We start from the raw sequence: 144,179 nt of genomic DNA, 5'->3' as shown, positions 1-144,179 counted from the left end.
TGCTACTCTGAATTTGGAAGCTGACCTTATCTCTTTAAACTGTTTGGCTTGGATATATTCTATCAATTTTTGGCTTCATTGCTATCTTTTTCTTACCCCTAATTCCTTTGCATCCCAGGTAATTATAGACTCCTACAACAAGTCTGCCTGGAAGAAGGAAGTGGTGCAGAAAGTTGTTTTAGAGGGGCTGTCTCCTTCCTGCTTGTTATCTATGAATAGGGAGACAGGCAGCCAAATTTACTGTTAAACAAAGGCTAATGGAAATTGATTCTCAAGACCTCCACAGAGTGGCACAGGGTCCATGCTCCCCTTGGTCACTGGATTTGGCAGGCCCAAACTTCAAAAGTAGGATTTAAATTGGTTCTCTATCCCCAAATATAAGAGAGTTTTTTTTCACTAGCTCAATGCAGTGTTCTAACCTCTAATCTTCTAGATGATAGACATAATAAAATTCTAGTTAATAACATATATTTTACCTGAAAAAAATAAAGAGGTGGAGCCTGTCCTGCATATCTTCTGCAATTATACTTTTTATCACTGGGCTAGAGAAACTTTTACTCTGTTATGCAATCATTTCCTGAATGATCCCTAGAGTTATTGCAGATTATTTTACTTGAGGGTGCTAACATTTGAATTACAGAATGAATTGCTACATTCTAATATAGCCATCCAGATCAAACCCTCTATGATTGTTTAATGGCTCTGCTCTTTACTATGTATTATATTTTTTTTCAGTATAGATTTTATATTTGTATATTATTTTATTCTGAATGCATGTGGTTGGCAGACTGTAAATAACAAACTACTCCTGCTTGGATAAAAGAGTGACACAGTGCTACAACACTATAATGCAATCGATCAATCAATCAATCAATGCACAATTTTATGGCTGCTAGCCAGTGGCTAGATAGACATAGGGTAGGTCAGTCCCCAGGAACTGACCTCGTAACCCGTGCTCTGCAGGGTTCCCTGAGAACCGACCTCCACATCCTCCCATGCTGCCTCATAGGCAGCACAGAATGGCTCTGCAGTCCGTGCTCAGAAGAGGAGTGCGGAGTGGTGAAAATGGGGCATTCATGGGGATGTGCTGGGGCAGAGAGGGCAGAAGTGCTGTTCTGATGCATCCTATGCATTGTCTGGTGTCTGCCCAAAATTGACTGTCTAGCCACGAATGCAGGGTGGCTGAAGCACGGAGGGGACAATTCCCATTTATTTTCTAGGAACTGCTTTTTTAATGTGTGATATACCAATCATATACTAATAGGGAAAGATCAAAAGTAAATGAAGACATTTTATATTTCAGTGATAAAACTCTAAATCATCCATGGGGAATTTGTGGCCTTCCATACATTTTGGCTACAGCTCCCATCAGCCCTACCCAATATTGCCAATGATGAAGGACACCTGGAGTTGTAGGCCAAAACATCAGGAGGGCCCCAAGAGTTGCCCGACCTTGCTCTCAATGTTTGTTTGTTTTTGTTTTGTTTTTCCCCCTTTAAAAAAAAAGAAGAAAAAAAATTAAAAGTGTGCTTGGTGTGACCTTACGTGCTGCAGACATTATATGGGTCTACCTTCTATGCTAAACATTTGGATTTAACTAGATGGAGAGTGGTGAACTTACCTTTTATAAGCTAAAATCTTCTCAGATTAAGATGATCTATGTATTTAATAAAATGTTGTTTCCTATTATTATACAGTGATTATTCACCAATGTTTCCCACAGTTTCTTTTTTCCTCCTTTTCAACAGCAAACAACCACTTCACCATCATCCTGTGACATCTTTGTCTATTGCTGTTCATCCCAAATTGCACACAGCGTAAGTACAATAGGAGACCAATGTCAAGGCAGCAGCTTTGCAAAACTCCCTATAGTATACTATTGTCCCTTTAATATTTTATAGGCCTATACGTAGCTGTTAAATTATTCAGATGCCCTCCTTTTTCCTGAACATAATCTCTCTTTTATAAAGGGTTTTGTCAAAAAGGACCGAAATGTGATCTTCTGCAGGAAACCCGATATCGCATTAAGTGGCTGCAGAAGAACTGAAATGGAACTGACAACCATGTTCAAAGAATTATGGTAATTATGGATCCATTACTCCAGCTGAGAGCCTCATGTAATGGAGCTGGTGAAAAGTGTAGACATAGTTTGTGTGTGTTTGTGTGTGTGTGTGTGTGTGTGTGTATATATATATATATATATATATATATATATATTCCAGACAACAAAATTAAGAGACTAGATCTCAAGTGAGGTGACTATCAAGATATTCACATCTTTTAAATTTGATAATTCACTCTGTATTCAGCGTTTCCACTCATTTGCTCTATATTTTAAAATATGCTGCTTTATGTAACTTATTCCCTTGCATGTAGACTGATTAGGATTAATCCCTTGGCATCTCCACTTGAAAGGATCTGAGGAAAAATCTCTGCTTTAGACCTTAGATCGTCATTACCAATCAGCGTAGACAATACTGGGCTTAATAGACTACCTGTGTACTTAGGAGAAAACCAGAAATGCCCTGTGTCTATGGAAGAGACATCTGATCTCTTACCAAGGCAAGGAAGCGACCAAAGATCTATGGTAGATTCAAATGGGGGGGGGGGTCCAGCTACATTTTGGTAACTTCAGATGGTTTTACTTAGCAGTCTCATGCATATATCAGACAGGTATGGAGACAAGAGTATTTGTTTGCTTGTTTAACAGAACTCACAGGATCATGGTAGAGTAACCGTTTGCAGTGAAAAAAGCAAAAAAGATGGGAACTGACCCACCCCTCAAGAAACATCTCCAAAATGTGATGAATAACTACTACTCATTTGGGGTCTGCCAGCAGAGAGCAGAATGACTTAACAAAAGCTTTATACATACACAGAACATTCCACAGGTATGCCATCAACAACTTCTCTAATCATGTTTATAGGGATGTACGAAAGTCACTTACCTGGTCTCACAGCTTGCTTCGTGGTGGGGGGGAGGCGCTTCGCTTCTCCCCCCAAAGTTCAGGCCGGGGGGGGGAGGCTTCCCACCTCACCTGGCCGAAATTCAGGCCGGGGGAGAGGCTTCCCGCCTCGCCCGGCCGAAATTCAGGCCAGGGAGAAGCGCCCCGTCTCCCCGGCCATGAACTTCAAAAAAAAAAAAAAGCCCCATGACAGGCTTAGGGGTGCATGAAAGTCCCTTACCTGTCCTCGAAGCTTTTCGCGGTGGGGGGAGGCGCTTCGCTGCTCCCCCCGCGAAGTTCAGGCCGGGGGGGAGGCTTCCCGCCTCGCCCAGCCTAAACTCAGGTTGGGGGGGAGGTTTCCCACCTCGCCTGGCCGAAATTCAGGCCAGGGAGGAGGTGCCTCGCCTCGCCCGGCCACGACCTAAAAAGTTAAAATAAAAAACACCCCTGTGATAGGCTACGTGATGATTAACGTAGCCTATCATGGCTAGATCTGCAAAGTCAGCCGTGATAGGCTACGTAAATCGTCACGATGACTTAAAAAAAAAAAAAAGCACGTACGCAAATGGCGGCCCCCATAGGGAGCCGCCATTCGCGTTCCTTATTTGGTCGCCGTAGTCTACGTAAAGATTTACATAGACTACAGCGACCAAATAAGGAACGCGAATGGCGGCTCCCTGTGGGGGCTGCCATTATCCGTACGCGCTTCTTTTTTTTTTAAGTCACCCGTGATAGGCTACGTGACGATTTACGTAGCCTATCACGGCTGACTTTGCAAATCTAGCCGTGATAGGCTACGTTAATCGTCACGTAGCCTATCACGGGGGCGTTTTTGTTTTCTTTTATTGGAATGGCGGCGCCCCGCCCCGGACGAAGACCCGCCAAACCGCCGGCCGGACCCGCTGCCGGGAGGGACATTCGCCAAAGGTAAGTCCCGTCCCGGGGGGGATGCGGGGGGCGGGGGTGCGGAGAATTTCTCCCCGAAACTTGTTTGGGGGGCCGAACATGTTGGCGCTCGTCCCCCCGAAGTTTCGGGGAGAAATTCTCTGCCAACCCTAGATAGGCTATGTAACGATTTACGTAGCCTATGATGGCTAGATCTGCAAAGTCAGCCATGATAGGCTACGTTAATCTTCACGTAGCCTATCACAGGTGACTTAAAAAAAAAAAGCACATACACAAATGGCGGCCCCCATAGGGAGCCACGATTCGCGTTCCTGATTTGGTCCCTGTAGTCTACGTAAAGATTTACGTAGACTACGGTGAAAATAAGCTGTATTTTCGGCGTAGTCTATGTAAATCTTTACGTAGACTACAGGGACCAAATAAGGAACATGAATGGTGGCTCCCTATGGGGGCCGCCATTAGAGTAAGTGCTTTTATTTTTTTAAGTCACCCGTGATAGGCTACGTGGCGATTAACATAGCCTATCACGGCTGACTTGCAAATCTAGCCATGATAGGCTACGTTAATCGTTACATAGCCTATCACAGGGGCGTTTTATTTTTTTTACTTTTCTTGTAATGGCAGCGGTGGCAGCCAGTCGAAAGACCGGCTGCCGCCCCCCCCCGGACGAAGACCCGAGAAACCGCTGGCCGGACCCGCCGCCGGGAGGGACATTCGCCAAAGGTAAGTCCCGTCCCGGGGGGGATGCGGGGGGCGGGGGGGTGGAGAATTTCTCCCCGAAACTTGTTCGAAGACCTGCTGAAGACCTGCTGAACCGCCGCCGGGACCCGCTGCCGGGAGCGACATTCGTGAAAGGTAAGTCCCATCCCGGGGGAGGCGGGGGGTAGGGGGGCAGAGAATTTCTCCCCGAACAACCTTCGGAGGACCGAATGCATTGGCACTCGGCCCCCCGAAGTTTCAGGGAGAAATTCTCCCCCATCCCTACTCAGTACATAACATTTAGTGTATTGTCCTCCATTCCATTCAACATTTCCTCAGCAGAAACGTACGTGTTTTCCTATGAATTTATATGCGTAAATTTTGGAAAAGTAAATAAATCATCTGAAAGTCCACATACTCCACCGGCCTGAGGGGGTTGCTCTGCAGAGGATTCCACAGGTCGGATTCTTAGAAATCCGAGATCATTTTAGTCCATCTGGAATTTCTCCAGCATCCCTATTGTAGTCAGGATGTCTGCATGGTCATAGGGATGCATGAGAATTCCATTTAGGGGATGAAAACACAATGGTTTTCTTCTGGTTCTGGCCTGCAGAGTTTGTCCCTTGCTGGTGTCAACTCATTCTGTAGTGAGTTAAGCCAATATGCGGATAGTCTTTGTTTGTTTTTTGTTTGTTATTTAATGTGAGCAATTTATGCAATTGGGGGGGGATCTTGACATTTGTGCAAATAGCGCCATCATTCATATATATATATATATATATATATATATATATATATTTCCATTAGCAATCTTGCACAAGTGAAATTCATCATGTGCACTATGTAGCCACACAGAACTTGTCAGTCCCAGCCCTCCTTGTTCCGGAAGTGCCAAAGTGGAGGATGACATTGACAAGTTATTTGACAATTACAAAATATGGCTACAGAATTGGCTACAATCTGCCACCACTTACCAGAATGGAAATGCTACACAATCCCATCAGGTTTAAACAGAATAGAATTCTCAGCATCACACCTCTATATATGGTCAGAGTCTTAAGATTATATGGAGGAGGAGGGTTTACAGACATTCGAATTGGGCTCTATCAGGTGATGTGAGTAAGAATGAATGCAGTATTAGCAGCACTTTGTAACAGGCACTACTGCTATTTCATTGATGTAATACATTCCTATAGGATTTGGGACTATTGAAAAACAAATTGTGCACCCTCATATTTTCACCACCTATGAATGGGGTGGTGCATTTTGGAGTAGTGATTATTTCACCTCAGCACTAAAACCAAGGGAATTACATGGATTACATCTAAATTTTAACACTCAACTAGAGGGGCAGGGTTAACTTGCTAGGTGTTGCCTTGTCTTCTCTGATTCCTCAGGTTTTTATGTTTACTATGCTGTTTCTGGATTGACCACTGTGCAAGGCCATATGAGGGGATCACCTTGTGGTGTGAGAAAATATATCGCAGGACTACAGTTTAGAAAATAGACAAGCTGCAGAGGATACACAACATAGTTATCTCTGTGCGGATGTTCACCATCCTTGAGATTAGAATCCCATGAAGGAGGAATGAGCCTGTGTTCACTAGGGATGAGTGAACCCACCGCTGTCCAGGTTCTGTGGGTGCCCTCCCAGCCCCTGCCCCAGCTCGCCAGTTCCCAGACCATGCCTGAGCCCCTCCTACGCTCAGCAAATAGCCCACACTCACTCTGGCAGCCTCCTCAAGCTCCACGGTCACCATTTCTTGAGAAAAATAAAATGTAGGGATGGCGGAGAATTTCTCCCCGAAATTTCGGGGGGCCGAGCGCCAACGTCTTCGGCCCCCCGAACAATTTTCGGGGAGAAATCCTCCGCACCCCCCCACACCCCCCCGGGACGGGACTTACCTTCGCCAAATGTCCCTCCCAGCGGCGGGTCCAGCCGGCGGATCAGCGGGTGTTCGTGCGGGGCGGGAGCAGCAGCCGGTCTTTCGACCGGCTGCCGCCGCCACCATTCCAATAAAATAAAAAAAACGCCCCCGTGATAGGCTACGTGACGATTAACGTAGCCTATCATGGCTAGATTTGCAAAGTCAGCCATGATAGGCTACGTAAATTGTCACTTAGCCTATCACGGGTGACTTTAACAAAAAAAAAAGAAAGCGCGTACGGATAATGGCGGCCCCCATAGGGAGCCGCCATTCGCGTTCCTTATTTGGTCGCTGCAGTCTACGTAAAGATTTACGTAGACTACAGCGACCAAATAAGGAATGCGAATGGCGGCTCCCTATGGGGGCCGCCATTGGCGTACGCACTTTTTTTTTTTTTTAAGTCACCCGTGATAGGCTACGTGACGATTAACGTAGCCTATCACGGCTGACTTTGCAGATCTAGCCATGATAGGCTACGTTAATCGTCACGTAGCCTATCACGGGGGCATGTTTTTTTTAAAAAAAAACTTTCGAGTTCGCGGCCGGGCGAGGCGGAAAGCCTCCTCCCCGGCCTGAATTTCGGCCGGGCGAGGCAGGAAGCCTCCTCACCGGCCTGAATTTTGGCCGGGGCGAGGCGGGAAGCCTCCCCCCCTGGCCTGAACTTAGCGGGGGGAGCAGCAAAGCGCCTCCCCCCCACCGCGAACAAGCTTCGACGAAAGGTAAGTGACTTTCGTCCACTCCTAATAAAATGGTGATTGCAAAAATGTAGAGATGTACGAAATTGGCCTTACCTGGCTCCTCTGGGTTCCACTGGGGGGGGAGGTGCTCCATACTCCCCCTGGAAACCTCACCGGGAGGGGAGGTGCTCCATGCCTCCCCCCCCCCGGAATCCTGGCCAGCTGACTTCGCTCCACGGGGATTCCACAGAGCCTCCAGCCGCTGGCTAGCAGGGACGCAAATGGTGGCAGCCATAGCCGCCGCCATTTGCGTTCCTTTAGTCAGCCGTGATAGGCTATGTAAATCTTTACGTAGCCTATCATGTCTGACTTAAAAAAAAAAAATGTGCGTATGCAAATGGTGGCAGCTACGGCCGCCGCCATTTGCATTCCTTATTTTGGCCCATCTTAATCTACATAAATATTTACGTAGACTAAGACGGCGAAAATAAGGGGAATGCAAATAGCGTCCGCTACGCTATTTGTATTCTCCCTTATTTTCGCCGTCTTAGTCTACGTAAATATTTACGTAGATTAAGACGGGCCAAAAGAAGGAAAGCAAATGGCGGCGGCCATAGCTGCCTCCATTTGCATACACGCGGGGTTTTTTTTAAGTCAGATGTGATTGGCTACATAAAGATTTACATAGCCTATTACATCTTCTTTTTCTTTTTTTTTAAACCTAGCCATGATAGGCTATGTAAATCTTTACATAGCCTATCACGTCTTTTTTTTTTTCTTTTTCAAGACTGGAAATGGTGATGACGGCAGCCGGTCAGAAGACCAGCTGCCACAGCCACCGCCGCCGAAGCCGCCGCCGGAGCTGCCGCCACCCGGAACATCCACCCCATGTAAGTCTCGTCCCGGGGGGGGATCCGTGGGGGCGCGGGGGGGGCAGGCCATTCCGCCATGGAGTTTGGAGGGCTGAATGCACTGGCATTCGGCCTAACCGAGATCCGTGGCGGAATTCTCTGCCATCCCTACAAAAATGTGTATATTTTCGCATGCATGAAAATGCACATTTTGCAAATGTGCACATTCACATAAATGCACATTTTTGCACATGCAAATATGCACATTTTTGCAATCACCATTTTATTTTTCAAAAAATGACCACAGAGCTCAATGAGGGCACTGGGGTGAGGGCAGGCTGCTCATCGAGCGTGGGCAGGGGTGAGCAGGGGCTCGGCAAGCAGGGCTCAGGGGTGCAGGCAGGAGGGGTTCACTGGATTCCCAGATGGAATCAGGTGCTCATGCGATCCCTAGTGTTCACTGCCTCCAACACCTCCATTGCATCCCTGGCACTTGGTGATGCCACCTTCCATGCATTGGAGGGGGAAGTTCTGAAGCAAGGAGACTGCTCTACACAAGTAAGCTCCCCATGTGATTTACAACCCTATCAACTCTGACCAAAGAAGCGGGAGGGGAAAAATTAGTGTGTTGTTGTTGTTGTTTATTCAGTCAGTCGCTTCCGAATCTTCATGCCTTCATGGACCAGCCCATGCCAGAGCTTCCTGTTGGCTGTCGCCACCCCCAGCTCCCCCAAGCTCATCCATCCATCTTGCCCTTGGTCGGCCCCTCTTCCTTTTGCCTTCCACTTTCCCTAGCATCAGCATCTTCTCCAGGGTATCCTGTCTTCTCATTATGTGGCCAAAGGACTTCAGTTTTGCCTTTAGCTTCTCCTATATAGGGATGGCCTAATCAGTCCATTCCCAGCCCTAGTCACTTTCACCTGTATTGAGTCATAAGTCTGCTCTGTCCAACATCAGTCTGTGACTTTAAAAATGCAACAACAACAACAACAACAACAACAACAATAAAATCACATTTATTTTCAAACCACTGACAGAAGCGGTTTCATCAGTAGATCTGGGAGAGGCAATTCCACCTCCCTCCACACTCTCAAAAACTGCTCTGGTGAGCTGAGAAACCCCCTGGAGTAGATCTTTGGGAGGCATGGAGGACTGCAGGGGGAAGGAGAGAGGAAGAAAGTCCCCTCACATTAGCAGACTTCCACTGGCACAACAATGGAGCTAATCCAGTATATGCACTCTTTTTTGAATACATGCATTTTTGCATGCAGCTTTCCCTAATATGCATACCTGTGTATGTGCCTTTCTCTACCATACCCATTTGTATTTTTATTTATTTATTTATTTATTTATTTATTTCTATACCGCCCAATAGCCAAAGCTCTCTGGGCGGTTCACAAAAATTAAAACCAAACAACACACAATAAAACAATTTAAAATATATAGAACATTAAAACCACAATATAACAATACAACCACAATAAAACCTAGCAGCAGTACAGGAGTTTAAAATACAGATTTAAAACAGCAAAGATAAAAATTTAGAAAGCTAAAATGCTAAAATGCCTGGGAAAATAAAAACGCCTTCACCTGGCGCTGAAAGGAGTACAATGTAGGCGCCAGGCGAACCTCACTAGGGAGCTCATTCCAGAGCCGGGGTGCCACAACAGAAAAAGCCCTCCTCCTAGTAGCCACCCACCTCACTTCCTTTGGCAGGGGCTCATGGAGAAGGGCCGCTGATGATGATCTTAAGGTCCGGGCAGGCACATATAGAAGGAGGCGATCCTTCAGGTAACCTGGCCCCAAGCCATTAAGGGCTTTAAATGTTAACACCAGCACTTTGAATCGGGCCCGGAAATGGACTGGCAGCCAGTGCAGCTGGAAAAGTACTGGCGTAATATCAGCTCGCAGGCCAGTCCCTGTTAACAATCTTGCTGCCCTATTTTGGACCAGCTGAAGTTTCCAGACCGTTTTCAAAGGCAGCCCCACGTGTAATGCATTGCAGTAATCCAGACGAGAAGTTATCAGAGCATGGATAACTGTAGCTAGGCTATCTCTGTCCAGATAAGGTCGTAGTTGGTATACCAGCCTTAGGAGTGCACGAAAGCCACTTACCTGGTCTCGCAGCTTTTCGCGGTGGGGGGGATGCACTTCACTGCTCTCCCCCCGAAGTTCAGGCCGGGGTGGGGAGGCTTCCCACCTCGCCCGGCCGAAATTCAGGCCAGGGGGGAGGCTTCCCGCCTCGCCCGGCCAAAATTCAGGCCGGGGAGGAGGTGCCTCGCCCGGCCGCGAAATAAAAAGTAAAAAAAAAAATACGTCCCCGTGATAGGCTATGTGACGATTAACGTAACCTATCACGGCTAGATCTGCAAAGTCAGCCGTGATAGGCTACGTAAATCATCACATAGCCTATCACGGGTGACTTTAAAAAAAAAAAGCACGTACGCAAATGGCGGCCCCCATAGGGAGCTGCCATTCGTGTTCCTTATTTGGTCGCTGTAGTCTACGTAAATCTTTACGTAGACTACAGTGAAAATAAGGGCAATGCAAATTGCGTTGCCCTTATTTTCGCCGTAGTCTACGTAATCTTTATGTAGACTACAGCGACCAAATAAGGAACGTGAATGGCGGCTCCCTATGGGGTCTGCCATTAGCCGTACACGCTTTTTTTTTTTTTTAAGGCACCCGTGATAGGCTACGTCTACGTGACGATTTACGTAGCCTATCACGGCTGACTTGCAAATCTAGCCATGATAGGCTACGTTAATCGTCACGTAGCCTATCACGGGGGCGTTTTTTTTTTTTTTACTTTTATTGGAATGGCGGCAGCGGCAGCTGGTCGAAAGATCGGCTGCCGCCCCCGCCCCTGATGAAGACCCGAAGAACCGCCGCCGGGACCCGCCGCCGGGAGGGACATTCGGGAAAGGTAAGTCCCGTCCTGGGGGGGGTGCGGGGTGCGGGGGTGTGTGGAGAATTTCTCCCCAAAACTTCTTCGGGGGGCCGAACACATTGGCACTCGGCCCCCCGAAGTTTCGGGGAGAAATTCTCTGCCAACCCTAACCAGCCTAAGCTGATAAAAAGTGCTCTGTGCCACTGAGTTCACCTGTGCCTCAAGTGACAGTTCTGGACCCAAGAGCACCCCCAAACTATGAACGTGATCCTTTAGTGGGAGGGCAACCCCCTCCAGAACAGGTTGAATATCACCTAGCCGGGCAGACGAACCACCCACTAACAGTACCTCCGTCTTGTCTGGATTGAGTTTCAGTTTATTAGCCCTCATCCAGTCCATTACCATGCCCAGGCACTGGTTCAGAACAGCCACTGCCTCACCTGGTTTTGATGAGAAAGAGAGGTAGAGCTGGGTGTCATCCGCATATTGATGGCACCTCAGCCCACCCCTCCGGATAACCTCCCCCAGCAGTTTCATGTAGATGTTAAACAGCATGGGGGATAAAATAGAGCCCTGTGGAACCCCATGGCACAATTTGTACACAGTGTTCCCTAATATACATGGTCTGTACACAATTATTGAGTCAAGAACTGCATAACAAAAGTTGGAGGGATGTACAATTTGAAGGTTAACCATATTGTGATGCAAATATTAGTCCAAGAAGTCTGAATTAGGTTGGTTCACTTAAAAATGCAGACTAAATGTTTCTCCCCACCTCTACTCCTATATAGTGTCATGGGCATTTGTAACTATAACCAGCCATTGTATAACAATGTGGCTTAGATTTTCAAAGCCCAGAAGTTAATACACCATAAAGCCATACATTACCTTCCCAGATTTATAAACAAAGCCTCCTGAAGTGTCGAAATCCTCCAAGCATGAATGAGAAATGTCTGCCTTAAATCCAGGAATGTCTTCCCTTGTCTGTTTTAAGAAGTTGAGTTGGAAGAGAAATGTGGAATGCCAAGTTGGTCTTCTTGATGAAAAAACTCAAAGACATCTCTACACTGAAAATGCAGTGAAGGGATGGGAAAATGAATCCCTTGGAAAACTCCTCTGAACACAATTGGTTTACATTTTATTTCACCTCAGTATCCTCCCTCTACCTTTTTTTTAAAGCCATGGATTTCAAGGATTAGAATCAGTTTACTGGCTTGTATGAACATAGGTACATTGTTTTGCTATTGTTGTTTGTTCTGTTGAGTGACCTGAACTGATAATTAAGTGCCAAAATCTGTCATTTGTTCCCTTAAAAGCTATGTATTATGAGAAATACATAAACACAGAAAAGGTATGAGTTTTCAAGCAAAGTACTAGGTGTATATTAAGGCTGCAGTCCTATACTCATTCATATACCTAAGAATCAGTCTCATTAAACTCAATGGAGCTTACTTCTGAGTAGACATGTATAGGATTACACTGTGGAGATTAAATACAAGCTAATCATACCCTCTTGAATCTACACAGAACTCCCTTTTAAAAGAATTTTTAAAACATAACTTTTTATGTTTAAGAATTTTTAAAACAATATTACCCTTTTGTATTTACATAATGCCTTTAAAACAAACAAACAAAAACAAGCTGACCATACCCTCTTGAATCTACACTGACCTCCCTTTTTTGAAGAATTAAAAATGTTAAGCAAACATCACTCTCTTGAATTTACATAGATTTCCCTTTTAAAAGGTTAAAAAAAATGCAAGCTAATATTGCCCTCTTGCATTTGCTTAGAATTCCTTTTTCCACTGGTGGTTGGTGTCTCCAATTATGGTGGGGCTGTAATTCCATTCTGGGTTTCAGTCAGAACCAGCCGTTACTCTAAATGAACTATCGAAGGTGCTGAACCTATTTTGGGGATAGGGTTCAGGGAGCTGCCAGCCTCCGCTGCCGTTTTCAAAAAATAATAATTTTAAAAGTCATGCCTGCAGAACAACACTGTCGCATTTCAAACAATAGTTTGCCTTAGTCTCAGTACAATCTTAGGCATAATATGCACCTTTATATATGTAAAGATGGTTTCACTACATTTCTGGGGATAAACACAAACATTTATATATATTCTTGTAAAACTGGAAGGTGGATGGCAAGCATTGCAAACCTGCATTTCTGCTGCTTTGTTTCATCCAGGAGCACTCACACGGTATCCCAGTAGCTCATCCATTCACTAGACAACTCTACTATATTTGTCTTTAGAAATTTCTCCCTTTAAAGTGTAGAGCTTCTACAGTCTCCTTCTCAAATCCAAATGTTGGATGGAAAGGTGTGGAGGAACAAGTGGAGAGAGGCAGTGGAAGGGCAGGGACACTAGAACAGAAGTTAATAATAGTCAAGGTTTTCAAAACCATTCTGGCATGTTGTCCTTGAGTGGAATAAAGTATAACATGGGCTAGAAAGCCTTGATACCCCATAGCTCCCTACCATGTATACACAATGGTGTTTTAAATAGGTGGTCTCGGCCACAACTACAACTGCCCAGTCATTAGGTATCAGAGGTGGGAGGGGGGGACCCACAATTCCTCATTCTTAGAGGGAGGCAAAACATTACATCCTAAATGGGAGAGTGACATTCCTTTTAGCACTGTGTATTGCAATGTGTATTACGATCATGCTGCCTGATCTACACATACATTCCCCACCTGTAGACTGAAGTGGTGCAGTCCAGAATTGTGAGATATTAGACTGGACTGCACCACTTTGGTCTATAGGTTGAGAATCGGTCACAAAAAGCTCCTGCAAAAGGAACAGTCACACAAGAAGAAGAAAGGTTCTAGGTAGGGATGTATGAGAATTTCATTTTTGCCTGCAAGGTATGCAAGCATGCCCCCATTTCGGCGCAAGCATGTGTCTGCCAAAAATATTCGTAAATTGTCAGACACATGCCTACGTTCATCTTGTTCCAGATTCCCAGTTTGATTTGCACAAATTCCCTCCATAGCCTGCATCAACCACACTTTAAACTATGGAGGAAAGTTGTGCAAATTTGGAAATTTGTGCAAAACTGCCATTCGATTGCTGCTTGGCGCAGGTTTCCTGTTTATGCAGAGCAAGCAGTGGTCGCAAACGTGAATGGGAATTGGGCAGCAAGATGACGTTAGGTGAATCCCGGTGATCTCAAACTTCACTTGTTTGCCTCTCACCAGTTTAGCTCAGCCAACTCCCTGCTACGGTCTTAGTTTTCTTCTTGCAGGAAGATTTTCATGGAAAGGGAACATTATCAACAAATGTGATTCTCCCATTAAAGGCTAATGTGATACTTCCACCTCATTCTGATGCAGAAGATGGACCTGCAACAAAAAGTTGCAGCATGGAGTGCTTCTGTTCAGGGCTCCTGCCACTCCACCTCATACCCCCCCTTTCCATTTCCCGACCCCAACAAGGCAGAATTCTGTGCCTACTGAGCATCCTCAGTACTCATGGGGCTGGGATTTGGTCCCATCCTTGGATTTCTCCTTAACTTTTTTCTAGCGACGTGCATAAAAGGCATCTCAAAATTTGCCACCCTCTTTGTGAGGAGAAAAATAGGAGGGTCACTGAATTTCTCCAGGGGAAGGAGAAATTCTCCAACACTTTCTGACAGGTAGGGTTCACCACTGGCAGGGGATGTAGCACAGCTTCTTTCTATTTTCCAAAGGGATGGGGGGTGCACTTGGCTCCATTTTGTATTGTGCACAATGCCCCATACCTAGCATCCCTCTGGGGAATTGTTAGGGTGGAAGAGGGGAGGCAACCACTTGTTGTTGTTCAGTCATTCAGTCATGTCCGACTCTTCGTGACCCCATTGACCATAGCACGCCAGGTGTTCCTGTCCTCCGCTCTCTCCCAGAGTGTGCTCAAGTCCATATTCATTGCATCGGTGAGGCTATCTAGCCATCTCATCCTCTGCCATCCCCTTCTCCTTTTGCCTTCAATCTTTCCCAGCATCGGGGTCGTTTCCAGTGACTTTTCTCTTCGCATTAGGTGGCCAAAATATTTGAGCTTCAGCTTCAGTATCTGTCCTTCCAGTGAGCACTCAGGGTTGATTTCCTTTAGGATGGACTGATTTGACCTCCTTGCAGTCCAGGGGACTCGTAAGAGTCTTCTCCAGCACCACAGTTTGAAAGCATCGATTCTTCGGCGCTCAGTCTTCCTTATAGTCCAGCTCTCACAGCCATATGTTGCTACTGGGAAAACCATAGCTTTGATTATACGAACCTTTGTCGGCAAGGTGATGTCTCTGCTTCTTACTATGCTGTCTAGGTTTGCCATAGCTTTCCTACAAAGGAGCAAGCGTCTTTCAATTTCATGGCTACACTCACCATCTGCAGTGATCTTGGAGCCCAAGAAAATAAAATCTGTCACTACTTCCATTTCTTCCCCTTCTATATGCCAGGAGGTGGTGGGGTCAGATGCCATGATCTTAGTTTTTTTAATGTTGAGTTTCAAACCAGCTTTTGCACTCTCCACTTTCACCCCCAACAAGAGGCTCTTAGATCCTCTTCACTTTCTGCCATTAGAGTGATATCATCTGCATATCTGAGGTTGTTGATAATTCTCCCAGCAATCTTAATTCTGACCTGTGATTCATCCAACCTGGCGTTTCTCATGATGTACTCTGCATATAAATTAAATAAGCAGGGCAACAATATATAGCCTTGTTGTACTCCTTTCCCAATTTTGAACCACTCGGTTGTTCCATGTCCGGTTCTTACTGTTGCTTCTTGACCCTCGTACAGGTTTCTCAGGAGACAGGTAAGGTACTCCCATCTCTTTCAGAATTTGCCACAGTTTGTTGTGATCCACACAATCAAAGGCTTTAGCATAGTTAATGAAGCAGAAATAGACGTTTTTCTGGAATTCTCTTGCTTTCTCCATGATCCAGCAAATATTGGCGATTTGATCTCTCGTTCCTCTGCCTCTTCGAAACCCAGCTTGTACTTCTAGTAGTTCTCGGTTCACATACTGCTGAAGCCTAGCTTGTAGGATTTTGAGCATAACCTTGCTGGCATGTCAAATGAGCGCAAATGTATGGTAGTTCCAACACTCTTTGGCATTGCCCTTCTTTGGAATTGGAATGTAAACTGACCTTTTCCAGTCTTGTGGCCATTGTTGAGTGTTCCAAATTGGTTGACATATTGGGTGCAGCACTTTAACAGCATCATCTTTTAGGATCTTAAATAGCTCAGCTGGAATACTGTCATCTCCGCTAGCTTTGTTGTTAGTAATGCTTCCTAAGGCCCACTTGACTTCACTCTCGAGGATGTCCAGCACAAGTTCAGTGACCGCACTATCATGGCTATCAGGGACATTCAGATCTTTCCTGTATAGTTCTTCTGTGTATTCTTTCCACCTCTTCTTAATCTCATCTGCTTCTGTGAGGTCCCTGCCTTCTTTGTCCTTTATCATGCCCATCTTTGCACAAAACGTTCCCCTGATATCTCCGATTTTCTTGAACAGATCTCTAGTCTTTCCCATTCTATTGTTCTCTTCGATTTCTTTGCATTGTTCATTTAAGAAGGCCTTCTTGTCTCTCCTTGCTATTCTCTGGAAATCTGCATTCAGTTGGATATATCTTCCCCTTTCTCCCTTGCTTTTCGTTTCCCTTCTTTCCTCAGCTACTTGTAAAGCCTCATCAGACAGCCACTTTGCTTTCTTGCATTTCTTTTTCTTTGGGATGGATTGAGTTGCTGCCTCCCGAACAATGTTACAGACCTCCATCCATAGTTACTCAGGCACTCTGTCTATCAGGCCTAATCCCTTAAATGTATTCCTCACCTCCACTGTATATTCATAAGGGATATGATTTAGGTCATATCTGAATGGTTTAGTGGTTTTCCCTACATTCTTCAATTTAAGCCAAAATTTTGCAAGAAGCAGCTCATGATCTGAGCCACAGTCAGCTCCAGGTCTTGTTTTTACTGACTGTATAGAGCTTCTCCATCTTTGGCTGCAAAGGACATAATCAATCTGATTTCGATATTGATCATCTGGTGATGTCCATGTGTAGAGTCACCTCTCGTGCTGTTGGAAAAGAGTGTTTGCTATGATCAGCATGTTCTCTTGGCAAAACTCTATTAGCCTTTGTCCTGCTTCATTTTGTACACCAAGGCCATGCTTGCCTGTTATCGTGGTGATTTCTTGACTTCCTACTTTAGCATTTCAATCCCCTGTGATGAAAAGGACAACTTTTTTTGGTGTTAGATCTAGAAGGTGTTGTAGGTCTTCATAGAACCGATCGACCTCAACTTCTTCAGCCTCAGTGGTTGGGACATAGACTTGAATTATTGTAATGTTGAATGGTTTGCCTTGGATTCATACTGAGATCATTCTATCATTTATATCATAGTAGATATAATGGCACCTGAATTAAATTCGCCCATGCTTGTCCATTTTAGTCCGCTGATTTCCAAGATGTCGATGTTCAGTCTTGCCATCTCATACTTGACCACCTCCAGCTTACCTTGATTCATTGATCTTACATTCCAGGTTCTTAAACAAAATTGTTCTTTACAGCATCGGACTTTCTTTTCACCACCAGACACATCCACAGCTGAGTGTCCTATCGGCTTTGGTCCAGCCACTTCACTCTTTCTGGCGCTACTTGGAAATTCCCTCTGCTCTTCCCCAGTAGTATATTGGACACCTTCCGACCTGAGGGGCCCATCTTCCGGCATCATATCTTTTAGCCTTGTGATATGTTCCATGGGGTTTTCTTGGCAAAAATACTGGAGTGGGTTGCCATTTCCTTCTCCAGTGGACCACATTTTGTCAGAACTCTCCACCATGACCTGTCTGTCTTGGGTGGCCCTGCACGGCATAGCTTATGGCTTCACTGAGTTACACAAGCCCCTTCGCCACAACAAGGCAGTGATTCATGAAGGCAAGGCAACCACTACAACCCCCCAAAATGGTGAAGAAAATTTTGAGAAAATTCTGCAAAGTGGCCGTTTATTTGTAGGAACTTTTTTGAGTAAAATGTCTTTTGAGAAATTTGCCATTGTTCAGGGTTCAGGAATTTACTCAGGGTTTTCCCAATGTTAAATTCCTGAGGGCTGTGTGTGGATACATTTTGTCTTTAATGCAGATGCTTATAATACTGCTACTTCCCTGAAATCCTTGTAGTGGGTGTCAGGAGGCAGTGTTGTGTCCAGCTCCAGGGAAGAGTTAGAGCCAGTGTCATGCCAAATTTGTCCTCCAATTTCCTGAATGTTTCATTCCCCTAAGAGAGAGCTTTCCATTTTTCTCTCTCTTATTTTCAGGGTGTTTTATCCTTCATTTTATTTTGTTGGCAGTTTTGAGCTCACCTAATCAATGTGAGGTGGCTGAGGGTGCTGTGTGTGTGTTTTCTTTCTCTTGCACATCTCTCAATTGATTTGCAGCTTCCCCGGCTGCCTGAGCTTCTTGATCTGAAAAAAAGCCCTATGGGAGGACTTCCCTCATGTCTTTCCCTGGGCTTTAATCGAAGGGAAGGGATGCTGAGGAGACTTCAGGCTACCAGAGAGATTATTAGGGTTGGCGGAGAATTTCTCCCCGAAACTTCGGGGGGCCGAGTGCCAACGTGTTCGGCCCCCCGAACAAGTTTCGGGGAGAAATTCTCCAGACCCCCCTGTCCCCCGCACCCCCCCGGGACGGGACTTACCTTCGCCAAATGTCCCTCCCGGCGGCGGGTCCGGCCGGCGGTTCGGCGGGTGTTCGAGCGGGGCGGGAGCCATTGCAATAAAAGAAAAAAAAAAAAGTCCCCTGATAGGCTACGTGACGATTCACGTAGCCTATCACGGCTAGATTTGCAAAGTCAGCCGTGATAGGCTACATCAATCGTCACGTAGCCTATCACGGGTGACTTAAAAAAAAAAAAAAATTGTGTACGGATAATGGCGGCCCCCATAGGGAGCCGCCATTCCCGTTCCTTATTTGGTCACTGTAGTCTACGTAAACATTTACGTTGATTACAGCGACTAAATAAGGAATGCGAATGGCGGTTCCCTATGGGGGCCGCCATTAGCGTACGCGCTTTTTTTTTTTAAAGTCACCCGTGATAGGCTACGTGACGATTCACGTAGCCTATCACGGCTGACTTTGCAGATCTAGCCGTGATAGGCTACGTGAATCGTCACGTAGCCTATCAGGGGGCGTTTTTTGGGGTTTTTTTTTAGCTTTTGCGTTCGCGGACGGGCGAGGCGGGAAGCCTCCCCCCCTGGCCTGAACTTCGCAGGGGGAGCAGCGAAGCGCCTCCCCCCCACCGCGAACAAGCTTCGAGAAAAGGTAAGTGACTTTCGTCCACCCCTAGAGATTATTGTACAATGAAAAACAGGACACTTCTGCACACTGCTCAGCCACCTCGTAAGTAAGGTAAGCTCAAAAACCCTGAACCCAACCCATGGGAATTTCTCTGGAGTTTTCTTCACTTTTATATTTCTTTTTGAAAGCAATTTCTTTTCCAGCAAATTGAATGAGAAGGGTCAGGAAAAAATGTGGAAGATTTTTTGGCACACCACTGCCTCTTTCATACTTCTGCAAAACCTGGAGTTCCCCAAGCTTGGTGGCACCTCCCTCTTGTGCATAGATGCTATCATTTGGCTACATAAAAAGCAGCAATTGAGTTCACAAATAGTATATACAAATGGAATCTACAACAACGTATTTCAGTGTGGAGTTGTCAGGGTTCCCCTTATGATCTGGACCCGCTGAGCAATTCCTTAAGGATCTCTTGCCTTCTCCTTTTACCTTCCCCTTTCCAGTAATATGGAGTTTAGGCTGTAGGCATGGGGTGATTGACTTTCTAGACAACCGTTTCCTGGCAAATTAAAGGAAGCCAGTCACTACTAAAGGTATTTACACAGTACAGCTGAGTGATACAAATGGCCGTAAGAGAAAATAAAAGATGCAAAACGCAAGTTCTTTTACCCTAGCTGTACTTAGACTCCTCTTGGCTGCTTCTTCCTGCTCCCTCTTCAGGCTCTGGTCTCCTGACTCTGCTCTTACTGGCTCTCTCTTGCTCTCTTACCCTCCTCCTTCAAAACTGAAAGTACTGTTTCAAACCTGAAAAAATGAAACTCAACTGGGGGAAATGAAACTGAAACTCAGTCAGGGAAATGAAACTACTCCTCTCAGGGATACCCCCTCCCAACAAAAACTCCAGGCCTCCCCCCCCCCTTGCCTCTGTAGGCCTCAAACCATCACAGGAATATATCTGTTATTCTGTTTACTCTCCTAGTCAGTCAGCCATGCCCTCATCCATGATACTCCATTTTCCTCCCCAACTGGTTTTCACACACCCCCAGCAGTCAGTCAGTATTCTGTGGTCACTGAGCATCCTTAGTCATGCAGCCATGAAGCTGTGAGAAGGCTAACACTTATGTTTCTTCTTGAGTTAGAAAGTAATGTGTGGGAGTATTTTATGTGTAAATGGGAATTGGTTTTTTTGAGTGGCTTTAGGAGGCAGAATTTTAACAGTGTACTACAAAATGCTTTAAGAAATTTTATAATACAGAAACAGGGTGTTATCAGTATTTCTAATGTTAATATTTGGTTTGATTTATAATTCCTGAGGAAGGAAGCATTCTGAAATGTGTTGAGCACAATAAATTTTGTTTTCTTGGGCACCGGAGCCTGTTTCCCCGCTTTTCACCATTATTCCCAGTGCTTTTCCCCTCCTCACTTCCACTGAGCATCCTTAGTCATTGTTGAGCTGTTTGGGGCTCCCCCTCCCCCTTAGGATTTTCTTTTGATTTTTTTGTAACTTATGCAAGCCTTGGTGCTCCCTTGCAAGCCTGATGATACCTCCTTCTTGCGCATGGACGGTGCCATTTTGGCTACATAGGACAGTATTCAACTGTGTCATTTGGTTAGTGTAAATGATGGTGCACCAGTGGAAACTAGGTTCTAAACTATGCACAAGAGAAGAATCCAACTAAAGTTATGTTTGCAGATGCCTGGTTGTGCAAGCAGTTTTGCATTATGTTTGTGCAACCTGACATGCATTCCTCTTGGGTTATGCCTTTCACCCATTGTGCAACCCATTGTGCAATGCATTGTGCAACTGCCTTGCACTTGTATGCAACCTGTTGTGCAAACGGTTGCACAACTGCTCTATTATTAATAGAGTTAATAATCTCTATTAAACCTATTACAATTCACAACAGCATTTAATGCATGTTGAGGAGGGGGAAGATAATATCAGACTTAGTAGACTGTGTTGACAGTTGACGCGCTTTTTTTTTTTTTTCAGAGTCACCCATGATAGGCTATGTGACGATTTACATAGCCTATCACGGCTGACTTTGGAAATCTAGCCATGATAGGCTACGTAAATTATTACATAGGCTATCACGGGTGTGGTTTTGTTTTTTTTTACTTTACTTTTTTTTTTGTGGCGGTGTAGACGGGGCGCTCATCCCTGGCCTGAATTTCGGCGGCGAGGGATGGGGCGCCTCCCCCCCGGCCTGAATTTCGGCCGGGCGAGGCGGGACGCCTCCCCCCCTCGCCTGAACTTCGGGGGGAGAACCGAAGTGCCTCCCCCCCACCGCAAAGCAAGCTGCGGGACCAGGTAAGTCCCTTTCATCCATCCCTACTCGTGACCCTTACCTGTGGACCACTTGTTACAATTCTGCGTACATCTGCATAACAAGGGGCTATCTGCTAGGACCATTACGGGGAGGCTTGCCGCTTTGGCCTTCTGGGCCAAAGTGCGAGGGGTTGAGGACTCCACCTTGGATTTCTGAGTGAGGTGGGCAGTTCAAGGCTGGGCTCAGATGTCACCTGCCCTGCCAGATTCCAGGTATCCGTTGTCTCCAGTCATCCTCCTAGGGCTCCGGGGATTGTGGCCTTCCATTTGCTCTTCTCCATACGAAGCCTCCCTTTTTCATGCTGCAGCTTTAACAGCCTTCTCTGAGGCCCTTAGGATTTCGGAACTGGTCTGGGCTTCCAAATCTGACTCATCTGGGAGGGCCTTAAGGTATTCTGATGTGCAGATTCATCCCAACCTGATTCACCTCCATATTCGATGGTCAAAAACCGATCAGTCTGCCAAGAGAGCATCAGCCGGGCCCAGGCCGAGGAGTTATGCCCTGTCAGGGCCTTGCAGGTTTTTCTGGGACACCGCGGGGCAAGTGAGGGTCCCCTATTCTGCCATAATGATGGTGCACCACTGACAAAGCTCCAATTTTGGGCAGTCACTAAGTCGGCCTTATCCATACTGGGTTTGGGTCATTATCATTTTGGGGCCCACTCCTTCCGCATTGGGGCAGCCTCTATGGCAGCTGCCGTAGGTTTTTCATCTAAGCACGTGAGGGCTGTAGGGAGATGGCGCTCCAGGGCCTTCTGGTCCTACATTCGCGAGTTGCCTGATACTTCATGATGCTTTTATTCACCTTCCCCCAATGTTTTATTCTTCAGATGGGATTCAACCTATGCCGGTACGGGAGCTCATTTGTGGGCACAGTATGGTGTTTTGGGCTGCTCGCAGAGCTTCTGTGTCGGCCTTCGGATCCCAGCTGCAGTTTCCCTAACAGGTGGCGATACAGTGGCTTGGCCGGTGGGGTATGTGATGGGATTTGCTCCTTCCCACCCTGTTTCATCAAGGTTTGGTCAGTTTCCTTCCACAGATCCTGGTGCTGCACCTAGGAGGGAATGACCTGGGCTGCAAGCCTGGAAAAGGCTTGATCGAGCAGGCGTTGGTTGATTTGCAGATGATCCGCCATCGTTGGCCAGGGGTGACCATATTGTGGTCCTTGATGCTCCTGAGAAACACATGGAGGGCGCAGAGTAACGCTGCCATGGAACGGGCCCGGCGGAACATGAACAGAGAACTGGCACATGGGCTGTCAGTACATGGCGATGGGTGCATCACCCACCAGGGAATTCTGTGGACAAGGAGGGCGCTTTACAGGCGGGATGGTGTCCACCTGTCGGATCTAGGGAACGATGTCCAATCTGCAAAGGGGCCTGCAGGAAGTTCTTCTGCGCAGGGGGGGGGAGTTTCACAAGCAATAGGCTTGTGACTTCTGTGACAGCTAGGATGGGCAGAACCTGAAAGAGATTAGGGATGGTGTGCATGCAGAGGCATCTTGTGGTGACAGGTGATGCCTGAGGCCCCCCGAACGGGTTGTGCAGCTCGGTGGGGGGATAAGGGTTGCCTGGGAGACCAACCCTCCTCTCTCACCCAGGTGTTCTGCGGCACCGGGTCGGGGGTGACACCGGAAGGTCTACCTCCCCAGAAGGGGCAGTCTGGAGGGATGGCGAGATCACCGCCACCCCTCAGGCTGGGTGTGTTTTCGCCCAAGAAGTGCCAGCTAGGCGCTGACACAGTTAGATGCCCATCATAGTTACCCCTTTGCAGGTATTTCAATAAATGTGGCCCAATTTTCAACCCAAGCTTGTTGTCTGCATCTTCTTTAACCCATCTCCGCTCGCAAATGCCCTCACCCCAGTGCCAGCTTGTCTGGCTGAAAGTGGGGGGGATTGCAGGTGGGTGGGGTGAGACGACATAGGGGCCTCTCACTGGTGCACCCCGGTGGCACCACCATGCTAGGAGGGGCAGGCTGAGTCACCTTAAACTCAGCACCCCTCTGAACCTCAGCTCTCTGGCTCAGCGCAGCTCCCTCCCACCCTCCCCTAAGCAGTGTGGGTTTCTTTCCGTTTGCCCCTTTGGGAGCCGTGTAGGAATTTTTGGCTCACAGTTTGATTGGCCTATTACTGTGAGTCTTTTTGCCTACGTCACACTGTTATTCGGGTTGAGTATGTCCTGTAAGGGAATTCGGTCTATATCATCGGTCACATTCCAGTTGGCAGCTAGGACGGGCAGAACCTGAAAGAGATTAGGATGGTTTGCATGCACAGGCACCTTGTGGTGACAGGTGATGCCTGAGGCCCCCTCAACGGGTTGTGCAGCTCGGCGGGGGGATAAGGGTTGCCTGGGGGACCAACCCTCCTCACTCACCCAGGTGTTCTGCGGCACCAGGTTGGGGGTGACACCAGAAGGTCTACCTCCCCCAGAAGGGGCAGTCCAGAGGGATGGTGAGATCACTGCCATTCCTCAGGCTGGGTATATTTTTGCCCAAGAAGTACCAGCTAGCTGCTGACACAGTTAGATGCCCATCCTAGTTACCCCTTTGCAGGTATTTCAATAAATGTGGCTCAATTTTCAACACAAGCTTGTTGTAGGGATGTACAAAAGTCACTTACCTTTTCGAAGGGTGACGTTCGTGGGGGGGGGGAGGCGCTCCGTCCCTCCCCCCAAAATTCTGGCCGGCCGGCTCTGCTTCGCAGGGATTCTGTGGAGCCGCCGGCCGGCTCCGCCAGCGGCTGGACATCCAGCTGCTGGCTAGCAGGGATGCAAATGGCGGTGGCTGTAGCCGCTGCCATTGGCATCCCTGCAGTCAGCCGTGATAGGCTACGTAAATGTTTACGTAGCCTATCATGGCTGATTTAAAAGGAAAAAAAATGTGTGTATGCAAGTGGCGGCACCCATGGGCGCCGCCATTTGCGTTCCTTATTTGGGCACGTGTAGTCTACATAAACATTTACGTAGACTACAGCCAAAATAAGGGCAATGCTATTTGCATTGCCCTTATTTTCGCCGTAGTCTACGTAAATGTTTACGTAGATTACACGTGCCCAAATAAGGAACGCAAATGGCAGCGCCCATGGGCGCCGCCATTTGCGTACGCGCTTTTTTTTCCCCCCCAAGTCAGCCATGATAGGCTACGTAAGGATTTACGTAGCCTATCACGGTGTTTTTTTAAAAATCTAGCCGTGATGGGCTATGTAAATCTTTACGTAGCCTATCACGTTTGCTTGAGGTTTTTTTTTTTTTACTTGGAAATGGCGGCAGCCGGTCAGAAGACTGGCCGCCGCCACTGCCACCGAACTGCTGCCGAACTGCCACTGGGAGCCGCCAGCGCCAGGGACATTCGGGAAAGGTAAGTCCCATCCCGGGGGGGGCGGGGGGTGGACCGTTTCTCCACTAAATTCATAATTCACTAAATTCACTAAATCCGCCATCCCTAAATGTAACCATTGCATATTGCCCATAAAGACCAGCACTTGCCTCTGAACTTTGGAAATAGATGTAAAGCTGTGTAGGGCCACAGTGAGAGAACAGGGTGACAATATTTCCTGTAAATAAAATGCCATGTCTCCTTACTGTAATTGGGTAGAATGTACAACTCAGTAAGTGATACTTTCCCAAACTTACTAACAGAGTATCCCTCCCTCCCTCCCTCCCTCCCTCCCTCTCTTCTTCTTCTTCTTCTTCTTCTTCTTCTTCTTCTTCTTCTTCTTCTTCTCTCTTATTCTCAATATTTGTAACTGCTTTCATGTTTGGGGTAATGTAAAGCCTTGGTTTAGGATCTTGTTCTAATAGAGCTATTTATATACCCAGTTAAACCAAGTATTGGTGAACCCACTCTTTAAGATAGGATCATTAGCCTTAGAGTGGAAACTGCACATAGAATAGAATGAAAATGCATGATTGATATTATTATACATGACGTTACATGATATTATTATATTGCTGAAAGATCTAAGCAGGCTTCAGCGTTGTCACTGCCTGGATGGGGAACTGCTTAAGAAGGCCTATCTATTCTAAAGCACTCTGAGCATCCTAAGGGAGAAGAAGGATATGATGAATAAATTAAAAAGAAACATCCTGGAAGAAAATAGATGTGAAAATATTCATGTCTTACCGTCAGTTTGTTGTTGTTCAGTCGTTCAGTCGTGTCCAACTCTTCGTGACCCCATGGACCATAGCACGTCAGGCCTTCCTGTCCTGCACTCTCTCCCAGACCATGCTCAAGTCCATATTCACTGCATCGGTGAGGCTATCTAGCCATATCATCCTCTGCCATCCCCTTCTCCTTTTGCCTTCAATCTTTCCCAGCATCAGGGTCTTTTCCAGAGAGTTTTCTCTTCACATTAGGTGGCCAAAATATTTGAGCTTCAGCTTCAGTATATCTGTCCTTCCAATGAGCAGTCAGGGTTGATTTCCTTTAGGATGGACTGATTTGACCTCCTTGCAGTCCAGGGGACTCGTAAGAGTCTTCTCCAGCACCACAGTTCGAAAGCATCAATTCTTCGGCCCTCAGCCTTCCTTATAGTCCAGCTCTCACAGCCATACATTGCTACTGGGAAAACCATAGCTTTGATTATGTGGACCTTTGTCAGCAAGGTGATGTCTCTGCTTCTTACTATGCTGTCTAGGTTTGCCATAGCTTTCCTCCCAAGGAGCAAGCATCTTTTAATTTCATGGCTACGCTACACTCACCGTCTGCGGTGATCTTGGAGCCCAAGAAAATAAAATCTGTCACTGCTTCCATTTCTTCCCCTTCCATATGCCAGGAAGTGATGGGGCCAGATGCCATGATCTTAGTTTTTTATAATGTTGAGCTTTAAACCAGCTTTTGCACTCTCCTCTTTCACCCTCAACAAGAGGCTCATTACATCCTCTTCGCTTTCTGCCATTAGGGTGGTATCATCTGTGTTACCATCAGTTACACTCATATTAATTTTGTGTAAACATTGTAATAACATATGAATGCTCAGGTTAGCTATGTTCTCTCACTTGCAACATAGCTATCATGGGAACATAACATGAATATACGTATGAGTCAAAGGACATAGCTAATTTGTCAGCATTGATCCTCAAACCTGAGGTTAAACATTTATCATTTCTCAATTCATATCTTTAAAAACAAAACAACAGTGGATTGGATATGCACAAGATAGATTGAATATTTATGATCTTAATTTATGATGACAGCAAATAGCTAGCAAAGTTACCAAATGTACCCATTTCAACTTGGGTGTTTAATCACCCACAAAAGCTGTTAATTGCTTCATATACTCTGATGCCATGAACATTATCTATCCTCTAAATATTTTACCTCTATGATGGCTGGCTCCAGGGAATTCAGGAGGCTTTTAAAGATGTCTATAGAAATGCAATTCCCTTCTAACACTTTGAGAAAGGTTGTAAGCTCTCCCAGAAATATGGTTGCTAATGGAACGGAGGAGTCCAGAGTGATCAAAGGTAAATTCACAAAGTAGAACTAAGTAATGTCAGTTAGGAAGAATTACACACACACACACTGAGAGAGAGAGAGAGAGAGAGAGAGAAACATTCAGAAAGGACAGGAGGCTAGATCAAGATTTAGCCATACTTAGAATAGACCAGACTTCCTCAACCTAGTGTCCTCCAGATGTGTTGGACAACAACTCTCAGCATTCTCCAGCCAACATGGATTTGCCTAGTCACCACTAACGCTGCTGCTGAACCATGGTTATCTTTTGATTCATGGATTGATAATGGGGTATGTAGGCAGCCAAGGAGCACTGCTAAGAAGGATGGGTTTGGCCCAGAGGCTATTTGTAGCTGACCCCTACTTTAGTGAGTTAATTCTACAGATTAAATAATCTCTATTAAACCTATTACAATTCACAACAGCATTTAATGCATGTTGAGGAGGGGGAAGATAATATCAGACTTAGTAGACTGTGTTGACAGTAACATTTATTGAAAACAAACAAACAAAAAATGACTCCTCATTTCACACACCCTGAGATGTGGTTGCAAAACTGGTAAAGAAATGGAAAGGCCTTTAATTGGAAATTGTGAAGTTGACTATGTGCAGAGTGGTGGTAATAAATATTCCCTTCCCTCAAGGGCTGTAAAAGCAGTGAGAGAGATTCCTATGACTAGATACTTTACTTTTTAGAAGATAATACATCTAAGCTTCATTCTATGTTCACGGAGCGAATGCAGCATGAACAGCAGGCTTTTGATGACTTTCTTTCCTTTGGACTATATTTTTTGCCTCAAGATCTCACTCAACAAAAATGAGCTCTTTTAAAAAAACACATACACATACAAATGAATAAATAAATCTGATATTTGAACTGGTTGTGTAGTTTCACATATTTTCATGCTGTTCATCAATAGGGGAAGGAGAATTGAAGCTGTCCTTGCCCCCCACCCTCCACAACTGTATTAAAAAACTATAGGATTATGAAATCCAGAAGATGAGATGCAGAATTGGCTTTTCCTTTTCTCCTCTTCCCAAACCCCAGCTCATTTATTACATTTGGATCCTATCCTTCTTAATGTAAATCCCTACGAAACCAGCCCCTGCTGGTATTCCCATACTTCACTGAACATCAGGGAGTGGTGGTAACTATTATTTCTTACATTCCTATGCCACCCTTCAGCCTTGGAGCTCAAAGTGATGTATATGGTTCTTCTTGCCCCATTTGTGTCCTCGCAACAATACTGTGAGGTAGGTTAGACTGGGAGAAAGTGACTGACCCAAGGTTAGGGATGTGCAAATCAGCAAAATCTGAACTCACTGAAATTCTCCAGATTCCATCTCAAAGCTCGTTCCAACTCAACTCTGTATCAGAATGTGAGTTTTGGGGGTTTTTTTTCTGTTTGTATAAAGATCCATGTGTATTTCCGTGCATATTTTTCCAAATGTATGCTTCAATTGTGCACATCTTTGGAATGTATGCTTTCTTCTCTCATTCATAAAAGCCTGTTTGTGAGCATTTTTCAAATGCACACGTGCAGCTGAACGCACTGGGGGGGAGGGCCATGAATCACATTGCAAACTCAGAAACCTACAGACTTCAACCACAGATTGTCCAGAAGGTATGAACTGGGTAAATCCTTATCAAAAATGAAGTGAAATGAATTTCTTATACATCCCTGCCCAAGATCACCCAGTGAGTTTGAGTGGGGATTTGAATCCAGATCTCCCCACTCTTACTGCTCCAGTGCATAAATTCTACTAGTGACAAGCCCACAACATTGTAGCCTTTGTTGTTTCTTTTTCTCTTCACTTCTTCTGCAGTTCATTCAAACACAGTGCTTACTTTGCATTCTGGGAAGAGGCAGGCCTAGCCACCTGCCACTGCCACTGCGATCACTCCAGAAATGTTATCTGCACATAAAGAAACCCTTTACCTCCTCATGGACTGAGCTGCACACTGTACCAAAGCTGGCCCTATCGTTACGCAGAGTTACTTATGTGGCCCATCTCAGGTGGCAGTTTCTGAGGAACCACTATAGGATAGCAATTAATTGTTACATTTTTATTACCACAGCAGGAAAGAGGGTGACATCTGGATTTTGTTCCTCAGGCCCCATGACATCTCAGCCAGTCTCTGTTATATGCCACACTACAATCCCAGACTTCAGATCCATGTCAGTGTATCCTTAGCAATCTAAAAATATAGCCAATGTAGTGGACAGAGCACAGAATGCTGGAGATGTGAGCTTTAGGGCAAGGGGCAATGTTGCGGTAGGATAAAACTTCCAATATGAGCAATCAGTTTGACAGAATGTGCCATCCCAGAAGACATTTGGGCCTATATTTGACCGCCCACCCCCGCCCAACAAGATTATAATGTTCTGTAAGGATTTCCACAAAGTGTGTGTTCTACACAAGGGCCATCTCTATTTCACTGTATTGAAGTGTATAATTGGGGCCTTGATCTTTTGTGTCATCACCTGGCTAGTATTCTCTTTTATTTCATTGAACCTCTTAAAGGTCAGGCTCTTTTGAATTTATTATAGTCTTTAGGTTATCTGAAGGATTGCCTCCTCCCACATGTGTCTGCCCAGACCTTAAGATCATCATCCGCGGCCCTTCTCCGTGAGCCCCTGCCAAAGGAAGTGAGGCAGGAGGCTACTAGGAGGAGGGCCTTTTCTGCTGTGGCACCCCGGCTGTGGAATGAGCTCCCTAGTAAGGTTCACCTGGCACTTACATTGTATTCCTTTCAGCGCCAAGTGAAGAACTTTTTATTTTCCCAGGCATTTTAGCATTTTAGCTTTCTAGACTTTTAGCTTTGCTGTTTTAAATCTGTATTTTAAACTCCTGCACTGCTGCTAAGTTTTATTGTGGTTGTATTGTTATATTGTGGTTTTAATGTTCCATATATTTTAAATTGTTTTATTGTGTGCTGTTTGGTTTTAGTTTTTGTGAACTGCCCAGAGAGCTTCGGCTATTGGGCAGTATAGAAATGAAATGAATGAATGAATGAATGAATGAATAAATAAATAAATAAATAAATAAAAATTTAGCATGCTATGAGAAAGCTGTCTAAAGAGGAGGTTCACCATCCAGCTATTTTAGTCATGAAAATGCATCACAGTACTAAAGTACAGACTAGAACTGCGAAAAAGACAGTGGCTTTGATATATGGGAAAAGCAATTGCCTGTGGGTATTCTTCACCTCTTGACAGTCTAACACGAAGTAAATTAATTGCAAGTAATTAGATATTATTCCCATTCTGTGGCTTATGACTTTCTTGATCTCCTTTTCTCGACTAATGTTATGACATTTTGAGTAAGAAGTTGGTTGTTCAGTTAACACTGTACATATGTAATGTTGCTCAGCAGTATGGATGTACGGATAGAGTAAATCCATTCCATCTGTGTTTTGTGGATTATCTGTCATCTGCCCATCTTTTTTTGTTTCCGAATTTGTGCAAATACAATTTTTTTGCAAATGCACAATTGTGCCATTTCACACATGTGAAAATGTGCAAATTCCCCCAAATGTGCATTTTCATACTTTAGCCTATAGGGGAAATGCACATTTTTGGCCAGTTTTTTTTATTATTATTATTTCCTTTTCTATGATGAAATTTGCACAAAATGCAGGAAAGTTAAAAAAATCTGTCTGCAAGTCCGCAGAATCCACCCAACAGGGTCAGGGGAGCTGGTCCTCTGCGGAATCTGCTGGTCAGATTCATGAAAATCCAGACTCTGTTTTTCCATTGCAGATTTCTCCAGCATCCCTACTCAGTGGTATGCGAGCTAAAATCTAACAAGAATCCTTTGACCCTAAAAGTTATTTCAAAATACATTGTACATTAATATTTGGGGGGGGGGGTTCAGAGTAGGGATGGACGAAAGGGACTTACCTGGTCCCGCAGCTTGCTTCGCGGTAGGGGGGAGGTGCTTCGGTTCTCCCCCCGAAGTTCAGGTGAGGGGGGGAGGCTCCCCACCTTGCCCGGCCAAAATTCAGGCTGGGGGGGAGGCGCCCCATCCCTCGCTGCCGAAATTCAGACTGGGGGGGAGCGCCCCATCTACCCGGCCACGAAAAAAAAAGTAAAGTAAAAAACACACACACACCTGTGATAGGCTACGTAACGATTTACATAGCCTATCACGGCTAGATTTCCAAAGTTAGCCGTGATAGGCTATGTAAATCATCACATAGCCTATCACGGGTGACTTTGAAAAAAAAAAAAAGCGCATACACAAATGGCGGTGCCCATGGGGTGCCGCCATTTGCGTTCCTTAGTTTGGCACGTCTAGTCTACATAAAGATGTACGCAGACTACGGCGAAAATAAGGGAACGCTATTTGCATTGCCCTTATTTTCGCCGTAGTCTACGTAAATCTTTACATAGACTAGACATGCCAAACTAAGGAACGCAAATGGCGGCGCCCATGGACTGCCGCCATTTGCATATACACTTTTTTTTTTTTCAAAGTCACCCGTGATAGGCTATGTGACGATTTACGTAGCCTATCACGGCTGACTTTGGAAATCTAGCCGGGATAGGCTATGTAAATTGTTACGTAGCCTATCACGGGTGTTTTGTTTGTTTGTTTTACTTTTTTATTTTGCACTGGCAGTGGCGGCAGCTTGTCAGAAGACCGGCCGCCCCCACCGCCCCTGCCGAAACGCCGCCGAAACGCCGCCAGGACCCGCCACCGAGAGGGACATTCGCACGAGGTAAGTCCCATCCCAGGGGGGGTGGGGGGCTGGCGGAGAATTTCACCACCAATTTCAGGGGGCCGAATGCGTTGGCATTCGGCCTCCCAGAGAGTCGTGGAGAAATTTTCCGCCATCCCTAGTTCAGAGACATCACAAGCAGCTGAGGGTTGAACTAGATTTTACAAGGGAAAACATGGGGTACCTGGTGATGGGAGATAGTGTGTAACCCTCACCATGTCTCCCCAGTAAATGATACCAAGTCATTGTTAAATCCTTCCCACCTCAAGCCAGCCTTCCACACTAGAAGTAGCTAGGGATGTACGAAAGTCACTTACCTTTCGCAGGGGCGATTCGTGGGGGGGGAGGTGCTCCGCACCTCCCCCCGAAATCCTAACCCAGACAGCTCTGCTCTGCTGGAACTCTGCGGAGCCACCGGCCAGGTGCATTCACAGGCGTCTGGAGCCTGTGGATGCAAATGGTGGCGGCTACCGTGGCCGCCATTTGCGCCCCTGTTTTTGGCCATGATAGGCTACATAAATATTTATGTAGCCTGTCATGGCAAAAAAACAGGAACGCAAATGGCGGCGGCTATGGCGGCCGCCATTTGCATTCCCTTTTTTTGACGTGATAGGCTATATAAATACCTACATAGCCTATCACGGCCTCTGCAGGGACACAAATGTTAGCCATGATAGGCTACATAAGTATTTATGTAGCCTATCATGGACTAAATGTGGAAGCGAATGGCGGCCGCAGACGTGGCCACCATTCGCAAAGCAGCGCGAATGGCACCAGGTAAGTGCCCAGGTGGTGGGGCAGGGGGGCTTCGTTCCGCCATGGATTTCAGGGGGCCAAATGCACTGGCATTTGGCTTCATTGAGATTCATGGTGGAATTCTCTGACATCCCTAGAAGTAGCCCAGTCGGACGAAAATGGTCTTGGGAGGAGAGACATTTGCAGAGTAGAATTGGAGGGCATGGAAAGGGTTAACTATGCCTCCTCTCTACCAATCCTGCCTGTCCCTGCTGTTCCCATGTTGCTGTTTAATGTTGTATGGGAGCCATTTGTCTCTTAGTGTAGAACCATATGGACCCTTCCCTGGGAGTAACTCCTGTTGGTTTAGTTCCTACATTGCCTTTTCATTCATAGAAGGGACTCCAGTGTAGTGGTGGGGAGGCAATTTTCGGTAAGCCCCAGCATCATCAGCCATACTGCTCCAGAGGGTCATCAAACAAACCCAGAGCAGATTGGGGGGGCACAGGGGGCTGGAGGTGGACCTGGCAAAAAATCCCTCCCCTCTTCCACCAGTGGGAGCATCTCATGAGCAGAGTTCCATTCATGAGAACTTAGGACTCCAAGCCATTGAATTCAGTGGGACTTACTTCCAATTGAATATGCATGTCATTGGGCTGCATGTCTCATTAGATTCAATTAGACGAAATTCATAAGTAGTTTATAGTAAATCACATGTTTCAAAGTGATAAATGTGAAATTCCAGGGTGTGTGTGTGTGTGTGTGTGTGTGCATGCACGCACATGTGTGTGCACGCACACTGTGTGTGTAGGCTTTAAAAAAGAATAGGAGCAGTTATTGCAAAGGGGAGCCCCAGGGAAGTTTCTGGTTCACTCAATTATTAATCAGAATTAATTACAATTTTGCAACAAGAATTTTAAGGGTTTCCATATCAGATGGAGAGGGAACTAAACCATTAAGATGAGTCAGTTTAGCATTTCCTCCATGTACCCAGTTAATTATTTTATTTTGATGGTCTCTAATGATTTTTTTTCCTATGTCAGGAAGGGTATGAAATGTTCAATTCCCCCAGCCCCCTTGGTGTGGATGATGGATTTTCCTTCTTATATCAAAGTTCTAGGAAATGATACTGTAATTTGCACTGCAGATAACCAGAGCCAAATTTCCATAGTCTAAAACCAAGATTATGTGAGCAGCAGAGGTCCATTTCCTGAGGCAGAGTTTTCCTCCCACTGCTCTCACCTACAGCCCTGTGCATTATCCTCTGAATCTCCCCTAGAGGACTCCCCAGCCTCTGTTACAGAGGGAAGGTATAATTCAATTCACTAATAGTGTCCATTCCATGGGATATAACCACTTGTGTCCTGATGAGTGTATTCCTGGGCAGTCTATTGAACTATTTGTGCCTATGGGCCATCAAACCATCTCTTGTCAATTTATTGACAGCAATTTTAAAAATTGCTTAACAGTGGTAGAAAAATAGATATCAAAACAGAAACATTGGGTTTCATCTGATGATAGCATGGGAGGAAGAAAGGGTTGCAGTTGCAGAAGGGATTTCCCACCCCTCCTCCCTACTTTCTGTAGGTTTGTTGTGTGTGGGCGGGTGTGAAGTAGGGAAGTGGTGACACTGGATGCAACCCATGGTTCCAAAATAGCATTACTAGACAACATGAAATATCATGGGCTGATGTTTAGCTTTGTTCCGCCTGGGATCATTACTCCAAAGAGCCCTAGTCAGGCAAAAAGCTAAGCAAGATCGGCCCCTGCAATTGGCAGGGAAGTCTCTGGATTGGTCAGGCCTTGCTATACATTCCACCAACCTGTGTTGAAGTTTTTTTGTTTGATTTTCCTGTTACCTTGGTTACCAGAGCTGTATCCTAATCTTGGCTGGACCTGGTTAATAAACTGTATGCACAGGCATTTTTAATAAGGTAATTCGACTAAAATAAAGGAGCAGAAAAATAGAATTCACACAATCTGTATTTTTAAAAGCTATACATTAAATACTATATGTTATAAGTAATATTGGTAAATTCTGTCTGGCTGCACCAAGAAGGTGGAAATCTTGTCCTGATTTAAAACTAAAACAAAACCTTTCTAGCCAAATGCTAGTCATTTTGGAATATATTTTCTGTAACTGGTTAATAACACTTCTTTCATCTGTATCAATAGTATTAAACTTCCCCACATTTTAAGAGACATAATAAAACATGTATCTTCCTCTTCTTCATAGTAGACTAGACATTATTTCCCTTTCTTGGCCACGGAACAGCTATAAAATTTCTTGTATGGCAGATGTTGGATTTCTCTGATACTCCTTTTGAATTATGAACTATGAATCAATCAGATTTTTACCTGGGAATATTCATTTTATCTCCAAGATTATAGGCACTCCTTTTCTTGTATAAAATGTGGAATCCTGTTTGTCTTTCTAGGTCATTGGTCAAGTTCCACCTGCCCTTAAGCACTTCCTATACCCATGGGGTTGCTTTCAGAGTTTGTCAGTCTTAGGGTGCAATCCTATGTAGGTTTAGATGGAAAAAAAGTCCTGCAACTCCCAGCATGCCCCAGCCAGCATAGCTGGAAGTTGTAGGCCTTTTTTTTCTGTCTAAATTTGCATAGGATTGAACCCTTAGAGTAACTTAAATCCCATTGATTTCAGTAGGTCTTCTCTAAATATGACAAAGTCTGCCTCCAACCCAAGAGATTAAAGCATTTAGTGTCTTCCCTTGCAATGAATGAGACTTGGAAGAACTTAACTTTGGCTCAATTATGCCAGCTATTGCTGGCTTTTTAAATTGTTTTTTGTAAAGACACATATTTTATAATAAATAATTAATCACCCTGGTCCAGTAATATATATGCACACAGTAACAGGTTTTTGTGCATTGGGGGTTGGACTCGATGGCCTTGTAGGCCCCTTCCAAACCTACTATTCTATGATTGGGCCCTAGTTGGATGAGAAACTATGCATGGAAGAGGTATTGTATGTTCAGCTGGGAGTCCACAGGCAAAGCCCCACCAAATAACTAATGATAGCACCAATCAGCTGTTCAGGAGGGACAACAGGATTTTATCTGCTCCCCCCTGACCCCCTTATCCTCTAGACAATTGAGATACTATTGCCAATTATCTGATTAGGCTCCATATATACACACATAGTAGAACAGGGCAAATGCCAGAATTATTTCTTATTTCTAGCATTTCCCCTTGTAATTAAGTTTATAGGCAAACCCCCAGGGTTTTTTTAAATGATAATTTATGCAAAAAAAATAAGTATTTATCTTTGTTTTAGAAGTAGGATATTCCTTTAGTTATTACAGTGTAACGTATTGCAGTTTATGGGCAACTGCAGAGCAGTGGAGGCTGGTGGCTCTGATTTTGGTGGGGCTGTGATTTCATTCTGAGTTTTAGCCAGAACCAGGGAACGCTCTAAAGGAGCTATTCAAAGTGCTGAACCAATGTTGGGGATAGGTTTTGGCACTTTGGATAGCTCCTTTAGAGTTCTGGCTAGTTCTGACTAAATCCCAGAATGGATATACAGCCCCACCAAAATCAGAGCCGCCAGACTCTACTGGTGAAGAGTATGGGGTTGGGGAAAGGGGGGGGAGGTTGAAGGAGACACCAGAAATCAGTTGGCCATGCTCCTTCTGTTCCTGCTTCTAAACATTCTTGTTGTTCTTGGCTGTGATCCTGCTGTGGTCACCATTTATCTTAGTAAAAATCAATCTCTTATTAAAGAACTAAGTGCAAATGAGGTATCTGGTGAAGATTTTGTCCCAGGATAACTGTCCAAAGGGAATATTGACAATCTTTGTAATTTACTGACTGACATGAACAACAATCGAAAATTCAACAACAATTGAAAAACAAACCAACCACTTTCAATATTACAACCACTGGCTTTCATCTGTTATCAGCTGAATCCCCCATTATGAATTTTAGAAATACACCTGATGCAGGTAAGCTTTATGTCAGCAAAGTAGGGATGTACGAAAGTCACTGACCTTTTTGACAGGGTGATTCGCGGTGGGGGGAAGGTGCTCCGCACCTCCCCCCGAAATCCTAACCCGTCTGGCTCTGCTCCACGGAGATTCCACGGAGCCGCCGGCTGGGGCTGCCCGCAGCCCGACATCTGGCCGCTGGGCAGTCTGCAGGAAAAGAACCAACAGCATATGCAAATGGCGGCGGCTACGGTGGCCGCCATTTGCGTTCCTTTCTTTTCGCTGTTTAAGCCTACGTAAATATTTACGTAAGCTATTATGGCGAGAAAAACGGGGAACGCAAATAGCGTAGTGGGCACCATTTGCGTTCCTTTTTTCCCGCCGTTTTAGCCTACGTAAATATTTACATAAGCTATTACGGCGGCGGGGGGAAGGACCACAAATAGCGCCCACTACGCTATTTGCGTTCCCCTTTTTTTTGCCGTAATACCTTACGTAAATATTTACGTAGGCTAAAACAGAGAAAAAAAGAGAACGCAAATGGCGGCCGCCGTAGCCACCACCATTTGCATATGCTGTTTGTTTGCTTTTTTAACTTGCTGTGATAGGCTACGTAAATACTTATGTAGCCTATCACAGCCTCCGCAGGGATGCAAATGGTGTCCCTGCATTAGCCGTGATAGGCTACATAATTCTTTACGTAGCTTATCACAGCTATGATGAGGAGGCAGCGCGGCCACCATTTGCAAGTCAGTGCAGACAGCAGCAGGTAAGTGCTCCATTTCGTGTGCCTTTCGTGGGGTGTGGAGGTGGGGGCTTTGTTCCGCCACGGATTTTGGGGGGCCGAATGCACTGGCATTCAGCCTCACCAAGATCCATGGCGGAATTCTCTGACATCCCTACAGCAAAGACTTTGGGACTGTTTGGACAATACATGAAAAGGCCAATCTGGCCCCCTGTGTTAAGCAAGCACACCATCCCCTCTCTGCCATCCACATTAGGACAGCTGAACCAAATATGGCCATAAACATACAAAATGTATAGGCCTGTGATTGATTCCCTGATTTTTATCTGGAAACTGAACATGTGACTTTGGCTTACACATGTAGGATTTAGGGATGTATGAAAGTCACTTACCTTTTCAAAGGGTGACATTTGTGGGGGGGGAGGCGATCCGTCCCACCCCCTGAAATTCTGGCCGGGGGGGAGGCGCTCTGTCCCTCCCCCCCGAATCCTGGCCGGCCAGCTCCACTCTGCAGGGATTCTGCGGAGCCGCTGGCCGGCTCTGCCAGCGGCCGGACATCCGGCTGCTAGCTAGCAGGGACGCAAATGGTGGCGGCCATAGCTGCCGCCATTTGCGTCCCTGCTTTCAGCCGTGATAGGCTATGTAAATGTTTACGTAGCATATCACGGCTGATTTAAAAGAAAAAAAAACACGTACACAAATGGCGGCAGCCATGGGCGCCGCCATTTGTGTTCCTTATTTTGGCACATCTTAGTCTATGTAAACATTTACGTAGACTAAGACGGCGAAAATAAGGGGAACGCAAATAGCGTAGCGTCTATGCTATTTGCGTTCCCCTTATTTTCGCCGTCTTAGTCTACGTAAATGTTTACGTAGACTAAGATGTGCCAAAATAAGGAACACAAATGGTGGCACCCATGGGTGCTACCATTTGCGTATGTGCGTTTTTTTGTTTTTAAAAAAATCTAGAAAAAAAATTCTTTTAAATCAGCCGTGAAAGGCTACGTAAACATTTACGTAGCCTATCACGGTGTTTTTTAAATATCTAGCCATGATAGACTACATAAATCTTTACGTAGCCTATCACGTTTTTGTTTTTTTTTAACTGGAAGTGACGGTGGCGGCAGCTGGTCGGAAGACCGGCCGCCACAGCCACTGCCGCCGAACTGCCGCCGAACCGCCGCCGGAGCCGCTGCCGCCAGGAAGATCCGCCCAAGGTAAGTCCCGTCCCAGGGGGGTGGGGGGGCAGACCGTTCTGCCACCGATTTCGGGGGGCCGCATGCGCTGGCATTCGGCCTCCCCGAGATCCATGGCGGAATTCTCTGACATCCCTAGTAGGATTTCAGTCATGTATATACTCATCTTCAGACAGCATTTCAGTATGGATGGATGAAGTGAGGAAGGTGACAGGCTCCACACCAATGCCTGGAACGGTCAGTTTAGATATCCAAACTGGCTCATCTGAGCATTAATATATAGTTGGAACTCTCTGCAGCCTGAAGTTTGTGGGTAGGGATGGGGTCTGTCTAAAACCAGCCACACAAGGATGATCAGCTATGCCATCTATGTGTAATTGTCAGGCCTGGTTTAAACATGCAGTTAAATAAGGTGGTAGAGTTCTGCGATACTGGGATGTCATGAAAGTCCGTGTGTGTGTGTGTGTGTGTGTAGCTGGACAGACTCCCCCTCACCCACCCTCCTGGACCCCGCTCGCCAAACTGTGGAGCACTCGTGGACCTACCTGATGAGCACCCCGCAGTTTGGTGTGAGCCTGGCAGCTGCCTGTCCTCCCTAGATAGCCACCATTGTGCACATCAATGGAAGCTTGGGCACTTCCTGGTTGGTAATGTTGCATACTTGATGGCCATAAAGGCCCCAATTACACAACGTTACAGGCATGAATGCAGCATTCATGCATTACATTCATGCCTGTAATATAATGCATGAATGCATTACATTCATGCCTGTAATATAACATAAAAGGGGCCTTTACAGCCACCAAGTGCACCACATTACCAATCTGGAATTGCCATAGCTGCCATTGTTGCACACAATGGTGGCTCGCTAGGGAGGATGGGTGGCCCCACGGCACTCACTGGGGTGCAACAAAGCATGTGGAATGCCACGAGCAGGGGTGGGCAGCAGTGTCTTGGTGAGCACCTGACAAAGCTGGGTATGGGTGCGTCCATCCATCCCTATTTTCTTATAGCATCTTATAGAATCACAGGGTTGGAAGGGGCCTACAAGCCCCCTGCTCAATGCAGGAAGCCTGATTCCCAGGAGGTCTCCCATTCAAGTACGAACCAGGGCTGACCCTGCTTAGCTTCCAAGATCAGATGAAATCAGGTGCATCCAGTCCTTTGCTCCAACCTGGCTGCACGGTGAGGTCTCTGTGTTTCCATGACATCATGGCCATTCATCCCCAGCACCGCATTTTATTTCTGAAAAACATAAACATACCAGGGAATATGAAGAACTGTATTCTTCCATTATGTGTGTGTGTGTGCGGGGGGGGGGGGGCGATTGTCTTAGCTGTTTCCCTGGTATGTTTATTCCTCATTTCATCCATTCCCTGAGCATGTGCAGAGTGTGCTTTTTATTCAAACAAAGAGAAGCTTACTAATCTTTCCCTTCATGATGCATTTGTACAAGTGTGACTGCTTCAGAAAGAACTTTCCATTATACTGTCTCTTTTTCTTCATGAGTTTCATAAGTGTGGTGTAGTGGTTAGAGGCCAGCCCAAAGTCACCCAGTGAGATAACTAACAGGAGGTTTGATAATGAGCTGCATGTGGAAATACAAAGCTGAGCTGGGGGCAAATGGGATGCTGATATGTGTAGGAGTAAGTCGCATTGAACTCAATAAGACTTACTTCTGAGTAGGGATGGCAGAGAATTCCACCACGGATTCCAGTAAGACCAAATGCAATAGCATTCGGCCCCCCCAAAATCTGTGGCAGAATGGCCTCCCACCCCCTGCCCCCCGCAGATTCCCCCCCTGGGACGAAGCTTACCTGGGGCAGATGTTCCAGCAGTGGCGGCTCCGGTGGCAGCTCCAGCGGCGGCTCTGGCGGCAGCAGAGGCTGGTCTTTTGACGGGCTGCTGTGGCTGCCATTTGCATCTGCTGTTTGCTGTGATAGGCTACATAAGTATTTACATAGCCTATCATGGCAGGCAAAAAACAACAACAGCGTAAGCAAATGGCGACGGTGGCTGCCATTTGCGTCCCCTATTTTTCGCCATTTTAGCCTACGTAAATATTTACATAGGCTAGTACAGTGAAAGAAAAGGGGAACGCAAATAGCGTAGTGGGCGCTATTTGCGTTCCTTTTTTTTCGCCATAATAGCCTACATAAATATTTATGTAGGCTAAAACAGCGAAAAATAGGGAACACAAATGGCGGCCGCCGTAGCCACCGCTATTTGCGTATGCTGTTTGTGTTTTTTTGCCTGCCGTGATCGGCTACATAAATACTTACATAGCCTATCACGGCAGCCTGGCTGGACGCAAATGGCGGCCGCTACAGCGGCTGCCATTTGCATCCGCAGCAGCCAGTCCGCAGCCGGAACTCCGGCTGCGGATGGCCCTGGCCAGCTACTCCGTGGAGCCGCCACAGCACGGAGCTGGCCGGGCAGGATTCCAGGGGGGAGGACCGGATCTCCTCTCCCCGATCAAGGATTCTGTGGGAAGGGATGGCGCGCCTCCCCCTCACCACGAATGACATCCGCAAAAAAGTAAGTGAGTTTCGTACATCCCTACTTCTGAGTAGACATGCACAGAGTTGGTTCCCCTCTCCATTTTAGCCTAACAACGTCAACAACAATGCTGGATGTGGAAATATGATACTTAGCAGGGAGAATAATACCTCATGCAGGGCACCAGGACCTTACATGATCAGTTTAAAAGGTGTTTTCTTTCTTTCAAACAGCATTGCTTTAAACAAAGAGTGCATCACTCAGGCATACATAGGACAGCCTTGTTTTGGGAAGACCCTAGGAGGAGGAAGTGTTTTGGCTGAAAGTAATTACTGCACGTCTCAGGACAGGGGAAAAAATACAGAAATATTTACTGGTTTGGTTCTGGCAGATTTTGTTCCATTTCCCCCCACTAGCATTGACTCAGTCTGTAGTGAGTAGTAGGGATGTCAGAGAATTCCGCCATGGATCTCAGTGAGGCCAAATGCCAGTGCATTCGGCCACCCGAACTCTGTGGCGGAATGGCCTGCCACCCCCCCGCCACCCCACAGATCCCCCCTGGGATGAGACTTACCTGGGGCGGATGTTCCGGGCGGCAGTGGCTCCAGCGGTGGCTGTGGTGGCAGCAGCATCAGCAGCTGGTCTTCTGACCGGCTGCCACCACCATTTGCAGTCTGTTCCCCCCCCCCCATTCATGATAGGCTACGTAAAGACTTACGTAGCCTATCATGTCTGGGTTAAAAAAAAAAAAACGTTCCTAATTTTTGGCTGTCTTAGTCTACGTAAATATTTACGTAGACTAAGATGGCAAAAATAAGGGGGAACGCAAATGGCGTAGCGGACGCTATTTGCGTTCCCCCTTATTTTTGCCATCTTAGTCTACATAAATATTTATGTAGAGTAAGACGGTGAAAATAAAGGGGAACGCAAATAGCGTCCGCTACGCTATTTGCGTTCCCCTTTCTTGTCTTCGTCTTAGTCTACATAAATATTTACGTAGACTAAGATGGCCAAAAATAAGGAACACAAATGGCAGCAGCCGTAGCCGCCGCCATTTGCGTATGCGTTTGTTGTTGTTGTTTTAACCCAGACGTGATAGGGTACGTAAGTCTTTATGTAGTCTATCATGGCTGAATTCAGGGATGCAAACGGCGGCGGCTATGGCCGCCTCCATTTGCATCCCTGCTAGCCAGCGGCAGGATGTTCGGCTGCTGGCGGAGCCGGCCAGCGGCTCTGTGGAATCCCCGCGGAGTGAAGCTGGCCAGCAAGGATTCCTGGTGGAGGCGCAGAGCACCTCCCCCCCGGCGAGGATTCCGGGGGCAGGGATGGAGCGCCTCCTCCCCCCAGCGGAACCCGGCGGAGCCAGTTAAGCGGGGTTTCGTACATCCCTAGTGAGTTGATCTAATATGCAGATTTCTGATTATTATTATTTTTAATGGTGGCAGAAATTTGCACAAATGGGATTGCATGTTTATTTTATTTTATTTTCAAGTCCTGTGATTTGCACAAGTGGGATCATGGCTTGTATGTTTTTGTATTACTTTATTTTGGAGGTCTTTAAATGTGCACAAATGGGATTATATTCTTGTTGTTGTTGTTGTTGTTGTTGTTATTATTGGGTCCTTAAACTTTCACAAATGCGATCATGGTGTTTTTTAAGGATTTTACATTTGTGCTAATGGCGTGGTATTTTTATTTTTTTATATATAATTATCAATGGTTTTTTGCAAGCCTGCTTGTCTGCTATATATTCCCACTGTAAATATCCTTCACAGTTTCATCCTCTCCACATACTACTTCATTTAGCCCAGTGAAAGCTATATCTAGGGGTGGACAAAAGTCACTTACCTTTTCTCGCAGCTTGTTCGCGGTGGGGGGGAGCGCTTCGCTGCTCCCCCCGCGAAGTTCAGGCCAGGGGGGGAGGCTTCCCGCCTCGCCCGGCCGAAATTCAGGCCGGGGGGGAGGCTTCCCGCCTCGCCCGGCCGAAATTCAGGCCGGGGAGGAGGCTTCCCGCCTCGCCCGGCCGAAATTCAGGCCAGGGAGGAGGCTTCCCGCCTCGCCTGGCCGCGAACACGAAAGTAAAAAGAAAAACAAAAAAATGTCCCCTGATAGGCTACGTGACGATTCACGTAGCCTATCATGGCTAGATCTGGAAAGTCAGCCATGATAGGCTACATGAATCGTCACGTAGCCTATGACGGGTGACTTAAAAAAAAAAAAGCGCGTACGCGAATGGCGGCCCCCATAGGGAGCCGCCATTTGCGTTCCTTATTTAGTTGCTGTAGTCTACGTAAATGTTTACGTAGACTACAGCGACCAAATAAGGAACGGGAATGGCGGCTCCCTATGGGGGCCGCCATTATCCGTACACACTTTTTTTTTTTTTTAAAGTCACCCGTGATAGGCTACGTGACAATTCACATAGCCTATCACGGCTGACTTTGCAAATCTAGCCGTGATAGGCTACGTGAATCATCACATAGCCTATCAGGGGACTTTTTTTTTTTCTTTGATTGCAATGGCGGGGGCGGCAGCCAGTCGAAAGACCGGCTGCCGCTCCCACCCTGCTCGAACACAGGACGAACCGCCAGCCGGACCCGCCGCCGGGAGGGACATTCAGGGAAGATAAGTCCCATCCCAGGGGGGGCGGGGGGTGCAGAGGATTTCTCCCCGAAACTTGTTCGGGGGGCCGAACACGTTGGCGCTCGGCCCCCCGAAGTTTCGGGGAGAAATTCTCCGCCATCCCTAGCTATATCCCCTACTTCTCAAAGAACTTGTCAGTTTCATCTTCCACTTTGGTGGCCCTCTCCCCTTGCTTGGGCAGTGCTGAAGACGAGGATGACATTCTTGTTTGACTTGGATTAAAATGCAATCTGGAAAAGAAACCCTACTTTCTGTAGGGATGTATGAAAATCACTTACCTTTCGGGGATTATGCTGATGGTGCAGAGGGAGGCGTTCCGTCCCTCCCCCCGGAATCCTTGCTGGGGGGGGGAGGCACTCCGTCCCTCCCCCCACAGAATCCTGGCCGGCCGGCTGTGCTCCGCAGCAATTCTGCAGAGCCACCGGCCGGCTCCACCAGCAGCCTGACATCTGGCCGCTGGCTAACAGGGACACAAATGGTGGCGGCCGTAGCTGCCGCCGTTTGCGTCCCTGCAGTCAGCTGTGATAGGCTACGTAAATGTTTACATAGCCTATCATGGCTGATTAAAAACAACAACAACGCGCATACGCAAATGGCGGCACCCATGGGCGCCGCCATTTGTGTTCCTTGTTTTGACACGTCTTAGTCTACGTAAACATTTACTTAGACTAAGATGGCGAAAATAAGGGGAACGCAAATAGCATAGATGCTACACTATTTGTGTTCCCCTTATTTTCGCCGTCTTAGTCTACATAAATGTTTACATCGACTAAGACATGCCAAAATAAGGAATGCAAATGGCGGCGCCCATGGGCGCCGCCATTTGGGTATGCGCGTTTTTGTTTTTTGTTTTAATCAGCTGTGATAGGCTATGTAAAGATTTGCGTAGCCTATCATGGCGTTTTTTAAAAAATCTAGCCGTGATAGGCTATGTAAATCTTTACGTAGCCTATGACTTTTGGGTTTTTTTTTTTTTTTTAAACCTGGAAATGGCGGCAGCGGCAGCCAGTCGAAAGACCGGCCACTGCCATAGCTGCCGCTGAGCCACCGCCGGAGCCACCGCCGGAGCCGCCGCCGCCAGGAAGATCCGCCCCAGGTAAGTCCCGTCCCGGGGGGGTGGCGGGGGTGGGCCGTTCCTCCACAGATTTCAGAGGGCTGAATGCGCTGGCATTCAGCCTCCCCGAGATCTGTGGTGGAACGTTCGTACATCCCTATTTCTCAGTTTCCAAAACACCCTGAAAAACAGCCCTGACTGATCCCCAAACACTTCCATCTTCCTCTTAAGGCTTGCTAGGCAGAGGCCTGGAAGAGCACCAGGGATGGATAGAAATCTCGTCCTTTCCTTCTTCCCACATACCACCTCAAAACATTTTAAGGGTGGGGGCAAGCTGGCAGGGAGGGAAGGAGCTATTTTCTGAACATCACATTGGCTCTGAAAATCAACAGTATTTCTGTTTTCATTTTGTTTTGAAATAACTTGGATCTTTGATGAGCCAATCCGACAGGGGTAGAGGGTCGCTCACACATCTCTAATTTAATTTTATAGGGCTTTCCCCATAATATAAGGATATGTAATGTAACCCTTTTAAAACCTTAACTAATAATGTGACTCATTAGTATCTTGAAGCAGCACATTTTGACAGTTAATTATATGTTAAATCAACTCTTAATAAAGCTGTTTCACTGTCAAATTTGTGAATGATTTAAAAATGGAGTGACTATAATAATGGTAGACAAATATTATCCTCAGGTAAACATATAAACATAAAGACTATTTTTACATTAGATGAAGCTGCAATATAAACTTTACAGCCTATATACCTACCAGTAGGGACACGCAAATCAGCAAAACACGAACTTGCCAAAGTTCTCAGAATTCCATCTCAAAGGTCATTCTGACTAGGGATGTACGGACTTGGTAAACTCCGCTCCATCTGTGTTTCACAGATTGTCAGGCACTTTTTGTTCCATCTTCCTCTCAGAGGCAGATGTGAATTTTTTTTTCGTCATGCTGAAAAATATGTAAATAATTACATAAGTATTTACACAAGTATTTACACAATTTACCTTAGTATGTAACATTTAGTGTATTCTCCCCCATTCCATTCAGTGTTTCCTCAGCAGAAACTTGTGAAATTCATTTTCCTATGAATTTATGTGTGTACATTTTTGGAAAGTAAAAAAGAAAAATCTGGAAGACTCTGCATGGCCTGAGGGGCTTGTTCCACAGTGAATTCCACAGGTAGGATTCTTAGAAATCTGAGCTCATTTCAGTCCATCTCGAATTTCTTCAGCATCCCTAATTCTGACGTGAGTCCCTACCAGATTCTGAGTGTTGTTGTTTTGTTTTTCTTTTTGCATGAAAATCCATGTGTATCTTTCCAAATGTACACATCAATACTGTGCATCTGAGAAATGTACAGATTCTTCTCCCAGTGGTCAAAGCATGTCTATGCATTTTTCAGAAGTACACATTTTTTTCATGCACATTTTTTCAGCTGTACGCATGACATCAAATACTTTTTTTTTTTTTGTCCACCAATGACATTGCAAGCTCGAAAATGTATGGACCTTGACCACAGATTGTGTTCGAGTTCATCTTCAGTACAGAAGTTGTGAACAGGGTAATCCCTGATCAAAAAACAAACTGAAACAAATTTCTCATGCATCTCTACCTACCAGTTCCAACTCGAGGACCTACATTGCTTCAGTCATTCCACTCCTCCTGAGTTTGTCAGATATGGATTCCACCAGCTGAGGAAAATATGTTTGTTATCTGCGAAACAATAGTAGAATTATAAGAGTTTCAAGCTTGTCTTCACTTCTGGAGATATAATTCTGATAATAGGTAGGTTGCTCACTACTGCACAGCGCTGCTGGGGCACACTTTTCTTTATACTTTATACTTTGTTTGAATTTATTTTTAAATGAAGTATCCTTCACTTTAAAATGTGCATATTTAATAGGTCAGCATGCCAACATCAGCACAAAGTCATCCTGTCTTAGCAGTGCCATCAATTGGAAGCCACAGCTGGTGAAAAAAATAGTGCTACACACGTTTCATTTCTGTAAGCTTCTGATTTAACCAATAGTGATTTAACACAAAAACACAGAATAAGATGTAGACAAAACACATCTTTGGAGAATGACTTTATACAATAATGCCCCACAATAATGCCTTGGGCAACCTGGTTGATGACTTCAGAAGAGAGACGGGAGGACTGTTTCCCTGTTGATTTTCCTCGACCTCCCAGTGGCTTTCCATACTGTTGATCACAATATTTTCCTGGAACAGCTCAGTGGGTTAGGAGCAGGAAGCACTGCACTACAATGGGACTGCTCCTACCCACAGGGTCAGGACCAGAAAGTAGAGCTGGGAAACTTCTGCTCAGCTCCATGGCAATTATGCAGCAGGGTCATACAAGGTTCCATCTCATCTCCCATGAGAAACATCTATATGTAACCACTGGGCAGTGGGAGGGGGAGGGGGCATCATCCAGGGATTTGGAGAGTGATATTACCCAACTGTCTCTCCCAATTCCATCTGAATCAGGAGAGGCTGTGAAGGTGCTGGACTTGAGCCTGAAGGCAGTGGTGGACTGGATGAGGGCTAAAAAACTGAAGTTATTCCTGATAAGATGGAGACTCTGTGGGTAGGTGGTTCCCAAGTCTCGGAATTGGGTAGACAGCCTGTCCCAGATGGGTTAGCACTTCCCTGACACAGCAGGTATGTAGTCTGTGAGTGCTCCTTGATTCAAATGTGTAACTGGAGGCCCAGGTGGCCTCAGTGGGAAGGATTACTTATGGCCAGTTACAGCTGGTTCACCAGCAATGGCTATTCCTGGACTGGTATAACCTGGGAACAGTAATCCATGCTCTGACAACTTCCCAATTGGACTATTGTTCTGCTCTCTACATGGGTCTTCCTTTGAAGATGGTCCAGAAGCTACAGCTCATGCAGAATTATATTTCCCATGTGTTGACAGGGGCAGTGAGATCATATCACACTAGTTTTGAAAATCCGGCACTGTTTGCCAGAGATCTACCAGGCTCAATTCAAGGTGTTACTGAAGGACTGCCTCCCCCATTACTGGCCATCCTGGGATTTAAGATCAGTTGGACAGGCTTTGCTTGTGGTGCCCTTGAGGAATGTGGCAGGGCCTTTTTGGTGGCAACACCCTGGCTATGAAACATATAGAGATCTGGATGTCCCCCATGCACTCACTTGTCATTTAGGCACCAGTTAAAGTCCTGTTTATTTCTGTAGACTTTTAGGGTACAGGCAAGTGCTCTATTTGGGGGGGGGTGTATGAATATGATTGATTCTCTTGATTACTTTTGTTTGTTTTGTTTGTTCATTATATATTTGTGACTGCAGAGTCATGATTTTGATGTTGTCTATGTGGTGCATTATGTATTATATGGGTTGTTAGCCACCCTGGAGTCTGTGTGACGAAGGGTAGGATATAAAACAGATGATAGATAGATGAGATAGATAGATGATAGATAGACAGATATGAGGTACATGATACTGGATATGTGGGACTGCTATACAGGTACACCCTACATTGTGTCTTATGTTATTTATAATATGAACTCAAAAAATGTCATGCACATCTCTGTAACCTGAGATGTCTCCTTTCTGCTCTTCGTCTGCTTTGTTGGGGTGGCCATGGAAATAAATAATGTAGTAGATTGCATTTGGGACACCTGCAGCCTTTCATATGGGAGAAGGCCCACCAAATATCCTAAGAATTTCTCAAGAAAATAGGTATGGGAGTCTTCAGTAATTATCTTCAGAACTTATGCAAGTATCCACTTACACCTAGCATTCCAGGAGAAAGAAAAGCTGAAGTAAAGAGAAGCATGGCAGGCTTTATGTCATCAAAGCCAGAGATTATTTTTAGGTGGTGCTCTCTGCCTGCCCAGGGACCTGAGTGTTTCAGCAGTTTGGTGACCTTTCAGGCGAAAAACTGAGCAGGTGAAGGGGGGTCCATGGAAAGAGTCATTTCTACACACCCTACACACTACACACTACACACCCTCTTCCCCAGGACAAATTAACCCAATGCAGCTGTGATAACTGTTTCACTGCTGCTAATACTGCTGGGGAAGCAGCCATCCTAACCAGGATCACTGGGGGGGGGACTTACTTCTCCCCCACTGATCCCACCCCATGTGTATATGTGCATGTATGAATGTGTGTGTACATGTGTGGCCCCCAACCCACAACCCAGCACCACATTCAGTCCTCTGGGCCAAAAATATTGACCACCCCTGCTATACACAGTTACCTGGGACCAAGTCCCATTGAAATCAAGGGGGGTTATTTCTGAGTAACCTTTGTAGGATTCCATTGTTAGAGTATGAAATATTCACCTTTAACACATTAAGAGCGCAATCCTATGGCCACTAGACAGTGTCTAGATGGCCATAGGGTTGTTTGGTTTATGGGAACTGAGCTCGGAGCCAGTGGTTCATCCCCGGCTCTGCACTCGGAAGCACAGCATGGAGAACCTGAAAAGGGGGCATTCCTGGGGGTGGGGTAGGGACTGCGGAAGCCCCGGTATGCCACTTCCTATGTGCTGTCTGGCCTTCCTCCCCCCGCTCCAAGGAGCCCTGGCTAGACAGCCAAAATCAGCTGTCTAGTCACAAATGCAGGGCAGCCGGAGTGTGGAGAAGAAGATCCCCTCCACGCTCCACCCACCCTGCATTGGATAGTTGGTCGCCTCCGGGTTTGGAGGCAGCTGATTATCTCCATAGGATTGCATCCTAAATCAATAATATGTGGACTCTAGTACCTACTCAAATATATATTTTCCCTGCCAAAATGTTTGGCTTCCATTTAGCTCTCTTATTCTTACATTACACTTTCAAGTCTGTAGTCTGCTGTTTTTCCTAATATGTTTGCCTTTGGTAAACAAAATTAATAATTAAAAAGGCAAGAAAATGTGTTGTGTTCTGTTGTGTTTTGTCTTTAAATGCTGACACGGTGAGCTTATCCCTTATACTGGAAACGTTAAAACTCCTGGGAGTGGAGCTAGTTAAATTGCTTAAATTAAGACAAGATGAGGTTGACAGATAGCTGTGTATGCAACTGTGTAGAGCATGCAAACATTATCCACTTTGAAGAGGTTGTTTGCAAGGTGTCTTGTAGAGATTTAAGCCCAATTGATACACTTACTGGGCTACTTATTCTACAACAGCAGACAGAAAGGGCCACTTCTACAACACTAGAGGCCTCAAATGGTGTGGAAATGGTCCTTTCCAGCCACCATTGTGTGCAACAATAAACCTATGAAAAAACCAGGGTATGTAAAAGATATGAGCTTGCATAGAGGAGGGGGCAGCTGCGGCACACTCCTAGACTCCTGGCTTGCGCAGGCAGGTGGCAGCGGCGGCTGTGCAAGCGCTCACCAAGCATGGAGTCTTGAGTTTGTCCATCCCTAGGTACAATCCATACCCCATCAAGCCAGTGGAGGCTATACCACTGACTTTAACTGGATACAGCATCCTGGCACCCTCCCATCAATCTAAACCAGCATGGCCAATGGTCAGAGATGAAGGGAGTTGTAGTCCAAAGTATCTGGATGGCCTTGGGCTGCCTAACTTTGGGATATAGACTGAACCCAATTAATTTCTCCCTACATCAGCCTAGACCTAAGAAGAAATAGTTGCAAAAAGCATATACATGCATACTTCATATGACTACTTGTCAGGAATAATTGTCTGTTGTTGTATCAAGCAACTACCCAGCAAGGATGTAATCTGTAAAATAAATATTCATTGATTTTGCAGTCCATCAAGTGTAAATGACCATCACTGACCAAGCAGAACAAGTACAACTTGACCATCACTTTACGTAGCTTGTACCACTTTTCAATAGAGAAATTTCACACATTTCACTGCTGTTCATTAACTACTCTGGAACTAGGGTTGTGCGAATCAGCAAAACTGGAATTTGCAGAAGTCCTCTGAATTCCATGATCTCGAGGCTTGACTCCATATCACATTGCAAGCATTTTTTTCTTTTTGCATGAAAATCTATGCATAATTCCATCGTATTTCCCCAAATGTATGCATCAATTGTGCACATTTTTAAATGTTCGCAGTCTTCTCCCATGATTAAAGGGCATTTGTGCACATTTTTGACATGTACTCATTTTGAGATATACACATTTTTTAAAATATATATACATGCTGTCAAATGCATTTTTTTTCAGTCAGCGAATCACAGTGCTGGCTCGGACGTCTATGGATTTCAGCCACAGTTTTTGTGTCTGAGTCCATGTTTAGCCTGGAAGGTGCAAACTAGTTAAATTCCTCATACATCCCTATCTGGAACTGAGCGTTGAGAAAACTCTTCCATGTGTGAATGAGGCCCTAGTCTGTATTAATAGGCACCTTTCCTTCTGTTTGTATCAGTATGATTGTAGGAGGGAAGGGGGGAACACAAATAGAACAGGGGTACTTCTTGTCCCCTACTCTATCAACTACCCTCTGAAATAAAGCAAAGGGTGCAGGGAAAATAATTCTCTTCTCTGATGAGACCTTTCCTGCTGCACTTACTCTCACTTTTATGATGTCCCACTGGGTTGCAGAGACAGGAAGAGATCTATGCTCTCTTGGTAATCCGACACATTCAATCAGTTTGCTATAATGCTCTAGATTTACTGGAGTCAATAAAACACTGTCAGAAGTGAAAATATAAATCACGTTACAAGCAGCCCTTTTAATGTCTCACCATCTTGCCTATCTGGTTTGGTTGCTTTTCCTTGGAGTAAAATGATGCAGCACAAGAACATCCTGTAGCTACATCCTCACAGTATCTGTTTTTAGCAAAGTTGGTTTCAAATGCAACATTTGGTGGTTTCAGATTTCCATTGTTAGATATTCCAACTGCAGGGAAGGAAAACAACAACAACAGAGGGGCAAATCAGTGGGTGGGGGAAGAGAAGACATATTCTTCATCTGGGATCACAATTGAAGCTGTAGATAAAGTCTAGTGGTTGGAATTGTCAATAATCATAAATATTTTGGGTCAAGGAATTGTGGACTTCGGGAACATTACCAGCAAAAAACATACTGATTGAAATACAAATGGCGATTTTCTTTCTCTTCAAACTTTCCTCCCTAAAGCTTCAGTATTAAATACAAATGAGATGTATTCAGTACTATTGGTGATATTTCTGTCCTTCTCTACCACTGTTGAGAATATAGTAGACAGAAATGAGGTTAGGCAAAGGGATGGGGCATGGGGGAAAAAAATTCAGTTCATTTTTTACCAGAATTTAGCCAATTTGCACCTCCGAGAACCAAACAAAGACTCAAATGCAGTTTGTGGTCAGATACCTGTACATGGCCAAGCATGCAACATGATTTGGGAAACAACAAAAAAGTGTTGGAAGTATGAATGTATGAGAATTTCATTTTTACTCACAAAACATGCAAGTATGCCCTGTTGGAAGCCCCGAACACGATCGAGAGCATGTAAATGCTGAACATGTGCTCACATTTGATTTGCACAACTTTTGCACTTTGATTTGCACATATTTGCTAATCTGAGCAAATTTTCCCTTTAGCCCTGCTTAGTCTAGGGAGGAAAGTTGTGCAAATTAGTAAATCTGTGAAAATTTGCACAAATTTCACATTTGATCTCAGCTCGATTTGCACAATTTTCCTATTAGCACACAATGAGCAGTAATCGCAGATGCAAATGGGGACCAGGGACAAGCGGCAAGATGATGTTCAGAGCATCCTGGTGATCTCAACCATTCCTCATTCGCCCAACTCTAGTTAGAAGAATACATATATTTGGAAAAGAAGAATGAAAAATGTCTCCATTCTTTAAATGACCACAAACATGCTTTAGTCAAGGGGAGAAAACTGCATACATTTTGAGAAAATGCACACAGAAATATTAATGAACTTCCATGCAGGGAAGGGCCCAGGTCAGATCAAGTGTTGAGGTGGAAATTGGAGAACTTTATGAGCTTCAGCTTTGCAGATCTGCACATCCCTATTTAGTAGGGTTGGCGGTAGGGATGGCGGAGAATTTCTCCCTGAAACTTCGAGGGGCCGAGCGCCAACGTGTTCGGCCCCCCGAGCAAGTTTCGGGGAGAAATCCTCTGCACCCCCCCACCCCCCACACCCCCTCCCGGGACGGGACTTACCTTCCCTGAATGTCCCTCCCGGCGGCGGGTCCGGCTGGCGGTTCGTCGGGTGTTCGAGCGGGGCGGGAGTGGCAGCCGGTCTTTCGACCAGCTGCCGCCCCCGCCATTGCAATAAAAGAAAAAAAAAAGTCCCCTGATAGGCTACGTGACGATTCACGTAGCCTATCACGGCTAGATTTGCAAAGTCAGCCGTGATAGGCTACGTGAATCGTCACGTAGCCTATCACGGGTGACTTTAAAAAAAAAAAAAGTGTGTACGGATAATGGCGGCCCCCATAGGGAGCTGCCATTCCCGTTCCTTATTTGGTCGCTGTAGTCTACGTAAATGTTTACGTAGACTACGGCGAAAATAAGGGCAACGCTATTTGCGTTGCCCTTATTTTCGCCGTAGTCTACGTAAACATTTATGTAGACTACAGCAACTAAATAAGGAACACGAATGGCGGCTCCCTATGGGGGCCGCCATTCGCGTACGCGCTTTTTTTTTAAGTCACCTGTGATAGGCTACGTGACGATTCACGTAGCCTATCACGGCTGACTTTGCAGATCTAGCCGTGATAGGCTACGTGAATCGTCACGTAGCCTATCAGGGGGCGTTTTGTTTTGTTTTTTAACTTTCGCGTTCGCGGCCGGACGAGGTGGCAAGCCTCCTCCCCGGACTGAATTTCGGCCGGGCAAGGCGGGAAGCCTCCTCCCCAGCCTGAATTTCGGCCGGGCGAGGCGGGAAGCCTTCCCCCCTGGCCTGAACTTCACGAGGGGAGCAGCGAAGCGCTCCCCCCCACCGCGAACAAGCTGCGAGAAAAGGTAAGTGACTTTCATCCACCCCTAGTTGGCGGAGAATTTCTCCCCGAAACTTCAGGGGGCCGAGTGCCAACGTGTTCAGCCCCCCGAACAAGTTTCGGGGAGAAATCCTCCGAATCCCCCCTCCCCCTGCACCCCCTCTGGGACGGGACTTACCTTCACCGAATGTCCCTCCCAGTGGCGGGTCCAGCCGGCGGTTCGGCGGGTGTTCGAGCGGGGCGGGAGCAGCAGCCGGTCTTTCGACCGGCTGCCGCCGCCGCCATTGCAATCAAAGGAAAAAAAAAAGCCCCCTGATAGGCTACGTGATGATTAACGTATCCTATCACGGCTAGATTTGCAAAGTCAGCCGTGATAGGCTACGTCAATCGTCACGTAGCCTATCACGGGTGACTTTGAAAAAAAAAAAAGCGCGTACGGATAATGGCGGCCCCCATAGGGAGCCGCCATTCCCATTCCTTATTTGGTCGCTGTAGTCTATGTAAATGTTTACGTAGACTACGGCGAAAATAAGGGCAATGCTATTTGCATTGCCCTTATTTTCGCCGTAGTCTATGTAAACATTTACGTAGACTACAGCGACTAAATAAGGAACGCGAATGGCGGCTCCGTATGGGGGCCACCATTATCGTACGCGCTTTTTTTTTTTTTCAAAGTCACCCGTGATAGGCTACATGACGATTGACGTAGCCTATCACGGATGACTTTGCAGATCTAGCCATGATAGGCTACGTGAATCGTCACATAGCCTATCAGGGGGCGTTTGGTTTTTTTTTAACTTTCGCGTTCGCGGCCGGGCGAGGTGGAAAGCCTCCTCCCCGGCCTGAATTTTGGCCGGGCCGAGGCGGGAAGCCTCCCCCCCCGACCTGAACTTCGCGGGGGGAGCAGCGAAGTGCCTCCCCCCCACCGCGAACGTCCTTCGAGGACAGGTAAGGGACTTTCGTCCACCCCTACTATTTAGACAGTGAAAAGGGAAAAGAGATGCTGTCTGTTAAAGAAAAGCTAGTGTTTTCAACTAAATTTACAGTGCAATCCTATGTATGTCTACTCAGACATAAGCCCCATTTAATTCAAAGGAACTTACAATAAGGCAAATGGGTATAGGTTTGCAGCCTTATTGGGGTGGGGGATAGAAGGCAGCAGGATATAGTTTTGAATTTTGTCTTATGGAAATTGTCTTATGGTTAGGGTTATTTGCTTGAGATTATTTGTATGAAGTTGTTTTAGATTTATGTTCTCTTGTGTATATGTCTGTTTGTGTGTTTTTTATGTAAATGGATTTTAATCTCTGTATACTGTATTTTTAATGTTTGTAATCTTTGTAAACCACCCAGAGAACTTTGGCTATTGGGTGATATAGAAATGTAGATGACGATGATGATGATGATGATAATGATAATAATAATAATAATAATTTGAGATGAATTATAATGGCGGTTAAGCCTCTGCCTCCCATTTCTTTAAACTATCATGGGAAGCCCCATGCCTCGCTTTCTACAGCTCATCTTTCTGAATTTAGGGAGCAGTCCTATATCCCGTAGACAGTGTCTGGGGGACATAAGATTTTTCAGTTTTCTGGTTCTGAGCCCAAAGACCCAGAGCTTGGAGAAAAGAAACCATGCTCCCCTTCCCTCCCCTCCCTACTAGCTGGTATCGAGAGAATCATGCCAGCTGCCTCTCCACACTCAGCAAACCGAGTGCAGGGACAGGGGAAAGAGAGTATTTCCAGGGGTGGGGAGGGGAGGAGACTGGCAGCAGCCATACCATAAATCCTATGGCCATCCCAGCCTCCTTCCATCCCCCTCCCTGAAGCCTCTGCTAGACAGGCACAATTGCCCATCAAGCTAAAATGCAGAGAGGGAGGAGTAGGGCACCTCCGTCCACATAGGATACTTGTAAGCCTCCGAGGATTTAACTATGTGCTGTGTGAAAAAGTACTTCCTCTAATCTGCCCTGAATCTCCATGGGATGACCTGGGGTTCTAGTGTTATGAAAGAGGGATCCTCTTTCTCCACACCATGCATAATTTTGTACACCTCTATCATGTCTTCCCTTACTCGCCTTTTTTCCAAGCTAACCAACCCCAGCGGTTGTAATTACAAAGAGAGGTTGATTGGAAGGAGGCAAGGCAAGAGCAACAAATCATACAGAGCCACAACAAGCAGGCTCTTGTATGGGAGAGTGCTTTGGACTCATAGGAACCTTTTGTTGTTCCCTAAATTTATTTCTTAAGGAACATTAGCCACTTCCTCATGGACACTAATGTGTCCCATCACTCAACTGGGAAATTACCAATCTATGTTGTAGCCAGTACATGGAAGATGTAACCAAGACTTTTTGAAATCAACAAGAATCACCTCCATGTTTTTTGTGTTTAACCTGGGGATCAAAACTTAGTAAACACTCCTGCTCCTGTTTTAAAAGGTTGCGTAGCCTGCTTTCTTTTCTTCTTTCCCCACTTGTTCCTGTCAAAGTTTCCATTGTGTGAACTCCTCTACCATCAATCCAGCTGTTTGCACAATATTGAACCCTACAGGGGGCATTTGTCACAGCAGGGACTTCAGTTTTATCAAAGTTTTTAGTATCATGTTGGTTTGTTAAGGCTACAGCAACAATGAAGCCCTGTTCTGTGCAAGGAAAGTTAACAATAGCTATTCACCACTCACACTGAGACCTCTGAAATTGCCGTGTCCTTAGATGCTTGGAAGCTGACCAGTTTCCTTCATATGCCACAGGCAGCTCTGCTCTGAAGGAACAGGGATTTCTGAACTTGACTTGCTACTGGAGTTTTTCTTTCTCCCCAGTCCCCACATCCTCCCTGCCACCAATAGGGATGTATAAATTGTGTACTTTCCATGTCGCTTGACATCTGCAGTTTGCAACCAGTGCTCCGTTCTGCCGTTCACAAGCCCCCAGAATTCTCTTTTTTTCAGCTCTGAAAATTATGAAGATAAATCTGTACCGACAACCATAATTCTGGTGCCCAGCCATCTCCATGAGTCTGCATAACTTCCATAAGAATAGCTATTTTTCATAATTATTTAAGTATTTTTTAAAAAATTGAAATCCTCCATCTCCATTTACTTTCAGCCAAAACACTTCCTCTTCCTAGTGGCTTCCCAAAAGAAGGCTGTCTTAGGTGTGCCTGAGTGATAAACTATTTGTTTAAAGTAACACTGTTTTAAAGAAAGAAAAAGCCTTTTAAAATGACCATGCCGGTGCATGGAGACGGAGGATTTCAATTTAAAAAGAACACCCAGACGTATTTATTATTGGACTATACTACACTGCATTTTTATTTATGAAAATTACATGACTCTTTGTGGATGACGAAAAAAAGCCACATGACTGCTGGCTCCACAGGACCTCATGGTGCCGTTCTGCAGAGGATTCTGTGGCATGGACTGACGGGAATTCGATCCCATTTCAGTCTGTGGTGGAATTATCTGACATCCCTAGCCACCAATCCTTCACAATAAGTTGGTGTATCAGTGTTTGGATGTAAAAAAGGCAGATTGGGCTAGAACAGTCTTACCCAACATGGTGTTCTCTATACATTTTGGACTATACTCCCTCCAGCCAACATGGCGAATGATGGGAGATGTCATCCAAAACATCTGGAGAGCAATAGGTTAGGTAAGGCTGGGCTCCAAGGTTTCATTCAGGAATACTCCAATATTGATAATAACTTCTGATTAGAGATGCAGAGTTTCCAGAAATGTTGAGGCCATGAAAAAAAAAAACAGTCCTCCCACTGGGGAGGTGGTGGGAAAAATGGGAAATTCTGGAAAATTTGAAAAATAAACATTGCTTTTTCTTTCCTTTTTTTAGCACTCTTTACAGACCTAAAGTCACTTTATTGCTTTATGACAGCCTTACCCATCCTGGTTCTCCACAGCTATTTTGGACCTCAGCTCCCATCAGCCTCAGGCAGCATGGGCAATGGTCAGGAATGCTGAGCACTGTAGTCCAAAACATCTGGAGGGCACCAGGTTGGGGAGGGCTGCTTTAGGAACATAAAGCAGCCTTTCTGTTCCTAAAGTTATTTTCTGTATGACTTAGTTTGCTCACAAAATTATCATTATATACTTTAAAACATTTAAAAGTAAGCTCCAATAGTAAATTTGTAACTATTGTCTGACTAGATTTGAACTACGTTAAGGGAGCAATCCTATCAACATAGGCAGCCACCTTCGAACCTGGAGATGACCACCTATCCAAAGCAGAGCAGGAGAAGCACAGAGGGGATCGTTCCCTCCTCACTCCTCCTGCCTTGCTTTTTTGGCTAAACAGAGCACAGAGTGGGGAAGGAGGCTGCTGTATGACACATAGGATGTGTCATACAGGCGGCTACCCTCTCCCCACCCTGGAATGCCCCTAGCCACGCCCCTTTCCAGGCTCTCTGTGCTCATCTTGCGAGCAGGGAGGATGGGGCTGTTCCACGGTGCCTCCAAGGCAACACGGAAGTTGGGGGAGGTCGGTTCTCTGGGAACCGACTTCGGAGTGCAGACTGTGAGGTCAGATCCTGGAAAACACCATATCCTATGGCCGTCTAGCCACTGTCTAGAGGCCATAGGACTGCTCCCTAAATGACTGCTACAGAGTCAGAAACACAGCACCCACGCTGTCTACAATACACATTTACTCCCAAGAATGCACAATGGTGACTCTACTAAGGAAACTGAGCAAAAATGTCTATCAGTAAAATATACCTTAGATCAGTAATTTTAATAAGGAATGAAAGAGCTAACTATGCTGGGGAACTTACAGAGAGGATTAAAAAAAATATCCCCCCCCCCAATATGGCTTCATTATTTCCAGACATTTTACATCTGTAGTCTTTCTATAAAAGTGTTCTGATTACATAGTTTTTTGAAATCATTTTAAAAAGTAAAGGCTGGATAATAATATATAAATTGTCTTAATTTCTAAAAGAAAATATTTCATAATTCAAAGCTGTTCATTTTTTTCCAATTTTTCAGACCCCCCCCCCCAAACAAAAAAACAGTCCTCAGGGAAACCACAACAACATTTTGTTTTTCTGAATTTTTCCAGGGCTTCACATCTCTACTTCTAAAGGATAGTATAAGTCCTGCACATTGGTGAAAACTCATACAATGCTTTCCAGATCTGTTCTTCTCTTTTTCCATGAAATTGTAGTTTAGTTTGAAATAAAGTTTTTAAAAGGTGACAAAAGAAGAAAAGGAACATGCATCAGAAAAAAATCACTAAAGAAACCTGTTCTTTTGTTCAAGCATAAAGATATGAATATCTGCAATGTTTGGTTTCAAATGAAAATAGCACACAGTCAGAAATCTGTCCTTGGTATGATGAGGCAGGTTTGGAATATTAGCATTGTTGGGTGTGAGACAGGGTGGATAGATGCCCAGACTCTTACAAATCATTTCACTTGAAACAAAATTTGGCAACAATGTGGTAATGCATGAACCACCACTGTAGAAATGTTCTTGTTTTGACAAAACACAGTTGGCTTCCCTCAAAATTTCTCTAGTTGTTGCCTATAGGGAACCTCAAAGATAACTTTGGAATTTAACTTTAGGTGGTATTTCATGCTAGCTCTATGGAGGATAAAAAGAGAAGAAATCAGAGCCTCAAAAGGAACACGAGGTTGCAATATATCGGTATAGCCAGTTAGGTAGTTGGTTAACCACAGCCACTTAAGCACCACCATTTTTCTCATTTGAGTACAAGGTCTTCTGAGTGTTCTAACTCAGCCTTAAATTAGGCGCAGTGTATATATATAGAAAAAATAATCACATGGTGAAACTGTGCCTAGCCTGTATTGTTTTGCATTGTAAGTCAAGGAAATGATGTGATGGAATGTGCCTTGCACATGAAAATGAAAGGTCAAATTGAAAGGTTCTAGTTAGGGATGGGGGATAATTTAATTTGGTCTGCATTTTTAAATGAACCAACGAGAAGGTACAATCCTATCGGAATAGGTGGCCCCCTCCGAACTCGGAGGCGGCCACCTATCCAATGCAGGGCAGGAGCAGCGCAGAGGGGATCTTCTCCTCTGTACTTCAGACACTCTGCATTCATGGCTAGACAGCTGATTTTGGCTGCCTAGCTGTGGGAATTCAGAGTGGGGGAAGGGGCGGAGGCTGGATGATGCATAGGAAGCATTGGAAAGGCACTTCTGCCATCCCTGCCCCAGCCCACCCCCAGGAATGCCCCATTTTCATGGCTCCATGCTGCTCTTACAAGCACGGAGTGTGGGGTTGATCCACACTGCCTACGAAGCAGCGTGGGAGGGGTGGAGGTGGGTTCTCAGGGAACCGACCTATCCTATGACCATCTAGCCACTGACTAGCGGCTATAGGATTGCACCCTAATTCGCTTAAAAATTAGGTAAACTAACATGGAGATTGAAACACACTTATCCTTCAGATTGCCCACTTCTGCAAGGCAGCGGTTGGCCCAAAATGTGCATACAGAAATGTATACATTAGGGAGATGTGTGTACAAAAAATATGTATATTAGGGGAAAATGTGTACAACAGCAATTGCAAATTTGCATGCCCTTTTGCATAGATAGATAGATAGATAGATAGATAGAGATATGTACATTAAAAGGCCCTTAATTGTTTGTTGTTGTTGTTGTTTTAAAAAAGGATTACACCATGTTAAATGGTGATTGGTAGGGTGGGTTGTTGTAACTTCGATAAAATCAAGACAGTGTGACCAATCATTCTGAAATTTAGCAGCACCAGGCAGAAGTGATGGTTTTATACACCTTGAACATTTCAGTTCTATTGGTATTCTATTGAGGGAGAAAGAGCAATTTAAAGATAACAATCAAAAACTCTCCCTCAGTCAAAAGTGACTTTGAGAAGTTATATTGGCAACCTTTTTGCCCAGGATTTGCGACAAAACCAAAAGTTTTTAATTTAAAACATTGATGATTTCCTGCTGGGAGAATTCTCAGCTGTTTCCAACCCCACACACTTATTATTCAATATTTTGTACCCCACTTTTTGGTTCATAGAGCACCCAGAGTAGCAAACGCAAACCTAAAAGCAAGTAATGTTGGTGAGGTATTTGTTTTTCAAAAGCCAAGGAAAGTGATCAAAAAACCTGCCAGTTGAAAAGACCACAATTAAGGCTAGTTCATGTTGGCTCAAACTCCAAAAGCCAGGAAATGGGAAGCTAAGGCTGATGGCTTAACAGATATGCCCCGTGATCAGTGATGGCGTTGTGTAATGCGGTGCAAGACCACACATTGTGCTTGCTTACAACTTACCTCCCATGCAGCGTTAAACTAGCAGATTTTTTAAAAATAAAGTAATGTAATATATATAGCAGAAATTGGACAGGAGGATGTGGAATGTGGACAAAGTGGACTTTTGATTAACTTACATGTAGAACTCAGACTGGAAATAGACTGATTCGTCCAGCCTTAGTTCTAGTCCAGTTTTCTATGTCTAGTTTTTCCCCTTCAAAGGAGGATCGAAACAACCCCCCACCTCCTAGTCCCCTGCTCAGTGCATGAAATTTTACAGTCCGGGAACAATTGTGCAACATAATAAATCATGCATGTACACTGGGCTTCATCGGTAGCCCACTGTGTGAGGCTCCAATTTGAGATTAAAAAGGTCCTATTCAAATCAAAACAAGCCCTATATCTTCTTAACCAGGAGTACAGCTAGAGAGTTTCTAGGCAGCCTTAATTTATGCAGCACATAACCAGCTTGGGTTGGCTGCTGAAAAGATACTCTTTCATATCTTTCATATGAATCATTCAATCCTGGGGCTAGCCAGTGATGAATCATATACCACAATACAGATGAGGTACATTATAAGACTTGTTCAACATCTATTTGCTCTTATAGGAGGTGTACTTGAGAATATCCTTCCCCCCGCTCTGTCTGAGAAAAAACTGAGTTCTAGCTATTCTGATTTATTATTAATATCTGCCAGTGGTAGTCTTTAACCGTGATGTTACATTCCCCCCACACCTGCATTTCACTTCCTTACAGTCTTGCCAGCAGTTCCCGTTTCTCTTGGAGGAAGCGAACTTTTACAAACAGCCAACATTTCAACAAAACATCACGGCAATGCTAGCAAAATCAGTCCTGGCACTATGATCAGAACACCTTTCAAAACAGCAATTTGATTTCTAAGGAGATTGTGTAAAAAATGCCATTATAATATTAAGGAACCTCCAGTTCAGCAGAGCTTGTATTATTTTGGCCCCCCTACACTTTTCAGGTGACAGCTCATTCATTGTATGCTCTGACCAGAGATATAAATTTGCAATTCTTAAGCAGCCCAAGCAGCACTAGGTTTACAAGGAAAAACAGGAACATTATAAACACTGACTTGAAAGCAATTTCCCACCTTCAATCATTTACTGCCAAGGTTTTGGCTGAGTTTCTGTGTGTTTTATGTTTTTTTGTGGAACTGAGCAAAGATCCTGTAAGATATCCCAAGGCCTCAAGCAACTTTATACAATGACATAGAGTATAATTTATCTGACTTTGCAAGAGAGACATTTTGGGAGGGATAGTGAGTTCATTTTTCTGTATAAAATAAACGTGTGTTTTTTTAATAATATATATGGCATACATTTGTTATGCATGGCATATATATTAATGTAAGAATACATTTATTAATTCAGCCAAGAAAATGACACTCAGAATGACATGAAATCTCAGAAACAGCCAATATTCACCTGTGGCTCTATCCGTTTCTGCACCAATAACACATATAGAGAAATGGTAATGGCATGGGAAGCAGCTACATTGTCAGCCTATGTGTACATCATCTAGGGATGGTGGAGAATTCCACCATGGATTTCAGTGAGGCCGAATGCACTGGCATTCGGCCCCCCAAAATCTGTGGTGGAATGGCCTGCCACCCCCCGCTCCTCTGCGGATTCCCCCCGGGATGAAGCTTTACCTGGGGCGGATGTTCCGGACGGCGGCGGCTCCAGCGGTGGCTCTGGAGGCGGCGGTGGCAGCTGGTCTTTCGACTGGCTGCCACAGCCGCCATTTGCATCCTGGTCTTTGCCGTGATAGGCTACGTAAGTATTTATGTAGTCTATCATGGCAAGCCAAGCAAAAAACAAAAATGGCATACGCAAATGGCGGCGGCTACAGTGACCAACATTTGCGTTCCCTATTTTTCGCCGTTTTAGCCTATGTAAATATTTACATAGGCTATTACAGCAAAAAAAAGGGGGAACGCAAATAGCGTAGTGGGCGCTATTTGCGTTACTTTTTTCTTCACTGTTTTAGCCTACGTAAATATTTACGTAAGCTATTACAGTGGGGGGGGGGAAGGACCGCAAATAGTGCCCACTACGCTATTTGCATTCCCCTTTTTTTCCCGCCATAATAGCCTACGTAAATATTTACGTAGGCTAAAACAGCGAAAAATAGGGAACGCAAATGGCAGTCACCATAGCCACCATTTGCGTATGCTGTTTTTTTTGAGGGGGGGTTACCCAGCCGTGATAGGCTATGTAAATATTTATGTAGCCTATCACAGCAGCCTGGCTGGATGCAAATGGCAGCCACTTATGGAGCAGAGCCGGCTGGGCAGGGTTCCGGGGGGGAGGACCAGATCGCCTCCCCCCCACGTCGAGGATTCCGGGGGGAGGGACGGAGCGCCTCCCCCCCACCGCGAATCAATTCTGTGAAAAGGTAAGTGACTTACATACATCCCTAACATCATCTTGCTTTTCTAACATTACCAGAGCAGAGAAGGAAGCAGCCACAATGGACTGGGGACCATATCCCTCTTCTCATAAAAGAACAAGCTCTTATACATCTGGCAATTATGCAAGAAAATGTCTCTTGGGCTTGCATTCCAGAAGGGGGAAAAAAAGAAAAACACCATTGGAGACTAACACACACACACACACATACACATACACCACATACACACACATCTGACATGTACCTAAGACAATGTGATGGTTGCCACCTCCACAGTTGCTCCTAAAAACCTTTCCCCTTCTTGCAAGTTTACATAACAAGAGAAATAAGAAAGCCCAACCTCCAAAAGTGGAAGTTCTTATACATATTCCATGAGCATAATTGATTTGTTGTTGTCATTAAAATTTCTCAGACAACTTCCTTAAAAAGAAAGAAAGAAAGAAAGAAAGAAAGAAAGAAAGAAAAAGACTCAAGGTGAGTTACAGTAGAATTAAAACATAGAAAATTTAACACTACTACAATGATTATCCATTAAAATAGAACCACCCCATTAAACACCTTAAATACCAGGGATGACCATAAACAATTCAACTGATTAATTAAACAACCCACCAGAGGCCAGCAAATGCCTGGAAATGAAGTAAAGCCTTCTGCTGACAAAAATGTGACAATGTTGGTGCTAGGCAGACCATGCTGGGTAGACCATTCCACAATTTGAGGGGGCAGGACACCACTGAAAAGGTCCTCTCCCTTGTTGCCATCCTCTGAACCTCCCTCAGAGGAGGCACTCAGAGGAAAGCATCAGATGTTGATGGTAAGGAGAAAAAATTGGGGGGCAACCATGCCATTCCAGATATGTGGAAAGGGGATCTAAGTGATGGTAGGGATGGTCAAATCTATCAATTTCACTTTCTCTCAATATCCCATTTTTCCAATCTTAAGTTTGGTTCATCCCAAACTTTGAGAATTTGCTTATGAACATTCATAAGTATTTTGTGCACATTTCTCCTATTATGTGTATCATTATTATTATCATCATTATTATTTAGATTTCTATGCCTCCCCATAGCTGAAGCTCTCTGGGTGGTTTACAGGAGTTATTTTTGAATGCATTTTTGTCTAATACTCTTTCTCTCTTTTTTGCAAGTATTCCTAACAAAATGCATTTTGGAATGTTACTGTCCAGCATTTTTTTTTTTTTTTTACATTGGAGAACACCACTGTAAAATTCAGAGAAGTCTGAATTTCAATGGATAATTGAGTTTCTGTTTGCATAGCAGTTTGAAAGTGTGAAATTGGAGACAGGGAGAAACTCACTCAATTCAAAGTGCAAAATGAACTAGTTTCTCCCCATCCCTAAGTGATGGAAAGGAACATGCAGGATTAGAAGACACAATGTGAGTGCTTACGGACTTCAATAGGGATGGCGGAGAATTCTGCCACGGACTCCGGAGTCCATGGCAGAATGGAAGAATTACCCCTGCCTCCATGCGGAATCCTCTTCAGCTGGATCCTCCGGCTCTGGATTGCCAGCGATACAGCCGACATGCCATATCGCTGGCTGAAGGGGACTGACTGCAGCTGCAAATGGCTGCAAATATTTGCATAGCCTATGGCATTAATGAAAAGTAGGGATGGCGGAGAATTTCTCCCTGAATCTTCAGGGGGCCAAGCGCCAATGCATTCGGCCCCCCGAAATCGGCGGTGAAATTCTCCGCCCCCCGCGCCCCCCAGGATGGGACTTACCTTTGGTGAATGTCCCTCCCGGCGGCGGGTCCCGGCAGCGGTTCGTCAGCCTTTCGTCAGAGGCGGGGGCAGCAGCCGGTCTTCTGACCGGCTGCCGCTGCCGCCATTACAAAGTGTAAAAAAAACCAAAACCCTGTGATAGGCTACGTAACGATTAACATAGACTATCACGGGGTTTGTTTGTTTTGGGGTTTTTTTACACTTTGTTTCGCGGCCAGGGAGATGGGGCGCTTCTGTCCGGCCTGAATTTCGGCCGGGTGAGGCGGGATGCCTCCCCCCCCTCACCTGAACTTCGGGGGGAGAAGCGAAGTGCCTCCCCCCCACTGCAAAGTACCCCTGCAAAAAGGTAAGTGACTTTCGTACATCCCTAATGAAAAGCACAGATGCAAATGGAGTCCAGGACGCCATTTGCGGCTATAAAGGACTTCGTTTAAGGTAAATGCAGCCATTTAAGGGGCCACGGTGGCATAGTGGTTAAGACGCTGAACTGCAGACTGGAAGGTCGGCAGGACAGCAGTTCGAGACCTGAGTGCTGTGTGACGGAGTGAGCTCCCGTCTTCAGTCCCAGCTTCTGCCAACCTAGCAGTTCAAAAGCAAGAAATTGCAAGGAGATAAATAGGTACCGCCTCGGTGGGAAAGGTAACAGCGTTCCGTGCACCTCGGTGTTCAGTCATGCCAGCCACATGACCACAGAAGCATCTTCGGACAGCGCTGGCTCTTCGGCTTAGAAACGGGGATGAGCACCACACCCTAGAGTCGGACACGACTGGTTGGGGACACCTTTACCTTTTTTACCTTTAAGGCCTTTATGGCTGCAAATGGTGTCCCGGATGCCATTTGCAGCCGCAGTCAGTAGTCCCCTTCAGCCAGCGATACAGCATGGCGGCCGTATCACTGGCACTTCGGAGCCAGCCAGCGGCTCCACGGAATTGCTGTGGAGTGGAGCCAGCCAAACAGGATTCCGGGGGGAGTAACAGTTCGCCTCCCCCACCTGTGGACTCCCCCCCCCCAGATTGGCAGGTAAGGGATTCATACATCCCGAGAATTCAACCTTTGCCAAATTTGTCCGAAACTGACCGGATCCCAGACAAATGAGCAGATTAGAGTATAGCTATCCACTGGATTTTCACACCTCTCGAAATGTGGCACAATTCTTGGCTCAAAAAAAATCAACATATGTTTTAAAATGCATCCATTGAGAGAAACTGCATTAAACATAATAATTAAATATGTATTTAAATGTGGATTTTTATGCTGATTTATTTTTAAAAATGCAAATTAACATAGAAATGTGGCAAAGCTACATATATACAATCACATATAGGTGCCATGTCACAATGGATTTATTTCCATGCTCAGGTGACACGAGGTTGAATTTATCCAAAGTTCCTAGAGGAATATAATTTCCTAGTAGCTTCCAAGCCCCAACTTCCAAAAGCAGATGGCATGGCACTACCACCATTAATCACACATCTTATCACATGTGAGCAAACCAGCATTTGCTAATTATCAATCCTCCTTTCACACTTCATGTTCCGAAGGGACAGAATCACAAATAACTACAAATTCTATCAAGAATGTAGGGGTGGACGAAAGGCACTTACCTTTCGTCGAAGCTTGTTCGCGGTGGGGGGGAGGCGCTTCGCGGCTCCCCCTGCGAAGTTCAGGCTGGGGGGGGAGGCTTCCCGCCTCACCCCGGCCAAAATTCAGGCCAGGGGGGAGGCTTCCCGCCTCGCCCGGCCGAAATTCAGGCCGGGGAGGAGGCTTCCCGCCTCGCCCGGCCGCAAACTCCATTGTTTAAAAAAAAAAAAAAACGCCCCCGTGATAGGCTACGTGACAATTAATGTAGCCTATCACAGCTAACTTTGCAAATCTAGCCGTGATAGGCTACGTTAATTGTCACGTAGCCTATCACGGGGGCATTGGGTTTTTTTTCTTTTATTGCAATGGCGGCGGCGGCAGCCGGTCGAAAGGCCGGCTGCCGCTCCCGCCCCGCTCGAACACCCGCTGAACCGCCGGCCGGACCCGCCGCCAGGAGGGACATTTGGCGAAGGTAAGTCCCGTCTGGGGGGGGTGCGGGGGGTGGGGGGGGTGGAGGATTTCTCCCTGAAACTTGTTCGGGGGGCCAAACATGTCGGCGCTCGGCCCCCCGAAGTTTCGGGGAGAAATTCTCCACCATCCCTACAAGAATGTTAATAACTTTGTCAACGCAACTTTCTCCTCTTCAGCTCTTCATTGGTTTGGTTTGTTCTTCCTTCAGCTCTCCCTGAGAATCTCTGACCAGTAGCCACACCTCTTCCCTGCCTCAGGTAGACAGGCCTTATAAAGCCAGGCAGGCCACACCCAGTACAGCAGCTTCCTGTGTTGCTGTGGTATGTCCATTTGTCTTGGGTCTTGTTCATCTGAGGCAACTTGTTTCCAGGAAACGCTACTTAGGTTTAGATGTGGTTCCTGAGTGTCAGAAACTCTTGGTGAAGGATTTGGAATATAATGGAGTTTTCCCTTAGCCTCACAGACAGGGGAGAAGAAAGAACCTCCATCAAAAATTCTTTCAGGGCACAATCCTATGGCCTCTAGTCAGCAGCTAGACGGCCACAGGATAGGTCATTTCCCAGGAACCGATCTTGGACCCCCTTGCTCTGAGGTCGGTTCCCTGAGAACCGACCTCCACCCTCTCCTGTGCTGTCTCATAGGCACCGTGGCATGGCCCCACACTCTGTGCTTAGAAGAGGAGCACAGAGCAGCAAAACTGAGGCATTCCTGGGGGCGTGCCAGGGTGGGGAGGGTGGAAGTGCCATTCTGATGCTTCCTATGTGTCATCTAGCATCCGCCCACCCCGCTTTGATTTTCCGCAGCTCAACAGCCGAAACCAGCTGTCTAGCTGTGAATGCAGGGCAGCTGAAGTGCAGAGGGGATGATCCCCTCCACGCTTCTCCTGCCCTGCATTGGATAGGCGGTCGCCTCTGAATTCGGAGGCAGCCGCCTATCCTGATAGGATATCGCCCTTACTATATTTTCTTCCCTCATACCAGGAGTAGGCAGCAGATGGCCCATTGGCCTTAAGGGGCCCACAATGTATTTTTCTGTAGCTCCCAGCACCCTGACCCCCCAAGTTGCTGCTGCCAAATTTTGGCAGCACAGTAGTGTCTGGCTTTTTATTTTAGCCTGAAAGACCTGAAAATTCCCTCCATCAGCAGTAGAGCTTCCAACTAAATAAGTGGTAGGGGTTCCAACTGGACTCACTGAGAAAGTGGCAAAACTCCCCTCCCTGATGGCTAAAAAAGCAGCAAGCTTTCCCCACCCGCTGCCAAAAAGGGAAAGCTCGTCTACCATCAGTATCTACCCCCCATATTGGACGGCATATGATATGACAGGGTTTTTAATAGGTCCCGGGATTTCTTGTTTTTGAGTGTTAAAATGATATAGATATATGTGTGTGTTTATATGTTTGTATGTCAGTGGTTTTTATATTACATTATTGGTGTGTGTTTTTTAAGGTTTTTAATCTTTGTAAACAGCCCAGAGAGCTTTGTCTATTGGGTGGTATAGAAATGTGATAAAGGAATGAAATGAATGAATTCCTCCTGAAGTCTAACTGCTGAAGGAGAGACTAAGAGTTCTTCATTTGCTGTCTCCCAGTCTCTTCTGTGTATGTATGAGGTATGAGAGACACTCTAGCAGGCATCTCTCACAGATCTCTGCAGTCCAGAAGGACACTCTGTCTCCTTCCTGCACCACAGTAGTGAACTTCCATTGAACCTCTCTGAAGTGCTGCCACCATGGGAATATGGGACTTGTCTGTTCTGTCGATACAAGTACATTCTTTACTGAATGGGGTTCGGAGGGGGAATTCAGGGAACTAACGCATTATAGATGAATTGTACAGGAATTGTTATGAACCGATGCAAAATAGAGGGATAACAATGGACATAAAATTGATAAAGGGTGCCATTGCATATCTTGCAGAAACACTCATAACTATTGCTTGTAGCAGTAGTAGAAGGAATAGTACTTTTAATACGTAATTGTACAGAATAAATTGGTGCAAATCTGGTGGATCACACAGAATTGATAAAGGGTTACATTGAAAAATGGGAAAGGGAACACTGTTGTGGTTGTTGTGGTTGTTGCTTAGGTCCTGTCCCCTTTTAGGCCCCACACCTTTGGATGTGCTGCCCCCAGCTGGTTGGCCAGCATAAAGAATGGCCCTCAACCTTGTGGAAACTGCCCACCCCTGCCTTATACCAACAATACACAAAGGTCTCCCTTACGACCCATAGGCTTTCAATACACCAGCATTCCCCAACCTGGTGCCCTCCAGATGTTGTGTACATCAACGTCTATGAGCCCTAGCCAATATGGCCAATGTGGTTAAGAATTCTGGGAGTTGTAGTTCAAAGCATCTGTAAGGTGCCAGGTTGGGGAAGACTGTAATACACCCTCCTACTGGGAAGGTATGACTTAAGAATCTTGACATTTTCTGAAGCAGCCTGTATGGTGTGTTTTATTTTCTCAGCATGGCCTGGTATAATCAAGGCCTTACTATGCTATATAGTACATGCTGTGAAAACAAAATGTAAATTTCAAGTGAGCATTTGTTCTCATAGAAAAGCTTAGTGGGGGCTGAATTATTTTCTAGCCTATTTATGGTTGGTGTTTTGACATTTTGCACTGACAGCTGCCAAAACAAGTTGAACACTTCACTTTTTTTTAAAGGAAGCAGTAATTTAAAAAAAATGTGCTTAATACATTATACAGATGATTGCAAATAATTGCACCAGTGTCAGGTGTTTATCTCAGTTCAAGCTCATAAGGGCTAACAAAATATCTTATGAAAGGAATATGAGCTATATAACTCTTTATAGAATAAGACCTTTTTATTTTGAATATGGACACAGTAGTTGTACTAAATAGAAAAAAAATAAATAATAAAAAAGAAGCCTTGACTTTTTTTTTAAAGCTTGTGGCTAAATTCTCATTGACTTTAGTGGGGTCAGGATGCTGGTGACGAACAGGTAGCTTCATCTCCTTCGCACGCTATGTCTGAGCCAGCCAATGACAGACCTGCACCTGTCTGGATCAGCCAAGACTCAGAATGGGAACTTCTTGCACTGTAGCACTAATGCCTCTTTTCACAGGCCTCTCCAATATTTAGGATGTGTTAGGTCACTGAGTAAAGCAGACTGGGTCCTGGGATCAAAAAGTGAAGGGTGTGGCAATCTTTACTGAGTCATACACAGCCCCCTGGCTAAGCAGCCAGAAGTATCAAACAGCAGAGCAAATAAGGCCAGGCTTCTAACAGAATGAAACCACTACTATAAAACAAAGTAAACATGTTAGTTTTTATGTGCCAAAGAAGCCCACACTAGAATGGAAAGTTATTTCACTTCACCTGCCTGCTAGGTAGGAATGTACGAATTACATACCTGCTGTTCTGGTGGGGGGGGTCCGTGGGGGGGAGGTGATCTGTCCCTCCCCCCGGAATCCTTGCCATCTGGCTCCACTCTGCGGCGATTCCACAGAGCTGCCGGCCAGCTCCGAAGCCCCAGCGATATGGCCGCCATTGCCGTATCACTGGCTGGACTGACATACTGCAGACGCAAATGGCATCTGGCATCGCGGACGCCATTTGCGTCCCTGCTCTTTGACATGATAGGCTATGTAAATCTTTTTCATAGCCTACCGCGGGAAGGAACAGGGATGCAAATACGCCATTTGTGTCCCTGTTTTTTCACACAATAGGCTACATAAAGATTCATGTAGCCTATCGCATCAAAGAGCAGGGACGCAAATGGCATAGCAGATGCCATTTGCATCTGCAATCGGTCAGTCCAGCCAGTAATACAGAAATGGTGGCAGTATCGCTGGGGCCTTGGAGCCAGCGGCAGGAAGGATCTAGCCACCAAAGACTTCATGGGGAGGCGGAGTTAAGAGATCCAATCCTCCACAGACTTCAGGGGGCTGGATTCAATAGAATCTGGCCTCACTGGGGTCTGTGGAGGATTTCTCCGCCATCCCTACTGCTAGGCAACACACACACACAAGACCCCTGTTTGCATCCAAGGCTCTTTGATCCTAGGGTTGTATAGATTCCCCACCGTCTGTTCCAGCGGGGAATCCATGGGGGGGGGAGGTGATCCGTTCCTCCCACCCAGAATACTCCAGAGAGGTTCTGCTCCACTCAGATTCCGGGGGGGGGGACTGGCTTGGGGGGTGCTTGCCTTCCCTCCTGCCAGCCAGAGCCATTCACCTCCTCCCTGTCCCTGCCTATTGCCATGTTTTTGTTTTTGTTTAAAAAAAATGGCGATCAGCAGGATGTGCCCATAGACTTATAAGCAAATAGAATCATGAATCTTGTGTATAAGTCTATGTGTCCATAGGCTTAAATGCAAGATTCACGGCTCTATTTCGCATATAAGTCTGTGGGCACATCCTGCTGATTGCCATTTTTTTTTTTTTTTAATGACATGGCAATCGGCAGGGACAGGGAGGAGGTGAACGGCTGTGGTTGGCAAGAAGCAGCCAAATGCCATTCGTCCTCCAGTCCTCCTGGAGTGGAGGTAAGTGGTCCCAATCCGCTGCGGATTCCTGAGGCCGGATTCCTTGGAAATTGATTAAACAGATTTTAATTAACTGAGGCCGAATTCCTTTTAAATTGATTAAAATTGATTAAACTATTGAATGCATCAAATAGGGATGTCAGAGAAATCTGCAGATTCAAATGAGGCCGGATTCCTTGGAATCTGGCCTCATTTGAATCCGCAGATTTCTCTGACATCCCTATTTGATGCATCCAAAGCTGCTAATCTGCTCTGTATCCTAAGTGACTCCCTGTCATTGCACATACTAAACAGTTTAAATAAAATAGCAAGAACAAATTAACCCTTAGCTTGCACCTTTATTTGGCGTGATCCCCTCCCATCACTATTACAGCAGGGTGGAGAGTGAGTATTGCCCCTTGAGGTCCTAGCATGGCTCCACTCCCTCAATGTTTCCCTCTGTTTGGTCTGGCTCTAAATATTTCTAGGTGAGGCTGACCTGGACCTATCTTGCAACAAGGTGAAGCAGACCAGACCAAATGGCAAAGTTTGGGGGATAGATAAAGATGAGAAGTGATTCTGAATGGAGTAGCAAGCAAGACTTTTCTTCAAAGTGGTGGGCTCAGCAAGGGGTTGGGGAGGCAGTTTGCCACTTCACTTCAGGTGGAAACAATGTCTTGGACTGGCACTGAAATCGAGTCTGGAGTTTTCTTCTGAAAAGTGATCTAGGGAAGCATAGATATATGTTTGATATAATAATACATATTATTATGGGGGGAGGTTTGCATTAGAAAAGGAGCATGGCAAACATTAGAATTGTTAAAGTTTTACTGTATTCTGCAAGACAGAAGGTCTGAACTCATGTATACAAAACTCTGTCATGAGTAAAGTAAGCTAAATGTAGAAAGCATGGTTACCGGAGAGGATGATTTCAGACAAATGCCTTTTCTTTCATGTTCTTAAGTAGCCCAGAGTAGATCTTTAATCATGATGAATTCCAGAAAGAACACAGGTCTTACCAAAGGAGGAAATGCTAAAAAGGTTTGCAATGCATTCAGACTTGCACCTCTAGCTGTCTCAGGCTTGATGCTTGGTAAACTAAATTCCAATCTTTGATTAAGTATAAGAGCACTTAAGAGCACGATCCCTGATAGATTTTATTTAATGCTACTTTTAGCCAGTTCTCAGCTCTAAGTAGCTAGGTAAGTGCAAACCGCTCCTTATAAACAGCCCATTCCTGCAGCTATTCTGCTTGTTGTTGTTCAGTCATTCAGTCGTGTCCGACTCTTCGTGACCCCATGGACCATAGCACACCAGGCCTTCCTGTCCTGTGCTCTCTCCCGGAGTGTGCTCAAATTCATATTCCTTGCATCAGTGATGCTATCTAACCATCTCATCCTCTACTGTCCCCTTCTCCTTTTGCCTTCAGTCTTTCCCAGCATCAGGGTCTTTTCCAGAGAGTTTTCTCTTCGCATTAGGTGGCCAAAATATTTGAGCTTCAGCTTCAGGATCTGTCCTTCCAATGAGCACTCAGGGTTGATTTCCTTTAGGATGGACTGATTTGACCTCCTTGCAGTCCAGGGGACTCGTAAGAGTCTTCTCCAGCACCACAGTTCGAAAGCATCAATTCTTCGGCACTCAGCCTTCCTTATAGTCCAGCTCTCACAGCCATACATTACTACTGGGATAACCATAGCTTTGATTAGACGGACCTTTGTCGGCAAGGTGATATCTCTGCTTCTTACTATGCTGTCTAGGTTTGCCATAGCTTTCCTCCAAAGGAGCAGGCGTCTTTTAATTTCAGGGCTACAGTCACCGTCTGCAGTGATCTTGGAGCCCAAGAAAGTAAAATCTGTCACTGCTTCCATTTCTTCCCCTTCTATATGCCAGGAAGTGATGGGGCCAGATGCCATGATCTTCGTTTTTTTAATGTTGAGTTTCAAACCAGCTTTTGCACTCTCCTCTTTCACCCTCAACAAGAGGCTCTTGAGATCCTCTTCACTTTCTGCCATTAGGGTGGTATCGTCTGCATATCGGAGGTTGTTGATAATTCTCCCAGCAATCTTAATTCTGACCTGTTATTCATCCAACCTGGCGTTTCTCATGATGTACTCTGCATATAAATTAAACAAGCAGGGCAACAATATGCAGCCTTGTCGTACTCCTTTCCCAATTTTGAACCATTCGGTTGTTCCATGTCTGGTTCTTACTGTTGCTTCTTGACCTTCGTACAGGTTTCTCAGGAGACAGGTAAGGTGGTCTGGTACTCCCATCACTTTAAGAATTTGCCATAGTTTGTTGTGATCCACACAATCAAAGGCTTTAGCGTAGTCAATGAAGCAGAAATAGACGTTTTTCTGGAATTCTCTTGCTTTCTCTATGATCCAGAGAATGTTGGCGATTTGATCTCTAGTTCCTCTGCCTCTTCGAAACCCAGCTTGTACTTCCAGTAGTTCTCAGTTCACATACTGCTGAAGCCTAGCTTATAGGATTTTGAGCATCACCTTGCTGGCATGTGAAATGAGCGCAATTGTACAGTAGTTTGAACACTCTTTGGCATTGCCTTTCTTTGGAATTGGAATGTAAACTGACCTTTTCCAGTCTTGCGGCCATTGTTGAGTGTTCCAAATTTGTTGGCATATTGAATGCAGCACTTTAACAGCATCATCTTTTAGGATCTTAAATAGCTCAGCTGGAATACTGTCATCTCCGCTAGCTTTGTTGTTAGTAATGCTTCCTAAGGCCCACTTGACTTCACTCTCTAGGATGTCCAGCTCAAGTTCAGTGACTGCACTATCATGGCTATCAGGGACATTCAGATCTTTCCTGTATAGTTCTTCTGTGTATTCTTTCCACCTCTTCTTAATCTCATCTGCTTCTGTTAGGTCCCTGCCTTCTTTGTCCTTTATCATGCCCGTCTTTGCACAAAACATTCCCTTGAGATCTCCAATTTTCTTGAAGAGATCTCTAGTCTTTCCCATTCTGTTGTTTTCCTCGATTTCTTTGCATTGTTCATTTAAGAAGGCCTTCTTGTCTCTTCTTGCTATTCTCTGGAATTCTGCATTCAGTTGGGTATATCTTCCCCTTTCTCCCTTTCTTTTTGCTTCCCTTCTTTCCTCAGCTACTTGTAAAGCCTCATCAGACAGCCACTTTGCTTTCTTGCATTTCTTTTTCTTTGGGATGGATTGAGTTGCTGCCTCCTGAACAATGTTACGGACCTCGATCCATAGTTCCTCAGGCACTCTGTCTATCAGGTCTAATCCCTTAAATCTATTCCTCACCTCCACTGTATATTCATCAGGGATATGATTGAGGTCATACCTGAATGGTTTAGTGGTTTTCCCGACGTTCTTCAATTTAAGCCAAAATTTTGCAACAAGAAGCTCATGATCTGAGCCACAGTCAGCTCCAGGTCTTGTTTTGACTGACTGTATAGAGCTTCTCCATCTTTGGCTGCAAAGGACATAATCAATCTGATTTCGATATTGACCATCTGGTGATGTCCATGTGTAGAGTCGTCTCTTGTGCTGTTGGAAAAGAGTGTTTGCTATGATCAGCGTGTTCTCTTGGCAAAACTCTATTAGCTATTGTCCTGCTTCATTTTATACACCAAGGCCATGCCTGCCTGTTATCCCGGTGATTTCTTGACTTCCTACTTTAGCATTCCAATCCCCTATGATGAAGAGGACATCTTTTTTTGGTGTTAGTTCTAGAAGGTGTTGTAGGTCTTCATAGAACCGATCAACCTCAGCTTCTTCGGCCTCAGTGGTTGGGGCATAGACTTGAATTACTGTGATGTTGAATGGTTTGCCTTGGATTCATACTGAGATCATTCTATCGTTTTTAAGATTGTATCCCAGTAATGCTTTTCCCACCCTTTTGTTGACTATGAGTGCTACTCCATTTCTTCTAAGGGATTCTTGCCCACAGTAGTAGATATGATGGTCACCTAGGGATGGTGGAGAATTTCTCCCCGAAACTTCGGGGGGCCGAGCGCCAACGTGTTCGGCCCCCCGAACAAGTTTCGGGGAGAAATCCTCCGAACCCCCCCCTGCACCCCGCACCCCCCCCCGGGACGGGACTTACCTTCGCCGAATGTCCCTCCCAGCGGCGGGTCCGGCCGGCGGTTCGGCGGGTGTTCGAGCGGGGTGGGAGCGGCAGCCAGTCTTTCGACTGGCTGCCGCCGCCGCCATTGCAATAAAAGAAAAAAAAACGCCCCCTGATAGGCTACGTGATGATTCACGTAGCCTATCATGGCTAGATTTACAAAGTCAGCTGTGATAGGCTACGTCAATCGTCACGTAGCCTATCACAGGTGACTTTAAAAAAAAAAAAGCACGTATGGATAATGGTGGCCCCCATAGGGAGCCGCCATTCCCATTTCTTATTTGGTCGCTGTAGTCTACGTAAATATTTACGTAGACTACAGCGACTAAATAAGGAACGCGAATGGCGGCTCCCTATGGGGGCTGCCATTTGCGTACACGTTTTTTTTTTTAAAGTCACCCGTGATAGGCTACGTGACGATTTACGTAGCCTATCACGGCTGACTTTGCAGATCTAGCCATGATAGGCTACGTGAATCGTCACGTAGCCTATCAGGGGGCGTTGTTTTTTTTAAAACTTTCACGTTCGCGGCCGGGCGAGGCAGGAAGCCTCCTCCCCGGCCTGAATTTTGGCCGGGGCGAGGCGGGATGCCTCCCCCCCGGCCTGAACTTCGCGGGGGGAGCAGCGAAGCGCCTCCCCCCCACCGCGAACGTCCTTCGACGACAGGTAAGGGACTTTCATCCACCCCTATGGTCACCTGAACTAAATTCGCCCATGCCTGTCCATTTTAGTTCTCTGATTCCCAAGATGTCGATGTTCAATCTTGCCATCTCATGTTTGACCACCTCCAGCTTACCTTGATTCATTGATCTGACATTCCAGGTTCTTAAACAATATTGTTCTTTACAGCATCGGATTTTCTTTTCACCACCAGACACATCCACTGCTGAATGTCCTTTTGGGTTTGGCCCAGCCACTTCACTCTTTCTGGCGCTACTTGGAAATACCCTCTGCTCTTCCCCAGTAGTATATTGGACACCTTCCGACCTGAGGGGCTCATCTTCCGGCGTCATCTCTTTTAGCCTTGTGATACGTTCCATGGGGTTTTCTTGGCAAGAATACTGGAGTGAGTTGCCATTTCCTTCTCCAGCGGACCACATTTTGTCAGAACTCTCTGCAATGACCTGTCCATCTTGGGTGGCCCTGCATGGCATAGCTTATGGCTTCACTGAGTTACGCAAGCCCCTTCACCATAACAAGGCAGTGATCCATGAAGGGGAGCTATTCTGCTACCATATCTTTTATCTGCTGTTCAACAATATTGCTAGCTACAGCTTTTACCTTTCTGTTTAAATGTTTTATATATTATTTGATTTAATATAAAATTTATATGTCACATTCTCTGGCACTGAAGCCATTTGCAATCATTATGAAATCCATAATACTAACAATATAAACTGTTAAACATCTAAAAACTTAATAAAACTAAGCTAAAACCTAGCATGGTCTAAATTAAAAACAACTAATAAAAAGCAGCAGAATCCCTAGTGGCAAAACAACCACCACCAAATGACTCCCTGACCACTAAACAGTGCCAAGAGCTGTCCAACCCCCCACCCCCCCATCTAAACATGTATACAAATGCAATCTAAGGCTGTAAGCCTGGCCTTTGGCTTTGCTAGGAGTAGGGAGGAATGAATGGATCTCTCCATTTTGTTTTCTCTCAGTTTCTCTCTCTCTCTCTCTCTTTTGTTTTTGTTTAGTCAATTTCCACATCAATTCGTGTAATGTTTTTACATCTGCATGAAAATCCATGCGCATTTTCACTTCCATTCATCCTAATACATATCCATTTCTGTGTTCAATTTTGCCTAATATGCCATTTTTGCAAGCAGTTCTCAATATAATGCAAATCCATACAGTATTTTCACAGATATATGCCCTTTTTAGCACACTTGCGCTAATACATGCATTTTGTAAGCTATTATTATTATTATTATTATTATTATTATTAAGCTGCACCACAAAATTTGGAAAAGGGTGAATATTGAAGTATAACTGCATTTCAGTTTGCATCTTCATCCAGGAAGTGCAAATTAGGTAAGCTCACATTAAAATGAAGTGAATTTAAAAACAATGAATGTGAAAGTTCTGTTATGCCCAAACATCCAGAAAATCCAAACTGAACAAATTTCTCCACCATCCCTACCTGGAACGAAGCCCAATTGAATATAGAATGACTTGTGTCTGAGAAAGCATGCATATGATTTGGCTGCAAGTCATATTGAATATTTTGAGATATGGGCACTCATTTAAAAGACAAATGTGCCTAGTTCATTTTTCTCCTATAATAGCAATAAGCACTATCCACCGTGTAACATATCTATACACAAATGACTGAACACAATTAAAGGGAGGGAGGGAGGGAGGGCATTCATTATCCTTTCAGCATTACCAAGACAAAATACAGGTCAATTTGCAAACTAATTTGACATTATCTCCAGTCTCCCAAGCAGATAAGGGAGTTTTCACTCAGGTGACAGTGCCAATAAGTATAGATCTATTTATAACATCTATCTTTGTCATCCAGAGGGCCTGCTACTCTTAGGGGAAATTGGAAGATCCAATTATGAGGCCATCTGGTGTTTTGATTTTTAGTTGTAAATCTTAGATTTCCATTCACAGCAGCTGCATGCAGTTGAGAGAGCAGATTTTCAGCTCTTTTATTGTTTCTTGCAGTAAGCTGCTAAAAACATCTGTCACTTCCAGCTGCTAAAGAGGTGGCAGCTTTATTTCAGGTTCTCTGGGTGGCTGTGTTGACGGGTGGTTGGAATCTCCTTCCTGTTGAAACAGGCACAGAAAACACCAGAGTTGCCACGGAACTCTAAGTGACATTGGAAGAACTGTTTTACCCAAACTTCCAGGAAATGTCAAGGGCAGACACATGTTTTGGTAGGGTTAGCAAAACATTTCTGGGGATGCTACACAGCTACATTTTCTTGCTCAAAAAGTGAAAATAAAAGTGGATGTATGGCAGCCTTCTTCAATCTGGTGTCCTTCAGGTGAATTGGATTTAGGGTTGGGTGAGAATTTTGTCTCAGATCAGTTTTGATAACAATTTATCAAAGTTCACAAAGTTCTTCATATATAGATCAATAAGAACTTGATAATATACTAAAAAAAACATGAATGTGGAAGGAACTGAAACTGAAAGATTTGTCCATTAAGGCCCAGGGCTTTGAATGCTTAGCTCTTAAAAGTCTGGATTTGAATCCCTGTGAATTCAACCATGTTCATGCTGAATTAGAGTTGCTGCCTTTTTCTTTCTGGTAGGCTCTTCATCTTTAACAGGTGTATATGGCAGCCAGGTACATCTTGGTCCTCTCCATGCTGAGAATAGCTGTACCTATTAAATAAGACTGGTTCAGATGGGTGAGAATTTCAGTTCATTTTTGATAAGAATTAACCAAAATTTGCAAAGTTCAGATTTGAGAGAAAAAGAACTTGGCTTTTCAAAAATTTGAATGTGGGAGAAAACAAAACTGGCAGGTTCAGCCATCCCCAGTTGGAGTACAACTCCCATCACCACCATGCTAGCTTGATATGATGGGAGTTAGGGAAAGCTGATTGCACCTGGTTAGGGAAAGCTGATGTAGAGATTCCTTTTGGCTAAAACTTCTGAGGAATTTTGAGCAATGTCGTAGGGCCCCAGACCTGTAACTTAAGCAAGCTAACAGTAGCTTTACAGATGCTTAGAGATCCATAAGGCTGTGTGCTTTGGTTCATTGTTAGTAGCAATCCCTTGCAAGTGGGCCTCTAAGCTTGTAAGATAAGTCAAAGGCCGATGTAGTCCCCCCTCAGCACATTCCATGCTAATGAGCCTGGCACTATTTATCTTATCAGAGCCTAGGATGTGCCTGAGAAGTGAAGCTCTGTTTATCTTAACCAGAACCAGGTGTATGTCCTGGGAAAATTATAGTCTTGCTTCTGCTAAGTATGTTATTAAATATTGCCAAGCACTGCCAGGCTCTGCTGAGAAAGTTGTAGATAAGCTTCAACACACATGATTAATGCTTGCACCTGTCATATTATCCCACTGCTATGCATGAAACACATGTATGATATAAAAGTCTTCTTGTAATGCAATTCTTTGTTCAGAGCTTTTGTCTGATCCAACGATTGGGTACGCCTGTGCTTTGTAAGTACGCAATAAATGTCTCCTTGTAAGTAACCCTAGATCTGACATCACTTTCTCTGCACCTCTAAATTCTGGACTCCCACAGCCAGGGCAAACAAATGCCAAAGTCATTTTTGATAACCCTAGGAAGATGTCTTAGAGGTGATTCATTCTCATTAATGTTGGCCTCAACTTTGAGGCTTGCCTGTGTTCATTATTGTTCTAGCTTCCAGAGTCCCAAGTGATTGGAACCTGAATATTTTAGTAACTACTTTATTCCCTATGTCTTGTCAAAACTAATCTCTATGGCCTGCTCCCTCTAATGTGCTCTGTACATTAGGGACCAGTATGGGCAGGAGAGCAGAGAGAGACATTATGGCTGCTCCACAATATTGTATCTGTTTCAGTAGTGTTCTACCAAAACCATTAAGGTTTTCCAGAGGTGATGCTAGGTAGGTAGGTAGGTAGGTAGATGGATAGATAGATAGATAGATAGATAGATAGATAGATAGATAGATAGATAGATCCAGAAAGGTCTTTGAAGATAAGGCAGGGATAGTTTTAAGTTAAACCAACCCTGGAGAGTTGTTGCCAGTCAAAGAAGACAATACTGGGCTAGATGGACAACTATGCTCAACTGGTATGAGGCAGCTTCCTAGTTCTGAAGAATGTGTTGTTATACTTGTTGTAATTTAGAGTGTGATGTGCTGGCAATGGCTAGGGGAAACTTTATGGGTTGTTAGAGATGTGCAAATCAGCAAAACCTGAGCTCATCAAAGTTCTCCGAATTCCGTCTCAAAGATCATTCTGACTTGAGTCCGTATATCAGATAGCGAGCTTTGCTTTTTTTTTTCCACATGAAAATCCACATTTTAGTGTATTTTTTTCCAAATGTATGCTTCAGTTGTGTGCATTTTTTAACAAAATGTATGCATTCTTCTCCCATGGATTAAAGTTGATTTGTTCAGGTTTTTCAAAACTACACATTTTTTCATGCTCATTTTTCAAATGTACACGCTGTCAAACACAATTTTGTGGGGTCCATGAATCACACTGTAAGCTTGGAAATGTACAGACTTCGGCCACAGATTGCATCCAATTTGTGTTTGGTCCAGAAGTTGCGAAGTGGGTAAAATCCTGATCAAAAATGAACTGAAACTAACTTCTCATACATCTCTACAGGTTGTATCCAATGCTTCTGTTCATGGAAGGCTGTCTGATCCACTGGAAGCTTCTGCAAGCTAAAGGGGGAAGAAGGTGATTTTTGCTGATTCCCACTTCCCTCTCTAGCCCAGAAGGTTGGAGGACCCTCCAGAACAGAATGGGGGTGGAAGGGGGGTAGCTGCAGAAGGAAGATGGAATTGCTCCCCCTCTTTCATTCACATAAGCCTCTGCTGGATCAAAAAGCCTTCCATAAATGGAAGGACAGCATTGGATATAACTTAATATCATCTTAATTTTTAAAAGTTAATTGAACAACATAGTGCAAACATATTTGACCCGGGCAGGCCCTACCATTAGGCACACTGAAGCAGCCACTACAAGTGGTTGGTTTGGGGTGTTATCAAAGGGCAACAGATGGTTAGTTATTTAGGGAGCAATCCTATGTCCCCTTCATAGCATCTGGGGGACATAGGATTTTTTTTGTTTTCTGGGCTCTGAGGTTGGAACCAGGGCTCTGACCTTGTAGCCCAGAAACTGTGCTCCCTGCCCCCTTTCTCGCTGCCTCGTAGTCAGTGTGGTCCTCTCCAGGCCAGCTACATCTCCATGCTTGGAAATGGAGTGCAGAGACAGGGGAAAAGGGGCAGATGATCCGGGCCTCTGAGCTCCAGCCACACTGCATTGGATAATTGTCAGCCTCGGAGTTTGGCGCTGAGTGCACAGGAAGCTGCAGACAATACCAGCACACTGATGAGCGTGCCTGTATGATGCATTCATTTTCAAGTTTCAACTAAGTCCTTTATGGGGGGAGGGGCGGGGAGTGCATCTAAAAAATGTAATATGTGAAGGGGCTCCCACCAAAGCCTAGTGGAGCATGAAGAGAAGTAAAGGGGAAGTTTATGAGAATGAATGTACATTATTCCGTATCCATGTTCCAAATGCAGGCATTTTTCTTGATGTTTTATGGTTTACATCTAACCATTAGGGTTGTTGCATGGAAGTGAAGCTGAACAGCCCAGTTATTCAACTAGATTTACATTCAGTCACTAACCTTGGTTATTCTGCCCTCTTACATTGGCACTGTTAACGGCACTGCAATAAGAAACCTTGAGGAAGATAATGGCGGGTGTTTATTTGTCCTTCTCCATCTCAGCTTTGATGCTTTACCTAGTTTACACTGCCAACATCTTGGATAGTGCAGCCCTTTGGGCAAGGGCTGAGCTGGCATTTGCTTTGTTTGTCTGCTGTCTAGTGTGATGCCTGCAGACACGGACAGAACAGAATTAAAATCAGACCATTTTTAAATAGACGGAAACCATTTGACACTCATTTGAATAATAACAACTTAAACTATGTTACTATGCTTGGGCAATTTAATACCACACCAATCTCAGTATGCATAAAGGTATTGCATTCCATCTACACTTACACCTTTGTCATTGTCCTCCCTAACCTTTCATCAGTGCAGTTGATTGGAGTTTTGACACTTTACTTCCATGCAAGTGAGATGTGAAAAAATGAAATCAACACTTGTGATTGAGACTTCTGCAGAGATTTATGAGGAAGGAGGACATGCTCCACTGCTAACAAGATCGTAGAACAGCCTTCCACAGCCTGGCACCCTCCACTTGTTTTGGACTACTTCTCCCAGCATTCCTGACCATTGGCCACACTGGCAGGGGCTGATGGGAATTAGAGTCCAAATCATCTGGTGGGCACCCGGTTGGGGGAAGGCTTTTGTTGAAATACTCTGCACAGGTTTCCCCAAGTTGTGGACCGACCTTCCAGATGTGTTGTCTACAACACCCATCATCCCCAGATACCACAGCCTATGCTCGTGCTGACTGGGGATGATGGGAACTGTAGTCCAGCACACCTGGACTGTTGGGGAAGGGTGCTCTTAACATCAGAATTATATTGATGGCCATATGCCTTTTGTTTGATTTATTCATTCCAATAAGTGTGCTAATCCTTGACTGAGATATGTTTGGCTGCTTCTTGTTCACACAGTGTGAGACAGTGTGTGCGTGCGTGTCAGGAAAAAGAGATAAAAATCAAGTGCTGGTAATCTGATGCTTGGTATCAACGTGAAGCACCATTTTGAAATGATTCATTAAGTAGGGAGACGGTGCTCAGTCTGTGATGGCACTGGTCCAGAAGAGGAGTTTGTCCCTTGTAAGGCTTGGCTGCATTACAGATTGAGTGGCGGCATTTTCCAGCAAAGTTACTCTGTGGCTCAGAATGTAGAATGTGATTTTGCACATGCATGGACAGCATTCAGGGAATGAGGCACCCTAAGCCACCCACCTTGTAGGCCCATGCACAAGAGTTTTATACTATCGCATACCTTACTCTTGATGAAACTCACCACTTGTAGCTGTGAACTACCTGACCAAAGAAGATCGGCACCAGATTTCCGTGGGCCCCTCTACACGGTGATGCCAATGAGCCCCACCCAGTAGCAACCTGAGCCCCAAATGCCATCAGGGCCTCCACCTGGCATTGCTGTTTGCTACTTCTAGTCACTTTCCCTCCCCATGCCCCCAGGTTGTTTATTTATCTGGAGAGCAGTACTAGTGTCTTTGCATGGGACAGGTGGGTGGCTGCATCTTAGATCCCCCCAAATGCTATGTGTGATGTCCACATCATTCATTGCATTTTGGGAGATTCCAGATGGCAACTGACAGCTATGGAATGAAACCAGGTAGCTCCATCACATCCCAAAGTTCTGCTGCTGCCCAACAAATAAGTAAATATATCCAGGGGACAGGGAGTGACTGACAGTGACAGCAAACGGCATTGCTGGATGGACCCCTGATGGTGACTGCAGCACTGGGGATGTTGATTGGTGCAGGAAAATGTTAGGTGGTAATGACAATAGGACGACCAGGGTTGGTGGTGTGAGCCCTTCTGAACCTTGGGGCCACTGGCAGGTGCCTGACCATGCCAACCTCTGATGCCAGGCTTTGTGATGATGAAGAACTTTATGAATTATGGTAAATTATGGAGAGTCAATGTGGTGTAGTGGTTAGAGCGTTGGACTGGGACTTAGGAGATCCGGGTTCTACACCCTACTCAGCCATGAAGCTTACTGGGTGACTTTGGGTGGGTCACTGACTCTCAGCTTAACCTACCTCACAGGGTTATCGTGAGGGTAAAATGGAGAGGAGGAAGACTGTGTCAGCTGCCTTGGGTTCCTTGCAAGAGGAAGAAAGGTGAGATATAAATGTAATAATGATGATGACAATAATAATTTATCAAAAGCACACTGAAACAATATTCTTGCCTATCTGCTCCAGCCAAACTAAATAGGTGCTGTGATTCAGCATGGAGAAGACTGTGACGTGCCTGATTGCCATAAAGCTGTTAAAGATGGGGAGCCTGTAAGAAAGAAAAAAAGAAAGAAGTGTGGAAATTCTAATTAACCACAAATATGGTTGAATGAATGCACAGGGAGTCAAAGCTGGACTTCGAAGAACTAAGCAATCAAAGCCCTGGGCCTGGATGGGCAAATCTGCCAGTTTTGGTTTCTCCCACGCTTGTTTTTTTTTTTTTAATCTCAAGTTCTTTTTGTCCTGAATATGGCGAATATGGATAAATTCTTACCAAAACCAAACTGAAACAAAATTCTCACCCATCACTAAGTGCAAAAGATTTCCTATATTGTGCAGAGGCCCTTTGCTCTTGGGCCTATTTGAGACCTTTCTGATACCTGGCCACTTGTCATGGCAGCATTACAATAGGACTGTGGCTAGAGAGACACAAATCAGAAGCACAAACTGCCCTTTTGCATTGTCATTCATCAGCCAGTCTACCACACCAATGGCCATTTTTGTTGTTTTCCAAGCATCCATTCTGGCCCATTGATTGGCTACAGCATGTTGATTCCAAGTTGCTATGCCTTGCTGGCTAGCACATTAGAATCCTGAGGGACTATTCACTGTGCAAGACTGGCAGGAATGGCCCCTGATGTGTGGTGGCAGCTATGCTAGCTGATAACACCGTATCACCCCTATATACTTGAAAATATGGGGAAAGGGTGTCATTTTTCTTGGGGTATCTAAATATTGTCATACTCTTGTTTCTCCTTACCCTCACTCCACCTCATTATGCTATTTAAGCTGTCAAAAGCATTTCTTGAGGCTCAGAGTGCTGAACTGAATCATGTCTAGTTGGAAGCTCGTAAAATTCCAATTATATCATGCCACTGTAAACTTGTTTAGCATGCACGATAGCAATGTATCTTCTCAGATGAGGAAAACACATAATTAATCCCTACATAGATGCAAAAATCCAGAGCACTGATATTTTCATACCTAAGAATATAGTCCATGATGATCAGTCATTCTGCTTCACCCAAATTCATCCCAGTGGGATTTTTGTGTCGACTAGCAACATGTATTTTACTATGTTGTGTGTATGAGAGCTTATATATTCCAAGGACTCATGGAATAAGTTCTGTGTGTGTGCATGCATGTATGTGTGTGCACACACTCACTCACATATGCAGTCAATGCATTTGTCAATGGCTGCTAGTCTTTATGGCTGCGTGCTACTTCCAGTACCAGAGACCGCAAGCCTATCTACACCAGTTGCTGGGGAACATAGGTGGGAGGGTGCTGTTGTTCTCATGTCCTGCTTGTGGGTTCCTGGTCAACAGCTGGTTGGCCATTGTGTGAACAGAATGCTGGACTAGATGGACCCTCGGTCTGATCCAGCAGGGCTCTTCTTATGTTCTTATGTGTCCTGCATACCCAGAAGGGTAAATTCATTTCCTTCCTGCCATTGGTGGCTGAGCCACCATGTACTCACTGCAACAATCCCACCCCCCAGTGCAGATCATCAGCATCATCCCATAATAGTGAAAAGCAGCCATTCATTTTGGAGAAATCAAAGGAGTGAACTTAGAGACACCATTTGTATCTAGTTTCTTGGTCATTAGTCATACATACACACACTACATGGGCAGGGATAAGTTTTCATCATTAGTTTCAATTCTGGACATCTCCATATTTGGGAAAGACTCCTGTCTGAAACCTTGGAGAGAAATTGCCAGTCAGTGTAATAGACAATACTGAGCTAGATGGAGCAATTGGTATAATGCAGCTTTCTATGTTTCCTATGTCGTTTGACCCAGCAGGAGAAAATTCTAATACCGATGCATATTTTAAAAGCTTTCGAGTAACATTTTACTTTGTACAGTGCTAATAATTTAATCAGATTTCACATGGGAACCTGGATAATTGTATTCCAAGTCATAATGTACATTTATTATATCATGGATTATTGCTGAGGATTGATAGAATTCATTGAATGTATTCAGATAGTTCTAAAATGCAAACGCTCCGTCTGTGAACATGGAGCTAAAATAATACATGGAAAGAAATTGCACACTACTTCTTGGTTAGCTGAAAACCTTGGTCTAATGTGAAAGACACACACACACAAATCTATCTCATGTTTCAGAGGCCGAGGTAGGCGATGCGGTAGTCTCCAGACTCACATGTCTACACAGTGCTTAAATAAATTAGAGTTGCCATAGAAATCTCTCTTGAAGCCAAACTGGAGGCAGGGGTTTCAGTTCAGCCCAAGCAGTTGAGAAATTTCAAGGCCAGCCAAATATGAATGGCATAATGATGCCCAAGGGGGCCTTACACATTTCCTGTTGAAATGGAATTTGTGTGATGTGTGTGTGAGTGTGCGCGTGCGCACGCGCACGTGCACACGCACGCCTTTGACATGAATATCCAGTGTAGAACCTCAGGTTCGTGGGCCAAATTCAGCCTGCCTGGGGTCCCAGTCTATCTCTTTGGCATTTCACAGATGACTACGTCCTCTTCCCTGGCCCCACCCTCTTTCCTGTGACTACTGAGATTTTAGAGGTTTCCTGGCCTTTGTGCATCCCCCCCCCCTTCTAAAAGGCTGAAATGCTTAGTTGCTGCTAAGGCTGTGTTACTGGCAGGAAGAACTGTAAGCCAAACTATGCTGGTATTTTGGCCCCTCCCCTTTTGCCTTCAGCTCCGCCCACCACTGGAATGTGGCCCTCGAAGAGCTTCTCCCTAATTGAATTCAGAAATTGAGGTGAAAGAGGTTCAGAACTCTTGATCTAGTTGTGTTGGGTGTTGGCCTATGTATGGTTTTTAATGGTAACCATTCACTCTGCAGAATCCGTGAGGTGGCCACTAATGTAGGTGCTCCTGAGGAATAATCATTTATGGCCTAACTTTTGCACCTCCTTCCAAACTGGTGTATTTGATCAATGGGACTAGAATGATCTTTAGCTTTGCCTGCATCACACTTTATTCATGGCAAAGAGTATGTGTGTTCACACACACACACACACACACACACTTTGCCATTAATGTGTGTGTGTGTGTGTATGAGAGAATATTTGCCATGAAATTATATATACAGTGTGTGTGTATGTGTGTGTGTGTGTATATATATGCGCACTAGATTCCTGGCTTATTTTCTGCCATGTTTATTGTTCTTAACTTAATCTAAATTCACACTGTCACAAGTAAAATTGCATCCTGATTGGAGTTCTGGATTTACTTTCGAAATAAAGCAGCCCTCTCCTCCCCCAGCAAGACACAAAATTACTGACTTATCACAACAGCATTGCCACAATTACATGTAATATAATATTACAAATGCATAGTTTTGTTTTAAGAAATTACTTATTACATAGAATATGGATCAGCAGCAAATGGGACACGTTTATGCTGCCACATTGGTGACTGTTGCTGCTTCAGGAAACTTCAGCTTAATTTACTTCATCATCTAGGAAAATTGCTGCCTGACCTGACAGAATCTCTCTCCAATTTACAAACTATTATTTGTTGTTAGCTCAGTAATGGGTTTTCATCCATTTGGGCCTTATTCTGTTTTCAGCTGTTCCTGACTTAGCATGAAGCAAACACACAAATTCCAGTGGATTTAGGATCAATCTACTCCAGTGAAGGGCAACGCTGCAGCCTGGCTTTCTGTATTCAGCTCAAGAATCTTGACATCCTCCTTGCACAGTCATGTTGCTCGCAATGTTTCATTTGACACCAATTGATCTTCTTAAAAAGTCATATATCTATGAAGAACTATTAAGCTTGCAATGTAAAACTGCATATTTATTAGCACATCTCAGCAAGAGTGGCTTCATCATTTTGGGGTCCCTCAACAGGGTGCCATGCCATCCAGGGCTCCCTCCTACCTGAGCATCAGAGTGGGCAGTGGGCTCCATCTTTAGTTCCCCAAGATGCAGTGCACTGGAAGTTCCAGTTTTCTGGCCCTTGGAGATGGAGAACACTACTCCAGCTGCCAAAGGGACCAGAGCGGGTGGTAGAGGTGGCAGTGCCCCCACTGTGCAGATAGCATTAACAGTGTGGGCCCCAGCCTTTACCCAACCATGCTATGTTGTGGTGCCAGACTTGGATCAGATATACAATTAAAAATCGAAACGATGTTAGTTTTAAAGCAGTCTGGTACAGAAGGAAATATGGACACTCGATAGGAGGGAACACATTACTCATTCTCCTTTTGCAAGGGGTGCATATAAACTAGACTATGAGAAGATCAAGGAAACGTCAAACAGGAAGGCAAATAGCTTCAGGCACTAAAGGTAGATGAGGGAAGCATGCTGCAATCCAGAAGAACTGGATATGAGGAAAGGTAAGCACCGGGACATAGGTGTTGGAAGGAAAAGGCCTAGGAACCGCTCAGCCAGACAGGATGATCTGGTAGATTAAAAGCTGTCTCTGAGATAATTGCCTAGGGCCCATACTTTTGATTCCAGGCCTCCTGAGATTAAAAGAAGGAACATAGCTGTATACACACTGTTAGCCAGCTGCTGTGTTTTGATTGAATGTTTCTCTGATTCTCTTGATATACAGCCAGTGGTAGGTTTATTATGGTACTAAAATGGGGACATAAGACATTATGTAGGATAACAATCACATTTGATCACTTCCACTCTATTATCATTCTTCCCATGTTGCTTCTACAACCCTTCAAGTTATTGAATATTATTTTACATTTGTCCCCTACATCAGTGTTCAGAGCTTGACAGTTTTGCGGTGATTATGACAGTGGTGTCAATTTTAAATGATGCCTAAATAGAAACCAGGGACTGTAAAAGCTCTTCCAGTAGGTTTGAGTCTGCATTTGGGAATCTTATTACTGCTCTGATCTACAGCAAATGTGTCAGAGTAACTATCTTCACTATAACAAGAAATAAAACTATATAGGAGGAGCTATAATCCATATCAGTCTATTGTCTAAAGTGCTGTTCAGGCGTTTTCTAAGAATGCTTGGAAGGAAGGGTGGGATTTCATGTAGTAGCTCAACCACCTCATTCCCATTGGCTCCAACCTCAGATCTTCAGATGCTGAGGATTGAACTTAGCTGAACGTGTGAAGATTCCCCCTTCTGTCGTTTTGCTGAACACACAAAAATCTGGTGCTGCAGCCAGCCTAGATGAGGACATTGGGGAATGGGGCTAGGTGCATGGTCCTGTTCCCCCCTCCACACAATCTGGGAATGCATGAGGTGAACAGGGCTTATATTTCTCTTTATTAAAAGTGCCTTGTATCCAGTTCTGTGCAAATGAGGTGGGCAAGATTTTTTCTCCCTTATGCATCAATTCAGGTGGAAGAACAGAAACAATAAAAAACCTTGTGCACAAACCAAACTGCACGGAGTAAATTATGGGTTCAGTGGTGGAAAGATAGTCTTTTTTATGAAATAATATTAAGCCATAACAAGGTCTTTAAAGGATCCAATTAATATTGTTAATAATACAGAAGGTAAGGGATGTGTTGGCAAAGTCACAAATGAAATTGCAGTGACCTGTGTCAATTTCATATCCATCCCAAGAGCTCATGCAATTTCTGCTGTGGTCCTGTCATAGGCTGGTGTGCTACACTCCATTCGTTTCCATGGGAACACAACATGAGACATGTTGATAGCATCATGTTATGTTCCGGTGATGACAGTATTAACTCCCTTCTTTGTATCTCCAATATTTATGACTGATCTCTAGCTGGAACAATTTATAATTAAAAAGGACTGGCACAAGCACTAAAAGCATACTGAGAATGTGTTTAAGGTGATTAAAAACAAATTTAACCATGTACCCCTTTTCATAAAAATCTCATTTTATACATACCACTGATATCCTCACTCAAAAGCCATATACATCACCACAAAGCTGTCATCCATCCAACATTTCCCATAATTCAGTGTCATTCCAACTCCTTCAGTTTCCTTTGCTGTTGATGCCAACTCTAGTTTCTTGCCATTCTGAGGATAGATTGATGAGATATGACTTTTATAATAGTAAGTATTACAACTTCTCCCTCTTCCCCAAATCCTGAGAAATGTTAGAGATTCACAGCACCACAAACTGAGAGAAGAATCAGTTAACATGTTAACTTAATCTATAATGTAGTCTGTAGAGGTCAATGGGACCAGCTTTCCACATTGAAAAGCAGCTTCAGAGAGATTTTTAACAGGACCATAATGGGGGGGGGAGAGAGAACTGTATTTCTCAACTTCATTTCCATGGTCCCAAGCCTGCTCAAGATTTCCTGTAGCTGCTATTTAGACAACCCACCCACAAGGTACTTCCATTGCTTTCACACAGTCTACATCACATCTGTTTTGGCTATGAATAGATGAATCAGTCTGTTCCTGGCCTACATCAGTTTCACATGTTTTCAATCTGAAGTCCATTCTGTCCAATTTCTGTATGACTTTCCAATGTCTTTTTTTAAGGGGGAAAAAGTACAAAATGTCTGTATACACTTTTTCTTCCTAACAGTAGAGTTTTGTACATGAATATTGAGCAAATAACTGCATCCCAAAATTTAGAGAAGCGAGAGATCTGAAGGAGAATTCTGTTCTGATCTGTTTGGCCTGGAAACTTGTGTCTTGCTTGTGGCTGCACTCTCTGCTTCTTCTGGTCACCTGTGATGTAGGGATGGGGTCCTAGGAATTGAATAATGAAAGTACAGGTGGGCAGAAGATAGATCTCCAGATATATTTTTGTCTTCAACTCCCAGAAGCCACTGCCAGCATGGCCAATGATTAACAATGCTGGGAGTTGAAGTCCAAAACTTCTGGAGATCTACTCTCTGCCCACCTCAGAATTAGAGTGCATTTCCTCCACCTGACCATTGTTGAAGGGTATTCCATGAAAGTCAGTCTTCCCTCCAGTGCTTCTACATACTAGAGCCATCTGAGTGCCAGGGTCCAGCTCTTCATTGTGCTCTCTCTAACTGACATCCCAAGTCTCAGCTCAGATGCTACCTTCCCTTGCCTTAGAACTCCTCAGCTTTGCTTTGGCTGGATATGCTCAACAATTTAAATGTGCTCAATTTAAATGTGCTCAGGACCAGAAACCAGTTGTTGTTGTTCAGTCGTTAAGTCGTGTCCGACTCTTCATGACCCCATGGACCATAGCATGCCAGGCCTTCCTGTCCTCCGCTCTCTCCCAGAGCGTGCTCAAGCTCATATTCATTGCATCGGTGATGCTATCTAGCCATCTCATCCTCTGCTGTCCCCTTCTCCTTTTGCCTTCAATCTTTCCCAGCATCAGGATCTTTTCCAGTGAGTTTTCTCTTCGCATTAGGTGGCCAAAATATTTGAGCTTCAGCTTCAGGATCTGTCCTTCCAATGAGCACTCAGGGTTGATTTCCTTTAGGACTGACTGATTTGACCTCCTTGCAGTCCATGGGGACTCGTAAGAGTCTTCTCCAGCACCACAGTTCGAAAGCATCAATTCTTCAGCGTTCAGCCTTCCTTAGAGTCCAGCTCTCACAGCCATACATTACTACTGGGAAAGCCATAGCTTTGATTAGACGGACCTTTGTCGGCAAGGTGATGTCTCTGCTTCTTACTATGCTGTCTAGGTTTGCCATAGCTTTCCTCCCAAGGAGCAAGCGTCTTTAGATTTCATGGCTACAGTCACCGTCTGCAGTGATCTTGGAGCCCAAGAAAATAAAATCTGTCACTGCTTCCATTTCTTCCCCTTCTATATGCCAGGAAGTGATGGGGCCAGATGCCATGATCTTCGTTTTCTTAATGTTGAGTTTCAAACCAGCTTTTGCACTCTCCTCTTTCACCCTCAACAAGAGGCTCTTTAGATCCTCTTTCACTTTCTGCCATTAGGGTGGTATCATCTGCGTATCTGAGGTTGTTGATAATTCTCCCAGCAATCTTAATTCTGACCTGTGATTCATCCAACCCGGTGTTTCTCATGATGTACTCTGCATATAAGTTAAATAAGCAGGGCAACAATATGCAGCCTTGTTGTACTCCTTTCCCAATTTTGAACCAATCGGTTGTTCCATGTCTGGTTCTTACTGTTTCTTCTTGACCCTCGTACAGGTATTTTCCCTTTATGGGGGAATGTTGGGTGGCCTTTTGTGGTCTCTAGTTGCCAAATTTGCCCTAGATCTTCTCTTCACATTTACAGAAGGTGCAGTTCTATTTAGCTTTGAACCATATTTGTGCAACATTAAGGCTGGAAAGCTCTATCCACTTAGAATCACAGAATCATAGAATAGTAGGGTTGGAAGGGGAGTATAAGACCACTGAGTCCAACCCCCTGCTCAATGCAGGAATCCAAGCCAGGGCATCCCTGACAGATGGCTGTCCAGCCTCCTCTTGAATGCCTCCAGTGTGGGATAGCCCACTACCTCCCTAGGTCATTGCTTCAATTGTCGTATTGCTCTAACAGTCAGGAAGTTTTTCCTGATGTTCAGTCAGAATCCAGCTTCCTGTAACTTGAGCCCATTGTTCTGTGTCCTGCATTCTGGGATGATCGAAAAGAGATCCTTGCCTTCCTCTGTGACAACCTTTCAAGTGCTTGAAGAGCACTATCATATCTCCCCTCAGTCTTCTCTTCTCAAGGCTAAACATGCCCAGTTCTCTCAGTCTCTCTTCATAGGGCTTTGTTTCCAGTCCCCTGTTCATCTTCATTGCCCTCCTCTGAACCCTCTCCAGCTTGTCTGCATCCTTCTTCAAGTGCGGTGCCCAGAACTGGACACAGTACTCCAGATGAGGCCTAACCAGTGCTGAGTAGAGGGGAACTAGTACTTCCCAGGATTTGGAAGCTACGCTTCTATTAATGCAGCCCAAGTGAAGTTCCCTTACTTGGGAGTAAGGCCAATCGATCTCAATGGGATTTACTTCTGAGCAGACATGCTTAGGATTGCACTGTAGGGGAGCAATCCTATCTAGACAGGTGGCTGCCTCCGAACTCGGAGGTGACCACCTATCCAAAGCAGGGAAAGAAAAGCATGGAGGGGATCATTCCCTCCACACTTCTCCTGCTCTGCTTTTTTGGCTAGACAGCCAATGGTGGCTGTCTAGCCACAGTAAGATGGAGCGGGGAAAGAGGCTACTGTATGACACATATAATGTGTCATACAGGCAGTTATGATCCCCCCACCCTGAAACACCCCCAGCCACACCCTTTTTCAGCTGCTCCTCACTCCTCTTGCAAGTGTGGAGGATGGGGCTGTTCCATGCTGCCTCGTGTGGGGAAGTCAGTTCTCCTGGAACCTATCTCGGAGTGTGGGCTCTGAGGTCAGTTCCCAGAAAACAATATATCCTGTGGTCATCTAGCTGCTGTGTAGTGGCCATAGAATTGCTCCTTCTATGTCTTAAAAATGATTCTTCATATACATAAACAGTAGTTCCTAGGAATCGTCTCACATCTTATAAACCTTTTAGATTTTCTTATGTGGAGCTCAACCTTACTCATTATGTCTCTGAACTCAGTAAGCCTAAATTCAGTGAGATAATGAAGGAACTTTGTTACTTTCTTTTTAGATTCTGCTTTCGTTAGATTTTTTTTTTCAAAATCTAGTTTTGTTAAGAGGTTTTTTTAATCCATTTGGATTAAATAATGTATCTTCAAGTTGACGTTCGCTGCAATATATTTTCATACACACACACACACACACACATATATATATATATATATATATATATATATATATATATATATTCTAAAGGACAAAAGCAAAAGTTAAGAATTACTCTGTAAACAAAGTTCCTTTCCCTTTTTTTAATTGAATCATTTCAGTTTTGCCACTTTGGCAATTTTCCATAACCACTTTTTAACCACAGAAACTGTAAGATTGAAAGGACTATTATAATTGGTCATTAGTTAATCATAAGCAATCCATCTGGAAGCACCTTGACAACAATGCCGTGATTACTCGAAGCCAACATGGATTTGTCAAAAACAAGTCCTGCCAGACAAATCTGATCTCATTTTTTGATCAAGTCACCTCCCTTGTAGACCGTGGGAATGCTGTGGACATCATATACCTCGACTTCAGCAAAGCTTTCGACAAAGTGCCCCATGATATCCTGATGAGCAAACTAGCTCGAAGTGGGCTAGATGAAACAACGATCCGGTGGATCCACAGTTGGCTACAGAATCGGACTCAAAGAGTGCTTATCAATGGGACCTTCTCAAGCTGGGGAGAGGTAACGAGTGGGGTACCGCAGGGCTCAGTCCTGGGCCCAGTGCTCTTCAACATTTTTATGAATGACTTGGAGGAGGAGGTGCAGGGAATGCTGATCAAATTTGCAGATGACACAAAATTGGGAGGGATAGCTAATACTTTGGAAGACAGAAACAAAATTCAAAGTGATCTGGATAGATTGGAGTGCTGGGCAGAAAACAACAGAATGGCATTTAATAGGGACAAATGCCAAGTTCTGCACCTAGGAAAAAGAAACCAAATGCACAGTTACAAGATGGGGGATACGTGGCTCAACCACACTACGAGCGAGAAGGATCTTGGAATTGTCGTCGATCACAAGCTGAATATGAGCCAACAATGTGATGTGGCTGCAAAAAAGGCAAATGCTATTTTGGGCTGCATTCATAGAAGCATCGCTTCCAAATCCCGGGAAGTACTAGTTCCCCTCTACTCAGCACTGGTTAGGCCTCATCTGGAGTACTGTGTCCAGTTCTGGGCACCACACTTTAAGAAGGATGCAGACAAGCTGGAGAGGGTTCAAAGGAGGGCAACAAAGATGATCAGGGGACTGGAAACAAAGCCCTATGAAGAGAGACTGAAAGAACTGGGCATGTTTAGCCTTGAGAAGAGAAGACTGAGGGGAGATATGATAGCACTCTTCAAGTACTTGAAAGGTTGTCACAGAGAAGAAGGCCAGGATCTCTTCTTGATCATCCCAGAGTGCAGGACACGGAATAATGGGCTCAAGTTACAGGAAGCCAGATTCCGACTGAACATCAGGAAAAACGTCCTGAGTGTCAGAGCAATACGGCAATGGAACCAATTACCTGGGGAGGTGGTGGGCTCTCCCATACTGGAGGCCTTCAAGACGAGGCTGGACAGCCATTTGTCAGGGATGCTCTGATTTGGATTCCTGCATTGAGCAGGGGGTTGGACTCGATGGCCTTGTAGGCCCCTTCCAACCCTACTATTCTATGATTCTATGATTCTATGATACAAACTATCTTCTTCCAGTATATTCATATTTTGGCAGGCTCACCAAACATATTTAAAATCAGCTGCAGCTTTACTGCCATGCCAGCAATTATATCTGCTATTTTCATAGTGGCTTTTTTGTTTTGTTTTTTTATTCAGCTTGCATGGGATACTGGGAATGCATGTCTTTATAATGATATTTTTAAAAAATTAATACTGGGGATCTGCTTGGCCTTTCTTCAAAGAAAAAAGTGCTAGTCATTCCCCCCCCCCCGTTTCATCTTAAAATTATTTCCAGATTAGTTTTCAAATTGCAGCAAGAGCAACCCATTAATTGACAGACATTGATCAATAAAATGTGTTACACAAGAAGAAAATAAAATAGTGTATTAAAGATGGATTTGCAAATGCAGAGCCAAGGGCAATGAAACAAGGTCACTAAGGAAAAGCACAGTCAAGTGAGTCACAGGAATAGCCTCTGTATAATAACTAGATCCAGTATGAAAATGGATCAATTTTCAATCCTATACACACTTCAATCCTATACACACTTCCTGGGGAACAAGTCCCATTGGACACAGTGGGACTTATTCCAAGTAGTGATGCATAGGATTGCACTGATACATAATTGCAGAAATGTAAAAAGAACAGCTCAGTAGCTCCATTGCTACAAATTCCATGTCTCACCATGTGGCCAAGCAGCCCATTAATTTCTAATGTGGCCAAGCAGCCCAATAAACACAGAATTTCTGGTTGACAAGGAGATGGGGGAGCAGTTAATTCAGTTCGTATTTTACAGCACGCGTACCACATTTCATACTTTCAAACCACTATAAACTGAAACTCATTTCTTCTTCACAGGGTTCAATGCCTTTAAGTCAAAAATGGGTCCCTGGGACCTTCCGCCTACTGTCTTGGGAGTTGGGGTGAGGAAAGGACTACCTTTTGGGACCTACATGTGTCAGACATGTAGAACCTTGGGACTCTGGGGACTGGCCATGGGAAGGTGTCCCTCAGTACTTACAGGTGTGTCCAGGCTTGCCCCTTTATTTATGAATGAAGTCATACCTGCACCGCTGAACATCTTTGAGGATCTTTTTACATTACACATCTTGTTGTTAACTGAATAAAGTTGTGGCCCTTCTTTGCTCAACCCCTGCACACTGCCTTCTTATTGCTGAGTATGGGCACAAAAATAGACTGAAATGGTCAAAACAGTCATTACCACCATGAACAGAAATTTAAAGCAAATTTGGCTGTTCTTTCTCAAATGGAACATGAGGAATGTTGAGGGAATCCAAGAGTGTTTTGATACAACTAGGAACAAATGTTTCATAAGGGTCTGCACGTTTTAAGTTGTGATTAATGAATCAAGCAAGGAAGTGAACTTATCAACTTGTGTGCTTTCAGCCATAATGAAAAAAAAATGTTTTAAGGATCTGATACTAAAGTAACTGAAGCCTTAGGGGGGAAAAAACTTATTGTCAACGTGCTTTACTTTTAGATGTATTTTCTTTATGCATTCTCTCTTTTTCTGCATTTGACATGGACACCTGAAATTTTTTTAGACTACTCTTTTACTTCCCAGTTTGAATGTCATTCCTGTGTGTATATCAGACATTTCACCCTGGTCTGGTCCGGAGGCTGTCATTCCTTTTCTGAACACTGTCAAGATAAGCCATCATCCTCTGCCACCATTATGTGTAAAGCTGAGTTTTCAGAGTTGGTTTTTTTTTTTTGTTTTTTAATGCTTTGCCAGCTTTCTGGTTCTGTTAAAAATGCAGTTGGTTGAGTATGTGGACAGACTATTACTGAAGCTATCCATACATCTGACAGAATGAGGTGGTAGACTGAGATAGCAGAATTGTGAACTGCACTTCAAATTGCAGGTGTTGGGATAATATTTTGAATGATCCTCTATATGGAAAGAAAACACCCAGCATGCAGTAAGCTAACATATTAGGGTGATGGCTGCACTAAATCTTTTGCCTGATGTATTAGTTTATTACAAGCAGAGATAGATGAGGATGCTGATGATGGAAAGATACACACACACACACACATCACACATACAGAAATGTTTATCCCCCTACCTAGGGACAGGTGGATGCCCCAGAGTTTGGGTCCTCCGGGCACCCGCTGAGCCACTGACACAGCTTGCACACCCCCAGATCCATGCTTGAACCCTGCATGCCCCCTCACTCATTGAGCTGTCTGCGCTCACCCTGGACCCTACCACAAGTACCGCAAGCACCATTTTGTGAAAAGAAAATGGAGATCGCAAATATGTGCACATCTAGTCTTATGCAAAATGGTGCCATGAATGGTCAATATATGCAAAATTACAGATGTAAATGGGCTATTTATGCCTGTAATCTTGTGTGTATATTGGCTGCATATATTGGCTGTATATTGTTTCCCGCCTCCCAGCTGAGCAGAGCAGAGCAGAGCAACCTGCTCCAGCTGGTCCAGGGACTACAGAAGCAGGCAAGCTCCCAGAGAGCGAGCGAACAGAGCGAGCAAACAGGAGTTGGCCAGGGGAGTTCGGCAGGGGAGGTCAAGGGGGAGGCCCCTAACATTTTTTTTCCATTTTTTTCCATTTTTTTATTTTTTACTTTAACTAAATTTTTTCCATTTATTTGTCTTGTAACACACACTTTCACACCAGTGGGACTCTGCTTTTAACCTCTACTGAGTAGAGGAGCAGGCACAGGCTAGTCTAGAACAATCACAAAGCTAGACACAAAAAGGGAAAAGAGGCTATGGAAGGACAAGACTCTCCAGTGGTGGTGACCTGCAAGGTGTGTGCAATGTTTGTTTTCTTGCCTGAGAACAACATGGCCTACACCTGCAACAAGTGCAAGTTGATCACGCTGCTGGAAGAAAAAGTAAGTGGACTGGAGTGGCGACTGTCGACCCTCCGGGGAATTAGAGAACACAAAGAGTCCTTAGACAGAATGGGGGAACTACAGCAGCAAAGGGCAGACCAGAAGCTTGAAGAGCAACAGCAAGATGAGGCAGTGGGAAATGCTGAGGTGAAGAAAAATGGAATAGAGGATACTCCTTGGAAAACGGTGACAGTTAGGAGAAGAAGAACTAGACGCCACTCTGCACCAGTGGAAGCAGTGGAGCTGTGGAACCGATTCCAGGTACTTGCGGATGAGACTGGAGGACAGCCTGCAGAGGAAGAATCACAGGGGAATCTGCATGACAGTGAGCAAGAGGCTGAAGGTCAGTCAAACAGAGGCGATGAAACCCAGGCTTACAAGAAGAAGAAGAGAAGAGTGGTAGTAGTGGGAGACTCCTTGTTGCGTGGGATCGAGACCCAAGTATGTCGCGAAGACCCATGGACTCACCAGGTATGTTGTCTCCCGGGAGGACATATTAGAGACATGACTGAAAGGTTGCCTGCACTCATAAAGCCCACTAACAGGTATCCCTTTCTTCTCATCCATGTGGGAACAAATGATACCACCAAGCGGAGCTACGAAGAGATCACGTCAGACTTTGAAGCTTTGGGAAGGAAACTCAAGAACTTTGGGGCCCAGATAGTTTTCTCATCCATTGTTCCAGTAGTTAGAAGAGGGACAGAAAGGGAACAAAAAATACTCCGGGTGAATGACTGGCTACGAAGGTGGTGCCGACGAGAGAGATTTGGATTCTGGGACCACGGGCTATACTTCCTGGAAGATGGGCTGTTGGCTAGGGATGGGTTGCACCTCACAAAGGCTGGGAAGAATGTGTTTGGCCACAGCATGAAGAACTTAATCAGGAGGGCTTTAAACTGAATCCTACGGGGAAGGGAGATGTAATGTTGGGGGTAACAATGGACATAGGTGCATGCACTGCAATGGAGAGAACAGCTCTGATAGCGCCCTATAATAGTCTTCAGACACATGTAGGAAGAAAGCCAGACTATGAAGCACATGGTCTTCGATGTCTAATGCCCAGAGTATGGGAAACAAACAGAACGAACTTGAACTCTTAATACAAGAGGGAAATTATGACCTGATAGGTATAACTGAGACTTGATGGGATGACTCTCATGACTGGAATACAGCAATTGAAGGATAAAACTTGTTCAAAAAGAACAGGAGGAACAGAAAGGGAGGTGGGGTTGCACTGTATGTGAAAAATACATATCTCTGCACAGAAATACAGGAGGAGGAGCTTGGTAGCCCCATCGAGAGCATCTGGGTTGAAATAAATGGAGCAAAGAATAAAAGGAACCTGGTGGTCAGAGTCTACTACCGGCCACCCAATCAAGGAGAAGACAAGGATGAAACTTTTGAAAAGCAAATAGCCAATGTTTTAAGGAAGCATGATGTAGTAGAAATGGGGGACTTCAATTTCCCCAATATTTGTTGGGAGACAAATTCTGCAAAACATGGCCCCTCCAGGAAATTCCTGACTTGTGTGGCGGATAACTTCCTCCTACAGAAAGTAGAGGAAGGAACTAGAGGATCGGCTATCCTTGACTTGATCCTAACCAACAGAGATGACTTGGTGGATAAAGTAGCAGTTACAGGAACTCTGGGGGAAAGCGACCATGTTGTACTTGAGTTCTTGGTTCTAAGGGAAGCAAAAGCCGAGTGTAGTCAAACGCGTACCCTGGATTTTAGGAAAGCTGATTTTCATAAACTCAGAACAATGATCAGTAAGGTCCCATGGCAAGTGATGCTAGCGAGAAAAGGAGTCCAAGATGGGTGGGAGCTTTGAAAAAGGAAATTCTGAAGGCACAATCACAAGCAATTCCAACAAGAAGAAAAGGTGGAAGAAGTGGAAAGAAGGCCAAGTAACAAAGGAAGAGTACAGACAGATAGCACAGAATTGCAGGGATGGCGTCAGGAAGGCTAAAGCTGAGAATGAGCTGAGGTTAGCAAGGGATGTTAAAAACAACAAAAAGGCTTTCTTCAGCTACGTGCATAGTAAAAGGCAGAGGAAAGAAATGGTGGTTCAGCTATTAAATAAGGATGGCAAAACGATAACAGATGACAAAGAAAAGGCAGAGGTGCTCAATTCCTACTTTAGCTCAGTCTTCTCCCAAAAGAGGGTCTATGACCCCCCTGGCAAAGGCAAAGTACAGGCTGAAGGGGCAGGATTGCAGCTTGAGATTGATAGGCATATGGTCAAGGAACACCTCATTACTTTGAATGAGTTCAAATCTCCAGGGCCAGATGAACTGCATCCTAGAGTCATAAAGGAACTGGCAGAAGAACTCTCAGAACCGCTGTCTATTCTCTTTGAGAAATCATGGAGGACGGGGGAAGTGCCAGATGACTGGAGGAGGGCTAACGTTGTCCCTATCTTCAAAAAGGGTAAAAAGGAGGAACCTGGGAACTACAGACCAGTCAGTCTGACATCAATCCCTGGGAAAATTCCGGAGCAGATCATAAAGCAATCCATCTGGAAGCACCTTGACAACAATGCTGTGATTACTCGAAGCCAACATGGATTTGTCAAAAACAAGTCCTGCCAGACTAATCTGATCTCATTTTTTGATCAAGTCACCTCCCTTGTAGACCGTGGGAATGCTGTAGACATCATATATCTTGACTTCAGCAAAGCTTTCGACAAAGTGCCCCGTGATATCCTGATGAGCAAACTAGCTCAAAGTGGGCTAGATGAAACAACGATCCGGTGGATCCACAGTTGGCTACAGAATTGGACTCAAAGAGTGCTTATCAATGGGAACTTCTCAAACTGGGGAGAGGTAACGAGTGGGGTACTGCAGGGCTCAGTCCTGGGCCCAGTGCTCTTCAACATTTTTATGAATGACTTGGAGGAGGAGGTGCAAAGAATGCTGATCAAATTTGCAGATGACACAAAATTGGGAGGGATAGCTAATACTTTGGAAGACAGAAACAAAATTCAAAGTGATCTGGATAGACTGGAGTGCTGGGCAGAAAACAACAGAAAGACATTTAATAGGGATAAATGCCAAGTTCTGCAACTAGGAAAAAGAAACCAAATGCACAGTTACAAGATGGGGGATACGTGGCTCAACCACACTACGAGCGAGAAGGATCTTGGAATTGTTGTCGATCACAAGCTGAATATGAGCCAACAATGTGATGTGGCTGCAAAAAAGGCAAATGCTCTTTTGGGCTGCATTCATAGAAGCATCGCTTCCAAATCCCGGGAAGTACTAGTTCCCCTCTACTCAGCACTGGTTAGGCCTCATCTGGAGTACTGTGTCCAGTTCTGGGCACCACACTTGAAGAAGGATGCAGACAAACTGGAGAGGGTTCAGAGGAGGGCAACAAAGATGATCAGGGGACTGGAAACAAAGCCCTATGAAGAGAGACTGAAAGAACTGGGCATGTTTAGCCTTGAGAAGAGAAGACTGAGGGGAGATATGATAGCACTCTTCAAGTACTTGAAAGGTGTCACAGAGAAGAAGGCCAGGATCTCTTCTTGATCATCCCAGAGTGCAGGACACGGAATAATGGGCTCAAGTTACAGGAAGCCAGATTCCGGCTGAACATCAGGAAAAACTTCCTGAGTGTCAGAGCAATACGACAATGGAACCAATTACCTGGGGAGGTGGTGGGCTCTCCCACACTGAAGGCGTTCAAGACGAGGCTGGACAGCCATTTGTCAGGGATGCTCTGACTTGGATTCCTGCATTGAGCAGGGGGTTGGACTCCATGGCCTTGTAGGCCCCTTCCAACCCTACTATTCTATGATTCTATGATTCTATGCATAAGACTACATGTGCATATATTCATGATCGCCATTTTCTTTCACAAAATGGTGATCGCGGCACTCACAGACAGGTCCAGGGTGGGTGCGTGCAGCTTGGTGAGCACAGGGTTGGCAGCAGGCTTCACTGGGGGCAGGGACTTGGCAAGCACAGAATGGGCAGTGGGGGGGGGGAGTCCACCAGACCCAAGCAGGCACCTGTGCCATCCCTGCCCCTACCTGCACTCTGAAATAGCACAGTCCAAAATTCTCCCAGCTATGGTGTGCCAAATGTGTGAGAAATATCACATATGCATAAGAGCCTGGGGAACTCCATCTGAATATAAGTCCTTTTGCACTCTTATACAAAATATATGAGAATATATATGAGCTGGCCACAGATACCAACTGTTTTGTGGAGCAAAACAATTTCTAATCTGGCCAGCAAGTTTCAAGAGAAACTGTGAGCGAGTGAAGCCTGGAGAAGGGTTCATGTTTTGTCTTCTTCTGCAGCGTACTTGTTTCTGCCCAAATGGGGGGGGGGATTGCTGCATCCTCTCCCCCTGCAGCAGCCTTGAGATCGATGAATCTGTCACTTTCACTTCCTCCTAGATCCACTTTAAAAAAAAAATCGAATTCTTTCTGTCCAGATTATTATTATTATCGTTATTATTTCTTTATATATTATGATTCTATATTACCCCCTAGCCAAAGCTCTCTGGGTGGTTTACAAAAGTGTAAACATTAAAATACAATGTACAACATTTAAAAACTATTTACCTAAAACATACTGACAAACAACACATCACTAAAAACAACTTTGAACAAAAAACAATTTGTTTTAAAAATCCAACCATAAAACACAGTTTAAAATAACACTGCTTAAAAATAATATACAAAAGTCAGCAAAAGGAGCAAGAGTTCTAAAAAGGGAAGGCCTGCCGGAATAATGGTCTTTAATTCTACTTAAGGATCTTCAACGAGGCCAGCAGGCACACGTCAATCGGCGGGTTGTTCCACAAGTAGGGATGTATGAAAGTGATTTACCTTTCGCGGATTATGTTGATGGGGGGGGAAGCATTCCGTCCCTCCCCCCGGGAATCCTGGATGGGGGGTGAGGCAATCCATTCCTCCCCCCCGGAATCCTCGATGGCCGGCTGTGCTCCGCGGCAGCTCCGCAGAGCAGCCAGTCAGGCCCAGCCCAGCCCAGAGCCATCCACAGCCGGATTTCCAGCCACGGAGGGCTCGGGGGGGGGGGGGGAAACGTGTACGCAAATGGCGGTGGCTGCGGCCGCCACCATTTGCATTCCTTATTTTTGGCCATCTGAATCTACGTAAATATTTACATAGACTATGATGGTGAAAATAAAGGGGAACGCAAATAGCGTAGCGGGCGCTATTTGCGTCCGTTTTTGATTCACCATTTTAGCCTACGTAAATCTTTACGTAGGCTAAAACGGTGAATCAAAAAGGGACGCAAATAGCACCCACTACGCTATTTGTGTTCCCCTTTTTTTCACCATCATAGTTTACATAAATATTTACATAGACTAAGATGGCCAAAAATAAGGAACACAAATGGTGGCAGCCATAGCCACCGCCATTTGCGTACACAGTTTTGTTTTGTTTTTTAAATCCACCCAGTCTTGATAGGCTACGTAAAGATTTACGTAGCCTATCACGTCGTGTGTTTTTTTAAAAAAAAACCAGCCATGATAGGCTACGTAAATCTTTACGTAGCCTATCACGTCTTTTTTTTTTTTTTTTTAACAAGACTGGAAATGGCAGCGGCAGCAGCTGGTCGGAAGACCAGCTGCCACTGGAGCCGCCACCGGAGCCGCCGCCAGAGCCGCCACTGCCCGGAAGATCCGCCCCAGGTAAGTCTCATCCAGGGTGGGATCTGCAGGGGGGCAGGCCGTTCTGCCATGGAGTTCGGGGGGCTGAATGCACTGGCATTCGGCCTCACCGAGATCCGTGGTGGAATTCTCTGACATCCCTAATTAAAATGAGCTTGGATTTCTAAGAATTCAACTTGCAGAATCTACTGCAGAGTGCCCCTCTCAGGCCATGCGGAGTCCATGGACTTTCAGATGATTTTTTTACTTTCCCAAAATGTATGCCTATAAATCCATAGAAAAATACATACATTTCTGCTGAGGAAACATTGAATGGAATAGGGGACAATACACCAAATGTTATGTACTGAGGTAAATTATGTAAATACTTACATAAATATTTACATAATTATTTCCGTATTTTTCTGCATGACGGGGAAAAAAAATTCTCATCCATCTGTGGGCCAATGATGGAATGAAAGGTGCCTGACCATCTGCAGAACACAGATGGAGAGGATTTTACACAGTACATACATCTCTATTCCCTAAGGTACCTTGGACCTAGACCATGTAAGGCTCTAAAGGTAAGAACCAGCACTTTGTATTTTGCTTGGAATCAAATTGGCAGCCAGTGTAAAGATTTTAAAATGAGTGTAATATGGTCTCCATGGGATGTCCCAGAGACCAACCTGCCTGCCATATTTTGTACCAGCTGAAGTTTCTAAGGGTGTACAGATTCCCCACCATCCATTCTGGTGGGGAATCCATGGGGGGGAGGTGATCTATTCCTTCCCTCCCCCCTGGAATTCTCTGGAGCGGCTCTGCTCCACAAGGATCCAAAGCAGGGGGGAAACGGCTTGGGGGCCACTTACCTTTCCTCCTGCCAGCCAGAGCCATTCATCTCCTCCCTGTCCCTGCGAATCGCCACGTCTTTTCTTTAAAAAAGAAAAGAAAAAAAAGGCAATCGGCAGGATGTGCCCATAGACTTATATGCAAATAGAGTCATGAATCTTGCATCTAAGTCTATGTGTCCATAGGCTTATATGCAAGATTCACGGCTCTATTTTGTGTCTAAGTCTATGGGCACATCCTGCCAATCGCCATTTTTTATTTCTATTTTTAAGAAAAGACATGGCAATCAGCAGGGACAGGGAGGAGAGAAACAGCTCTGGCTGGCAAGAAGCAACCAAGTGCTGTTTCACCTCCAGTCCTCCTGGAGTGGAAGTAAGGGGTCCCAGTCAGCTGCAGATTCCTGAGGCCAGATTCCAAAGAATCCGGCCTCATTTGAATCCACAGCAGATTTCTCTGATGTCTCTAGAAGTTTCTGAACTAAATTTACAGGCAGCCCCAAGTACAGCACATTGCAGAAATCAAGCCTAGAGGTTACCAGTGCATACACCACTGTTACCAGGTCCACATGTTCCAGGAATGGGCATAGCTGGTGTATCAGCAGAAGTTGATAACGGGCACTTCTCACCATTGCCTCCACCTAGGGTGCCAGGAGAAGGGTTAGGTCAAGAAGCACCCCCAAGCTACGAACGTGCTCCTTCAGGGGGAGTGCAACCCCATCCAGAACTGGTTGACATACCTCAATACCTGAATAAGGACCCTTCACGATGAGCACCTCTGTCTTGCCTGGATTCAGCTTCAACTTGTTCTCCCTCATCCAGCCCATTACCTTCAGGCAGTCATTCGTAGGGATGGACGAAAGTCCCTTACCTGTTCTCGAAGCTTGCTTTGCGGTGGGGTGGAGGCGCTTCGGTTCTCCCCCCGAAGTTCAGGCAAGGGGGGGAGGCGCCCCATCCCTCGCCAGCGAAATTCAAGCCGGGTAGAAGCGCCCCGTCTACCCGGCCGCAAAAATAAAAGTAAAACACACACACACACACACCCGTGATAGCCTACGTAACGATTTATGTAGCCTATCACGGCTAGATTTCCAAAGTCAGCCATGATAGGCTATGTAAATCGTCACGTAGCCTATCACGGGTGACTTTGGGAGGAAAAAAAAAGCGCGTACGCAAATGGTGACGGCCCATGGGCGCCGCCATTTGCGTTCCTTATTTTGGCATGTCTAGTCTACGTAAAGATTTACGTAGACTACGGCGAAAATAAGGGGAACACAAATAGCGTTCCCTTATTTTCGCCGTAGTCTACGTAAATCTTTACGTAGACTAGACGTGCCAAAATAAGGAACGCAAATGGCGGCGCCCATGGGCCGTCACCATTTGCGTACACGCTTTTTTTTTTTCAAAGTCACCCATGATAGGCTACGTGATGATTTACGTAGCCTATCATGGCTGACTTTGGAAATCTAGCTGTGATAGGCTACGTAAATCATTACGTAGCCTATCACGGCTGTGTGTTGTTGTTTTTTTACTTTACTTTTTTTTTTGCAATGGTGGCGGCAGCAGCCAGTCGGGAGACCGGCCGCCGCCCCCGCCCCCGCCCCCAACGAAATGCCGCCGGGACCCGCCGCCGAGAGGGACATTCGGCCACGGTAAGTCCCATCCCGGGGGGGCGGGGGGCCGGCGGAGAATTTCCCCACCAATTTCGGGGGGCCGAATGCATTGGCATTCGGCCTCCTGAAGATTCGGGGAGAAATTCTCCACCATCCCTAGTTCGAGGAGTCATACCTTCCTTGGATAAAGATGCTAAGGAGAAATAGATTTGGGTGTCATCAGCATACTGATGACACTATGCCCCAAACCTCCTGATGATCTCTCCCAGCAGTTTCATGTAGACACTGAACAGCATTGGGGATAGAATGGAGCCCTGAGGGACTCCACAGAATAGTTCCTTTTTCAAGGAACAACTATCCCCGAGTGCCACCATCTGGAGCCATCCTGAAAGAAAGGAGCAGAACCACTGCAGAGCAGTGCCTCCAACCCGCAACTCCCTCAGGCGATCCAGAAGGATTCCATGTTCAATGCTATGGAATGCTGCTTAGAGATCCAAAAGGATCAACAGGGATGCACACACACCCCTATCAATTCCCAGGTGAAGATCATCCACCAAAGCAACCATGGCAGTCTCAGCTCCATATCCCACCCTGAAGCTGGTTTGAAATGTGTCCAGATAATGAGTTTCATTCAAGACTGTTTGGAGCTGAATAGCCACTGCCTTCTCGATTTCCTTGCCCCCAAATGGTAAATTACTTACTGGCCTATAATTATTGGTAAAGTAGCAACAGCAATGGAGTGTGCAGGAGAGGGCTTCCATGGCTCCCAATTTGTCCAGATAAACTGTATGCTTCTACCCTTTTGCATCTCATGATGGCCAAATGCTGCTGTGAATGAAAGAGAAGGGGTGCAGAAGCAGGCTCATGGTGGAATTTTTTCCTCTTCCTGCCACCATCCTGGGATGAGAGTTCTGCTCAAAAAATGAGAATTTTAATAATCTGGCAGTACTGACCTCCTCAATGTAAATGCCCTCACTCCACGCCCGGCTTGCCAGGCTGCGGGGGGGGGGGGCTGTTGCAGGGGGGAGGGCAAGACTAGGACAAAGGCTATTGGCCTTCGCTGTCAGCATCACTGTTAGGGCTGGGGCGAGCTGGCCACTATTTAAGCCATGCTGCCCCCCTTTCCTCCTTCATACCTGCTTTTCATCCAGTCACATAACTGTATTGGTGGCTCCAGGCAGGCATTCCACTGGGGGAGAGGACAGGGGAGCATTCATAGGCACCATTTCAGGTGACTGGTAAGGCCCCAGGCTTTCGGCTCTGGGTTTTGTGGCCCCAGTCGGGAGATATGGCTTACCTCTGATTCCGTGGCTCGAGGGGGGGTGACAGGGGAAGGTCTCCCAGCCCAAAATTGGGTATGTCGGATGGGGGGGGCGATGGTGGACACCTCACCCCAGATGATGAATGCCTCACTCGATACCTGTCGTGATTGGCTTGTTTGCTGCATGCCCGCCGGTGCTTCCTTCGCAGATTGTAATATATCAATAAATGTGGCCCTGTTTTATCCCAAATCTATTTGTGTTGTCTCATCATTCCTCCCCCCGCTATCCACACACAAAATCTTGTTTCACTTATCTCACAGCTCTAATGCTACAGTTACATCACAATCCTATGCATGCTTAGACAGAAAAAGTCTGTCTAAATGGCTGGGGCATGCTGGGAGTCATAGGATTTTTTTCTGTCTAAATGCACTTAGAATTGCACCCTTAAAAAACTAAGTCAGGGCAGCCAGTAGGTGATCCATGAGACCAGATGTGAACCCGTGGCAATTGTATCTGGTCTCTGATGCCTGTACCAAATTTGAACCAAGGTGCAGTAAAGGTGTCCCCACATTTTCATTCATAAGTGGAGGAGAGAGTGGGGTTACGCTTTTCAGTTTATAAGAGACAGAGTCCACATTTTAGTGTTGACTCCTCTTTTGATTGTAGGTAGTGCCCCAGCTATCTTTGTGAAGCCCTTGCTGCTAAGTGGCACCAACTGGCCACACATGAGAAGGGTTGTTTATCTTATAAATAGGCTTCTGGGCCTGGTTCAGGAAAGAGTGTCCCAATCCTCACCCCAAGAATAAAGAAGTTGACTACTTCTGGTCTAAGTATTGGGAGAAACTGCATTTCATTTCCTGGGTCTCAAAGATTAATGTTTGGCTTCATTTTTTTCTCGTGCATAACTAGTGTGCTAGGGCAATCATGGGTAATGGACTGCAAAAAAATAGAATGTTTGGGGGAGTGGATTTTACCAGTTTCTGTTCATAATGGGAACTAGAGAAATAGAGGGCCTGTTTCATGCTCCACATCCCTGCAAACAGATGTTTGGTGCTGTTGGATAGCTAGACATATCCAGACATTATTTTATTTAAGTACTTCACCCTTCAGCAGGTTCCAAATGCAGCTTACAAAAAAATAACATGCATCTTGAGTACTGTGTCCAGTTCTGGATGCTACATTTTAAGGCGGGGGGAATGAGAAACTGGAATATGTCCAGAAGAGGGGAGTCAGAATGTTGCAAGGTCTGGAAACCAAGTCTTATGAGGAAGAATTGAAGGACCTATGTTTGTTTTAGCCTGGAGAAGAGAAGATGACAGTGGAACATGATAGCTGTTGAGAAAAGTCTGAAAGGCTGTCCTGCTGAAGGTGGAGCAGAGTTGATCTCTGTTGTTCAAGAGGCAGGATTAGATAGGGATGGCATGGGCACCCGATTCAGTCTGGGAATCCAGTGGACCTGCTCCTGCCAACACCCCCGAGCCCCTGCCCCAGCTCACCCCTTGTTCACACTCAGCAAATAACCTGCACTCACCCCAGCAGCCCTGTCGAGATTCACGGTTGCCATTTTCTGAGAAATAAAATGGCGATTGCAAAAATGCGCAAATTTGAGCACATGTGAAAATTTGCATTTTTGCAAATCATGTATGCACGAAAATGCTATTTTATGAAAAATGCACATTTTTATACACACACTAATGTTGCTGCCACAAAAATGTTCATTTCAAACATGAGAATACGCGCATTCACAAAAATGTGCATTTTCGTGCATACAAAAACAAGTATATTTTTGTGATTGCCATTTTATTTTTTTTTAAGAAATGGTAGGGATGTACGAAAGTCACTTACCTTTTCGAAGGGTGACATTCGTGGGGGGGGAGGTGCTTCATCCCTCCCCCTGAAATTCTGGCCATGGGGGGAGGTGCTCCGCCCCTCCACCCTGAAATTCTGGCCGGGGGGGAGGGGCTCTGTCCCTCCCCCGAAATTCTGGCCGTAGCCGCCGCCGTTTGCATCCCTGCAGTCAGCCATTAGATGCTACGCTATTTGCGTTCCCCTTATTTTCGCCGTCTTAGTCTATGTAAATGTTTATGTAGACTAAGACGTGCCAAAATAAGGAATGCAAATGGCAGCGCCCATGGGCACCATTATTTGCGTACGTGCATTTATTTTTTCTTTTAAATCAGCCGTGATAGGCTACATAAACATTTACGTAGCCTATCACGGTGTTTTTAAAAAATCTAGCCATGATAGACTACGTAAATCTTTATGTAGCCTATCACTTTTTTTTTTTTAACTGGAAATGGTGGCAGTGGCAGCCGGTCGGAAGACTGGCCGCCACAGCTGCTGCCGCCGCACCGCCGCCGCCGCAGCTGCCGCCGCCAGGAAGATCTGCCCAAGGTAAGTCCCATCCCGGGGGGGCGGGGGGGCAGACTGTTCCGCCACCGATTTCGGGGGGCCGAATGCACTGGCATTTGGCCTCCCCAAGATTCGTGGCAAAATTCTCTGACATCCCTAAGAAATGGTGATGGCAGAGCTCAGTGAGACTGCTGGGGTGAGTGTGGGCTGCTCCCCGAGAGTGGGACGGGATTGAGCAAAGTCTGGGGACCAGTGAGCAGGGGCAGGGGCTGGGCAGGAGTCAGGAGAACCTGGATGGGGGTGAGTTCGCACATCCCTAAGACCAGGGATGTTAAAAGCTGTTTGACAGTGGAGGAGGTGTGCTCTCCTTCACTGGAGGTGTTTAAGCAGGAGCTGGATAGCCATATGTCAGGTTTGCTGTAGTTGCAGATCCTGCACATAACAGAGGGCCGGAACAGATGACCTCCAAGGCCCCTTCCAACTCTTTGATTCTATGGAAATTACCATGAAACAAATGAAAACAAAACAATTACAAAAAGAACATTGAAACAGCACAGGATAATAGCAAGCAGCAGAATTAAAAGCAAGCACCAAGCATCATAAATGCAATGCACAGGGAATTTTAAAAGCCTAGGAAAAGATGCAGGTCTTTGCTTGGTGCTGAAATGACATCAAGGTAGGTGAGAGACATACCACCTGGGGGGGGTCATTCCACAGTCAGAGGGCCACCACCAAGTAGGCTCTCCCCTTGTAGCAAATTTCCACATCTTAAATAGCCAGGCAGCCAGAGAAGGGACTCAGTTGAAGTTCTTAGTGTCAACAGGCACATATGGAGACAAGCAGCCCTTCAGGTATCCTGCTCCAAGCTGTGAAGGGATTTAGAGTTAAAAATCAGAATATTTAATTGAGCCTAGAAATGAACTGGGAGCCAATGCAGTTGGCAAAGCACAGGCATAATGTGGTCTTAATGCCCAGTCATAGCCAGTAGTCTAGCTGCCATTATTTGGACAAACCTGAAGTTCCAAAACCATCTTCAAAGGTAGCTCCATAAATTAGGGATGTACGAAACACTTACCTGGTTTTGTCCAGGGACATCCACGGTGGGGGAGAGGCGCTCCATCCCTCCCCCTGAAATCCTTGATGGGGGGGAGGAGATCCGTTCCTCCCCCCCAGAATCCTGCCCAGCCAGCTCCGCTCCGTGGCCAGGCCGCGGAGCCGCCAGCCAAGCCAACCCGCAGCGGGGCCTCCAGCCACTGCCGGGCTGCTGCGGATGCAAATGGTGTCCTGAGTAGGGGATGCAATTTGCGTCCCTATGGTAGCCCATGATAGGCTACGCAAATATTTACGTAGCCTATCATGGCTAAAGTGGGGACACAAATGGCATCCCCTACACCATTTGCGTTTCCGTTTTCTCCATGATAGGCTACGTAAATATTTACGTAGCCTATGACGGCTAAAAAAGGAATGCAAATGGCATCCCCTATGCCATTTGCGTTCCCGCTTTAGCTGTCATAGGCTAAGTAAATATTTACGTAGCCTATCACGGAGAAAACGGGAATGCAAATGGCGTAGGGGACGCCATTTGCGCCCCTGCTTTAGCTGTGATAGGCTATGTAAATATTTACGTAGCCTATCACGGGCTACCATAGGGACGCAAATGGCATCCCCTACTCAGGACGCCATTTGCGTCTGCAGCAGCCTGGCAGCAGCTGGAGCCGCCGCTGCCACTGCTGGAGCCACCGCCGGAGCCGCAGCCGCAGCCGGAGCCACTGCCAGGTAGGCTCATTCTGGGTGGCTTTCACAGGGTGGTGGGGCGAGTTGCTCCATTTTGCAATGGATTCCAGGGGGGTGAATTCACTGGAATTCAGCCCCCCTTGGATCCGTGGCGGAATTCTGTAACATCCCTACTCCATATATAATGCATCATGGAAGGCTACTCTGAAGGTACCAGGGCATGGATCACTGAGGTTAGGCTGTCTCTGTCCAGGTGGGGCATACAGGTCAGGGGTGGTAAAAGTCTTGTTGTCCAAGGGCCAATTCCCATTCCAGAGATACTTTGGGGGGCCACATTCCAGTGGTGGGTGGTGTTGAAGGTAGGGATGTTGCGGGCATTTGGTTGGGGCTCAAAGCTCAGCAATTTCTCACCTGCTTGCATCCGTTGATGCCAATGCAGAACGCACCAAGTGGGGCAATTGTGAGGATCTCTGATCTCTGAGTATTTCAACCTTTTAGAATGGTGAAAATACTGCACAAAAGCCAGGAAGACACCAAATGATTGGTAGTTGGAGGGAAGGGGAGGGGCCAGGGGAAGAGGATGTGGCCATCTGGGGAATTCCAGAGGGCCAGATTGGGACCAGAGGAGGGCCGGATTTGACCCCTGGACCTGAGGTTCTGCATCCCTGCCTTAGGCAACCTGTGCCTCCAGTTGCGAAGATGGATCAGTGAACATCCCCAGGTTGCAAAATCGGTCCTTCAAGGAGAGTCCAATCCCATCCAGCTCAGGGTGAACAGATTAGGCGTGTCAGAGAATTTCTCACCGAAACTTCGGGGGGCTGAGTGCCAATGTAATCGGCCCCCCGAAGTAGTGTCGGGGAGAAATTCTCCGCACCCCCCCGCACCCCACACACCCCCCGGGATGGGACATACCTTTCCCGAATGTCGCTCCTGGTGGCGGGTCGCAGTGGCGGTTCGGCAGGGCTTCGATAGGGGCGGGGGCGGCAGCCGGTCTTTCGACCAGCTGCCGCCGCCATTCCAAGAAAAGTAAAAAAAAAAAAAAATGCCCCCGTGATAGGCTACGTGACGATTTACGTGGCCTATCATGGCTAGATTTGCAAAGTCAGCCGTGATAGGCTACGTAAATCATCACGTAGCCTTTCACGAGTGACTTAAAAAAAAAAAAACGCGTACGGCTAATGGCGGCCCCCACAGGGAGCCGCCATTCCAGTTCCTTATTTGGTCGCTGTAGTCTACGTAAATCTTTACGTAGACTACGGTGAAAATAAGGGCAACGCAAATAGCGTTGCCCTTATTTTCACCGTAGTCTACGAAAAGATTTACGTAGACTACAGCGACCAAATAAGGAATGCGAATGGCGGCTCCCTATGGGGGCCGCCATTTGCGTACGCGCTTTTTTTTTTTTAAGTCACCCATGATAGGCTATGTGATGATTAACGTAGCCTATCATGGCTGACTTTGCAGATCTAGCCATGATAGGCCACGTAAATCGTCACGTAGCCTATCACGGGGGCGTTGTTTTTTTAAACTTTTTATTTCGCGGCCGGGCGAGGCGCCTCCTCCCCGGCCTGAATTTCGGCCGGGCGAGGCGAGGCACCTCCCCCCGGCCTGAATTTTGGCTGGGCGAGGCGAGGCGCCTCCCCCCCCGGCCTGAATTTCAGGGGGAGAAGCAAAGCGCCTCCCTCCCACCGCGAAGCAAGCTGCGAGACGAGGTAAGTGACTTTCGAGCACTCCTAGAACAGATGAATCATGCACCAGCACAACCTCCAACTTGATTGGATTGGATTGAGTTTCAGTGTATTGACCTTCATCCAGTCCATTACCGCACCCAGGCACTGGCGTTCTGCTCCATATGTAGGGGTGGTGCGGGTGCCCACGTTGATCTGGGAATTCATTGGACTCCTCCCTGCCTGCACCCATGAACCCAGCTCAGAGAGCCGCTATCCCCATCCACCAAGCTGTGCAAGCAACAAGGACTTGCCTGGCCCATGCACTCACGCCCTGCAGCCGCTTGCCCTCCATGCGAGCCTCCATTTTACGGCAAGATGGGGCTCTGTATTTTTCATAGATCTAATCTTGCACATAACAATTTACTATTCAATGCACCTTAATTTGTACCTTTCTAGTCTGGTAGGTAATATGGTCCCTCTAAATCATGGTGTAGCAAGAGTATCTTTGGTGCATTACTAGGGATGTTGGAGAATTCCACCATGGTCTCCAGTGAGGCTGGATTCTTTAGAATCCAGGCCCCCGGATTCCATGGTGGAATGGCCTCCCCCACCGCCACCCCCCAAAATCCCCCCCGGAACATACCTCCCTGCCGGCGGATGTGGCGGCAGTGGATGTGGCAGCAGCGGATGCAGCGGTGGATGCAGCAGCTCTGGCTCGTCTTCTGTCCGCTGCCGGGCTGCTGCAGGTGCAAATGGTGGCCATCGTAGCGGCCACCATTTGTGTGCCTGCATTAGGCTGTGATAGGCTATGTAAATACTTATGTAGCCTATCACGGCAAAGAGCAGGGGTGCAAATGGCGGCCACTACTCCATTTGCACCCCTGCTCTTTGCCATGATAGGCTACATAAGTATTTATGTTGCCTATCACGGCAAAAGGCAGGGACACAAATGGCGTAGCAGCCGCCATTTGTATCCCTGCCTTTTGCCGTGATAGGCTACATAAATACTTATGTAGCCTATCACAGCTTAATGCAAGGACACAAATGGCGGCCGCTACGACGGCTGCCATTTGCAGCCGCAGCAGCCCGGCAGCGGACAGAAGTCTAGCTGCAACCAGCCCTGGCCAGAGACTCCGCAGCCTTGCCATGGAACGTAGCTGGCTGGGGAGGATTCTGGGGGGAGGGACGGATCGCCTCCCCCCCACCGCCAAAGCCCTGGACTGGAACCAGGTAAGGGATTCATACATCCCTATGCATCAGCCTTTTCAGGGTACATTTTTGGCATTTCCTTATTGTACAAACTAGTTATCCAGAAAATTGCCATTACTTCAGAAAACTGCATTCTCTCTCTCTCTCTCTCTCCCCCCCTCCAAACTATGTAGGGATTACATGCTCTTAAGGGTACTTTGAAAATGACAGATTTTTTCCCCCCAAAGTAAGTCTTAAAAGCATTTATGGGAGAGTAAAAAAAAATGCTTTCAGAAGAAAAAACACACACACTTTGATACTGTTAAATAGATCACCAAAATTGCTCTCTTCACAGCTTCTATTTGGTAATCCACATCTTTTCTGTTGCCTTTTCATTTCCGTCGCTCTAATTGTCCCTTCCAAGATTATTACATATAATGTAATTTTGATTGCATTAATGGAATAGTTTATGAGAACAGTCAAAAACAGGAGGGAAAGAAAGAAGCAGAACAAAAAGAAGGAGGAATGCATATAGACAAGAAATAAAACCCATTAAGCAGGCTGATGTGGTTGGCTTTGGATTTCGCATCAAGGATTAAATGGTTTTAGTGCCAGCAGTCGCTTTCAGCATCTTCTAGAGAAACAAGGATGGGATCTAGTTCTGTTATGACTGTGTCATAATCAGAATCCTTGTGCATATGAATTGGCTTGAATAACCATCATAGAATGAGCAGATTTCCAGAATGCTTTCCAATCTAATACCAATGTGGCATTAGAGAATCATGTGGATTGGATAGATGGTGTGGTTATCTCTGCTCAAGCACTGCCGCAGGGAGGGGCTGCACTTGTGTGGGAGATAATCACATCTCCACCAGGCCCACATGGTTCCCCATTAAGAGGCATTAGTGGTGCAGTGTAATGACCAGGCAATAACGAAGCAATAGCTATGGCACAGGGTTTTTGTGTCGAGAACAGAAATACTCCCAACACAGCTGACATTACTGATTAGTAGGGATGGGTGTCCGATTCCATCCAGAAATCCAGCAGAACCACCCCTGTCCACACACCCTGAGGCCTGCTTGCCAAGCCCCTTCCCCTGCTCGCCCCCTGACCATGCTCAACGAACAGCCCACACTCACCCCGGTGGCCTCATCGAGCTCCGCGGTCACCATTTTTTGAGAAATAAAATAACGATTGCAAAATGTGCATATTTGTGTATGCGTGAAAATGCACAATTTTGTGGGTGTGCATGTTTGCTCATGCGTGAAATGCACATTTTGCTACTGTGCATATTTGTGCATGCTCGAAAGTGCGCATTTTGCACAAATGCGCATTTTCACACACGCACAAATATGTGCATTCACAAAATGCGCATTTTCACACATACGCAAATATGTGCATTTTGTCATTGCCATTGTATTTTTCAAAAAATGGTGACCGCGGAGCTCGATGAGGCTGCCAGGGTGAGTGCAGGCTGCTCATCGAGCACGGGACGGGCTTGGGCATGGTCTGGGGAATGGTGAGTGGGGGCAGGGGATGGGCAGGCTCCCAGAGAACCCGGATGGGGTGGGTTCGCACATCCCTACTGATTAGCTCTTCAACAGATGTCTAGGGGTCATCAGGGTTTCAAATGAACAAAACTTCCTGGAATACTGAATTGTCACATTCCAGTAAGTCCTGTAAGATCTGATGACTAGGGGGGAAATTAGTGTGAGTTAAGGGGGCACATCTCTACCCTTTGTGACATTTGTGGGACCTGATAAGAAGCAGCTCAAATCCAAGCACTGGCAGTGGTTATCTTCTCAGTACAGGCAGCTGACTCACAGTAGGGCAGGGGCAGTTGCCTTTTGCACCAAATCCTATGGAGTCTTTCATCGTCTCTTAGAACTTGGAACATAGGGAGAAAACTGTCCCATTGGTCCCCAGTACTGAACAGTTTAGGGGTAGGGATGCATGAATATCCCTGTGCTTGACCCCCAAACAGGCTTAGTGTTTTGTGCATGCTCCATTTGAGCATGTGAGAAGATGCAAACATGCACAAAATACTCATGGTTACCCAGAGCACTTTGTCTTCAACCACCACCTCTCTTTTCTCTTGGCTACTCAATGGCCCACAAACCTTACCTGGAGCAGCAGCAAACTTAGCGGTGGATGCTCAAGGAACTCTACTGGGGTGGGGACTGGGACTACAGATATATGACAAACCAGTTTTAGTTCATTTTTGATCAGGATTTTACCCAGTTTGCACTTCCCAAACTGAATATGGACTTGATTGCAATCTGTGATCAAAATCCATACATTTCTGCCCTTGCAATGTGATTCATAGAACAAAAAGGGTGCATTTGACAGCAAATGTGTATTCAGGGGGAAATGTACATTGAAAAAGCACGTGCTTTTGAAAACGTGCACAAGCACACTTCAATCAATGGGAGCAGAATGTGTGTATTTCAAAGGTGCACACAACTGATGCATTAATTTGGGAAAATATGCATAAAATGCATATTAATTTTCATGAGATAAGAACCCTCCCCACCAAGATCACGATCTGATATTGGACATACAGAACAAGCTTTGAGATGGGATTTGGAGAACTTTTAACGTGCTTGAGTTTTGCTACCAGTCCCAGCATCCCCACTGGGAAATGACACTATTCACTATGGTTTTGGCCAGGAAGAAAGCCCTTTGCTGCTTGAAGCAACAGACTATGGGAAGGAACCTACCCACCTCACATCTCCTTGTGAGGAGTTGAACAGGGGCACTTGCTTCTGCAAGCACACCTATTCAGGATCCCATGAGTTCTATATATAGGAAAAATAAACAAATCAGAAATCTGCCCTACTTTTTGTTTTACAAATTTTTAGCTTGGAGACAAGTAGAGTATGTGCCCGGGGGGGGGGGGAGTGGGCATGACAGCACTCTTCAGAATTTTGTCACAGAGAAGAGGGCAAAGACTCAGACGTCAACACTAGATCCAGTGGGAGTAGATTTTGGTTTAACATCATTAGGAACATAGGAAGTTGCCTAATACTTAGTCAGTCCATTGGTCCATCTAGCCCGGTATTGTCGACAATGACTGGCAGCACCTCTTGAGGGTTTCAAGCAGGATTCTTTCCTTGCCCTACCTGGAGAAACTGGGGGTGGAACCTGAGACCTCCTGCATACAAAGCATGTGCTCTATCACACTGAGCTATGGCCCCTCCCCTTAACACCATAATGGTAAGAGAGGCTTGACAATGGAACCAATTACCTAGAGGAGTGGTGGTCTTCTCTCTCTCTCTCTCTCTCTCTCTGTCTTGCTCTCCCTCTTGCTTTCTCTTTCTCACTCTCTTTCTCTGGATGTCTTCAAGCAAAGGCTGGACTATCATCTTTTGGGGATGCTCTAGGTTTGGATTGGATAGGGAATTGGACTATTTTTATTTATTTTATTTATTAAATTTCTTAATCACCCATCTGGGTGATGTACAACAGTACAATTTAAAACAGTAAAATTACACATTAAAACATTGTATTTCTAAAAATACCCTAACCCACCCCAAATGCCTGCCTGAGCAACCACATTTTCAATGCATGGTGGAAGCTCATTAAAGAGGGACCATGGCGGAGTTCCCTAAGGAGGAAGTTCCACAGAGTGGGGGCTACCACAGAGAAGGCCCTCTCCCTCATCCTCCCAGCCTAGCTGTTCTGGCCGATGGGACAGAGAGAAGGCCATCCGAGGCTTATCTTGCTGAGTGGCCTGTCTGGTGTTGCTGGAAGCATTCCTCGAGATAGGCTGGGCCAGAACCAAATAGGGTTTTAAAGGTCAAAACCAACACCTTGAATTTGGCCCAGAAAACAACTGGTAGCCAGTGCAACTCTTTGAGCACTAGACTGTAGGGATGGACGAAAGTCACTTACCTGTCCTCGAAGCTTTTCGCGGTGGGGGGGAGGCACTTCACTGCTCCCCCCGTGAAGTTCAGGCCGGGGGGGAGGCTTCCCGCCTCGCCCGGCTGAAATTCAGGCCGGGGAGGAGGCGCCTCGCCTCGCCCGGCCGCGAACTAAAAAGTAAAAAAAAAAAAACGTTAATTGTCACGTAGCCTATCACGGGTGACTTTAAAATAAAAAAAAAGCGCGTACGCAAATGACGGCCCCCATAGGGAGCCACCATTCACGTTCCTTATTTGGTCGCTGTAGTCTACGTAAATCTTTACGTAGACTATGGTGAAAATAAGGGCAACGCAAATAGCGTTGCCCTTATTTTCGCCGTAGTCTACGTAAATCTTTACGTAGACTACAGTGACCAAATAAGGAACGGGAATGGCAGCTCCCTATGGGGGCCGCCATTATCCGTACGCGCTTTTTTTTTTTTTAAGTCACCCGTGATAGGCTACGTGACGATTTACGTAGCCTATCACGGCTGACTTTGCAAATCTAGCCGTGATAGGCTACGTTAATTGTCACGTAGCCTATCACGGGAGCGTTTTTTTTTTTCTTTGATTGGAATGGCGGCAGCGGCAGCCAGTCGAAAGACCGGCTGCTGCTCCCACCCCGGATGAAGACCCGCCGAACCTCCAGCTGGACCCGCCGCCGGGAGGGACATTCGGCAAAGGTAAGTCCTGTCCCAGGGCGGGTGCGGGGGGCGGTGGAGTGCGGAGAATAAAAGTCCCTGCTCTATAGGTGTACACAACCCATGGGTATATGTATCAGACTAGCAATGGGAAAATTCTTCTCCAAATCCCTACTCAGTCATGAGGCTCACTGGTTGATCTTGGACCATCACTATCTCTCAGCCTAACGTACCTTGCAAGGTTATGGTGAGGAAAAAACAGGGAATGGGAACCAGGTAAACTACCCTGATCTCCTTGGAGGAAGAGGAAGGGCAGGATTAAAATGTAATGAATATAACCATAATAATGGATCTTATAGGGTGAATATCTGGATAAGGAAAAAAAAAGATTTGGCTACCTTCTTACAATGTACCTGGGAAGACGAGCAAACAGATTTTGTTAATCTGTTGGATTCCAGAATTAACTTTATGGAACCTGGAATGGCCTTCCAGCCTTACTGCTCTTTTAGAGATGGTTTCCATTTAGCGGTGGTTTCCATTTAGCGGTGGTTTCCATTTTAGCGGTAGTTTCCATTTTAGCAGGAGTTTCCATTTTAGCGGTGGTTTCCAGCCACTTTATGGAACCCGGAATGGCCTTCCAGCCTTACAGCGCTTTTAGCGGTGGTATCCATTTTGTCACATGGGTCACAAATATGTAGTCTCCCTTCCTTCCTTGTTCACATCATTACTATGAAGGACAGGTTGTTGTTATTTTGTAAAGCAACCTTGGAAGTGAGGATTCTCTTCTGAATACGGATGGAAGAGAATTTGATTTTGCTTTTCTTTTTTTAAAAATAAGAACTATTGAAATGTGCAAATTTCTTCCTAAATTAGTGAGAAAGAACCTGAGAGTTTTTAAAAAAAAATGTGGGAGAAAGTGAAACTGACAGGTTCATCCATCCCTAACTCTACGCTTGTTTGTTGGCTGAAACTGCAAAGATACGAATCACAGGAACTCACTCACTGCCATCTGCCGGATCTGCCTTGTTTTTGTTTGTCCTTTGTGTATATTGCAGTTTTTGTATATTTACACCTGGAATTAGGGATGTCAAAGAATCTGGTTTGAGGGAAGAGCTTGGTGATATTTTGCTAGCTCGGCTCCCTGGACTTTGGCTCACGGTGCCCAAAACTTGCCCACCTTGTTGTGCGATGAGTCAGGCAAGCTTACATTTTTTCATTCATTCATTCATTCATTTCTATACCGCCCAATAGCCAAAGCTCTCTGGGCGGTTCACAAAAATTAAAACCAAACAGCACACAATAAAACAATTTAAAATATATAGAACATTAAAACCACAATATAACAATACAACCACAATAAAACCTAGCAGCAGTTCAGGAGTTTAAAATACAAATTTTTAAAACAGCAAAGCTAAAAGTTTAGAAAGCTAAAATGCCTGGGAAAATAAAAAAGTCTTCACCTGGCACCGAAAGGAATACAATGTGGGTGCTAGGCGAACCTCACTAGGGAGCTCATTCCAGAGCTGGGGTGCCACAGCAGAAAAAGCCCTCCTCCTAGTAGCCACCCGCCTCACTTCCTTTGGAAGGGACTCACGGAGAAGGGCCGCTGACAATGATCTTAAGGTCCGGGCAGGCACATATGGGAGGAGGCGATCCTTCAGATAACCTGGCCAGAAGCTGTTAAGGGCTTTAAATGTTAATACCAGCACTTTGAATCGGGCCCAGAAATGGACTGGCAGCCAGTGCAGCTGAAAAAGTACTGGCGTAGTATGTTTTTATTTGCACAAATTATGGCTCAACTTGTTTTACAAAAAGTTGCGAGCTCTTGCTGGGTGCCCCCAGACCACATGGCGGCCTGCTCTGCATGCCTACCAGGGTCAGGCAGCCAGTGGGAGTCTGTCGAACAGACAGAGAACAGGATGTCAGGGGGGTATGCCCATCCCTACCTGGAACTGTGTGAAGAAATTTGCATTATAAATAGAACTGCAACAGTCTCACACTTCTGGATCTGCAAGGATCAAAAAGACCACATATTTAAATTACCTATGAATAGGGATGTCAGAGAAATCTGCTGCAGATTCAAATGAGGCTAGATTCTTTGGAATCCAGCCTCTGGAATCCGCGGTGGGATGGCTCCACTTACTTCCTCCCCAGGAGGATTCTGTCCGGAATGGTACTTGGCATGAGGCCTTAACCTGACCCGTTCACCTCCACACCAATTGCCATTTTTCTTTAAAAAATGGTGATTGGCAGGATGTGCCCATAGACCTAAATGCAAGATTCACGGCTCCATTTTGCATATAAGCCTATGGGCGCATCCTGCCAATGGCCATTTTTTAAAGAAAAATGGTGATCAGCGTGGAGGCGAACTGGCCAGGTAAGCCTCCCTCAAGCCAGGTGGCTCCGCATAATCCTCGCGGAGCGGAGGTGCTCCAGTGGATTCTGGGGGGGGAGGAATGGATCGCGCCCCCTGGGCAGATTCCCCACTGGAATGGAAGGTGGGGAATCCATATATCCCAACCTATGAATAGCCTTGTATAAGGCTTGAGGAACACATCACAAAATTCGGAGAGGAGTGAAATCTGAGAGATCACTGTGTTCTGATCCACATATTAGTCTGAGAAGTGGAAACTAGGTTGGTTCAGGTAAACATTCAGACCAAATGAAATCCTTACTCATCCCTAACTTCCACTTATCCTCAACCTGTATATATTTTTTAAAATAAATATGACAAATGTGACATCATTCCAAAGGAAACCAAACCTGGTTAAGTGCTGGGACCCTCAAAACCTCTGAACCCTTGGAGAACTGAGGTGGGCAACACAATTTGTTTTCATAAAGTGCACTAGAACAAATCTTTCCTCAGAGCATGGTTATCATCTGCTCCCCTATCATGCCAATCTGATGTAGGATTTTTGTGCCTTGACCTGTTGCAATTTAGCTAGAGCACTGGTAAGATTAAATTGTGATTCAATCCTTTATTAAAGTGAGACAGATGTATTTCCTCTGCCTGGAGGCTGAACTGGAGACTAACCCACTGCAGAGAAGATCTGTGTCTAAGATGTTTTCACCAGGAGTCCCATATTTTACAAACTGGAGAGGTCTGCCACTATCAATGCTTAAGCAGGAATCACTAATGTATTTGGAGATGAGGATTTAAGAGCTTCATATCGTTTTATGTAATGTCTTGAAATGAGAGCCTGCCATAAAGTGATGAGCACTGAGCACTTTTAAATTACTATTAAAATTGCCTGCAGGCAGATCAAACATGCTAGGTGCCAGAGAAGTTATGCTATCCCACGAAAGGAATCATGACTTCTTCTTTTTTGATGCACTGATTCTTTCATAAATGTTTCATCTGTTCTGTGAAACTCACATATTATTCAGGACATGTCATCCTTTACCCCGTGCCCTCAGGGTAATATGGTGGTGTTGTTGTTTTATTCTCCAAGGCTAACTGTTTTCATTGTAGATGTTGGTATTATACACACTTTCACCCCTTAGTTATGAAAGCTAATTTCCAATCACATTTATAATATAATTTGTTTTCGGTTTCAGAGGAAAGGTTCCTCCTGTGCAAGCACCAAGTCATTGCTGACTCCTAGAGGGACACCGCTTACGTTGGTGTTTTCATGGCAGACTATAGCGGGGTGGTTTGCCATTGCCTTCCCCAGTCATGACTACCTTTCCCCAGCAAGCTGGGTACTCATTTTACCGACCTCAGAAGGATGGAAGGCTGAGTCGACCGGAGCTGGCTACCCAAGACCCAGCTTCCGCTGGGATCAAACTCAGGTCATGGGGAGAGTTTCGGTTGCAATGCTGCCACCTACTACTCTGTGCCACACGAGGCTCTTGGTTTCAGAACAATCCTATACATGGGTTGTATCCACTGGTAACTTTGCCTTAGTGGAAAGTCCTGCAGCTCACTTAAGTTTAGGGATGAATTAGAAATTCATTTCAGTTCATTTTTGATCAGGATTTATCCAGTTCACATTTTTGGGACCGAACATGGACTCGGGTGCAATCTGCAGCTGGAGACGGTGCATTTCAGCTGAAGTCTGAGCTTGCCATGTGATTCACTGACCAAAAAATGTGTTTGACAGTATGTGTACATTTGAAAAATGTACATGAGAATATGTGTACTTTTGAAAAATGTGTACGAATAGGCTTTAATCGATGAGAGCAGAATGTGTTCATTTCAAAGATGTGTACAACTGATGCATTCAGTTGGGAAAATACGCATGAAAGTAGAGACAGATTTTCATGTGAAACGGTAAAAACAAAGCTCACAATCTGAGATGGACTTGAGTTGGAATGAATTTCAAGATAGAATTTGGAGAACATCTGTGAACTTGAGATTTGCTGATTTGAACATCTCTACTTAAGGGATGTTCATCCCTTAAGTAGGAAGAGCATCCCTCTGCAAAATTCAGAGGAGTGTAAATTCCAAATAATTGAGTTTTGGTTCACCTATTGGCCTGAAAGTGCAAAATTACATACGTTCAAAATGAAATGTGAACCAATCAGATTTCTCCCCTATCCCTATTCCCAGGTAAATATGGCTAGGACTGCAGAATAAATCTTCAAATATTATTTGGCCAACGTTGCCAAAGGAATTGGATCTATAACTGCCAGTTAATTCAGAAAACCATCCTATGATCCAAGCTCCATAAAATGCTTCAGATGTTCATACATGGAACAACAACAGGATCTGGGTGGGAGGATAGAGAATAATAGATTAAATAGCCCCACCACCACCACCACCACCAAAGGAAGGGAAGTGAGTGGCTACTAAGAAGAGGGCCTTTTCTGCTGAGAAACCATGGTTGTGGCCTGTGGCACTCACGGATGGGTCCCAGGTGAGTGCCAGCAGCTCAGCGAGTGAGGGGGAAGTTAAACGAGGGCAGGGGCTTGGTGGGCATGGCTCAGGGGCACAGGAGGGTGGGGTCCCAAACCTAATTAGGTGCCCACACCAGCCTTAATTGCTACTGACATGCAGATCTATACTTAGGCAATTGTACAGCCACTGAAAGGGGTTCAGTGGCCATACAACTCTGTGACAACTTTTTTTTTAAGTTTATTTTCACACATACCCTATATATATACAGTGGTGAGAAAAAGTCTGTGAACTCCTTAGGATTGTCACATATTTCCATCCTAAAAGTATTAGATCATAATCTAACACCATAATCCTAGATAAAGAAGAATAGATAACCTAATTAAGCAAATGACACACAAACATGATGCTTTTTCAACATTTATTTATCCACAACTGAGTCAACATTCAGCATCTGAGTGTGAAAAACTATGTGGACTATTATATTCAGTACCTGGTAGGGATGTGAGAGAATTCCACCATGGATCTCAGTGAGGCTGAATGCCAGTGCATTCGGCCCCCCGAAATCCTTGGTGGAACGAAGCCCCCCTCCCCACCATCCCGCGAAAGGTGCGCAAAACGGAGCACTTACCTGGTGCTGTTCGCTCTGCTTTGCGAATGGCGGCCGCATCTGCGGCCGCCATTCACTTCCCCATTTTTGCCGTAATTCCCCATTTTTGCCGTGATAGGCTACGTAAATACTTATGTAGCCTATCACAGCAAAAAAAGGGAGCGCAAATGGCGGCCGCCATAGCCGCCGCCATTTTCGTCCCTGTTTTTTTGCTGTGATAGGCTACATAAATATTTACGTAGCCTATCATGGCTAAAAAAACAGGAACGCAAATGGCGGCCACCGTAGCCGCCGCCATTCGTGTCCGCAGGCTCCGCACACCTGCAAATGCACCTGGCCAGTGGCTCCGCAGAGTTGCCATGGAGCCGTCCAGGTTCGGATTTCAGGGGGAGGTGTGGAGTGCCTCCCCCCACCATGAATCACCCCTTTGAAAAGCTAAGTGACTTTTGCACATCCCTAGTACCTGGTGGCACCCCCTTGAGCATCAATGACTTCCAGTAAGCATCTCCTGTAGCTGTTGGTCAATTTCTCACATCAGTTTTGACGAATTTTGGTCCATTCCTCCTTATGGAACTGCTTCAGCTCAGCGACATCTGAGGGCTTCCTTCCATGACTACCTTGCTTCAGGTCCTGCCACAACATTTTTATGGGGTTTAGGTCTGGACTTTGACTAGGGCATTCTAAAACATGGAACTTCTCCTTCCACAGCCATTCTTTTGTAGATCTGCTTGTAAGTTTAGGATCATTGTCTTGTTGCATGACCCACTTTTAGTTCAGCTTCAGCTCACAGATGGATGGCCTGACATTCTCCTCCAGAATCTTTTGATATGCTGCAGAATTCATGGTTGTGTCAATGATGGCAAGTTGTCCAGGTCCTGAGGCAGCAAAGCAGGCCCAAACTATCATATTCCCACCACCATGCTTGACAGTTGGGATGAGGTTCTTCTGCTCAATCTCAGTGTTTGTTTTTTATTAAACATAACATTTCTCATTGGGGCCAAAATGTTCTACTTTTGACTTGTCTGTCCAGAGAACATTGTTCAAGAAGTCTTGGGGTGATCTTTAGCAAACTGCAGATGGGCAATAATGTTATTTTTAGAGAGCAGTGGTTTCCTCCTGGCTATCCTCCCATGAACACAATTCTTATTTAGTCTTCATTTGTCAATATTTGTCTAGCATTAGAGATATATGAATTCCTCCTTGAGAAATTTGGGCTAACCTTATTGAAGGCCTTTTAAATTTCCTCAAAATTCATACAGACATTACACATAGAGATGTCAGAGAATTTCGCCACGGATCTCGGTGAGGCCAAATGCCAGTGCATTCAACCCCCCAAACTCTGTGGCGGAACGGCCTGCCACCCCCCCGCCACCCCCGCGGATCCCCCCTGGGACAAGACTTACCTGGGGCAGATGTTCTGGGTGGCGGCAGATCCGGTGGCAGTGGCGGCAGCTGCAGCATCCAGTCGGAAGACATTTGCAGTCTTGTCTTGTAAAAAAAAAAACACACACAACATGATGGGCTACGTAAAGATTTATGTAGCCTATCATGGCTGAGTTAAAAAAAAAAAAAACACGTACGCAAATGGCCGTTGCTACAGCTGCCGCCATTTGCATTCCTTATTTTTGGCCATCTTAGTCTACGTAAATATTTACGTAGACTATGACAGTGAAAATAAAGGGGAAATAGATATATAAATATTATATACATAAATATTTACGTAGGCTAAAATGGTGAATCAAAAAGGGACGCAAATATCGCCCTCTACGCTATTTGCATTCCCCTTCATTTTCGCCGTCATAGTCTACGTAAATATTTATGTAGATTAAGATGGCCAAAAATAAGGAACGCCGTAGCCACCGCCATTTGTGTAGGCATTTTTTTTTTCTTTCCCAGAGCCTTCCGCGGCCCGAAATCCAGCTGCGGACGGCTCTGGCCTGGGCTGGGCCTGGCCGGCTGCTCCGTGGAACTGCTGTGGAGCACAGCCACCAGTGGAGGATTCCGGGGGGGAGGAATGGATCGCCTCCCCCCCATTGAGGATTCCGGGGGGAGGGATGGAATGCCTCCCCCCCACCATCAACATAACCCGCAGAAAGGTAAGTGACTTTCGTACATCCCTTGTTACACATGAACAGGGCCCTCATATAAACCTCAGACTTTGCTTTAGATAAATTCAGTGGAAAATTAGAGACCTTAGACATTCTTTTTTACTCCCCTTACCATTTTGCCTTAGCAGGACTAGGGATGTACGAAATTGCCCTTACCTGTCTCTGCCAGGTTACACTGGGGGGGAGGCGCAGAGCACCTCCCCCCCGGAATCCTGGCCGGCCGGCTCCGCTCCGCAGGGATTCTGTGGAGCCGCCAGCCGGCTCTGCCAGCAACCGGACATCCAGCTGCTGGCTAGCAGGGACACAAATGGCGGCGGCCGTAGCTGCCATTGTTTGCATCCCTGTAGTGAGCCATGATAGGCTACGTAAATCTTTATGTAGCCTATCCCGTCTGACTTTTTTTTTAAAAAAAAGCACGTACGCAAATGGCGGCAGCTACGGCCACTGACATTTGCATTCTTTATTTTGGCCCATCTTAGTCTACGTAAATATTTACATAGACTAAGACAGCGAAAATAAGGGGAACGCAAATAGTGTAGCGGACGCTATTTGCGTTCCCCCTTATTTTCGCCATCTTAGTCTATGTAAATATTTACGTAGACGAAGACGGGCCAAAATAAAGAACGCAAATGGTGGCAGCCTTAGCCACCGCAATTTGGGTACGCACGCTTGTGTTTTTTAAAGTCAGATGTGATAGGCTACGTAGAGATTTACATAGCCTATCACATTATTTTTTTTTTAACCTAGCCATGATAGGCTATGTAAATCTTTACCTAGCCTATCACGTCTTTTTTTTTTTTTAACACTGGAAATGGTGGTGGCGGCAGCCAGTCGGAAGACCAGCCACCGCCTCTGCCGAACTGCCGCCAGAGCCACCACCAGAGCCGCCGCCGTCCGGAAGATCAGCCCCAGTTAAGTCTCGTCCTGGAGGGGATCCGTGGGGGGGGGGGGTGGCAGGCCATTCCAACATGGAGTTCAGGGGGCCGAATGCACTGGCATTCAGCCTCACCGTGATCCGTGGCGGAATTCTCTGCCATCCCTAAGCAGGACTACCAAAATTGCCTCACAATTTGGTTGGCATGATATTAGGAGGCAACTGTATTTACTGCAGTGTGCAACTAAAGATTTTATGCTATCTCAGAAAAAAATACAAATATCTATGGGCCATTTATTTCCTTAATGCTTTACCAGCCCTGCTTTGCCAGCATGCCTAGGCCTGTCTAGAGAAAAAATGAAACAGCAGGAGCATGGAGAGGCAAAAATCGCCTGTGTTGCTCCTCCCATGTTACTGGCAGCAACCAGCAGGGAAATGGATACATGGAAACCTCCAAGTTCAGAGGCTTCCATCTAATGGAAGCTTCTATAGGGTTGTGCCCTTAATTTCAAGATATGGGGTGCAACTGATGATGTGCATGTGAACAACTGCATTTTTTTGTTTTCTCAGAGAACATAAATTACTTAAGGAATGGAATCAGGAGAGCTGGTTATAAAAGGAAAGAAATAAGGTTCATTCCAATTAGGGATGCTTGAGGAATTTGATCTTTACAGATTCCATTGCAAATTATCTATCATCTATCTGACTAATGATCTAAAATTATTTCTAAGCCACCTTTAAAGGTGGAATCCATGCAAGGTGGCCAACATGATAAAAACTATGCAAAGTGGATACATTTAAAAAAAAATTCAATCAAATCCATGAAGCAGAGATTGCCAATTAAAAATAAAAACAAAACCTACCAACAACCTGATCCTCACCTTCCATACTAATGTGTAAATAGAAAGTAGTCATCTTTCAGATTTTGCACTTTGTGACTTTACTGAATTTTAGGGATGGGGGAGAATTTCTCCCTGAAACTTCGGGGGGCCAAGTGCCAACGCATTCGGTCCTCCGAAGGTTGTTCGGGGAGAAATTTTCCGCCCCCCGCCCCCCCCCCTCCCCGGGATGGGACTTACTTTTCACGAATGTCGCTCCCGGCGGCGGGTCCCGGCGGCGGTTCGGCAGGTCTTCGTCAGGGGCGGGGGTGGCAGCCGGTCTTTCGACTGGCTGCCGCCACCACCATTACAAGAAAAGTTAAAAAAAAAAAACGCCCCTGTGATACGCTACGTAACGATTTACGTAGCCTATCACGGCTAGATTTGCAAAGTCTATTTGCATTGCCCTTATTTGCTATTTGCGTTGCCCTTATTTTCACCGTAGTCTATGTAAATCTTTACGTAGACTACAGGGACCAAATAAGGAACACGAATGGCGGCTCCCTATGGGGGCCGCCATTAGCGTACGCACTTTTTTTTTTTTAAAGTCACCCGTGATAGGCTACGTGATGATTAACGTAGCCTATCACGGGTGACTTTGCAGATCTAGTCGTGATAGGCTACGTAAATCGTTACGTAGCCTATCATGGGGCTTTTTTTTTTCTTTTGACGTTCGCGGCCGGGGAGACGGGGCGCTTCTCCCCAGCCTGAATTTTGGCCAGGTGAGGCGGGAAGCCTCCCCCCCGACCTGAATTTTGGCCAGGCAAGGTGGGAAGCCTCCCTCCCCGGCCTGAACTTCGGGGAGAGAAGCGAAGCGCCTCCCCCCCACCGCGAAGCAAGCTGCGAGACCAGGTAAGTGACTTTCGTACATCCCTACTGAATTTTGTGATGCAGTTCTCAACTCAGGAAATGTTTGAAAAATGCAGCTCAAAATGTGTATTTTAGGGGGGAGATACTTAAGAGATGTTATTTTGGACAAAAAATGTTCAACAATATATATTGGCATAGTGCTTATATATGAATTTCTGAGCTGATTTTCCAAAAACAGGTGTTGCATATTAATGCAGAAAGGGGATGGAACAGACTTATGAATGAAATCAGGAATAGACTGATTATATATCTGAAATAGTTCAAATATAAAATCTGGAACTGAGATATAGAAACAGGGGGTGTTGAGATACTTTCAAAATGATGAAGGACTTTTACATTCTGATACGTGTTGTGGGTTAATAGAATGCAGTGATGGGCAATGTCTGCTTAATTCAAGAGAAGTTAATTCTGTGCATAGAAGGGTTGTCACAACATTCCACAAATAATCTAGTATTTGGCAGCAGATTTCCTACAGAACCCCTCAGTAATGCTAGGTTGTGCTAGGCCCGCAGAAAGGCAACTAGGCTTCTGTGCATGCTGATGGCATCTCCACTGCTTACAGGGCCTAGAGGATTGCACAGTTTCTGCAGCAGTCTTCATGTTGTGGACTGAGCCTCCTCTCCATCACTGCAGATTCAGAAGGAGGGCAACTGATCCATATGTATAGAGATGAAAGCAGACTCTGAAGGACAAATGTATTCAAAGCTTCTGTGCAGGCTGTGGTCTGCACAGTACAGGGTAGGCCCTGAATTCTACCCTCAATCCCAGATAACCCTATTTGGGCAGCAGGGTGGGCCCTGTCCCCATCTTGAAACCTGCAGCACACATGGGTGCTTCTAAGACCTGGCAGGCAGCAACTAAATTATTGGAAAGCAGCAGGTTCCAGAAGGTTCTGGGCAGGAAAAATATTCCAGCCAAATCCCAACAACTTCTTAATCCAAACTGGTTGTGTTAATAGATCCCTACTCCTCTTGTGCAATCCTGAGGCAGTTTCTTCAGAGAACTGTAGATTAAGTCAAGCATTTACAGCCAATTCTCTTTTAATAATATTGAGTATCCCAAATGGCACATTTTGGTAGAACACTCTTCTCTTCTGTTTCATTTTCTCACAGAAAGTTGAAATGTAAGGGTGTCATGTCAGTGAGAAGAAGAAGAAGGAACCTCCATCTCCTGGTGTTCTAGCAGAAGAAGCATTGTTGGCTGCGGTCCTAGGCACACTTGCATAGGAGGGAGTCTCCCTTAAACTATAAAGATAAGAACTGCCTGGGCTGGATGAAGCCAAAGGAATTACCTCCAACAATAGTCACACAGATGGCCCTCAGCAGCAGCACAAGATGGATATTGCCAAATCAGCTGACCTCACTGGACATGTCCTGACCTCACCTGACCTCACTGGACATGTCCTGACCTCACCTCACTGGACCATACCTGACCTGACCTCACCTCACCTCACCTCCACAGACAGTAAACAGAAAGATGGAGGATTGCCGTAGACTTTGCGACTCAGTCCCAGTGAAAGAAAGCTTCGGGTCACAGGGAAAATGCCTATATCGTAAAAAGGGTAAAGCCATTCACGTTCTTCTATTTCTGATTTACGGATTTCTTTTCGTAATTATTTTTGTAAAATCCACTGTTCGGCGGACCCCTCAAAAAAGGGTCCACGTGAGCTCTGGTCCAGGTTGACCAGGTCACCCCGTTCCGAGGAGGATTCCGCAGACCAGATTTGTCAGAATTCGATCCCATTTAAAATTCATGCAGAATTCTCTGACATCCCTTCCCTACAATAAACCCATTGGAATCAATGGGACTTCAGTGAGTCATGATTAGGACACAATCTGTCAAGTGCAGATTCTCTCAGTTTCTTATTTTTCCAGTCTAACATTCCATTCATCTCAAACTCTGAGACTCTCTCCAGCTTTCAGTTTGGTTCATCTTGAACTTTGAGAATTTGTTGTTGTTGTTGTTGTTGTTTAGGGATGGCATGGGTGCCCGATTCACTCTGAGAAACTGGAGGACTCGCTCCTGTCTGCACTCCTGAGCCCTGCTCGCTGAGCTCCTGCCCCTGCTCATGATCAGCAAACAGCCTGCACTCACCCCAGCAGCCTTGCCGAGTTTCATGGTCACCATTTTCTGAGAAATAAAATGGCGATCACGAAAGTGCGCAAATTTGCACACATGAGAAAATGCACATTTTGAGAATGTGCATATTCGTGAATGCCAAAATGTGCCATTTGTGAATGTGCCTATTTGCATATGCACAAAAATGTGTATTTTCTGAAGAATGCACAGTTTCATACACACACTAATGTGTGACTTTGCAAAAATGCACATTTCACACATGAGAATATGTGCATTCGCAAAAATGTGCATTTTTGCACATACAGAAACATGCATATTTTTGAGATCACCATTTTATTTTTTTTTAGAAATGGTGACCACAGAGCACAACGAGGCTGCTGGGGTGAGTGCGGGCTGCTCAGCAAGAGTGGGAGGGGCTCAAATACAGTCTGGGGACTGGCAAGCAGGGGCTGGGCAGAAGTCCAGAGAACCGAGACGGGGGGGGTGTTCACACATCCCTATTGTTGTTGTTAAGTTTGCATGAGAATTCATTATACTGCACATTTCTCTAGTACATGCCTGCATGTTTGTCTACATTGCTGTCTAATGTTTTTGTTTTGCATGAAGGTTTGTACATTATTTTATTGAAGATAGGTATTTTTACCCATATTTTTGATCCGAGAACTCCATTGCAAAAATCAGAAAAGTTCAAATTTTGAAGGATAATTGACTTTTGGTTTGTGTAGTGGTTTGAAAGTTGAAAATTAGGAACTGAACAAATTTCTCCACATCCCTAGTCATGGCTTTCTTAAAACCCATTGACTTCAGTGGGTCTACTCTAAACATGACTAGTCTGGATCCAACCCTTTGCTTTGGGGGGTTATTAAAAAAAAAAACAATGGAAAAATGTTTAGCAGGAGCCGATTTCAGTTTCTTTCAACACAGTGGAAAAATATTTTACAGTCAGGGACATAGGTGACAGATACCCAAACAAGGCAAAATATAATAATTGTAATGCTGAAAAACTATTAACTAGCAGTGGTATGGCTTACATTTCTGTAATGATATACTGCTTCTTGTCAGTTTGCTAGAGTGGGTGTATAAGAGTAAGCTAAAGTAATTGAATAAACACAATGTAATCAAATCATTGTGTTACAATTACAGGTTGCTACATAGTCTTGATGCATTTCAAGATACATTTCTCCCCCACGGACTCATATTATGCATAGTTATAGCTCGCTGCCAGGACTAATAAACCCTTTTGAAATGCTAAATTTGTTTTATTCCCCCCACCCTTAGAGTTTCACTCCATTTTGCAATAATATGGTTTCCTTCCAGTTTCGAGAATTGCTAAGTGGTTGAGAAGAGGAAATAGATTACTGGATTTCAATTTCACTTTTGGCTTCAGGCAGAACATGTGGCAGCACAGAAACCTGACAGAAGCACATCCAATACATGCAGATGTACATTACCAATTAATTAATGATTAATTTATTAATCCAAATCTCCATCAAGCCAGTCAAATTCTTTGTGCCGCCGCAAAGGAATATCATTAGGATGTAGCAACAATATTTCTTGAGATACGGATGCTTCAAAGGCATATGGGTGAGGGAGTTTTCTCTCATTTCATTTTATTAGATTTTCAGAAAATGTGGCGGAAATTACAACTCTCCTCCACAAAATAAATAATATGTTCTCATTTCTGTGCCTCAGATCCTGAATAAGTTATTTTAGTCATGCTAAACCTTTACCTTCAAAGTAAATTATTCTCACTGAAGATGATGATGATGATGCAGTGCCAGCAATTCCCTTGGCATTTCACAGGATGATGTAAGAATAAAGATCTCTGCCCCATAGAGCTTACAATCTAAATTTTAAGAGATGTGGAGACAACTGGAGAGGGAGTAAATGGAGAGGCAAGGGTAAATAAGGAATCTTCACACATGAAGTGATAAGACAAAGAGGAGGTGGTAGACAGAGGGAGCCTATTTCCCCATGAGAGGATGTGTTGTTATTTTTTCCAGTCTTCTTCCAAACTGTTGGACATTTTCAACCCTTCCAAATAAATTTAGTGAAGTCCCCTCCATCTGCAAATAGGGTGGAGAATTTAAAGGTATTTTTGTTTAGCCCTACATGGCCAAATCACCTTAGGTCATGGCTTTCTCATTGCTATTCATCCAAACTAAGTTCTCCATCAGCCTTCCCCAACCTGGTGCCTCCAGATTTCTAGACTTCAGCTCCCATCACCTCCTGCCAGAATGACCAATGGTTAGGAATGCTGGGAGATGAAGTTCCAGGAAGCCAGATTCCGGCTGAACATCAGGAAAAACTTCCTGCCTGCTAGAGCAATACGACAATGGAACCAATTCCCTAGGGAGGTGATGGGCTCTCCCACACTGGAGGCATTCAAGGATGATCAGCCACCTGTCAGGGATGCTCTGACTTGGATTCCTGCATTGACTTGAGCAGGGGGTTGGGCTCAATGGTCTCATAGGCCCCTTCCAACCCTATTGTTCTATGATTCTTTGATTCTAAGTCCAACACATCTGGACAGAACCAGGCCATGGAAGAACTATACTAAATAATGGTTAGCAAGTACCAGGAAATCAAAAGGAACATGTACAACTTCTGCTTCTATTTGAAGTAGGGATGTGCGAAAGTCACCTTTTCTCAGGGGTGATTCGCGGTGGGGGGGAGGCACTCCTCACCTCCCCCCGAATTCCTAACCTGGCCAGCTCCACTCTGCGGCAACTCTGCAGGGCCACTGGCCAGGTGCATTCGCAGGCGTGCGGAGCCCGCAGATGCAAATGGCAGCTACGGCGACTGCCATTTGCATTCTTGTTTTTTTGCTGTGATAGACTACGTAAATATTTACATAGCCTATCACGGCAAAAAAACACAGGGATGCAGATGGCGTAGTGGCTGCCATTTGTGCCTCTGTCTTTCGCCATGATAGGCTGCATAAATATTTTCATAGCCTATCATGGCAAAGAAACAGGAATGCAAATGGCGGCGGCGGCAAAAGTATTTTGTATTTATGTAGCCTATCACGGCAAAAATGGGGAAGTGAATGGCGGCCACAGACATGGCCGCCATTCACAAAGCAGCGTGAATGGCACCAGGTAAGTGATCTGTTTTGCGCGCCTTCTGTGGGGTGGTTGGGCGGGGGGCTTCGTTCCGCCATGGATTTCGGGGGGGGGTGAATTAGGGATGGCGGAGAATTTCTCCAACGCATTCGGCCCCCCGAAATTGGTGGGTAAATTCTCCGCCGGCCCCCCACCCCCCCGGGATGGGACTTATCATGGCCGAATGTCCCTCTCGGCAGCAGGTCCCGGTGGCAGTTCGGTGGCGGTTCGGCGGGGGCGGCGGCCGGTCTCCCAACCGGCTGCCGCCGCCACCATTGCAAAAAAAAAAAAGTAAAGTAAAAAAAAAAAAAACACCTATCACGGCTAGATTCCCAAAGTCAGCCATGATAGGCTACATAAATTGTCACGTAGCCTATCATGGGTGACTTTGAAAATTTTTTTTAAAAAGCGCGTACGCAAATGGCAGCGGCCCATGGGCGCCGCCATTTGCGTTCCTTATTTTGACACGTCTAGTCTATGTAAAGATTTACGTAGACTACGGTGAAAATAAGGGAACACTATTTGTGTTGCCCTTATTTTCGCCATAGTCTACGTAAATCTTTATGTAGACTAGACGTGTCAAAATAAGGAACGCAAATGGCGGTCCCCATGGGAGCCGCCATTTGCGTACGCACTTTTTTTCTTCTTCTTCTTCAAAGTCACCCGTGATAGGCTACGTGACGATTCACATAGCCTATCATGGCTGACTTTGGAAATCTAGCCGTGATAGGCTACGTAAATCATTACGTAGCCTATCACGTGTGTGTGTGTGTTTTTGGTTTTTTTACTTTTTTTTCGCGGCCAGGTAGATGGGGCGCTTCTACCCGGCCTGAATTTTGGTGGCGAGGGATGGGGCGTCTCCCCCCCGGCCTGAATTTCGGCTGGGCGAGGCAGGGCGCATCCCACCCTTTCCTGAACTTCAGGGGGAAACCGAAGCGCCTCCCCCCCACCGCGAAGCAAGCTTCGAGAACAGGTAAGGTACTTTCGTCCATCCCTAGGGTGAATGCACTGGCATTCAGCCTCACTGAGATCCGTGGTGGAATCCTCAGACATCCCTAATTTGAAGATTAAGTGGATTCGTTTTAGAGACTCAGCAGTATTTAATCCAGTTAAACTGATATCACAACTTTCTGACTCCTTGGGTTTACACATGATCTGATGTATCATCACTGGCAATAATCTAACTGGTATCAAATCTCTGTTCTATTTGAAAGCAGGTGGAAAACAGCCAATTTTTTGTTGGAAAAATAATAGCAGGATGGCTCATTTCATCAGATCTTTCCCATCCTGTGTCACAGCACTAGCTTGAAGACAGGAAGCAAGGATGTCAGCTAAAGTTAAGCTTCCTACCACACTGCACACAGAATAATACAGGAACAAGAACAAATGCCGCTGAAGAAAATAACATAATGATTATTCCATTAGAATAAATCCCAATAAAAGAACATATGTGAGTCAGTCTGAAATCCTTGCCTCACTTCCTCTTTGCCAGAAAGCTGGACAGTATTCTGCCTCTTTCAATAATTTCATGTGTGAAAACAGCTTTATCAGGAAAGAGCAAAAAACAAAGAAAGAAACCCAAGCCTGTCTTCCTCTTCATGAGAACTTGGTAGGAGCATCTGTTCAAAAGAATTCCTCCTCCTCCTCCTCCTCCAGCAATTGGTGCTGGCACTTCCAAACTACATTTGCAAAATCCTGCTGGTGTTTTAAAAATGGCACTAATGGTAGGCAGGCTTATCCAAGAATGATACACTGTAAGGAACTTGAGCACTGTCACTCATGTTTTACTTTGCTCTGTGTACTCTGTTACATTGTGCTCACTGAAGTCTCCATGCTCTGAGAAATTTAGATGAGGAGAATTTCATAAGCATCATTAAGTCTTAGGGATGGCTGTCCAGATGTTGTTTTTCTGGTCCATGTCAGTTTTGCACATATTCATTCATAAGTCATGCTTCCCTATCAATCTGCAAGTTTTACTTTTAATTTTAAAAAAACACACACACAAGTTCACATTATTTTTTTACATATTGTTCAGAAAATATGCAATTTGGAATGCATTTTACCCTAAAATATGCATGTTTACATGCAGCTTGGTACATTTGTTTGAGCCAAAAACTCCATCACAAAACTTGGAGGAGTGTGAAAACAGAAGGATAATTGTGTTGTGATCTGTACGTTTGTCCAGGAACTGTGAATCAGGTCAGGTCAGTTAAAAATGTGGGCTGAAGAAATCCTCAAACATTCCTCATAGGTGGAAGTAGGGATGTCAGAGAATTTCTCCACGAATCTCGTGGAGGCCGAATGCCAGCGCATTCAGCCCCCCGAAATTGGAGGAGAAACGGTCTGCCCCCCTCCCCCCCCCGGATGGGACTTACCTTGTTCAAATGTCGCTGGCGGCGGCGGTTCGGCGGCGGCAGCTGCGGCGGCCGGTCTTCCAACCAGCTGCCGCCGCCGCCATTTCCAAGTAAAACCAACAAACAAACGTGATAGGCTACATAAAGATTTACGTAGCCTATCATGGCTAGATTTTTAAAAAACACTGTGATAGGCTACGTAAATGTTTACGTAGCCTATCACGGCTGACTTTGGGGGAAAAAAAAAGCACGTACGCAAATGGGGGCACCCATGGGCGCCGACATTTGCATTCCTTATTTTGGCACGTGTAGTGTGCGTAAACATTTACGTAGACTATGGCGAAAATAAGGGGAATGCAAATAGCATTCCCCTTATTTTCGCCGTCATCTACGTAAATGTTTACGTAGACTAGATGTGCCAAAATAAGGAACGCAAATGGCGGCACCCATGGGCGCCACCATTTGTGTATGCACTTTTTTTTTTCAAGGTCAGCCGTGATACGCTATGTAAAGATTAATGTAGCCTATCACAGCTGACTGCAGGGATGCAAACGGTGGCGGCTACGGCCGCCGCCATTTGTGTCCCGGCAGGAGAGGAGGTTTCGCAGCTGGAGGGATGGGGCGCCTCCCCCTGGCCAGAATTATTTTGGGGGGATGGGGCACCTCCCCCCTGGCCAGAATTCTGGGGGGAGGGATGGGGCCCCTCCCCCTGGCCAGAATTTTTTTGGGGGATGGAGCGCCTCCCCCTGGCCAGAAATTTTGGGGGGATGGGGCACCTCCCCCCTGGCCAGAATTTTGGGGGGAGGGATGGGGCACCTCCCCCTGGCCAGAATTTTTTTTGGGGGATGGGGCGCCTTCCCCCGGCCAGAATTTCGGGGGGAGGGATGGGGCACCTCCCCCCTGGCCAGAATTTTGGGGGGAGGGACGGAGCGCCTCCCCCCCACCGCAAATCAAGCTTCGGGATCAGGTAAGTGACTTTCGTACATCCCTAGGTGGAAGGCAGATTTTGCTCTTGCTACTAGTAATGTGTTAACTTACCCCAAATGAATTTGTTATTTCCTTAGAAAGTAACACATAAGTCTGTGTAATCTAGGGATGGTGGAGAATTTCTCCCCAAAACTTCGGGGGGCCGAGTGCCAACGTGTTCGGCCCCCTGAACAAGTTTCGGGGAGAAATCCTCCTCACCCCCCCGCCTCCTGCACCGCCCCTGGGATGGGACTTACCTTCACCAAATGTCCCTCCCAGTAGCTGGTCCGGCCGGCGGTTCGGCGGGTGTTCGAGCGAGGTGGGAGCGGCAGCCGGTCTTTCGACCGGCTGCCGCCGCCGCCATTGCAATGAAAGAAAAAAAAAACGCCCCCTGATAGGCTATGTGACGATTCACATAGCCTATCACGGCTAGATTTGCAAAGTCAGCCGTGATAGGCTACGTGAATCGTCACGTAGCCTATCACGGGTGACTTTAAAAAAAAAAAAAAAGAGTGTATGGATAATGGCAGCCCCCATAGGGAGCCGCCATTCCCCTTCCTTATTTGGTCACTGTAGTCTACATAAATGTTTATGTAGACTACGGCGAGAATAAGGGCAACGCTATTTGCATTGCCCTTATTTTCGCCGTAGTCTACGTAAACATTTACGTAGACTACAGCGACTAAATAAGGAACGCGAATGGCGGCTCCCTATGGGGGCCGCCATTCGCGTACGCGCTTTTTTTTTTTTTTAAGTCACCCGTGATAGGCTACGTGAATCGTCACGTAGCCTATCAGGGGGCGTGTTTTTTTTTTACTTTTGCGTTCGCGGCCGGGCGAGGCGAGGCGCCTCCTCCCCGGCCTGAATTTCGGCCGGGCGAGGCGGGAAGCCTCCCCCCCCGGCCTGAACTTCACGGGGGGACCAGCGAAGCGCCTCCCCCCCACCGCGAACGGCCTTCGACGACAGGTACGTGACTTTCGTCCACCCCTAGTGTAATCTGAGGCAAGGGTTCTTCTTTAATTTGAGATAGTTCTCTGTGTATACAAGTTTTTGCAAGTGTGCAATATACAAGTCTTTGCAAGTGTGCAAACTGAATCTTGGGAGCTGTAGTTTGGAATAGGGATGTACGAAAGGCACTTACCTGGTACCGCAGCTTGCTTCACAGTGGGGGGGAGGCACTTCGGTTCTCCTCCCAAAGTTCAGGCCGGGGGGGAGGCGCCCCGCCTCGCCCGGCCGAAATTCAGGCTGGGGAGAAGCGTCCCATCTCCCCGGCTGCGAAATAAAAAAGTGGGGGAAAAAAACACCCGTGATAGGCTACGTAACGATTTACATAGCCTATCACAGCTAGATTTCCAAAGTCAGCCATGATAGGCTACGTAAATCATTACGTAGCCTACCACGGGTGACTTTGGGGGGGGGGAAAGCACGTATGCAAATGGCGGCGCCCATGGGCGCCGCCATTTGCGTTCCTTAGTTTGGCACGTCTAGTCTACGTAAAGATTTTTTGTTTTTTTTACCCAGAGCCCTCCGCAGCCAGAAATCCATCGTGGATTCCAGGGAGAGGGATGGAACGCCTCCCCCCCCCATGAACAGAATCCATGAAAAGGTAAGTGACATTCGTACATCCCTAGTACACATAAATATTGGTGGGCACTTACACTTCACCCCAAAAGAGGAAATGCATCACCAAAACAGAGGATGAAAAGGACACAGACTTGCATAAAATGTGTAGATGAAAATGTATAAGGATAAATGCAAATTTAGGGATGATTACTATAGTTCAAATAGCAATACAACATATCTTATCCGAGTGGGGAAGACTGTGCCATGTGTGCCCTGCTCAGTCTGTTGTTCAGACGCTAAGTGTTGATGGGCAGCTTCAAGGCCCCTCAAAAAACCCTGTGAGGTAAGTTAGGCTGAGAGAGAGTGAGTAGACCAAGATCATCCAGTCAGTTTCATGGCTAAATGGGGATTTGAACCTGGGTCTTCCTGGTTTGTCCATGCTGTTTGGGGATAATGGGAGTTATGTTTTCCTACAGCAGTGTTCTCTATATAGGGCTACCACTGCAGACATTCTGGAAGCTTCAACTGCAGCAAAATGTGGCAGCTAGGCTGCTTTCTGGTGCATGGGACCATATTATACATGTCTTGAAAGACCTGCGCTGGTTGCCAATTGCTTTCCAGGCTCAATTCAGAATAGGGATGGTGAGGGCACCCAATTCCATTTGGGAATCTGGTGGATCCACCCCCGCCCACACTCCAAGCCACACTTGCCAAGCTCCAACCCCTGCTTGTCCCTGCTCGCCCCCTGCCCAAGCTTGCCAAGTTGCCTGCACTCACCTGGGTGGCCTTGTCGAGCTCCGCAATCATGGCTTTTCAAAAAATAAAATGGCAGTTGTGAAAATGCACATATTTGCATATGTGTGAATAAGCGCATTTGCGAACGTGCGCATATCTGTGTGTTCATGAATAGGCGCATTTGTGAAAATGCAGTTATTTGTGTTGGCGTGAATATGCACCTTTGCGAAAATGCGAATATTCACTAGGGATGTACGAAAGTTCTGCCACGGATCTCGGGGAGGCCGAATGCCAGCACATTCGGCCCCCCGAAATCCGTGGCGGAACGGCCCGCCACCCCCCGCCACCCCCCGGGACGGGACTTACCTGGGGCGGATCTTCCTCGCGGTGGCGGTGGCTCCGGCGGCGGCTCTGGCGGCGGTGCGTTGGCGGCGGCTGCGGTGGCCGGTCTTCCGATCGGCTGCTACCGCCGCCATTTCCAGGTTTTAAAAAAAAAATGTGATAGGCTACGTAAAGATTTACATAGCCTATCATGGCTAGATTTTAAAAAAACACCGTGATAAGCTACGTAAATGTTTACGTAGCCTATCATTTATTGATTGATTGATTGATTGATTGCATTTATACCCCGCCTTTTTTCCTCTTGCAAGGAACCCAAGGCAGCTTACATTATCCTCCTCCTCTCCATTTTTTCCTCACAACAAAAACCCTGTGAGGTGGGTTGGGCTGAGAGTCTTTGACTGGCCCAAAGTCATCCAGTGAGCTTCCATGGCTGAGTAGGGACTAGAACCCGGATCTCCCAGCTCCTAGTCCAACACTCTTGCCACTACACCACACTGGCTCTCATTGCTGATTAAAAAAAAAACAAATGCACATACGCAAATGGCGGTGCCCATGGGTGCCGACACTTGCGTTCCTTATTTTGGCACGTCTTAGTCTATGTAAACATTTACCTAGACTAAGAGGGCAAAAATAAGGGGAATGCAAATAGCGTAGTGTCTACGCTATTTGTAGGGATGTCGGACAATTTCTCCACAAATCCCCGGGAGGCTGAATGCCAACGCATTCGGCCCCCCGAAATTGGTGGGGAAATTCTCCGACACCCCCCGCCCCCCCGGGATGGTACTTACCTCGTGCGAATGTCCCTCTCGGCGGCGAGTCCCGGCAGCGGTTCGGCCGCGGTTTGGCGGCGGCGGCCGATTTTCCGACCGGCTGCTGCCACCACCATTTCCAAGTAAAGTAAAAAAAAAAACGTGATAGGCTACATAACGATTTACGTAGCCTATCACGGCTAGATTTTCAAAGTCAGCCATGATAGGCTACGTAAATCTTTACATAGCCTATCATGGCTGACTTTGGGAAAAAAAAAACATGTATGCAAATGGTGGCGCCCATGGGCACCGCCATTTGCGTACACGCATTTTTTGTTTTTGTTTTTAATCAGCCGTGATAGGCTAAGTAAACATTTATGTAGCCTATCACGGCTGACTGCAGGGATGCAAACGGCGGTGGCTACGGCCGCCGCCATTTGCGTCCCTGCTAGCCAGCGGCCAGATGTCCGGCTGCTGGCAGAGCCAGCCGGAGGCTCCGCAGAATCACTGCAGAGCACAGCCGGCCGGAAAGGATTCCGGGGGGGGGGAGGAACGGAGCGCCTCCCCCCAGTGAGGATTCTGGGAGGAGGGACGGAATGCCTCCCCCTGCACCATCAGCATAATCCCCGAAAGGTAAGTGATTTTCGTACATCCCTAATATTCACGCATATGCAAATATGCACATTTTCATGCTAGCCCTTTTATTTTTCAAAAAATGGTGATTGTGGACCTCAATGAGGCCCCCAGGGTGAGGGTAGGTAGTTTGCGGAGCAGCAGGGAACTTGAGCATGGGTCCAGGAGCGTGTGAGCAGCAGCAGGGGTGGGCAGGCGCCTAGAGACCCTAGATGGGGGGGGCACCCTGAATTCCCTAATTCAGAGTTTTAGTTTTAACTTTAAAGCACTAAATCTCTTAGTACCTGATTATCTAAGAGACCATTTGAAAGTGCCCAGTCATTAAGATCTACAGGAAATGCCCTCTTGAGGCATCGTTACCTGTAGAGGCCCATTCGTCAGGTATGCATGGAAGGGCATTTTCCTGTGTTTCTCCCAACTTGTGGAATATGTCCCCTCAAGAACTATGATTGGCTCCCCCTCTCTTAGTTTTAATCTTTTAACATTTTAATGTTCTTCTTTTTATTGTTTTAAATTGCTGTGTACTACCTTGGTGCCTTTTTAGCAGATAAGGTGGCATATACATGTTATTAATAAGTAAAATAAATATTCCAACACATCTGGATAGCACCAGGTTGGGGAAGGCTCTTCTAGGTATTACCTTACACACATACAGTCAGGGCCAGAAATATTGGAACAAGGATAACTGTTTTGGCATTTGGCCTCCGTATACCACCAAATTGAAGTTGAAAGGAAACACACCCAGATGGGAGCCAAGTCAGGACTTTCAGCTGTAATTCAAGGGGTTTGACAAAAGTGGGGCACTAACCATTCAGGAAGTACAGCCAGTGGCATACACACACACCCGTCGTTGGTGGCTCATAAGTAATGGAACAAACCAACATCATTTCAAACTTAAGGATCGCCTTTAATGAAAATCATGAAAAACCGGGATGAAAATCCTTTGCAGTCAATGACTGCCTGAAGTCTGGAACCCATGGACATGACCAAATGCTGAGTTTCCTCCTTTGAGATGCTTCACCAGGCCTTTACTGCAGCTGCCTTTAGCTGCTGCTTGTTTGTGGGTCTTTCTGCCTTCAGTCTTCTCTTCAGTAAGTAAGAAGCATGCTCTATTGGGTTGACATTAGGTAACTGACTTGGCCATTGAAGAACATCCCACTTCTTTGCCTTCAGAAACTCTTGGGTAGCTTTTGCTGTATGTTTTGAGTCATTATCCATCTGCAATATGAAGCAGCATCCTATCAGTTTGGCAGCATTTGGCTGAATCTGAGCAGGAAGTATAGCCCTATACACTTCACAATTCATCCTGCAGTTTTTATCAGCAGTCAGGTCATCAATAAACACCAGTGACCCAGTTCCATTGGCAGCCATACATGCCCATGCCACAACACTGCCTCCACCAGGTTTGACAGATGATGTGGTATGCTTTGGATCATGAGCTGTTCCTTTCCTTCTCCATACTTTTCTCTTCCCATCATTCTGGTACAAGTTAATCTGGGTTTCATCAGTCCAAAGAATCTTATTCCAGAACTGGGCAGGCCTTTTTAGGTGTTTGCTGGCAAAAGCTAATCTGGCCTTTCGGTTCTTGAGTGTTACCAGTGCTTTGCACCTTGTTGTGAAGCCTCTGTATTTACATTCATAAAGCCGTCTCTTGACTATAGATGTTGATAATTACATGCCTAGAAGAAGAGCATGTTCTTGACCTGGCTAGATGTTGTGAAAGGGTTCCTCTTCACCATGAGCAGAATTCTGCAGTCATCCACTTCAGTCGTCTTCTGTGGTCTTCCAGGCCTTTTGCTGTTGCTGAGCTTGCCAGTTAATTCCTTCTTTTTCAGGATGTTCCAAACTGTTGTGTTGGCCACTCCCAATGTTTTTGCTATCTCTCTGATGGGTTTACTTTGTTTCCTCAGCCTAATGATGGCCTCCTTCACTTGCATGGACACCTCTTTGGACTTCATGTTGGGAGTTCCAGTGAACAGCTACCAAATGCAAATGTAACACTCAGAACCACCTCCAGGCCTTTTCTCTGCTTGATTGGTCATGGGGTACCCAGGAAACAGGCCACACCTGGCCATGCAGCTGCTTGTCAGCCATTTGTTCCGCTACTTATGAGCCACCAGCGATGTGTGTGTGTGTATGCCACTGGCTGTCCTTCCTGAATGGTTAGTGCCCCACTTTTGTCAAACCCCTTGAATTACAGCTGACAGTCCTGACTTCACTCCCATTTGGGTGTGTTTCCTTTCAACTTCAGTGTGGTGGTGTATGGAGGCCAACTGCCAAAATAGTTATCCTTGTTCCAATATTTTTGGCCCTGACTGTATCCTAGCTCCTATTCAGGCCTAATGCAAAGAACACAATTATTTGTTACTATGAAATGATAATAGCAATATTTGGTATTGATTATTATTTATGTATTTACAATATTTATATACTGCTCCACATCAAAAGATTTTGGAGCAGTGAACAACAAAGATAAAAGAATAAAACACCGTGTTAAAATAATGAAAACGTTTAAAA

Source organism: Heloderma suspectum, chromosome 2 (genome assembly GCF_057233095.1).
Source record: "Heloderma suspectum isolate Gila_16-S chromosome 2, 16-S_ref, whole genome shotgun sequence".
NCBI lineage: Eukaryota > Metazoa > Chordata > Lepidosauria > Squamata > Helodermatidae > Heloderma > Heloderma suspectum.
Note: the sequence above shows the minus strand (reverse complement) of the source record.